The sequence below is a fragment of the Daphnia pulicaria genome, chromosome 1, assembly GCF_021234035.1.
Source record: "Daphnia pulicaria isolate SC F1-1A chromosome 1, SC_F0-13Bv2, whole genome shotgun sequence".
Taxonomy (NCBI): domain Eukaryota; kingdom Metazoa; phylum Arthropoda; class Branchiopoda; order Diplostraca; family Daphniidae; genus Daphnia; species Daphnia pulicaria.
This window is the reverse complement of record NC_060913.1, coordinates 10,259,633-10,400,777: the sequence shown is the minus strand read 5'-3', so window position 1 is coordinate 10,400,777 and position 141,145 is coordinate 10,259,633. Positions and strand designations below refer to the sequence as shown.

Below are 141,145 nucleotides of genomic sequence, written 5' to 3'. Positions count from 1 at the left end.
TGGAAAATTTTCTATCAACTCTTATTTCTATTTCTTTTCCATCATGGATGTCTTAATAAATTCTTTGATTTTAAAGACTTTAAATAGTGTATTGGACATCGATTAACATATCCTGTAACAGGGAAACCCTTGAAATTTGTAAAACAATCAGAATCGTCATTTTAAATTCATTAAATTCATTCTTTTCCATCATGAATGTCTTAAAAGATTCATTAATTTTAAAGACTTTAAATAGTGTATTGGACATCGATTAACATATCCTGTAACAGGGAAACCCTTGAAATTTGTAAAACAATCAGAATCGTCATTTTAAATTCATTAAATTCATTCTTTTCCATCATGAATGTCTTAAAAGATTCATTAATTTTAAAGACTTTAAATAGTGTATTGGACATCGAATTCACATATCATCTAACAAGAAATTTGTTTAAACTTGTAAAACCATTTATATCGTCATTTCAAATTCATTGAAGTTATGTTTTCAGTTCCTGGAAGATTTTCTATCAACTCTTATTTCTATTTCTTTTCCATCATGGAAGTCTTAATAAATTCATTGATTTTAAAGACTTTAAATAGTGTATTGGACATCGATTAACATATCCTGTAACAGGGAAACCCTTGAAATTTGTAAAACAATCAGAATCGTCATTTTAAATTCATTAAATTCATTCTTTTCCATCATGACTGTCTTAATAGATTCATTAATTTTAAAGACTTTAAATAGTGTATTGGACATCGAATTAACATATCATCTAACAAGAAATTTGTTTAAACTTGTAAAACCATTTATATCGTCATTTCAAATTCATTGAAGTTGTGTTTTCAGTTCCTGGAAGATTTTCTATCAACTCTTATTTCTATTTCTTTTCCATCATGGATGTCTTAATAAATTCATTGATTTAAAATACTTTAAATAGTGTATTGGACATCGATTAACATATCCTGTAACAGGGAAACCCTTGAAATTTGTAAAACAATCAGAATCGTCATTTTAAATTCATTAAATTCATTCTTTTCCATCATGAATGTCTTAAAAGATTCATTAATTTTAAAGACTTTATATAGTGTATTGGACATCGAATTCACATATCATCTAACAAGAAATTTGTTTAAACTTGTAAAACCATTTATATCGTCATTTCAAATTCATTGAAGTTATGTTTTCAGTTCCTGGAAGATTTTCTATCAACTCTTATTTCTATTTCTTTTCCATCATGGATGTCTTAATAAATTCTTTGATTTTAAAGACTTTAAATAGTGTATTGGACATCGATTAACATATCCTGTAACAGGGAAACCCTTGAAATTTGTAAAACAATCAGAATCGTCATTTTAAATTCATTAAATTCATTCTTTTCCATCATGAATGTCTTAAAAGATTCATTAATTTAAAAGACTTTAAATAGTGTATTGGACATCGATTAACATATCCTGTAACAGGGAAACCCTTGAAATTTGTAAAACAATCAGAATCGTCATTTTAAATTCATTAAATTCATTCTTTTCCATCATGAATGTCTTAAAAGATTCATTAATTTTAAAGACTTTAAATAGTGTATTGGACATCGAATTCACATATCATCTAACAAGAAATTTGTTTAAACTTGTAAAACCATTTATATCGTCATTTCAAATTCATTGAAGTTATGTTTTCAGTTCCTGGAAGATTTTCTATCAACTCTTATTTCTATTTCTTTTCCATCATAGATGTCTTAATAGATTCATTGATTTAAAAGACTTTAAATAGTGTATTGGACATCGATTAACATATCCTGTAACAGGGAAACCCTTGAAATTTGTAAAACAATCAGAATCGTCATTTTAAATTCATTAAATTCATTCTTTTCCATCATGACTGTCTTAATAGATTCATTAATTTTAAAGACTTTAAATAGTGTATTGGACATCGAATTAACATATCATCTAACAAGAAATTTGTTTAAACTTGTAAAACCATTTATATCGTCATTTCAAATTCATTGAAGTTGTGTTTTCAGTTCCTGGAAGATTTTCTATCAACTCTTATTTCTATTTCTTTTCCATCATGGAAGTCTTAATAAATTCATTGATTTTATAGACTTTAAATAGTGTATTGGACATCGATTAACATATCCTGTAACAGGGAAACCCTTGAAATTTGTAAAACAATCAGAATCGTCATTTTAAATTCATTAAATTCATTCTTTTCCATCATGAATGTCTTAAAAGATTCATTAATTTTAAAGACTTTAAATAGTGTATTGGACATCGAATTCACATATCATCTAACAAGAAATTTGTTTAAACTTGTAAAACCATTTATATCGTCATTTCAAATTCATTGAAGTTGTGTTTTCAGTTCCTGGAAGATTTTCTATCAACTCTTATTTCTATTTCTTTTCCATCATGGATGTCTTAATAAATTCTTTGATTTTAAAGACTTTAAATAGTGTATTGGACATCGATTAACATATCCTGTAACAGGGAAACCCTTGAAATTTGTAAAACAATCAGAATCGTCATTTTAAATTCATTAAATTCATTCTTTTCCATCATGAATGTCTTAAAAGATTCATTAATTTTAAAGACTTTAAATAGTGTATTGGACATCGATTAACATATCCTGTAACAGGGAAACCCTTGAAATTTGTAAAACAATCAGAATCGTCATTTTAAATTCATTAAATTCATTCTTTTCCATCATGAATGTCTTAAAAGATTCATTAATTTTAAAGACTTTAAATAGTGTATTGGACATCGAATTCACATATCATCTAACAAGAAATTTGTTTAAACTTGTAAAACCATTTATATCGTCATTTCAAATTCATTGAAGTTATGTTTTCAGTTCCTGGAAGATTTTCTATCAACTCTTATTTCTATTTCTTTTCCATCATGGAAGTCTTAATAAATTCATTGATTTTAAAGACTTTAAATAGTGTATTGGACATCGATTAACATATCCTGTAACAGGGAAACCCTTGAAATTTGTAAAACAATCAGAATCGTCATTTTAAATTCATTAAATTCATTCTTTTCCATCATGACTGTCTTAATAGATTCATTAATTTTAAAGACTTTAAATAGTGTATTGGACATCGAATTAACATATCATCTAACAAGAAATTTGTTTAAACTTGTAAAACCATTTATATCGTCATTTCAAATTCATTGAAGTTGTGTTTTCAGTTCCTGGAAGATTTTCTATCAACTCTTATTTCTATTTCTTTTCCATCATGGATGTCTTAATAAATTCATTGATTTAAAATACTTTAAATAGTGTATTGGACATCGATTAACATATCCTGTAACAGGGAAACCCTTGAAATTTGTAAAACAATCAGAATCGTCATTTTAAATTCATTAAATTCATTCTTTTCCATCATGAATGTCTTAAAAGATTCATTAATTTTAAAGACTTTATATAGTGTATTGGACATCGAATTCACATATCATCTAACAAGAAATTTGTTTAAACTTGTAAAACCATTTATATCGTCATTTCAAATTCATTGAAGTTATGTTTTCAGTTCCTGGAAGATTTTCTATCAACTCTTATTTCTATTTCTTTTCCATCATGGATGTCTTAATAAATTCTTTGATTTTAAAGACTTTAAATAGTGTATTGGACATCGATTAACATATCCTGTAACAGGGAAACCCTTGAAATTTGTAAAACAATCAGAATCGTCATTTTAAATTCATTAAATTCATTCTTTTCCATCATGACTGTCTTAATAGATTCATTAATTTTAAAGACTTTAAATAGTGTATTGGACATCGAATTAACATATCATCTAACAAGAAATTTGTTTAAACTTGTAAAACCATTTATATCGTCATTTCAAATTCATTGAAGTTGTGTTTTCAGTTCCTGGAAGATTTTCTATCAACTCTTATTTCTATTTCTTTTCCATCATGGATGTCTTAATAAATTCATTGATTTTAAAGACTTAAAATAGTGTATTGGACATCGATTAACATATCCTGTAACAGGGAAACCCTTGAAATTTGTAAAACAATCAGAATCGTCATTTTAAATTCATTAAATTCATTCTTTTCCATCATGAATGTCTTAAAAGATTCATTAATTTTAAAGACTTTATATAGTGTATTGGACATCGAATTCACATATCATCTAACAAGAAATTTGTTTAAACTTGTAAAACCATTTATATCGTCATTTCAAATTCATTGAAGTTATGTTTTCAGTTCCTGGAAGATTTTCTATCAACTCTTATTTCTATTTCTTTTCCATCATGGATGTCTTAATAAATTCTTTGATTTTAAAGACTTTAAATAGTGTATTGGACATCGATTAACATATCCTGTAACAGGGAAACCCTTGAAATTTGTAAAACAATCAGAATCGTCATTTTAAATTCATTAAATTCATTCTTTTCCATCATGACTGTCTTAATAGATTCATTAATTTTAAAGACTTTAAATAGTGTATTGGACATCGAATTAACATATCATCTAACAAGAAATTTGTTTAAACTTGTAAAACCATTTATATCGTCATTTCAAATTCATTGAAGTTGTGTTTTCAGTTCCTGGAAGATTTTCTATCAACTCTTATTTCTATTTCTTTTCCATCATGGATGTCTTAATAAATTCATTGATTTTAAAGACTTAAAATAGTGTATTGGACATCGATTAACATATCCTGTAACAGGGAAACCCTTGAAATTTGTAAAACAATCAGAATCGTCATTTTAAATTCATTAAATTCATTCTTTTCCATCATGAATGTCTTAAAAGATTCATTAATTTTAAAGACTTTATATAGTGTATTGGACATCGAATTCACATATCATCTAACAAGAAATTTGTTTAAACTTGTAAAACCATTTATATCGTCATTTCAAATTCATTGAAGTTATGTTTTCAGTTCCTGGAAGATTTTCTATCAACTCTTATTTCTATTTCTTTTCCATCATGGATGTCTTAATAAATTCTTTGATTTTAAAGACTTTAAATAGTGTATTGGACATCGATTAACATATCCTGTAACAGGGAAACCCTTGAAATTTGTAAAACAATCAGAATCGTCATTTTAAATTCATTAAATTCATTCTTTTCCATCATGAATGTCTTAAAAGATTCATTAATTTTAAAGACTTTATATAGTGTATTGGACATCGAATTCACATATCATCTAACAAGAAATTTGTTTAAACTTGTAAAACCATTTATATCGTCATTTCAAATTCATTGAAGTTGTGTTTTCAGTTCCTGGAAGATTTTCTATCAACTCTTATTTCTATTTCTTTTCCATCATGGATGTCTTAATAAATTCATTGATTTAAAATACTTTAAATAGTGTATTGGACATCGATTAACATATCCTGTAACAGGGAAACCCTTGAAATTTGTAAAACAATCAGAATCGTCATTTTAAATTCATTAAATTCATTCTTTTCCATCATGAATGTCTTAAAAGATTCATTAATTTTAAAGACTTTATATAGTGTATTGGACATCGAATTCACATATCATCTAACAAGAAATTTGTTTAAACTTGTAAAACCATTTATATCGTCATTTCAAATTCATTGAAGTTATGTTTTCAGTTCCTGGAAGATTTTCTATCAACTCTTATTTCTATTTCTTTTCCATCATGGATGTCTTAATAAATTCTTTGATTTTAAAGACTTTAAATAGTGTATTGGACATCGATTAACATATCCTGTAACAGGGAAACCCTTGAAATTTGTAAAACAATCAGAATCGTCATTTTAAATTCATTAAATTCATTCTTTTCCATCATGACTGTCTTAATAGATTCATTAATTTTAAAGACTTTAAATAGTGTATTGGACATCGAATTAACATATCATCTAACAAGAAATTTGTTTAAACTTGTAAAACCATTTATATCGTCATTTCAAATTCATTGAAGTTGTGTTTTCAGTTCCTGGAAGATTTTCTATCAACTCTTATTTCTATTTCTTTTCCACCATGGATGTCTTAATAAATTCATTGATTTTAAAGACTTAAAATAGTGTATTGGACATCGATTAACATATCCTGTAACAGGGAAACCCTTGAAATTTGTAAAACAATCAGAATCGTCATTTTAAATTCATTAAATTCATTCTTTTCCATCATGACTGTCTTAATAGATTCATTAATTTTAAAGACTTTAAATAGTGTATTGGACATCGAATTAACATATCATCTAACAAGAAATTTGTTTAAACTTGTAAAACCATTTATATCGTCATTTCAAATTCATTGAAGTTGTGTTTTCAGTTCCTGGAAGATTTTCTATCAACTCTTATTTCTATTTCTTTTCCATCATGGATGTCTTAATAAATTCATTGATTTAAAATACTTTAAATAGTGTATTGGACATCGATTAACATATCCTGTAACAGGGAAACCCTTGAAATTTGTAAAACAATCAGAATCGTCATTTTAAATTCATTAAATTCATTCTTTTCCATCATGAATGTCTTAAAAGATTCATTAATTTTAAAGACTTTAAATAGTGTATTGGACATCGATTAACATATCCTGTAACAGGGAAACCCTTGAAATTTGTAAAACAATCAGAATCGTCATTTTAAATTCATTAAATTCATTCTTTTCCATCATGAATGTCTTAAAAGATTCATTAATTTTAAAGACTTTATATAGTGTATTGGACATCGAATTAACATATCATCTAACAAGAAATTTGTTTAAACTTGTAAAACCATTTATATCGTCATTTCAAATTCATTGAAGTTGTGTTTTCAGTTCCTGGAAGATTTTCTATCAACTCTTATTTCTATTTCTTTTCCATCATGGATGTCTTAATAAATTCATTGATTTTAAAGACTTAAAATAGTGTATTGGACATCGATTAACATATCCTGTAACAGGGAAACCCTTGAAATTTGTAAAACAATCAGAATCGTCATTTTAAATTCATTAAATTCATTCTTTTCCATCATGAATGTCTTAAAAGATTCATTAATTTTAAAGACTTTATATAGTGTATTGGACATCGAATTCACATATCATCTAACAAGAAATTTGTTTAAACTTGTAAAACCATTTATATCGTCATTTCAAATTCATTGAAGTTATGTTTTCAGTTCCTGGAAGATTTTCTATCAACTCTTATTTCTATTTCTTTTCCATCATGGATGTCTTAATAAATTCTTTGATTTTAAAGACTTTAAATAGTGTATTGGACATCGATTAACATATCCTGTAACAGGGAAACCCTTGAAATTTGTAAAACAATCAGAATCGTCATTTTAAATTCATTAAATTCATTCTTTTCCATCATGACTGTCTTAATAGATTCATTAATTTTAAAGACTTTAAATAGTGTATTGGACATCGAATTAACATATCATCTAACAAGAAATTTGTTTAAACTTGTAAAACCATTTATATCGTCATTTCAAATTCATTGAAGTTGTGTTTTCAGTTCCTGGAAGATTTTCTATCAACTCTTATTTCTATTTCTTTTCCATCATGGATGTCTTAATAAATTCATTGATTTTAAAGACTTAAAATAGTGTATTGGACATCGATTAACATATCCTGTAACAGGGAAACCCTTGAAATTTGTAAAACAATCAGAATCGTCATTTTAAATTCATTAAATTCATTCTTTTCCATCATGAATGTCTTAAAAGATTCATTAATTTTAAAGACTTTATATAGTGTATTGGACATCGAATTCACATATCATCTAACAAGAAATTTGTTTAAACTTGTAAAACCATTTATATCGTCATTTCAAATTCATTGAAGTTATGTTTTCAGTTCCTGGAAGATTTTCTATCAACTCTTATTTCTATTTCTTTTCCATCATGGATGTCTTAATAAATTCTTTGATTTTAAAGACTTTAAATAGTGTATTGGACATCGATTAACATATCCTGTAACAGGGAAACCCTTGAAATTTGTAAAACAATCAGAATCGTCATTTTAAATTCATTAAATTCATTCTTTTCCATCATGACTGTCTTAATAGATTCATTAATTTTAAAGACTTTAAATAGTGTATTGGACATCGAATTAACATATCATCTAACAAGAAATTTGTTTAAACTTGTAAAACCATTTATATCGTCATTTCAAATTCATTGAAGTTGTGTTTTCAGTTCCTGGAAGATTTTCTATCAACTCTTATTTCTATTTCTTTTCCACCATGGATGTCTTAATAAATTCATTGATTTTAAAGACTTAAAATAGTGTATTGGACATCGATTAACATATCCTGTAACAGGGAAACCCTTGAAATTTGTAAAACAATCAGAATCGTCATTTTAAATTCATTAAATTCATTCTTTTCCATCATGAATGTCTTAAAAGATTCATTAATTTTAAAGACTTTATATAGTGTATTGGACATCGAATTCACATATCATCTAACAAGAAATTTGTTTAAACTTGTAAAACCATTTATATCGTCATTTCAAATTCATTGAAGTTATGTTTTCAGTTCCTGGAAGATTTTCTATCAACTCTTATTTCTATTTCTTTTCCATCATGGATGTCTTAATAAATTCTTTGATTTTAAAGACTTTAAATAGTGTATTGGACATCGATTAACATATCCTGTAACAGGGAAACCCTTGAAATTTGTAAAACAATCAGAATCGTCATTTTAAATTCATTAAATTCATTCTTTTCCATCATGACTGTCTTAATAGATTCATTAATTTTAAAGACTTTAAATAGTGTATTGGACATCGAATTAACATATCATCTAACAAGAAATTTGTTTAAACTTGTAAAACCATTTATATCGTCATTTCAAATTCATTGAAGTTGTGTTTTCAGTTCCTGGAAGATTTTCTATCAACTCTTATTTCTATTTCTTTTCCACCATGGATGTCTTAATAAATTCATTGATTTTAAAGACTTAAAATAGTGTATTGGACATCGATTAACATATCCTGTAACAGGGAAACCCTTGAAATTTGTAAAACAATCAGAATCGTCATTTTAAATTCATTAAATTCATTCTTTTCCATCATGACTGTCTTAATAGATTCATTAATTTTAAAGACTTTAAATAGTGTATTGGACATCGAATTAACATATCATCTAACAAGAAATTTGTTTAAACTTGTAAAACCATTTATATCGTCATTTCAAATTCATTGAAGTTGTGTTTTCAGTTCCTGGAAGATTTTCTATCAACTCTTATTTCTATTTCTTTTCCACCATGGATGTCTTAATAAATTCATTGATTTTAAAGACTTAAAATAGTGTATTGGACATCGATTAACATATCCTGTAACAGGGAAACCCTTGAAATTTGTAAAACAATCAGAATCGTCATTTTAAATTCATTAAATTCATTCTTTTCCATCATGACTGTCTTAATAGATTCATTAATTTTAAAGACTTTAAATAGTGTATTGGACATCGAATTAACATATCATCTAACAAGAAATTTGTTTAAACTTGTAAAACCATTTATATCGTCATTTCAAATTCATTGAAGTTGTGTTTTCAGTTCCTGGAAGATTTTCTATCAACTCTTATTTCTATTTCTTTTCCATCATGGATGTCTTAATAAATTCATTGATTTAAAATACTTTAAATAGTGTATTGGACATCGATTAACATATCCTGTAACAGGGAAACCCTTGAAATTTGTAAAACAATCAGAATCGTCATTTTAAATTCATTAAATTCATTCTTTTCCATCATGAATGTCTTAAAAGATTCATTAATTTTAAAGACTTTAAATAGTGTATTGGACATCGATTAACATATCCTGTAACAGGGAAACCCTTGAAATTTGTAAAACAATCAGAATCGTCATTTTAAATTCATTAAATTCATTCTTTTCCATCATGAATGTCTTAAAAGATTCATTAATTTTAAAGACTTTATATAGTGTATTGGACATCGAATTAACATATCATCTAACAAGAAATTTGTTTAAACTTGTAAAACCATTTATATCGTCATTTCAAATTCATTGAAGTTGTGTTTTCAGTTCCTGGAAGATTTTCTATCAACTCTTATTTCTATTTCTTTTCCATCATGGATGTCTTAATAAATTCATTGATTTTAAAGACTTAAAATAGTGTATTGGACATCGATTAACATATCCTGTAACAGGGAAACCCTTGAAATTTGTAAAACAATCAGAATCGTCATTTTAAATTCATTAAATTCATTCTTTTCCATCATGAATGTCTTAAAAGATTCATTAATTTTAAAGACTTTATATAGTGTATTGGACATCGAATTCACATATCATCTAACAAGAAATTTGTTTAAACTTGTAAAACCATTTATATCGTCATTTCAAATTCATTGAAGTTATGTTTTCAGTTCCTGGAAGATTTTCTATCAACTCTTATTTCTATTTCTTTTCCATCATGGATGTCTTAATAAATTCTTTGATTTTAAAGACTTTAAATAGTGTATTGGACATCGATTAACATATCCTGTAACAGGGAAACCCTTGAAATTTGTAAAACAATCAGAATCGTCATTTTAAATTCATTAAATTCATTCTTTTCCATCATGAATGTCTTAAAAGATTCATTAATTTTAAAGACTTTATATAGTGTATTGGACATCGAATTCACATATCATCTAACAAGAAATTTGTTTAAACTTGTAAAACCATTTATATCGTCATTTCAAATTCATTGAAGTTGTGTTTTCAGTTCCTGGAAGATTTTCTATCAACTCTTATTTCTATTTCTTTTCCATCATGGATGTCTTAATAAATTCATTGATTTAAAATACTTTAAATAGTGTATTGGACATCGATTAACATATCCTGTAACAGGGAAACCCTTGAAATTTGTAAAACAATCAGAATCGTCATTTTAAATTCATTAAATTCATTCTTTTCCATCATGAATGTCTTAAAAGATTCATTAATTTTAAAGACTTTATATAGTGTATTGGACATCGAATTCACATATCATCTAACAAGAAATTTGTTTAAACTTGTAAAACCATTTATATCGTCATTTCAAATTCATTGAAGTTATGTTTTCAGTTCCTGGAAGATTTTCTATCAACTCTTATTTCTATTTCTTTTCCATCATGGATGTCTTAATAAATTCTTTGATTTTAAAGACTTTAAATAGTGTATTGGACATCGATTAACATATCCTGTAACAGGGAAACCCTTGAAATTTGTAAAACAATCAGAATCGTCATTTTAAATTCATTAAATTCATTCTTTTCCATCATGACTGTCTTAATAGATTCATTAATTTTAAAGACTTTAAATAGTGTATTGGACATCGAATTAACATATCATCTAACAAGAAATTTGTTTAAACTTGTAAAACCATTTATATCGTCATTTCAAATTCATTGAAGTTGTGTTTTCAGTTCCTGGAAGATTTTCTATCAACTCTTATTTCTATTTCTTTTCCACCATGGATGTCTTAATAAATTCATTGATTTTAAAGACTTAAAATAGTGTATTGGACATCGATTAACATATCCTGTAACAGGGAAACCCTTGAAATTTGTAAAACAATCAGAATCGTCATTTTAAATTCATTAAATTCATTCTTTTCCATCATGACTGTCTTAATAGATTCATTAATTTTAAAGACTTTAAATAGTGTATTGGACATCGAATTAACATATCATCTAACAAGAAATTTGTTTAAACTTGTAAAACCATTTATATCGTCATTTCAAATTCATTGAAGTTGTGTTTTCAGTTCCTGGAAGATTTTCTATCAACTCTTATTTCTATTTCTTTTCCATCATGGATGTCTTAATAAATTCATTGATTTAAAATACTTTAAATAGTGTATTGGACATCGATTAACATATCCTGTAACAGGGAAACCCTTGAAATTTGTAAAACAATCAGAATCGTCATTTTAAATTCATTAAATTCATTCTTTTCCATCATGACTGTCTTAATAGATTCATTAATTTTAAAGACTTTAAATAGTGTATTGGACATCGAATTAACATATCATCTAACAAGAAATTTGTTTAAACTTGTAAAACCATTTATATCGTCATTTCAAATTCATTGAAGTTGTGTTTTCAGTTCCTGGAAGATTTTCTATCAACTCTTATTTCTATTTCTTTTCCACCATGGATGTCTTAATAAATTCATTGATTTTAAAGACTTAAAATAGTGTATTGGACATCGATTAACATATCCTGTAACAGGGAAACCCTTGAAATTTGTAAAACAATCAGAATCGTCATTTTAAATTCATTAAATTCATTCTTTTCCATCATGACTGTCTTAATAGATTCATTAATTTTAAAGACTTTAAATAGTGTATTGGACATCGAATTAACATATCATCTAACAAGAAATTTGTTTAAACTTGTAAAACCATTTATATCGTCATTTCAAATTCATTGAAGTTGTGTTTTCAGTTCCTGGAAGATTTTCTATCAACTCTTATTTCTATTTCTTTTCCATCATGGATGTCTTAATAAATTCATTGATTTAAAATACTTTAAATAGTGTATTGGACATCGATTAACATATCCTGTAACAGGGAAACCCTTGAAATTTGTAAAACAATCAGAATCGTCATTTTAAATTCATTAAATTCATTCTTTTCCATCATGACTGTCTTAATAGATTCATTAATTTTAAAGACTTTAAATAGTGTATTGGACATCGAATTAACATATCATCTAACAAGAAATTTGTTTAAACTTGTAAAACCATTTATATCGTCATTTCAAATTCATTGAAGTTGTGTTTTCAGTTCCTGGAAGATTTTCTATCAACTCTTATTTCTATTTCTTTTCCATCATGGAAGTCTTAATAAATTCATTGATTTTAAAGACTTTAAATAGTGTATTGGACATCGATTAACATATCCTGTAACAGGGAAACCCTTGAAATTTGTAAAACAATCAGAATCGTCATTTTAAATTCATTAAATTCATTCTTTTCCATCATGACTGTCTTAATAGATTCATTAATTTTAAAGACTTTAAATAGTGTATTGGACATCGAATTAACATATCATCTAACAAGAAATTTGTTTAAACTTGTAAAACCATTTATATCGTCATTTCAAATTCATTGAAGTTGTGTTTTCAGTTCCTGGAAGATTTTCTATCAACTCTTATTTCTATTTCTTTTCCATCATGGATGTCTTAATAAATTCATTGATTTTAAAGACTTTAAATAGTGTATTGGACATCGATTAACATATCCTGTAACAGGGAAACCCTTGAAATTTGTAAAACAATCAGAATCGTCATTTTAAATTCATTAAATTCATTCTTTTCCATCATGACTGTCTTAATAGATTCATTAATTTTAAAGACTTTAAATAGTGTATTGGACATCGAATTAACATATCATCTAACAAGAAATTTGTTTAAACTTGTAAAACCATTTATATCGTCATTTCAAATTCATTGAAGTTGTGTTTTCAGTTCCTGGAAGATTTTCTATCAACTCTTATTTCTATTTCTTTTCCACCATGGATGTCTTAATAAATTCATTGATTTTAAAGACTTAAAATAGTGTATTGGACATCGATTAACATATCCTGTAACAGGGAAACCCTTGAAATTTGTAAAACAATCAGAATCGTCATTTTAAATTCATTAAATTCATTCTTTTCCATCATGAATGTCTTAAAAGATAAATTTTATTTTAAAGACTTTATATAGTGTATTGGACATCGAATTCACATATCATCTAACAAGAAATTTGTTTAAACTTGTAAAACCATTTATATCGTCATTTCAAATTCATTGAAGTTATGTTTTCAGTTCCTGGAAGATTTTCTATCAACTCTTATTTCTATTTCTTTTCCATCATGGATGTCTTAATAAATTCTTTGATTTTAAAGACTTTAAATAGTGTATTGGACATCGATTAACATATCCTGTAACAGGGAAACCCTTGAAATTTGTAAAACAATCAGAATCGTCATTTTAAATTCATTAAATTCATTCTTTTCCATCATGAATGTCTTAAAAGATTCATTAATTTTAAAGACTTTAAATAGTGTATTGGACATCGATTAACATATCATCTAACAGGGAAACCCTTGAAATTTGTAAAACAATCAGAATCGTCATTTTAAATTCATTAAATTCATTCTTTTCCATCATGAATGTCTTAAAAGATTCATTAATTTTAAAGACTTTAAATAGTGTATTGGACATCGAATTCACATATCATCTAACAAGAAATTTGTTTAAACTTGTAAAACCATTTATATCGTCATTTCAAATTCATTGAAGTTATGTTTTCAGTTCCTGGAAGATTTTCTATCAACTCTTATTTCTATTTCTTTTCCATCATGGATGTCTTAATAAATTCTTTGATTTTAAAGACTTTAAATAGTGTATTGGACATCGATTAACATATCCTGTAACAGGGAAACCCTTGAAATTTGTAAAACAATCAGAATCGTCATTTTAAATTCATTAAATTCATTCTTTTCCATCATGACTGTCTTAATAGATTCATTAATTTTAAAGACTTAAAATAGTGTATTGGACATCGAATTAACATATCATCTAACAAGAAATTTGTTTAAACTTGTAAAACCATTTATATCGTCATTTCAAATTCATTGAAGTTGTGTTTTCAGTTCCTGGAAGATTTTCTATCAACTCTTATTTCTATTTCTTTTCCATCATGGATGTCTTAATAAATTCATTGATTTAAAATACTTTAAATAGTGTATTGGACATCGATTAACATATCCTGTAACAGGGAAACCCTTGAAATTTGTAAAACAATCAGAATCGTCATTTTAAATTCATTAAATTCATTCTTTTCCATCATGAATGTCTTAAAAGATTCATTAATTTTAAAGACTTTATATAGTGTATTGGACATCGAATTCACATATCATCTAACAAGAAATTTGTTTAAACTTGTAAAACCATTTATATCGTCATTTCAAATTCATTGAAGTTGTGTTTTCAGTTCCTGGAAGATTTTCTATCAACTCTTATTTCTATTTCTTTTCCATCATGGAAGTCTTAATAAATTCATTGATTTTAAAGACTTTAAATAGTGTATTGGACATCGATTAACATATCCTGTAACAGGGAAACCCTTGAAATTTGTAAAACAATCAGAATCGTCATTTTAAATTCATTAAATTCATTCTTTTCCATCATGAATGTCTTAAAAGATTCATTAATTTTAAAGACTTTAAATAGTGTATTGGACATCGAATTCACATATCATCTAACAAGAAATTTGTTTAAACTTGTAAAACCATTTATATCGTCATTTCAAATTCATTGAAGTTATGTTTTCAGTTCCTGGAAGATTTTCTATCAACTCTTATTTCTATTTCTTTTCCATCATGGAAGTCTTAATAAATTCATTGATTTTAAAGACTTTAAATAGTGTATTGGACATCGATTAACATATCCTGTAACAGGGAAACCCTTGAAATTTGTAAAACAATCAGAATCGTCATTTTAAATTCATTAAATTCATTCTTTTCCATCATGAATGTCTTAAAAGATTCATTAATTTAAAAGACTTTAAATAGTGTATTGGACATCGAATTCACATATCATCTAACAAGAAATTTGTTTAAACTTGTAAAATCATTTATATCGTCATTTCAAATTCATTGAAGTTGTGTTTTCAGTTCCTGGAAGATTTTCTATCAACTCTTATTTCTATTTCTTTTCCATCATAGATGTCTTAATAGATTCATTGATTTAAAAGACTTTAAATAGTGTATTGGACATCGATTAACATATCCTGTAACAGGGAAACCCTTGAAATTTGTAAAACAATCAGAATCGTCATTTTAAATTCATTAAATTCATTCTTTTCCATCATGAATATCTTAATAGATTCATTAATTTTAAAGACTTTAAATAGTGTATTGGACATCGAATTCACATATCATCTAACAAGAAATTTGTTTAAACTTGTAAAATCATTTATATCGTCATTTCAAATTCATTGAAGTTGTGTTTTCAGTTCCTGGAAGATTTTCTATCAACTCTTATTTCTATTTCTTTTCCATCATAGATGTCTTAATAGATTCATTGATTTAAAAGACTTTAAATAGTGTATTGGACATCGATTAACATATCCTGTAACAGGGAAACCCTTGAAATTTGTAAAACAATCAGAATCGTCATTTTAAATTCATTAAATTCATTCTTTTCCATCATGAATGTCTTAAAAGATTCATTAATTTTAAAGACTTTAAATAGTGTTTTGGACATCGAATTCACATATCATCTAACAAGAAATTTGTTTAAACTTGTAAAACCATTTATATCGTCATTTCAAATTCATTGAAGTTGTGTTTTCAGTTCCTGGAAGATTTTCTATCAACTCTTATTTCTATTTCTTTTCCATCATAGATGTCTTAATAGATTCATTGATTTAAAAGACTTTAAATAGTGTATTGGACATCGATTAACATATCCTGTAACAGGGAAACCTTTGAAATTTGTAAAACAATCAGAATCGTCATTTTAAATTCATTAAATTCATTCTTTTCCATCATGAATATCTTAATAGATTCATTAATTTTAAAGACTTTAAATAGTGTATTGGACATCGAATTCACATATCATCTAACAAGAAATTTGTTTAAACTTGTAAAATCATTTATATCGTCATTTCAAATTCATTGAAGTTGTGTTTTCAGTTCCTGGAAGATTTTCTATCAACTCTTATTTCTATTTCTTTTCCATCATAGATGTCTTAATAGATTCATTGATTTAAAAGACTTTAAATAGTGTATTGGACATCGATTAACATATCCTGTAACAGGGAAACCCTTGAAATTTGTAAAACAATCAGAATCGTCATTTTAAATTCATTAAATTCATTCTTTTCCATCATGAATGTCTTAAAAGATTCATTAATTTTAAAGACTTTAAATAGTGTTTTGGACATCGAATTCACATATCATCTAACAAGAAATTTGTTTAAACTTGTAAAACCATTTATATCGTCATTTCAAATTCATTGAAGTTGTGTTTTCAGTTCCTGGAAGATTTTTTATCAATTCTTATTTCTATTTCTTTTCCATCATTGATGTCTTAATAAATTCATTGATTTTAAAGACTTTAAATAGTGTATTGGACATCGATTAACATATCCTGTAACAGGGAAACCCTTGAAATTTGTAAAACAATCAGAATCGTCATTTTAAATTCATTAAATTCATTCTTTTCCATCATGAATGTCTTAAAAGATTCATTAATTTTAAAGACTTTAAATAGTGTATTGGACATCGATTAACATATCCTGTAACAGGGAAACCCTTGAAATTTGTAAAACAATCAGAATCGTCATTTTAAATTCATTAAATTCATTCTTTTCCATCATGAATGTCTTAAAAGATTCATTAATTTTAAAGACTTTAAATAGTGTTTTGGACATCGAATTCACATATCATCTAACAAGAAATTTGTTTAAACTTGTAAAACCATTTATATCGTCATTTCAAATTCATTGAAGTTGTGTTTTCAGTTCCTGGAAGATTTTCTATCAACTCTTATTTCTATTTCTTTTCCATCATAGATGTCTTAATAGATTCATTGATTTAAAAGACTTTAAATAGTGTATTGGACATCGATTAACATATCCTGTAACAGGGAAACCTTTGAAATTTGTAAAACAATCAGAATCGTCATTTTAAATTCATTAAATTCATTCTTTTCCATCATGAATGTCTTAAAAGATTCATTAATTTTAAAGACTTTAAATAGTGTTTTGGACATCGAATTCACACATCAACTAACAAGAAATTTGTTTAAACTTGTAAAACCATTTATATCGTCATTTCAAATTCATTGAAGTTATGTTTTCAGTTCCTGGAAGATTTTCTATCAACTCTTATTTCTATTTCTTTTCCATCATGGAAGTCTTAATAAATTCATTGATTTTAAAGACTTTAAATAGTGTATTGGACATCGATTAACATATCCTGTAACAGGGAAACCCTTGAAATTTGTAAAACAATCAGAATCGTCATTTTAAATTCATTAAATTCATTCTTTTCCATCATGAATGTCTTAAAAGATTCATTAATTTAAAAGACTTTAAATAGTGTATTGGACATCGAATTCACATATCATCTAACAAGAAATTTGTTTAAACTTGTAAAATCATTTATATCGTCATTTCAAATTCATTGAAGTTGTGTTTTCAGTTCCTGGAAGATTTTCTATCAACTCTTATTTCTATTTCTTTTCCATCATAGATGTCTTAATAGATTCATTGATTTAAAAGACTTTAAATAGTGTATTGGACATCGATTAACATATCCTGTAACAGGGAAACCTTTGAAATTTGTAAAACAATCAGAATCGTCATTTTAAATTCATTAAATTCATTCTTTTCCATCATGAATATCTTAATAGATTCATTAATTTTAAAGACTTTAAATAGTGTATTGGACATCGAATTCACATATCATCTAACAAGAAATTTGTTTAAACTTGTAAAATCATTTATATCGTCATTTCAAATTCATTGAAGTTGTGTTTTCAGTTCCTGGAAGATTTTCTATCAACTCTTATTTCTATTTCTTTTCCATCATAGATGTCTTAATAGATTCATTGATTTAAAAGACTTTAAATAGTGTATTGGACATCGATTAACATATCCTGTAACAGGGAAACCCTTGAAATTTGTAAAACAATCAGAATCGTCATTTTAAATTCATTAAATTCATTCTTTTCCATCATGAATGTCTTAAAAGATTCATTAATTTTAAAGACTTTAAATAGTGTTTTGGACATCGAATTCACATATCATCTAACAAGAAATTTGTTTAAACTTGTAAAACCATTTATATCGTCATTTCAAATTCATTGAAGTTGTGTTTTCAGTTCCTGGAAGATTTTCTATCAACTCTTATTTCTATTTCTTTTCCATCATAGATGTCTTAATAGATTCATTGATTTAAAAGACTTTAAATAGTGTATTGGACATCGATTAACATATCCTGTAACAGGGAAACCTTTGAAATTTGTAAAACAATCAGAATCGTCATTTTAAATTCATTAAATTCATTCTTTTCCATCATGAATGTCTTAAAAGATTCATTAATTTAAAAGACTTTAAATAGTGTATTGGACATCGAATTCACATATCATCTAACAAGAAATTTGTTTAAACTTGTAAAATCATTTATATCGTCATTTCAAATTCATTGAAGTTGTGTTTTCAGTTCCTGGAAGATTTTCTATCAACTCTTATTTCTATTTCTTTTCCATCATAGATGTCTTAATAGATTCATTGATTTAAAAGACTTTAAATAGTGTATTGGACATCGATTAACATATCCTGTAACAGGGAAACCCTTGAAATTTGTAAAACAATCAGAATCGTCATTTTAAATTCATTAAATTCATTCTTTTCCATCATGAATGTCTTAAAAGATTCATTAATTTTAAAGACTTTAAATAGTGTTTTGGACATCGAATTCACATATCATCTAACAAGAAATTTGTTTAAACTTGTAAAACCATTTATATCGTCATTTCAAATTCATTGAAGTTGTGTTTTCAGTTCCTGGAAGATTTTCTATCAACTCTTATTTCTATTTCTTTTCCATCATAGATGTCTTAATAGATTCATTGATTTAAAAGACTTTAAATAGTGTATTGGACATCGATTAACATATCCTGTAACAGGGAAACCTTTGAAATTTGTAAAACAATCAGAATCGTCATTTTAAATTCATTAAATTCATTCTTTTCCATCATGAATGTCTTAAAAGATTCATTAATTTTAAAGACTTTAAATAGTGTTTTGGACATCGAATTCACACATCAACTAACAAGAAATTTGTTTAAACTTGTGAAACCATTTATATCGTCATTTCAAATTCATTGAAGTTATGTTTTCAGTTCCTGGAAGATTTTCTATCAACTCTTATTTCTATTTCTTTTCCATCATGGATGTCTTAATAAATTCTTTGATTTTAAAGACTTTAAATAGTGTATTGGACATCGATTAACATATCCTGTAACAGGGAAACCCTTGAAATTTGTAAAACAATCAGAATCGTCATTTTAAATTCATTAAATTCATTCTTTTCCATCATGAATGTCTTAAAAGATTCATTAATTTAAAAGACTTTAAATAGTGTATTGGACATCGAATTCACATATCATCTAACAAGAAATTTGTTTAAACTTGTAAAACCATTTATATCGTCATTTCAAATTCATTGAAGTTGTGTTTTCAGTTCCTGGAAGATTTTCTATCAACTCTTATTTCTATTTCTTTTCCATCATAGATGTCTTAATAGATTCATTGATTTAAAAGACTTTAAATAGTGTATTGGACATCGATTAACATATCCTGTAACAGGGAAACCTTTGAAATTTGTAAAACAATCAGAATCGTCATTTTAAATTCATTAAATTCATTCTTTTCCATCATGAATGTCTTAAAAGATTCATTAATTTAAAAGACTTTAAATAGTGTATTGGACATCGAATTCACATATCATCTAACAAGAAATTTGTTTAAACTTGTAAAATCATTTATATCGTCATTTCAAATTCATTGAAGTTGTGTTTTCAGTTCCTGGAAGATTTTCTATCAACTCTTATTTCTATTTCTTTTCCATCATAGATGTCTTAATAGATTCATTGATTTAAAAGACTTTAAATAGTGTATTGGACATCGATTAACATATCCTGTAACAGGGAAACCTTTGAAATTTGTAAAACAATCAGAATCGTCATTTTAAATTCATTAAATTCATTCTTTTCCATCATGAATGTCTTAAAAGATTCATTAATTTTAAAGACTTTAAATAGTGTTTTGGACATCGAATTCACATATCATCTAACAAGAAATTTGTTTAAACTTGTAAAACCATTTATATCGTCATTTCAAATTCATTGAAGTTGTGTTTTCAGTTCCTGGAAGATTTTCTATCAACTCTTATTTCTATTTCTTTTCCATCATAGATGTCTTAATAGATTCATTGATTTAAAAGACTTTAAATAGTGTATTGGACATCGATTAACATATCCTGTAACAGGGAAACCCTTGAAATTTGTAAAACAATCAGAATCGTCATTTTAAATTCATTAAATTCATTCTTTTCCATCATGAATGTCTTAAAAGATTCATTAATTTAAAAGACTTTAAATAGTGTATTGGACATCGAATTCACATATCATCTAACAAGAAATTTGTTTAAACTTGTAAAACCATTTATATCGTCATTTCAAATTCATTGAAGTTGTGTTTTCAGTTCCTGGAAGATTTTCTATCAACTCTTATTTCTATTTCTTTTCCATCATAGATGTCTTAATAGATTCATTGATTTAAAAGACTTTAAATAGTGTATTGGACATCGATTAACATATCCTGTAACAGGGAAACCCTTGAAATTTGTAAAACAATCAGAATCGTCATTTTAAATTCATTAAATTCATTCTTTTCCATCATGAATGTCTTAAAAGATTCATTAATTTAAAAGACTTTAAATAGTGTATTGGACATCGAAGTAACATATCATCTAACAAGAAATTTGTTTAAACTTGTAAAACCATTTATATCGTCATTTCAAATTCATTGAAGTTGTGTTTTCAGTTCCTGGAAGATTTTCTATCAACTCTTATTTCTATTTCTTTTCTATCATGGATGTCTTAATATATTCATTGATTTTAAAGACTTTAAATAGTGTATTGGACATCGATTAACATATCCTGTAACAGGGAAACCCTTGAAATTTGTAAAACAATCAGAATCGTCATTTTAAATTCATTAAATTCATTCTTTTCCATCATGAATGTCTTAAAAGATTCATTAATTTAAAAGACTTTAAATAGTGTATTGGACATCGAATTCACATATCATCTAACAAGAAATTTGTTTAAACTTGTAAAACCATTTATATCGTCATTTCAAATTCATTGAAGTTGTGTTTTCAGTTCCTGGAAGATTTTCTATCAACTCTTATTTCTATTTCTTTTCCATCATAGATGTCTTAATAGATTCATTGATTTAAAAGACTTTAAATAGTGTATTGGACATCGATTAACATATCCTGTAACAGGGAAACCCTTGAAATTTGTAAAACAATCAGAATCGTCATTTTAAATTCATTAAATTCATTCTTTTCCATCATGAATATCTTAATAGATTCATTAATTTTAAAGACTTTAAATAGTGTATTGGACATCGAATTCACATATCATCTAACAAGAAATTTGTTTAAACTTGTAAAACCATTTATATCGTCATTTCAAATTCATTGAAGTTGTGTTTTCAGTTCCTGGAAGATTTTTTATCAATTCTTATTTCTATTTCTTTTCCATCATTGATGTCTTAATAAATTCATTGATTTTAAAGACTTTAAATAGTGTATTGGACATCGATTAACATATCCTGTAACAGGGAAACCCTTGAAATTTGTAAAACAATCAGAATCGTCATTTTAAATTCATTAAATTCATTCTTTTCCATCATGAATGTCTTAAAAGATTCATTAATTTAAAAGACTTTAAATAGTGTATTGGACATCGAAGTAACATATCATCTAACAAGAAATTTGTTTAAACTTGTAAAACCATTTATATCGTCATTTCAAATTCATTGAAGTTGTGTTTTCAGTTCCTGGAAGATTTTCTATCAACTCTTATTTCTATTTCTTTTCTATCATGGATGTCTTAATATATTCATTGATTTTAAAGACTTTAAATAGTGTATTGGACATCGATTAACATATCCTGTAACAGGGAAACCCTTGAAATTTGTAAAACAATCAGAATCGTCATTTTAAATTCATTAAATTCATTCTTTTCCATCATGAATATCTTAATAGATTCATTAATTTTAAAGACTTTAAATAGTGTATTGGACATCGAATTCACATATCATCTAACAAGAAATTTGTTTAAACTTGTAAAACCATTTATATCGTCATTTCAAATTCATTGAAGTTGTGTTTTCAGTTCCTGGAAGATTTTTTATCAATTCTTATTTCTATTTCTTTTCCATCATTGATGTCTTAATAAATTCATTGATTTTAAAGACTTTAAATAGTGTATTGGACATCGATTAACATATCCTGTAACAGGGAAACCCTTGAAATTTGTAAAACAATCAGAATCGTCATTTTAAATTCATTAAATTCATTCTTTTCCATCATGAATGTCTTAAAAGATTCATTAATTTAAAAGACTTTAAATAGTGTATTGGACATCGAAGTAACATATCATCTAACAAGAAATTTGTTTAAACTTGTAAAACCATTTATATCGTCATTTCAAATTCATTGAAGTTGTGTTTTCAGTTCCTGGAAGATTTTCTATCAACTCTTATTTCTATTTCTTTTCTATCATGGATGTCTTAATATATTCATTGATTTTAAAGACTTTAAATAGTGTATTGGACATCGATTAACATATCCTGTAACAGGGAAACCCTTGAAATTTGTAAAACAATCAGAATCGTCATTTTAAATTCATTAAATTCATTCTTTTCCATCATGAATGTCTTAAAAGATTCATTAATTTAAAAGACTTTAAATAGTGTATTGGACATCGAATTCACATATCATCTAACAAGAAATTTGTTTAAACTTGTAAAACCATTTATATCGTCATTTCAAATTCATTGAAGTTGTGTTTTCAGTTCCTGGAAGATTTTCTATCAACTCTTATTTCTATTTCTTTTCCATCATAGATGTCTTAATAGATTCATTGATTTAAAAGACTTTAAATAGTGTATTGGACATCGATTAACATATCCTGTAACAGGGAAACCCTTGAAATTTGTAAAACAATCAGAATCGTCATTTTAAATTCATTAAATTCATTCTTTTCCATCATGAATATCTTAATAGATTCATTAATTTTAAAGACTTTAAATAGTGTATTGGACATCGAATTCACATATCATCTAACAAGAAATTTGTTTAAACTTGTAAAATCATTTATATCGTCATTTCAAATTCATTGAAGTTGTGTTTTCAGTTCCTGGAAGATTTTCTATCAACTCTTATTTCTATTTCTTTTCCATCATAGATGTCTTAATAGATTCATTGATTTAAAAGACTTTAAATAGTGTATTGGACATCGATTAACATATCCTGTAACAGGGAAACCCTTGAAATTTGTAAAACAATCAGAATCGTCATTTTAAATTCATTAAATTCATTCTTTTCCATCATGAATATCTTAATAGATTCATTAATTTTAAAGACTTTAAATAGTGTATTGGACATCGAATTCACATATCATCTAACAAGAAATTTGTTTAAACTTGTAAAACCATTTATATCGTCATTTCAAATTCATTGAAGTTGTGTTTTCAGTTCCTGGAAGATTTTCTATCAACTCTTATTTCTATTTCTTTTCTATCATGGATGTCTTAATATATTCATTGATTTTAAAGACTTTAAATAGTGTATTGGACATCGATTAACATATCCTGTAACAGGGAAACCCTTGAAATTTGTAAAACAATCAGAATCGTCATTTTAAATTCATTAAATTCATTCTTTTCCATCATGAATGTCTTAAAAGATTCATTAATTTAAAAGACTTTAAATAGTGTATTGGACATCGAATTCACATATCATCTAACAAGAAATTTGTTTAAACTTGTAAAACCATTTATATCGTCATTTCAAATTCATTGAAGTTGTGTTTTCAGTTCCTGGAAGATTTTCTATCAACTCTTATTTCTATTTCTTTTCCATCATAGATGTCTTAATAGATTCATTGATTTAAAAGACTTTAAATAGTGTATTGGACATCGATTAACATATCCTGTAACAGGGAAACCCTTGAAATTTGTAAAACAATCAGAATCGTCATTTTAAATTCATTAAATTCATTCTTTTCCATCATGAATATCTTAATAGATTCATTAATTTTAAAGACTTTAAATAGTGTATTGGACATCGAATTCACATATCATCTAACAAGAAATTTGTTTAAACTTGTAAAACCATTTATATCGTCATTTCAAATTCATTGAAGTTATGTTTTCAGTTCCTGGAAGATTTTCTATCAACTCTTATTTCTATTTCTTTTCCATCATGGATGTCTTAATAAATTCTTTGATTTTAAAGACTTTAAATAGTGTATTGGACATCGATAAACATATCCTGTAACAGGGAAACCCTTGAAATTTGTAAAACAATCAGAATCGTCATTTTAAATTCATTAAATTCATTCTTTTCCATCATGAATGTCTTAAAAGATTCATTAATTTTAAAGACTTTAAATAGTGTATTGGACATCGAAGTAACATATCATCTAACAAGAAATTTGTTTAAACTTGTAAAACCATTTATATCGTCATTTCAAATTCATTGAAGTTGTGTTTTCAGTTCCTGGAAGATTTTCTATCAACTCTTATTTCTATTTCTTTTCCATCATAGATGTCTTAATAGATTCATTGATTTGAAAGACTTTAAATAGTGTATTGGACATCGATTAACATATCCTGTAACAGGGAAACCCTTGAAATTTGTAAAACAATCAGAATCGTCATTTTAAATTCATTAAATTCATTCTTTTCCATCATGAATGTCTTAAAAGATTCATTAATTTTAAAGACTTTAAATAGTGTATTGGACATCGAATTCACATATCATCTAACAAGAAATTTGTTTAAACTTGTAAAACCATTTATATCGTCATTTCAAATTCATTGAAGTTGTGTTTTCAGTTCCTGGAAGATTTTCTATCAACTCTTATTTCTATTTCTTTTCCATCATGGATGTCCTAATAAATTCATTGATTTTAAAGACTTTAAATAGTGTATTGGACATCGAATTCACATATCATCTAACAAGAAATTTGTTTAAACTTGTAAAGCCATTTATATCGTCATTTCAAATTCATTGAAGTTGTGTTTTCAGTTCCTGGAAGATTTTCTATCAACTCTTATTTCTATTTCTTTTCCATCATAGATGTCTTAATAGATTCATTGATTTGAAAGACTTAAAATAGTGTATTGGACATCGATTAACATATCCTGTAACAGGGAAACCCTTGAAATTTGTAAAACAATCAGAATCGTCATTTTAAATTCATTAAATTCATTCTTTTCCATCATGAATGTCTTAAAAGAATCATTAATTTTAAAGACTTTAAATAGTGTATTGGACATCGAATTAACATATCATCTAACAAGATATTTTTTTAAACTTGTAAAACCATTTATATCGTCATTTCAAATTCATTGAAGTTGTGTTTTCAGTTCCTGGAAGATTTTCTATCAACTCTTATTTCTATTTCTTTTCCATCATGGATGTCTTAATAAATTCATTGATTTTAAAGACTTTAAATAGTGTATTGGACATCGAATTCACATATCATCTAACAAGAAATTTGTTTAAACTTGTAAAGCCATTTATATCGTCATTTCAAATTCATTGAAGTTGTGTTTTCAGTTCCTGGAAGATTTTCTATCAACTCTTATTTCTATTTCTTTTCCATCATAGATGTCTTAATAGATTCATTGATTTGAAAGACTTAAAATAGTGTATTGGACATCGATTAACATATCCTGTAACAGGGAAACCCTTGAAATTTGTAAAACAATCAGAATCGTCATTTTAAATTCATTAAATTCATTCTTTTCCATCATGAATGTCTTAAAAGAATCATTAATTTTAAAGACTTTAAATAGTGTATTGGACATCGAATTAACATATCATCTAACAAGATATTTTTTTAAACTTGTAAAACCATTTATATCGTCATTTCAAATTCATTGAAGTTGTGTTTTCAGTTCCTGGAAGATTTTCTATCAACTCTTATTTCTATTTCTTTTCCATCATGGATGTCTTAATAAATTCATTGATTTTAAAGACTTTAAATAGTGTATTGGACATCGAATTCACATATCATCTAACAAGAAATTTGTTTAAACTTGTAAAACAATTTATATCGTCATTTCAAATTCATTGAAGTTGTGTTTTCAGTTCCTGGAAGATTTTCTATCAACTCTTATTTCTATTTCTTTTCCATCATAGATGTCTTAATAAATTCATTGATTTTAAAGACTTTAAATAGTGTATTGGACATCGAATTCACATATCATCTAACAAGAAATTTGTTTAAACTTGTAAAACCATTTATATCGTCATTTCAAATTCATTGAAGTTGTGTTTTCAGTTCCTGGAAGATTTTCTATCAACCCTTATTTCTATTTCTTTTCCATCATAGATGTCTTAATAGATTCATTGATTTGAAAGACTTTAAATAGTGTATTGGACATCGATTAACATATCCTGTAACAGGGAAACCCTTGAAATTTGTAAAACAATCAGAATCGTCATTTTAAATTCATTAAATTCATTCTTTTCCATCATGAATGTCTTAAAAGATTCATTAATTTTAAAGACTTTAAATAGTGTATTGGACATCGAATTCATATATCATCTAACAAGAAATTTGTTTAAACTTGTAAAACCATTTATATCGTCATTTCAAATTCATTGAAGTTGTGTTTTCAGTTCCTGGAAGATTTTCTATCAACTCTTATTTCTATTTCTTTTCCATCATGGATGTCTTAATAAATTCATTGATTTTAAAGACTTTAAATAGTGTATTGGACATCGAATTCACATATCATCTAACAAGAAATTTGTTTAAACTTGTAAAACCATTTATATCGTCATTTCAAATTCATTGAAGTTGTGTTTTCAGTTCCTGGAAGATTTTCTATCAACTCTTATTTCTATTTCTTTTCCATCATGGATGTCTTAATAAATTCATTGATTTTAAAGACTTTAAATAGTGTATTGGACATCGAATTCACATATCATCTAACAAGAAATTTGTTTAAACTTGTAAAACAATTTATATCGTCATTTCAAATTCATTGAAGTTGTGTTTTCAGTTCCTGGAAGATTTTCTGTCAACTCTTATTTCTATTTCTTTTCCATCATGGATGTCTTAATAAATTCATTGATTTTAAAGACTTTAAATAGTGTATTGGACATCGAATTCACATATCATCTAACAAGAAATTTGTTTAAACTTGTAAAACCATTTATATCGTCATTTCAAATTCATTGAAGTTGTGTTTTCAGTTCCTGGAAGATTTTCTATCAACTCTTATTTCTATTTCTTTTCCATCATGGATGTCTTAATAAATTCATTGATTTTAAAGACTTTAAATAGTGTATTGGACATCGAATTCACATATCATCTAACAAGAAATTTGTTTAAACTTGTAAAACCATTTATATCGTCATTTCAAATTCATTGAAGTTGTGTTTTCAGTTCCTGGAAGATTTTCTATCAACTCTTATTTCTATTTCTTTTCCATCATAGATGTCTTAATAGATTCATTGATTTGAAAGACTTTAAATAGTGTATTGGACATCGATTAACATATCCTGTAACAGGGAAACCCTTGAAATTTGTAAAACAATCAGAATCGTCATTTTAAATTCATTAAATTCATTCTTTTCCATCATGAATGTCTTAAAAGATTCATTAATTTTAAAGACTTTAAATAGTGTATTGGACATCGAATTAACATATCATCTAATAAGAAATTTTTTTAAACTTGTAATACAATTTATATCGTCATTTCAAATTCATTGAAGTTGTGTTTTCAGTTCCTGGAAGATTATCTATCAACTCTTATTTCTATTTCTTTTCCATCATAGATGTCTTAATAGATTCATTGATTTGAAAGACTTTAAATAGTGTATTGGACATCGATTAACATATCCTGTAACAGGGAAACCCTTGAAATTTGTAAAACAATCAGAATCGTCATTTAATTATTGGACATCGAATTCACATATCATCCAACAAGAAATTTGTTTAAACTTGTAAAACAATTTATATCGTCATTTCAAATTCATTGAAGTTGTGTTTTCAGTTCCTGGAAGATTTTCTATCAACTCTTATTTCTATTTCTTTTCCATCATAGATGTCTTAATAGATTCATTGATTTGAAAGACTTTAAATAGTGTATTGGACATCGATTAACATATCCTGTAACAGGGAAACCCTTGAAATTTGTAAAACAATCAGAATCGTCATTTTAAATTCATTAAATTCATTCTTTTCCATCATGAATGTCTTAAAAGAATCATTAATTTTAAAGACTTTAAATAGTGTATTGGACATCGAATTAACATATCATCTAACAAGATATTTTTTTAAACTTGTAAAACCATTTATATCGTCATTTCAAATTCATTGAAGTTGTGTTTTCAGTTCCTGGAAGATTTTCTATCAACTCTTATTTCTATTTCTTTTCCATCATGGATGTCTTAATAAATTCATTGATTTTAAAGACTTTAAATAGTGTATTGGACATCGAATTCACATATCATCTAACAAGAAATTTGTTTAAACTTGTAAAGCCATTTATATCGTCATTTCAAATTCATTGAAGTTGTGTTTTCAGTTCCTGGAAGATTTTCTATCAACTCTTATTTCTATTTCTTTTCCATCATAGATGTCTTAATAGATTCATTGATTTGAAAGACTTAAAATAGTGTATTGGACATCGATTAACATATCCTGTAACAGGGAAACCCTTGAAATTTGTAAAACAATCAGAATCGTCATTTTAAATTCATTAAATTCATTCTTTTCCATCATGAATGTCTTAAAAGAATCATTAATTTTAAAGACTTTAAATAGTGTATTGGACATCGAATTAACATATCATCTAACAAGATATTTTTTTAAACTTGTAAAACCATTTATATCGTCATTTCAAATTCATTGAAGTTGTGTTTTCAGTTCCTGGAAGATTTTCTATCAACTCTTATTTCTATTTCTTTTCCATCATGGATGTCTTAATAAATTCATTGATTTTAAAGACTTTAAATAGTGTATTGGACATCGAATTCACATATCATCTAACAAGAAATTTGTTTAAACTTGTAAAACAATTTATATCGTCATTTCAAATTCATTGAAGTTGTGTTTTCAGTTCCTGGAAGATTTTCTATCAACTCTTATTTCTATTTCTTTTCCATCATAGATGTCTTAATAAATTCATTGATTTTAAAGACTTTAAATAGTGTATTGGACATCGAATTCACATATCATCTAACAAGAAATTTGTTTAAACTTGTAAAACCATTTATATCGTCATTTCAAATTCATTGAAGTTGTGTTTTCAGTTCCTGGAAGATTTTCTATCAACCCTTATTTCTATTTCTTTTCCATCATAGATGTCTTAATAGATTCATTGATTTGAAAGACTTTAAATAGTGTATTGGACATCGATTAACATATCCTGTAACAGGGAAACCCTTGAAATTTGTAAAACAATCAGAATCGTCATTTTAAATTCATTAAATTCATTCTTTTCCATCATGAATGTCTTAAAAGATTCATTAATTTTAAAGACTTTAAATAGTGTATTGGACATCGAATTCATATATCATCTAACAAGAAATTTGTTTAAACTTGTAAAACCATTTATATCGTCATTTCAAATTCATTGAAGTTGTGTTTTCAGTTCCTGGAAGATTTTCTATCAACTCTTATTTCTATTTCTTTTCCATCATGGATGTCTTAATAAATTCATTGATTTTAAAGACTTTAAATAGTGTATTGGACATCGAATTCACATATCATCTAACAAGAAATTTGTTTAAACTTGTAAAACCATTTATATCGTCATTTCAAATTCATTGAAGTTGTGTTTTCAGTTCCTGGAAGATTTTCTATCAACTCTTATTTCTATTTCTTTTCCATCATGGATGTCTTAATAAATTCATTGATTTTAAAGACTTTAAATAGTGTATTGGACATCGAATTCACATATCATCTAACAAGAAATTTGTTTAAACTTGTAAAACAATTTATATCGTCATTTCAAATTCATTGAAGTTGTGTTTTCAGTTCCTGGAAGATTTTCTGTCAACTCTTATTTCTATTTCTTTTCCATCATGGATGTCTTAATAAATTCATTGATTTTAAAGACTTTAAATAGTGTATTGGACATCGAATTCACATATCATCTAACAAGAAATTTGTTTAAACTTGTAAAACCATTTATATCGTCATTTCAAATTCATTGAAGTTGTGTTTTCAGTTCCTGGAAGATTTTCTATCAACTCTTATTTCTATTTCTTTTCCATCATGGATGTCTTAATAAATTCATTGATTTTAAAGACTTTAAATAGTGTATTGGACATCGAATTCACATATCATCTAACAAGAAATTTGTTTAAACTTGTAAAACCATTTATATCGTCATTTCAAATTCATTGAAGTTGTGTTTTCAGTTCCTGGAAGATTTTCTATCAACTCTTATTTCTATTTCTTTTCCATCATAGATGTCTTAATAGATTCATTGATTTGAAAGACTTTAAATAGTGTATTGGACATCGATTAACATATCCTGTAACAGGGAAACCCTTGAAATTTGTAAAACAATCAGAATCGTCATTTTAAATTCATTAAATTCATTCTTTTCCATCATGAATGTCTTAAAAGATTCATTAATTTTAAAGACTTTAAATAGTGTATTGGACATCGAATTAACATATCATCTAATAAGAAATTTTTTTAAACTTGTAATACAATTTATATCGTCATTTCAAATTCATTGAAGTTGTGTTTTCAGTTCCTGGAAGATTATCTATCAACTCTTATTTCTATTTCTTTTCCATCATAGATGTCTTAATAGATTCATTGATTTGAAAGACTTTAAATAGTGTATTGGACATCGATTAACATATCCTGTAACAGGGAAACCCTTGAAATTTGTAAAACAATCAGAATCGTCATTTTAAATTCATTAAATTCATTCTTTTCCATCATGAATGTCTTAAAAGATTCATTAATTTTAAAGACTTTAAATAGTGTATTGGACATCGAATTCACATATCATCTAACAAGAAATTTGTTTAAACTTGTAAAACAATTTATATCGTCATTTCAAATTCATTGAAGTTGTGTTTTCAGTTCCTGGAAGATTTTCTATCAACTCTTATTTCTATTTCTTTTCCATCATAGATGTCTTAATAGATTCATTGATTTGAAAGACTTTAAATAGTGTATTGGACATCGATTAACATATCCTGTAACAGGGAAACCCTTGAAATTTGTAAAACAATCAGAATCGTCATTTTAAATTCATTAAATTCATTCTTTTCCATCATGAATGTCTTAAAAGATTCATTAATTTTAAAGACTTTAAATAGTGTATTGGACATCGAATTCACATATCATCTAACAAGAAATTTGTTTAAACTTGTAAAACAATTTATATCGTCATTTCAAATTCATTGAAGTTGTGTTTTCAGTTCCTGGAAGATTTTCTATCAACTCTTATTTCTATTTCTTTTCCATCATGGATGTCCTAATAAATTCATTGATTTTAAAGACTTTAAATAGTGTATTGGACATCGAATTCACATATCATCTAACAAGAAATTTGTTTAAACTTGTAAAACCATTTATATCGTCATTTCAAATTCATTGAAGTTGTGTTTTCAGTTCCTGGAAGATTTTCTATCAACTCTTATTTCTATTTGTTTTCCATCATGGATGTCTTAATAAATTCATTGATTTTAAAGACTTTAAATAGTGTATTGGACATCGAATTCACATATCATCTAACAAGAAATTTGTTTAAACTTGTAAAACCATTTATATCGTCATTTCAAATTCATTGAAGTTGTGTTTTCAGTTCCTGGAAGATTTTCTATCAACTCTTATTTCTATTTCTTTTCCATCATAGATGTCTTAATAGATTCATTGATTTGAAAGACTTTAAATAGTGTATTGGACATCGATTAACATATCCTGTAACAGGGAAACCCTTGAAATTTGTAAAACAATCAGAATCGTCATTTTAAATTCATTAAATTCATTCTTTTCCATCATGAATGTCTTAAAAGATTCATTAATTTTAAAGACTTTAAATAGTGTATTGGACATCGAATTCACATATCATCTAACAAGAAATTTGTTTAAACTTGTAAAACCATTTATATCGTCATTTCAAATTCATTGAAGTTGTGTTTTCAGTTCCTGGAAGATTTTCTATCAACTCTTATTTCTATTTCTTTTCCATCATGGATGTCCTAATAAATTCATTGATTTTAAAGACTTTAAATAGTGTATTGGACATCGAATTCACATATCATCTAACAAGAAATTTGTTTAAACTTGTAAAGCCATTTATATCGTCATTTCAAATTCATTGAAGTTGTGTTTTCAGTTCCTGGAAGATTTTCTATCAACTCTTATTTCTATTTCTTTTCCATCATAGATGTCTTAATAGATTCATTGATTTGAAAGACTTAAAATAGTGTATTGGACATCGATTAACATATCCTGTAACAGGGAAACCCTTGAAATTTGTAAAACAATCAGAATCGTCATTTTAAATTCATTAAATTCATTCTTTTCCATCATGAATGTCTTAAAAGAATCATTAATTTTAAAGACTTTAAATAGTGTATTGGACATCGAATTAACATATCATCTAACAAGATATTTTTTTAAACTTGTAAAACCATTTATATCGTCATTTCAAATTCATTGAAGTTGTGTTTTCAGTTCCTGGAAGATTTTCTATCAACTCTTATTTCTATTTCTTTTCCATCATGGATGTCTTAATAAATTCATTGATTTTAAAGACTTTAAATAGTGTATTGGACATCGAATTCACATATCATCTAACAAGAAATTTGTTTAAACTTGTAAAGCCATTTATATCGTCATTTCAAATTCATTGAAGTTGTGTTTTCAGTTCCTGGAAGATTTTCTATCAACTCTTATTTCTATTTCTTTTCCATCATAGATGTCTTAATAGATTCATTGATTTGAAAGACTTAAAATAGTGTATTGGACATCGATTAACATATCCTGTAACAGGGAAACCCTTGAAATTTGTAAAACAATCAGAATCGTCATTTTAAATTCATTAAATTCATTCTTTTCCATCATGAATGTCTTAAAAGAATCATTAATTTTAAAGACTTTAAATAGTGTATTGGACATCGAATTAACATATCATCTAACAAGATATTTTTTTAAACTTGTAAAACCATTTATATCGTCATTTCAAATTCATTGAAGTTGTGTTTTCAGTTCCTGGAAGATTTTCTATCAACTCTTATTTCTATTTCTTTTCCATCATGGATGTCTTAATAAATTCATTGATTTTAAAGACTTTAAATAGTGTATTGGACATCGAATTCACATATCATCTAACAAGAAATTTGTTTAAACTTGTAAAACAATTTATATCGTCATTTCAAATTCATTGAAGTTGTGTTTTCAGTTCCTGGAAGATTTTCTATCAACTCTTATTTCTATTTCTTTTCCATCATAGATGTCTTAATAAATTCATTGATTTTAAAGACTTTAAATAGTGTATTGGACATCGAATTCACATATCATCTAACAAGAAATTTGTTTAAACTTGTAAAACCATTTATATCGTCATTTCAAATTCATTGAAGTTGTGTTTTCAGTTCCTGGAAGATTTTCTATCAACCCTTATTTCTATTTCTTTTCCATCATAGATGTCTTAATAGATTCATTGATTTGAAAGACTTTAAATAGTGTATTGGACATCGATTAACATATCCTGTAACAGGGAAACCCTTGAAATTTGTAAAACAATCAGAATCGTCATTTTAAATTCATTAAATTCATTCTTTTCCATCATGAATGTCTTAAAAGATTCATTAATTTTAAAGACTTTAAATAGTGTATTGGACATCGAATTCATATATCATCTAACAAGAAATTTGTTTAAACTTGTAAAACCATTTATATCGTCATTTCAAATTCATTGAAGTTGTGTTTTCAGTTCCTGGAAGATTTTCTATCAACTCTTATTTCTATTTCTTTTCCATCATGGATGTCTTAATAAATTCATTGATTTTAAAGACTTTAAATAGTGTATTGGACATCGAATTCACATATCATCTAACAAGAAATTTGTTTAAACTTGTAAAACCATTTATATCGTCATTTCAAATTCATTGAAGTTGTGTTTTCAGTTCCTGGAAGATTTTCTATCAACTCTTATTTCTATTTCTTTTCCATCATGGATGTCTTAATAAATTCATTGATTTTAAAGACTTTAAATAGTGTATTGGACATCGAATTCACATATCATCTAACAAGAAATTTGTTTAAACTTGTAAAACAATTTATATCGTCATTTCAAATTCATTGAAGTTGTGTTTTCAGTTCCTGGAAGATTTTCTGTCAACTCTTATTTCTATTTCTTTTCCATCATGGATGTCTTAATAAATTCATTGATTTTAAAGACTTTAAATAGTGTATTGGACATCGAATTCACATATCATCTAACAAGAAATTTGTTTAAACTTGTAAAACCATTTATATCGTCATTTCAAATTCATTGAAGTTGTGTTTTCAGTTCCTGGAAGATTTTCTATCAACTCTTATTTCTATTTCTTTTCCATCATGGATGTCTTAATAAATTCATTGATTTTAAAGACTTTAAATAGTGTATTGGACATCGAATTCACATATCATCTAACAAGAAATTTGTTTAAACTTGTAAAACCATTTATATCGTCATTTCAAATTCATTGAAGTTGTGTTTTCAGTTCCTGGAAGATTTTCTATCAACTCTTATTTCTATTTCTTTTCCATCATGGATGTCTTAATAAATTCATTGATTTTAAAGACTTTAAATAGTGTATTGGACATCGAATTCACATATCATCTAACAAGAAATTTGTTTAAACTTGTAAAACAATTTATATCGTCATTTCAAATTCATTGAAGTTGTGTTTTCAGTTCCTGGAAGATTTTCTATCAACTCTTATTTCTATTTCTTTTCCATCATAGATGTCTTAATAGATTCATTGATTTGAAAGACTTTAAATAGTGTATTGGACATCGATTAACATATCCTGTAACAGGGAAACCCTTGAAATTTGTAAAACAATCAGAATCGTCATTTTAAATTCATTAAATTCATTCTTTTCCATAATGAATGTCTTAAAAGATTCATTAATTTTAAAGACTTTAAATAGTGTATTGGACATCGAATTAACATATCATCTAACAAGAAATTTTTTTAAACTTGTAAAACAATTTATATCGTCATTTCAAATTCATTGAAGTTGTGTTTTCAGTTCCTGGAAGATTTTCTATCAACTCTTATTTCTATTTCTTTTCCATCATGGATGTCTTAATAAATTCATTAATTTTAAAGACTTTAAATAGTGTATTGGACATCGAATTCATATATCATCTAACAAGAAATTTGTTTAAACTTGTAAAACCATTTATATCGTCATTTCAAATTCATTGAAGTTGTGTTTTCAGTTCCTGGAAGATTTTCTATCAACTCTTATTTCTATTTCTTTTCCATCATGGATGTCTTAATAAATTCATTGATTTTAAAGACTTTAAATAGTGTATTGGACATCGAATTCACATATCATCTAACAAGAAATTTGTTTAAACTTGTAAAACCATTTATATCGTCATTTCAAATTCATTGAAGTTGTGTTTTCAGTTCCTGGAAGATTTTCTATCAACTCTTATTTCTATTTCTTTTCCATCATGGATGTCTTAATAAATTCATTGATTTTAAAGACTTTAAATAGTGTATTGGACATCGAATTCACATATCATCTAACAAGAAATTTGTTTAAACTTGTAAAACAATTTATATCGTCATTTCAAATTCATTGAAGTTGTGTTTTCAGTTCCTGGAAGATTTTCTGTCAACTCTTATTTCTATTTCTTTTCCATCATGGATGTCTTAATAAATTCATTGATTTTAAAGACTTTAAATAGTGTATTGGACATCGAATTCACATATCATCTAACAAGAAATTTGTTTAAACTTGTAAAACCATTTATATCGTCATTTCAAATTCATTGAAGTTGTGTTTTCAGTTCCTGGAAGATTTTCTATCAACTCTTATTTCTATTTCTTTTCCATCATGGATGTCTTAATAAATTCATTGATTTTAAAGACTTTAAATAGTGTATTGGACATCGAATTCACATATCATCTAACAAGAAATTTGTTTAAACTTGTAAAACAATTTATATCGTCATTTCAAATTCATTGAAGTTGTGTTTTCAGTTCCTGGAAGATTTTCTATCAACTCTTATTTCTATTTCTTTTCCATCATAGATGTCTTAATAGATTCATTGATTTGAAAGACTTTAAATAGTGTATTGGACATCGATTAACATATCCTGTAACAGGGAAACCCTTGAAATTTGTAAAACAATCAGAATCGTCATTTTTAATTCATTAAATTCATTCTTTTCCATCATGAATGTCTTAAAAGATTCATTAATTTTAAAGACTTTAAATAGTGTATTGGACATCGAATTCATATATCATCTAACAAGAAATTTGTTTAAACTTGTAAAACCATTTATATCGTCATTTCAAATTCATTGAAGTTGTGTTTTCAGTTCCTGGAAGATTTTCTATCAACTCTTATTTCTATTTCTTTTCCATCATGGATGTCTTAATAAATTCATTGATTTTAAAGACTTTAAATAGTGTATTGGACATCGAATTCACATATCATCTAACAAGAAATTTGTTTAAACTTGTAAAACAATTTATATCGTCATTTCAAATTCATTGAAGTTGTGTTTTCAGTTCCTGGAAGATTTTCTATCAACTCTTATTTCTATTTAGTTTCCATCATGGATGTCTTAATAAATTCATTGATTTTAAAGACTTTAAATAGTGTATTGGACATCGAATTCACATATCATCTAACAAGAAATTTGTTTAAACTTGTAAAACAATTTATATCGTCATTTCAAATTCATTGAAGTTGTGTTTTCAGTTCCTGGAAGATTTTCTATCAACTCTTATTTCTATTTCTTTTCCATCATAGATGTCTTAATAGATTCATTGATTTGAAAGACTTTAAATAGTGTATTGGACATCGATTAACATATCCTGTAACAGGGAAACCCTTGAAATTTGTAAAACAATCAGAATCGTCATTTTAAATTCATTAAATTCATTCTTTTCCATCATGAATGTCTTAAAAGATTCATTAATTTTAAAGACTTTAAATAGTGTATTGGACATCGAATTAACATATCATCTAACAAGAAATTTTTTTAAACTTGTAAAACAATTTATATCGTCATTTCAAATTCATTGAAGTTGTGTTTTCAGTTCCTGGAAGATTTTCTATCAACTCTTATTTCTATTTCTTTTCCATCATGGATGTCTTAATAAATTCATTGATTTTAAAGACTTTAAATAGTGTATTGGACATCGAATTCACATATCATCTAACAAGAAATTTGTTTAAACTTGTAAAACCATTTATATCGTCATTTCAAATTCATTGAAGTTGTGTTTTCAGTTCCTGGAAGATTTTCTATCAACTCTTATTTCTATTTAGTTTCCATCATGGATGTCTTAATAAATTCATTGATTTTAAAGACTTTAAATAGTGTATTGGACATCGAATTCACATATCATCCAACAAGAAATTTGTTTAAACTTGTAAAACAATTTATATCGTCATTTCAAATTCATTGAAGTTGTGTTTTCAGTTCCTGGAAGATTTTCTATCAACTCTTATTTCTATTTCTTTTCCATCATAGATGTCTTAATAGATTCATTGATTTGAAAGACTTTAAATAGTGTATTGGACATCGATTAACATATCCTGTAACAGGGAAACACTTGAAATTTGTAAAACAATCAGAATCGTCATTTTTAATTCATTAAATTCATTCTTTTCCATCATGAATGTCTTAAAAGATTCATTAATTTTAAAGACTTTAAATAGTGTATTGGACATCGAATTCATATATCATCTAACAAGAAATTTGTTTAAACTTGTAAAACCATTTATATCGTCATTTCAAATTCATTGAAGTTGTGTTTTCAGTTCCTGGAAGATTTTCTATCAACTCTTATTTCTATTTCTTTTCCATCATGGATGTCTTAATAAATTCATTGATTTTAAAGACTTTAAATAGTGTATTGGACATCGAATTCACATATCATCTAACAAGAAATTTGTTTAAACTTGTAAAACAATTTATATCGTCATTTCAAATTCATTGAAGTTGTGTTTTCAGTTCCTGGAAGATTTTCTATCAACTCTTATTTCTATTTCTTTTCCATCATGGATGTCTTAATAGATTCATTGATTTGAAAGACTTTAAATAGTGTATTGGACATCGATTAACATATCCTGTAACAGGGAAACCCTTGAAATTTGTAAAACAATCAGAATCGTCATTTTAAATTCATTAAATTCATTCTTTTCCATCATGAATGTCTTAAAAGATTCATTAATTTTAAAGACTTTAAATAGTGTATTGGACATCGAATTAACATATCATCTAACAAGAAATTTTTTTAAACTTGTAAAACAATTTATATCGTCATTTCAAATTCATTGAAGTTGTGTTTTCAGTTCCTGGAAGATTTTCTATCAACTCTTATTTCTATTTCTTTTCCATCATGGATGTCTTAATAAATTCATTGATTTTAAAGACTTTAAATAGTGTATTGGACATCGAATTCACATATCATCTAACAAGAAATTTGTTTAAACTTGTAAAACCATTTATATCGTCATTTCAAATTCATTGAAGTTGTGTTTTCAGTTCCTGGAAGATTTTCTATCAACTCTTATTTCTATTTAGTTTCCATCATGGATGTCTTAATAAATTCATTGATTTTAAAGACTTTAAATAGTGTATTGGACATCGAATTCACATATCATCCAACAAGAAATTTGTTTAAACTTGTAAAACAATTTATATCGTCATTTCAAATTCATTGAAGTTGTGTTTTCAGTTCCTGGAAGATTTTCTATCAACTCTTATTTCTATTTCTTTTCCATCATAGATGTCTTAATAGATTCATTGATTTGAAAGACTTTAAATAGTGTATTGGACATCGATTAACATATCCTGTAACAGGGAAACCCTTGAAATTTGTAAAACAATCAGAATCGTCATTTTTAATTCATTAAATTCATTCTTTTCCATCATGAATGTCTTAAAAGATTCATTAATTTTAAAGACTTTAAATAGTGTATTGGACATCGAATTCATATATCATCTAACAAGAAATTTGTTTAAACTTGTAAAACCATTTATATCGTCATTTCAAATTCATTGAAGTTGTGTTTTCAGTTCCTGGAAGATTTTCTATCAACTCTTATTTCTATTTCTTTTCCATCATGGATGTCTTAATAAATTCATTGATTTTAAAGACTTTAAATAGTGTATTGGACATCGAATTCACATATCATCTAACAAGAAATTTGTTTAAACTTGTAAAACAATTTATATCGTCATTTCAAATTCATTGAAGTTGTGTTTTCAGTTCCTGGAAGATTTTCTATCAACTCTTATTTCTATTTCTTTTCCATCATGGATGTCTTAATAGATTCATTGATTTGAAAGACTTTAAATAGTGTATTGGACATCGATTAACATATCCTGTAACAGGGAAACCCTTGAAATTTGTAAAACAATCAGAATCATCATTTTAAATTCATTAAATTCATTCTTTTCCATCATGAATGTCTTAAAAGATTCATTAATTTTAAAGACTTTAAATAGTGTATTGGACATCGAATTAACATATCATCTAACAAGAAATTTTTTTAAACTTGTAAAACAATTTATATCGTCATTTCAAATTCATTGAAGTTGTGTTTTCAGTTCCTGGAAGATTTTCTATCAACTCTTATTTCTATTTCTTTTCCATCATGGATGTCTTAATAAATTCATTGATTTTAAAGACTTTAAATAGTGTATTGGACATCGAATTCACATATCATCTAACAAGAAATTTGTTTAAACTTGTAAAACCATTTATATCGTCATTTCAAATTCATTGAAGTTGTGTTTCCAGTTCCTGGAAGATTTTCTATCAACTCTTATTTCTATTTAGTTTCCATCATGGATGTCTTAATAAATTCATTGATTTTAAAGACTTTAAATAGTGTATTGGACATCGAATTCACATATCATCCAACAAGAAATTTGTTTAAACTTGTAAAACAATTTATATCGTCATTTCAAATTCATTGAAGTTGTGTTTTCAGTTCCTGGAAGATTTTCTATCAACTCTTATTTCTATTTCTTTTCCATCATAGATGTCTTAATAGATTCATTGATTTGAAAGACTTTAAATAGTGTATTGGTCATCGATTAACATATCCTGTAACAGGGAAACCCTTGAAATTTGTAAAACAATCAGAATCGTCATTTTTAATTCATTAAATTCATTCTTTTCCATCATGAATGTCTTAAAAGATTCATTAATTTTAAAGACTTTAAATAGTGTATTGGACATCGAATTCATATATCATCTAACAAGAAATTTGTTTAAACTTGTAAAACCATTTATATCGTCATTTCAAATTCATTGAAGTTGTGTTTTCAGTTCCTGGAAGATTTTCTATCAACTCTTATTTCTATTTCTTTTCCATCATGGATGTCTTAATAAATTCATTGATTTTAAAGACTTTAAATAGTGTATTGGACATCGAATTCACATATCATCTAACAAGAAATTTGTTTAAACTTGTAAAACAATTTATATCGTCATTTCAAATTCATTGAAGTTGTGTTTTCAGTTCCTGGAAGATTTTCTATCAACTCTTATTTCTATTTCTTTTCCATCATGGATGTCTTAATAGATTCATTGATTTGAAAGACTTTAAATAGTGTATTGGACATCGATTAACATATCCTGTAACAGGGAAACCCTTGAAATTTGTAAAACAATCAGAATCGTCATTTTTAATTCATTAAATTCATTCTTTTCCATCATGAATGTCTTAAAAGATTCATTAATTTTAAAGACTTTAAATAGTGTATTGGACATCGAATTCATATATCATCTAACAAGAAATTTGTTTAAACTTGTAAAACCATTTATATCGTCATTTCAAATTCATTGAAGTTGTGTTTTCAGTTCCTGGAAGATTTTCTATCAACTCTTATTTCTATTTCTTTTCCATCATGGATGTCTTAATAAATTCATTGATTTTAAAGACTTTAAATAGTGTATTGGACATCGAATTCACATATCATCTAACAAGAAATTTGTTTAAACTTGTAAAACAATTTATATCGTCATTTCAAATTCATTGAAGTTGTGTTTTCAGTTCCTGGAAGATTTTCTATCAACTCTTATTTCTATTTCTTTTCCATCATGGATGTCTTAATAGATTCATTGATTTGAAAGACTTTAAATAGTGTATTGGACATCGATTAACATATCCTGTAACAGACAAACCCTTGAAATTTGTAAAACAATCAGAATCGTCATTTTTAATTCATTAAATTCATTCTTTTCCATCATGAATGTCTTAAAAGATTCATTAATTTTAAAGACTTTAAATAGTGTATTGGACATCGAATTCATATATCATCTAACAAGAAATTTGTTTAAACTTGTAAAACCATTTATATCGTCATTTCAAATTCATTGAAGTTGTGTTTTCAGTTCCTGGAAGATTTTCTATCAACTCTTATTTCTATTTCTTTTCCATCATGGATGTCTTAATAAATTCATTGATTTTAAAGACTTTAAATAGTGTATTGGACATCGAATTCACATATCATCTAATAAGAAATTTGTTTAAACTTGTAAAACAATTTATATCGTCATTTCAAATTCATTGAAGTTGTGTTTTCAGTTCCTGGAAGATTTTCTATCAACTCTTATTTCTATTTCTTTTCCATCATGGATGTCTTAATAAATTCATTGATTTTAAAGACTTTAAATAGTGTATTGGACATCGAATTCACATATCATCTAACAAGAAATTTGTTTAAACTTGTAAAACAATTTATATCGTCATTTCAAATTCATTGAAGTTGTGTTTTCAGTTCCTGGAAGATTTTCTATCAACTCTTATTTCTATTTCTTTTCCATCATATATGTCTTAATAGATTCATTGATTTAAAAGACTTTAAATAGTGTATTGGACATCGATTAACATATCCTGTAACAGGGAAACCCTTGAAATTTGTAAAACAATCAGAATCGTCATTTTAAATTCATTAAATTCATTCTTTTTCATCATGAATGTCTTAAAAGATTCATTAATTTTAAAGACTTTAAATGGTGTATTGGACATCGAATTCATATATCATCTAACAAGAAATTTGTTTAATCTTGTAAAACCATTTATATCGTCATTTCAAATTCATTGAAGTTGTGTTTTCAGTTCCTGGAAGATTTTCTATCAACTCTTATTTCTATTTCTTTTCCATCATGGATGTCTTAATAAATTCATTGATTTTAAAGACTTTAAATAGTGTATTGGACATCGAATTCACATATCATCTAACAAGAAATTTGTTTAAACTTGTAAAACCATTTATATCGTCATTTCAAATTCATTGAAGTTGTGTTTTCAGTTCCTGGAAGATTTTCTATCAACTCTTATTTCTATTTCTTTTCCATCATGGATGTCTTAATAAATTCATTGATTTTAAAGACTTTAAATAGTGTATTGGACATCGAATTCACATATCATCTAACAAGAAATTTGTTTAAACTTGTAAAACCATTTATATCGTCATTTCAAATTCATTGAAGTTGTGTTTTCAGTTCCTGGAAGATTTTCTATCAACTCTTATTTCTATTTCTTTTCCATCATGGATGTCTTAATAAATTCATTGATTTTAAAGACTTTAAATAGTGTATTGGACATCGAATTCACATATCATCTAACAAGAAATTTGTTTAAACTTGTAAAACAATTTATATCGTCATTTCAAATTCATTGAAGTTGTGTTTTCAGTTCCTGGAAGATTTTCTATCAACTCTTATTTCTATTTCTTTTCCATCATGGATGTCTTAATAAATTCATTGATTTTAAAGACTTTAAATAGTGTATTGGACATCGAATTCACATATCATCTAACAAGAAATTTGTTTAAACTTGTAAAACAATTTATATCGTCATTTCAAATTCATTGAAGTTGTGTTTTCAGTTCCTGGAAGATTTTCTATCAACTCTTATTTCTATTTCTTTTCCATCATATATGTCTTAATAGATTCATTGATTTAAAAGACTTTAAATAGTGTATTGGACATCGATTAACATATCCTGTAACAGGGAAACCCTTGAAATTTGTAAAACAATCAGAATCGTCATTTTAAATTCATTAAATTCATTCTTTTTCATCATGAATGTCTTAAAAGATTCATTAATTTTAAAGACTTTAAATGGTGTATTGGACATCGAATTCATATATCATCTAACAAGAAATTTGTTTAAACTTGTAAAACCATTTATATCGTCATTTCAAATTCATTAAATTCATTCTTTTCCATCATGAATGTCTTAAAAGATTCATTAATTTTAAAGACTTTAAATAGTGTATTGGACATCGAATTAACATATCATCTAACAAGAATTTTTTTTAAACTTGTAAAACAATTTATATCGTCATTTCAAATTCATTGAAGTTGTGTTTTCAGTTCCTGGAAGATTTTCTATCAACTCTTATTTCTATTTCTTTTCCATCATGGATGTCTTAATAAATTCATTGATTTTAAAGACTTTAAATAGTGTATTGGACATCGAATTCACATATCGAATGTCAGACGATTCGGCAAAAACCGTTTCGGCAAAAGGGGCGTATCCGATTCGGCAAAATTGCCGAATTGTTACCTAATGTACCTACCGATTCTGCCAAAGTCGATTCGGCAACTACGTATGAAATAATATATAAAAATACACAAGAGATACCTGTCACAGAACTAGTTTACCTTTGTCTACCGTCAATTAAAATGGCTCAAACTGCTGAAAAAGTTTGCATTGTTTGCAATAGTGGATTTCCGGGTAGAGTCATTCAATTTGTTTCCTGTGTTGATTGTAAAGGTCCCGTTCATCTCACGTGTATTCCTGGAAACAAACGAGGGAAAGGTAGAATTGCTGAATTATTTATAACTTTTAAAAAGAAGTACATGTCATATTATATTTCAGTACTTTCAAAAGCCACATATGTACTTATGAACAAGAACAATGAGGCTTTTTTCTATAAGTGTTCGAAATGTCCAACTGTGCCAGTGCCTGAAATCCGTGTTAACCTGATGGCACAGGTTACCGAGGTGGTTGATGTGGTTGAGAATTCACGAACTACGCTTGCTGCAACATTTAAGCTTATTTTAGGGCCAGTAAGTTAATGTATCAATAGCTCGAAACCTATAGTAAATAATGTTTTCTATCTATATTAGTTACACTCGAGCCCAAAAAAAGATCTACATCCAAAACCTCGTACAGATGCTACTGACATAATTCCATTTACTCCGATCGATGGTGATTGCCGTCCTATTATAACTCCTGAGATCGAATTGGCTGATGCATTCGCAGGGCTTCCGGTATATTAATAAGCAACTTAAGTCTTAAGAGTCCTTCACTTTAATTAAACGAATTTTTCAGATGATATCAACTAACGAAGAGGTGAATTCGCCGATGGAGCAGGGGTCAAATAGTTTACTAGAAAGACAGATGGCTACACTAGAAGACTCTGAAAGATACAATGAAAGGCCAAGCGCCCAGCCAAATTCCCCCATGGAGTTAACAAGTTTTTTCGTCAGGCCTGTTGCTACTCAAGAATCGAGTCTGCCGTCCTTAGCTCAAGAACGCTCTCGTGATCGATCTAATCGATCAATAAATGGGATTCGAAAATGGCATATTGAGCCAGCAGCCGGAAAAAGGTATCTAAATAGTTATCAGTTATTGTGATTCATTACCCTAAAACTATTTTTTTGCTTTCTAGACTTAAACCAATGCTTATCGACGACACTGATCGCGGGCTTGGCATTCGTTACACACGAAAAAATGGAACGGTGATGTGGCGCTGCAACTTCCGGCCCAAAAAGAATCCTTGTCACGGTCTAGTCTCCCAGATTGGGGATAAATTTGCTGAGCATCACCCCCATTCGTGCAACCCCAAGTCGCATCACAAAGTCAACGTCATTTTAGCTGCCGAAGCAAAAAAGTATGCCTTAGATCACCTTAATGAACCTGCTCAAAAAGTTGTTGAGCCCCTTATCGTTAAGGTCCTAGATGGGAATCCAAATTGGAACCCTATTAACCCTACTACATTAGCCAGGGCGGTGAATCGGGTAAAAGCTAAGCTTACTGCAAAAAAACCAACTGACCTGTTTTTTCTCATAAAAGTGGAATTTCTTCCCAAACAATTCTACAGAGAGGAAGTCGTTGTAGGAGCGAAAAGGCACCTAATATTCATGACGGACGAACAAATTTCCGTTTTGAAAACTGCAGTAAGATGGTATGCGGACGGAACCTTCAAAGTTATCAACGCTCCGTTCACCCAACTATTTTCCCTCCATGGGTTTTTGAAAAAAAATGGCCAGCTTAAGCAAGTTCCCCTTTGTTTTGTTTTTATGTCCGGAAGGACACAGAGAGATTACAGGAAGGTGTTCGAAAAAATCTTGGAGATATTGGGTGGGGAATGTTCCGTAAAGGAGTTCGTAACTGACTTTGAGCGCGCAATTTGGAGATGGGTGATAGAAACGCTGCCAGATGTTACTATTATCGGGTGTGGTTTCCATTGGTGTCAGGCTGTATTTCGTAACTTGAAAAAGATCGGCCTCGTTGGCTTATACAAAAGTCACCATACTGTTCACAAGTTTCTAAAGCGTTTCTTAAGCCTACACCTGATTCCAATGGAAAAAATCCCCAAAATGTTTAAGTACCTTGAAAGGGAGACACTTGCTTTGTGGACGACGGACGAGGAATTAAAAAAGAAAAAAACCCAACTAGCTCTAGTCAAACAATTTATAACATACATGCGAGAGAACTGGATTGAGAGTAGAGTGTGGTCACCGTCCAAATGGTGTGTGTTTAATCAGCCCATCCGCACAAACAATGACGCGGAAGGTTGGCATAACCGCATCAATTGCCACACAAAAGATAAAATGAATTTTTACGCTTTGGTCCCCGAACTACATAAGGAGTCAAAACTGATTCCTCTCTACAAAAAATTGATGTGCCGAAACAAAATAGTGAAACGAGCGCTGAAAATAAGCGATTCTGTAAACAAAAAATTGTTCGATTTGTGGGAGTCATATCCTGAAAAGCTTGACGGCAAACAACTGCTGAAAGCTGTGTCTGAAGTTTATTGCGAAACTAACTTTCTAAATGAAGCTTTTTGTTATGACGACGATAAAGATGATTTGAGTGAGTGAAATGTTCTGAATGTGTAAACATAAATGTAAAACTTGAAAACATAAAATAAAACATTGAAAGCCAAATGAGATCAGTCCCTAAACACTAGAAAAACCGCATGGGAGATCAGTCCCTAAACACTAGAAAAACCGCATGGGAGATCAGTCCCTAAACACCAAAAAACCGCATGGGAGATCAGTCCCTAAACACTAGAAAACCGCGTGGGGAAAAGCCCCTAAACACCAGAAAACAACGTATGACATCAATTCTATTTGATAATCTTAGATAATTCAAACAATACTCAACAAAGAAAAAAGGATCACTCAAAATTCCAATTGCAAAAACGATATCCAAATGTCAGGCAAAAGATGCGTAAATAACACGTACAAAGATACTTCAGGAACGACAGTCAGAACAATACTGATGGGAATGAAGAATGGGAAGGAACTGTCTGCAAATAGTGTACCACCTGGTGGTGATTCGGCAAATTTTGCCGAATTGGTTGTCCGGTTCGGCAAAATAAATAAACAATCCAATTCGGCCAAAACCAATTCGGCAAACGTCAAATTTGCCGAATCGTCTGTATACCGTTCTTATTCTTGTTCTTATTTTTGTTCTTAGTTTTATTCTTTTTCTTATTCTAATTCTTATTCTTGTTCTTCTGCTTGTTCTTGTTCTTATTTGTGTTCTTATTTTTGTTCTTTTTCTATTCTTATTCTTGTTCTTATTCTTTTTCTTATTCTTGTTCTTGTTCTTATTCTTGTTCTTGTTCGTATTCTTGTTCTTGTTCTTGTTCTTATTCTTGTTCTTGCTCTTATTTTTGTTCTTATTCCTGTTCTTATTTTTGTGTTTATTCTTGTTCTTAGTTTTGTACTTATTTTTGTTCTTTTTTTGTTCTTATTCTTGTTCTTATTCTTATTCTTGTTCTTGCTCTTATTTTTGTTCTTATTCTTGTTCTTATTTTTGTGTTTATTCTTGTTCTTAGTTTTTTTCTTATGTTTGTTCTTATTTTTGTTCTTATTCTTGTTCTTATACTTGTTCTTATTTTCGTTCATATTTTTGTTCTTATTCTTGTTCATATTTTTGTTCTTATTCTTGTTCTTTTAATTTTTCTTATTTTGATTCTAATTCTTGCTCTTGTTCTTATTTTTGTTCTTATTCTTGTTCTTATTTTTGTTCTTATTTTTGTTCTTATTCTTGTTCTTATTCTTGTTCTTATTTTCGTTCATATTTTTAAACTTATTCTTGTTCTTATTTTTGTTCTTATTCTTGTTCTTGTTATTTTTCTCATTTTGATTCTAATTCTTGCTCTTGTTATTTTTCTCATTTTGATTCTAATTCTTGCTCTTGTTCTTATTCTTGTTCTTATTCTTGTTCTTATTTTCGTTCATATTTTTGTTCTTATTCTCTTTCTTATTCTTGTTCTTATTCTTGTTCTTGTTCTTGTTCTTATTCTTATTCTAATTCTTATTTTTGTACTTGTTCTTGTTCTTATTCTTGTTCTTATTCTTGTTCTTATTTTTGTTCTTTTTTTTCTTATTCTTGTTCTTATTCTTGTTCTTGTTTTTATTTTTGTTCTTATTTTTGTTCTTATTCTTGTTCTTATTCTTTTTCTTATTCTTGTTCTTGTTCTTATTCTTGTTCTTGTTCTTATTCTTGTTCTTGTTCTTATTCTTGTTCTTGCTCTTATTTTTGTTCTTATTCTTGTTCTTATTTTTCCGTTTATTCTTGTTCTTATTTTTTTCTTATTCTTGTTCTTGTTCTTATTTTTGTTCTCATTCTTGTTCTTATTTTTGTTCGTATTCTTGTTCTTATTTTTGTTCGTATTCTTGTTCTTATTTTTGTTCTTATTCTTGTTCTTATTTTTGTTCTTATTCTTGTTCTTATTTTTGTTCTTATTTTTGTTCTTATTCTTAATCTTATTTTTGTTTCTTATTTTTGTTTTTATTCTTGTTCTAATTTTTGTTCTTATTCTTCTTCTTCAACACCAATGCAACCTCTTACATGTAATGAGTTTTCTCTTATAATTATTGTAAAATAGAGTATTCTACACTGATTCAACATGAAAAATATCATTACATGTGATAGGAAAGGTCTCCACCACGATTTGGAAATATTTCAGGCTCGATGTTTGGGACGTTTTTTGGTATTTCTTCAACACCTGTCACATGTAACGAATTTTCTCTTTTAATAATTTAAAAAAATAGTATTCTACACTGATTCAATATGAAAAATATCATTACATGTGAAAGGAAAGGTGTTCACCACGATTTAGAAACATTTTATGCTAGATATTTGGGACGTTTTTTGTATTTCTTCAACACCAATGTCAAATGTAATGAGTTTTCTCTTATAATTATTGTAAAACAGAGTATTCTACACTGATTCAACATGAAAAATACCATTACATGTGATAGGAAAGGTCTCCACCACGATTTGGAAATATTTCAGGCTCGATGTTTGGGTCAATTTTTTTGCATTTCTTCAACACCAAAGCAACTTGTCACATGTAGAGAATTTTCTCTTATAATTATTGTAAAACAGAGTATTCTACACTGATTGAACATGAAAAATACCATTACATGTGATAGGAAAGGTCTCCACCACGATATGGAAATATTTCATGTTAGATGTTAGGGGTTTTTTTTGGTATTTCTTCAACACCAATGCAACCTGTCACATGTAATGAATTTTCTCTTTTAATAATTTTAAAAAGAGTATTTTACACTGATTCAACATGAAAAATACCATTACATGTGATAGGAAAGGTCTCCACCACGATTTGGAAATATTTCATGCTAGATGTTTGGTACGTTTTTTGGTATCTCTTCAACACCAATGCAACCTGTCACATGTAGTGAGTTTTCTCTTATAATTATTGTAAATTAGAGTATTCTACACTGATTCAACATGAAAAATACCATTACATGTGATAGGAAAGTTCTCCATCACTGTTGATTTGAATAAAAGTAGTTTACATCTTGTTGATTGAACTTTATTCCAGACACTAGGTTCTGTCTTATACTCACACGTAAGGCAATACAATTCACCAATATTACACACGATTATACACAGTACCTTAGTGACAGGAGAAACTGAGAGAGAAGAAGCTAGTGGCGAGCTTGACAGTAACGAGGAGGGGAATTGGGGTGGATGCTAAACAGCATCCCAACTGACGGGTGTGGGTTTTGCCGCTCAACACTCTCCCTCAAAACAAACAAACGGAAGATGGATTTATTCAAAAAGGGGTCGAGATTTTGCTACTCAATCGGTGAGTTTTCTCACTCCAATTCTGTAACGCAGTTTGGTGAACCTAGGGCCAGGAAGGGGTTTGGTCAGTATGTCCGCGAGTTGATCTTCAGTGGGTATGTACTTTATTTCAATTTTACCTTCGTTGACCTTCTGGCGTGTGTAGTGGTATCTGACGAGGATGTGTTTTGTGCGCTGGTGGTATTCAGGGTTGTAGGACAGCCGTACTGCGCTTTGATTGTCGCACATGATTGGAATCTTTAGTTGTTCGACGCCGGTGAAATCTTCTTGAAGTCGGCATAGGAAGACGATGGATTTCGTGCCTTCGCACAGGGCAATGTACTCGGATTCTGTGGTCGATTGTGCGATATCGGGCTGTTTCTTGCTGAACCACGCTACAGGGCCACCATGCAGAAAAAAGATTCCTCCAGAGGTTGAACGGCAGTCATCTCGATCGCCGGCGAAGTTAGCGTCGGTGTATCCAACGAGTCCACTTTGGCTTCCACCTAGCCAGATTCCATAGTCCTTGGTGCCGACGAGGTAGGAGAAGATTTGAGACACAGCGTTCCAGTGGGACTGATTTGGGTTCTGGCAATATTTCGATACCTGTCCGACGGCGTATGCAATATCCGGTCTAGTCATCAGTGCGACGTAGAGGAGGGCGCCGACTGCTTCACGGTAGGGGTACGGAAAGGCAGTCTTCTCTCCCTCGCCCTTTGAGACGTTGTCTGATGCAAGATGGACACTTGGGTCGGCCGGGATCAACTTCGGGGGAAGGTCCGACATTTTGAAACGTTTACACAGTTTCTCAACCATGTGTGATTGGGACAGGAAGATCCTCCTCGTTGCGCGGTCGCGGTGGATGTTCAAGCCAACATAGCGAGTTGGTGGTACCGAACTGATCGTGAAATTGTTGCCCATGTGCGTTGCGATTTCTACGAGAACTTCCTTTCTGGTACTTGCGACAAAACTGTCGTCGACGTGAGTTATGACTATAGTTAACTCATCTCCAGTTCGCCGGATGTATATGCACCGATCTCCATCACAGCTTTCTAGTCCAAATTTGTGCATTACTTTGTCGTTTTCTTTAAAAAATAGAAGAGGGGCTTGTCTGAGTCCGTAGAGGGATTTTTCAAGTAGACAAACATCGTTCTCCCTTCCTTTCACGACGAAACCTTCTGGTTGCTTCATATAGATGATCTTGTCTAGTTTGGCGTATAGGAACGTGGTCTTGATGTCGAATTGTACAACTTCCATGTTCCGGAAGGCGATCTCGGAGAGGGCTGCTTTAATTGATTCGTGGTACGGTACTGGAGAATAGAGTTGGTCGTAGTCTCTCCCTGGTTGTTGTGCACAGCCGACTGCTACTAGTCTTCCTTTGTATCTTTCTTGGATATTGCCATACACGGGCTTAACTTTTCCAATCCATTTACAGTTCAATGGGGTGCATCCTGGGGGAGGGGTAACTAGTCTCCAGGTTTTGTTTTCAATTAGGGAGCTGTACTCTTCCTCAAAGGCTTTCATCCACTTCTCCGCTTGATCGGATTTTAGTGCCTCCTTGTAGCTTTGGGGCTCGAATGATTCGGTGAACAACGCTGAGAAATGACCATTTTTGAACTCGTTGATTGTAGCGGTGAGGCCAAGTGATCTTCGGAATTCTTCATACCTTGCGGTGTATTTGTGCGAACGAGTCGTTCGACGGAGGTTTTCGGCATCGTTGCCTTGTGGAGCAGTCGGTTGGGGCTCAGGAGCTGTAGCAGGAGGTTCTTGGGGCAAGCCATGCTCTGCATTTTCGTCTGCTGGTGCAGTGTCTTCTTGGGCTGGATCTTGTTGGTGGAGATCTTCTTCCATCGGTTCTGTGGCCGGATTTTCTTACACGTGTTGCTCTTTTTCAGCGGGAGTGTTCAATTGACTGTTGCATTCCTGTAATGTTTGTATAATAGAAGGCCAAAAAAAATGAACGGTTGAAAAAACAATTGGTAAAGGAAGAGATTTTGTACCGTTGGTAAACCGAGAATTTTCGATGCTAGTAGATATGGGTTAATTAGATTGTGTTGAGACTGCCTTGTTGCGTGAGGATCGGAGTCCTCTTTAAAGTCACTGATGAGTAAATTTTCGTCAAACGTAACGTCGCGGCTTAGGATTATTTTTCTCGTGACTGGATCCCACAGCCTCCATCCTTTGGTTTCTTCGCCGTATCCAACTAGCCAGCACGGAATACCTTTTGGATCTAGCTTTCTGTCTTTGGCTTTGGGGATGAGTGGGTATCCACGGCAACCAATGATGCGGAGATGACTGATGTCCGGCTTCTGGTCAAAGAATAGCTCGTGCGGCGTTTTTGATGACGAATTGGATGATGATGAACAGGACAGGGTGCGATTCAGGACATAGACAGCACTTCTCAAAAACTCTCCCCACAGTTCTAGGATTGCGCGATCAGCTTTCTTGAATAAGTTTGTAAATTTGTTCGTTCTCATATACATCATGCTTCGGGCAGATTCCATCGCTGTGCGATTAAGGCGCTCGGAGACTCCATTCTGCTGGGGGGTGTATGGGTTGGTGATCTGATGCACAATCCCTTCTGAAGCGAAGAAATCGTTGATGGCGTCGTTATCGTATTCTTTTCCACCGTCTGTTCTGACGATTTTTACGTTTCTGTCGGTGGCTCGTTTGACGAATGCAATAAATTTCATGAGAAGTTTAGTGGCGTCGGATTTCTTTTTCATGCAAACGACAGATGTCCAGTTTGAGAAGTCGTCCTTGAACACGACGTAATAGATCTCGTTGTTGGGAGTTGGAACCGGTACTTCTCCTATGTCAGAGTGGATGATGTGGCCAACGCCGGTTGATTTTGTTGTGCTGGAGCAGAATGGCGTTCTACATGATTTCCCGAATATACATCCTTCACAGGGGGTATGTTTGGTGCTGGGGTCAAGATTGAGGCCGGTGACGGCATTAGATCTTGACATTTTGAGAATAGCTGCATTGTTCAGGTGGGCTAACCGTTGGTGGATGAGTGACAGCGGGAGAAGACGATTCGACCTTGTGGCGACGATGGCTGTTGAACAGTCTTCAAAGGAGTTTGTGGCAGTTACATTAAGGTGGTATAATGATTTTCCAAGTCTCTTCCCAGACATGACTTCAATGCCGTTCTTCACGAAAGTTGCTCCCTCTTTTGCAAAATGGGCTTCGATACCGTGATCAGTTGCGATGCCAACCGAAAAAAAGGTTAGTTCCCAGGTCTGGGACAAAAAGGACTTCATGTAGTGTGCCGGCTTTGCTTTCTCCATTGATGTAGGAGACTATCGGAACGGTCCCGACACCAAGGGCCTTTACTTGGACGCCGCCGATTCCGTTTACGGTCCAGGAGTCAGAGATTTCTTCAAATGAGGTGAAGTAGGATCGTTGGTTTGTCATGTGGTGTGATGCACCTGTGTCGGCGTACCAGTAGCTGGGCTTTCGAGCGAGGAAACAAACGGAAGATAGGGCTGCAAACGACTCCTTTGAGTTGTCGTTGTTATTGTCGTCGTGTTTGGAATCACGGTTTCGGTCAAATTTGTTGCCTCTGGCTTCTCTCCTCTCGTAATTTTTTCTGTCGTAGCAGTTGATGGCTTTGTGGTTGGTCCTACCACAGATGAAGCACCCTCGGTCTCTATTTCCGCTCCTTCCTCCTCGGTGGTTGTCGCGGTAGTTGCGTTGGTTTGGTCGGTTGTCTCGATAACGGCTTGATTGACCTCGAGAATCATCACGGTAGTTTTGTCTGTTGTCTCGATAGTTGGAGTTGTTGTTACGTGGGTTGTAGTCTCGTTTCGGGTCTTTGCTGTGGGCAGCATTGGCTACTGCCTCCTTCTGCACTCTGTTCGGGTGGGATGCGAAGAACGCAACATCAACGGGGTCGGCCTGACCGTTGTTGAGTGATTTCGATCTAAGTTCTTCAGTGACTAATCTGGCAGTTAAGTTTACCAGATTCCTCTCGGCCGATGGAACGCTGTCCCACACTGACAGGAAATGTCTGAAACTTGGCGGCAACGTTTGTAGGATTCTCACAATCAGTGCCTGTTCAGATACGTGGCATTCTATGCTGTTTAATTCGTCTGCCATCATTTTTAGTCTGTTTATGTGTGCCATAACAGAGTGATCTAGGAAAGAAAATAGTTAACTCCGATACTAGGTTTATGCTGCTTGATTGTGTCTCATTACCAGGGTCCATTTTGTACAGCTGAAACTTTCCGAGCAGGAAATCAGCATTTGCTATGGCCACTTGAGCATACTGTAGTATAAGCCTGTTCCACATCTCGTTAGAGCTGCCTGACCCTTCTAGTGCAACTTGGAAAGACGGTTCGATGTTGTAGAAAATGATTCCTTGTGCGTTAATGTCCTTGTCTATCCATGTGTCGATTTCATTCTGGTTGGTAATCACAGTGACCTTCACTCTTTCTACCTCCATTTCTTTACATACCTGAAAATAGACAGAAAGGATCGTATGATCATATTGTTCTGCTTTCTGCAAGTTACATTAAGCCAGTTTGCACATAAATCATAAGTTTCTTTCATACACACTTGATCGGTTACCTGTGAGTCTAGAGTCACAGTCCGTGTGTAGAAAATCAACATTTTTCTCGTACACATTCAATCAGTTACCTGTGAAAAGTAAAGTTCTGATTGGCGGTGATTTAGGACTAAACCAAATAGGACTGGTAGAAATAGGACTACGATTTAGGACTAAGTAGAAATAGGACTGGTTGAAATAGGACTACATTTTGCAACTCATTATTGCCAGTCCTATTTCGCCTTACGAGCAGTCCTATTTCTACCATCCACTAGTCCTATTTCTACCTGTCCTATTTCAACAGATAAAAGATCTGGCATCCTTGTCGGATTTGCCAAAAGACGATTGAACCGTAGATCCGGCACCGTTCATATACTATTCAGCCAATTAAACTATGTTAGTAATAGTCCAGTTCGTTTTTCATTTGTAACTTGTATATTTCAAAACTTTTTTAACTTTTTTTTTTATAAAAAGGTTGAATACAATCATGTTAATAAAGCCCATTTGTTAGAAATATCAATTTGATATGCAATTTAAGGTTTATTCGGAAATAAGATATTGTGTTAAAAGTTTCGATTTTTACGGAACTGACGCGCAGCCCAAGCCGGCCAGAAGGGGGGTCGGACGGGGGGGGGGATTGCACGTACCCATGGGAGAGGGGTAAGAGAAGGGGGGTTTACCTGGGCCATACCATACGGCACCATCTTTTCCCTATTGCTAAAACGTCAACGGTAATATAATGGTTAGCAATCCGTTCTATCATGCCAATGGACTGAGGATCGAGGTTTGATTCTCAGTCAAGGCGAGATAAATAAAAATTTAATTTTGAAAATTTTAAATTACAACAGCCTCAGGTACTGTAATATCAATCGATCACAAATTGCATTATATAAATCAATATCTATGGTAATGAATAGCAAATTACCATTTGAACAATTTATTTCCTTCCTCTCAAATCAGCAATAGTGTATTGTTAATCAATTTGAGTTTCGAATTTTTGAAAAATAAAAATCATCCAAAAGCTTCCAGCAACCACGCAATCACGCAACAATTACACACAACGGCAGTTTTCTAAATCAAAAATAGTTTACTTATGGAAAGCGGAATTGTAACAAGATGAGTTACGGCAAATACTCCAAGGAAATATGTCGAACCAACTTAGTCTCTCACTGGAAGAAATCCAAATGTTTTTTGACGATGTACCTGCTGCAGCTTCGACGCCATTGGAACCTTTTGCAGGAGTAGTAGACTCCATTTTAGTTTAGTCAATTTGAGTTTTTTTTCTATTATATTTGCTATTCATTACCATAGATATTGATTTATATAATGCAATATGTGATCGATTGATATTACAGTACCTGAAGCTGTTGTAATTTAAAATTTTCAAAATTAAATTCTCATTTATCTCGCCATGACCGAGAATCGAACTTCGATCCTCAATCAATTGGTATGATAGAATGGATTGCTAACCATTATATCACCGTTGACGTTTTAGCAATAGGGAAAAGATGGTGCCGTATGGTATGGCCCAGGTAAACCCCCCTTCTCTTACCCCTCTCCCATGGGTACGTGCAATCCCTCCCGTCCGACCCCCCTTCTGGCCGGCTTGGGCTGCGCGTCAGTTCCGTAAAAATCGAAACTTTTAACACAATATCTTATTTCCGAATAAACCTTAAATTGCATATCAAATTGATATTTCTAACAAATGGGCTTTATTAACATGATTGTATTCAACCTTTTTATAAAAAAAAAGTTAAAAAAGTTTTGAAATATACAAGTTACAAATGAAAAACGAACTGGACTATTACTAACATAGTTTAATTGGCTGAATAGTATATGAACGGTGCCGGATCTACGGTTCAAACGTCTTTTGGCAAATCCGACAAGGATGCCAGATCTTTTATCTGTTGAAATAGGACAGGTAGAAATAGGACTAGTGGATGGTAGAAATAGGACTGCTCGTAAGGAGAAATAGGACTGGCAATAACGAGTTGCAAAAAGTAGTCCTATTTCGACCAGTCCTAATTTGACTAGTCCTAAAACGTAGTCCTATTTCTACCAGTCCTATTTCGTTTCAGTCCTATATCACCGACTACCAAAGTTCTCCACCACGATTTGAAAATATTTCATGCTAGATGTTTGGGACGTTTTTTGGTATTTCTTCAACACCAATGCAACCTGTCACATGTAATGAGTTTTCTCTTATAATTATTGTAAAATAGAGTATTCTACACTGATTCAACATGAAAAATACCATTACATGTGATAGGAAAGGTCTCCACCACGATTTGGAAATATTTCAGGCTCGATGTTTGGGTCAATTTTTTTTCATTTCTTCCACACCAAAGCAACCTGTCACATGTAATGAGTTTTCTCTTATAATTATTGTAAAATAGAGTATTCTACACTGATTCAACATGAAAAATACCATTACATGTGATAGGAAAGGTCTCCACCACGATATGGAAATATTTCATGCTAGATGTTAGGGTCTTTTTTTTTTTGTATTTCTTCAACACCAATGCAACCTGTCACATGTAATGAATTTTCTCTTTTAATAATTTTAAAAAGAGTATTCTACACTGATTCAACATGAAAAATACCATAACATGTGATAGGAAACGTCTCCACCACGATTTGAAAATTTTTCAGGCTATATTTTTGGGTCGTTTTTTTGGTATTTCTTCAACACCAAAGCAACTTGTCACATGTAGTGAGTTTTCTCTTATAATTATTGTAAAACAGAGGATTCTTCACTGATTCAACATGAAAAATACCACTACATGTGATAGGAAAGGTCTCCACCACGATTTGGAAATATTTCATGCTAGATGTTTGGGACGTTTTTTGGTATTTCTTCAACACCAATGCAACCTGTCACATGTAATGAGTTTTCTCTTATAATTATTGTAAATTAGAGTATTCTACACTGATTCAACATGAAAAATACCATAACATGTGATAGGAAACGTCTCCACCACGATTTGAAAATATTTCAGGCTATATGTTTGGGTCGTTTTTTTGGTATTTCTTCAACACCAAAGCAACTTGTCACATGTAGTGAGTTTTCTCTTATAATTATTGTAAAACAGAGTATTCTTCACTGATTCAACATGAAAAATACCATTACATGCGATAGGAAAGGTCTCCACCACGATTTGGAAATATTTCAGGCTAGATGTTTGGGACGTTTTTTGGTATTTCTTCAACACCAATGCAACCTGTCACATGTAATGAGTTTTCTCTTATAATTATTGTAAAATAGAGTATTCTACACTGATTTAACATGAAAAATACCATTACATGTGATAGGAAAGTTCTCCACCACGATTTGAAAATATTTCAGGATAGATGTTTGGGTCTTTTATTTGGTATTTCTTCAACACCAAAGCAACTTGTCACATGTAGTGAGTTTTCTCTTATAATTATTGTAAAACAGAGTATTCTACAATGATTCAACATGAAAAATACCATTACATGTGATAGGAAAGGTCTCCAATCACGAATGATTCAATTAACTTTTAATGATGTATTGGACAGTGATTTACACATCCTGTAAGAATAAATCGCTTTGAATAAGCGAAACAATAAATATATCAAATTCAAATTCATTGAAGTGGTGTTTCCCAGCTCGCCAAAGCAGTATTTTTGATTTTTCTTCAACGCCAATGCAAGATATAACTTATAAGGAGTTATCTTGTGATTTTATTGTAGAATAGCATATTCCACACTTATTCAGAATGATAATTACCTTTATAAATGATAGAAAAGCATGCTGTGACTGTGCTGTGCATTTTTCTAAAACTTTTTCTTCTTAAATTGCTCTATGAATTTATTGATTCAATAGACTTGAAATGGTGTATTAGACATTGATTCGCACATCCTGTAATTAAAATAATGGTTTTAACAAGTTATATAAATATTATAGCAACTTCAAGTGGTTTGCTGTGCTGTGCCTGGAAGAATTTCTTCTTCTTGTTTCTATTTCATAAACATCATGGATGTTTTTATGAATTCATTGATTCAATTAACTTTAAATGATGTATTGGACAGTGATTTACACATCCTGTAAGAATAAATCGCTTTGAATAAGCGAAACAATAAATATATCAAATTCAAATTCATTGAAGTGGTGTTTCCCAGCTCGCCAAAGCAGTATTTTTGATTTTTCTTCAACGCCAATGCAAGATATAACTTATAAGGAGTTATCTTGTGATTTTATTGTAGAATAGCATATTCCACACTTATTCAGAATGATAATTACCTTTATAAATGATAGAAAAGCATGCTGTGACTGTGCTGTGCATTTTTCTAAAACTTTTTCTTCTTAAATTGCTCTATGAATTTATTGATTCAATAGACTTGAAATGGTGTATTAGACATTGATTCGCACATCCTGTAATTAAAATAATGGTTTTAACAAGTTATATAAATATTATAGCAACTTCAAGTGGTTTGCTGTGCTGTGCCTGGAAGAATTTCTTCTTCTTGTTTCTATTTCATAAACATCATGGATGTTTTTATGAATTCATTGATTCAATTAACTTTAAATGATGTATTGGACAGTGATTTACACATCCTGTAAGAATAAATCGCTTTGAATAAGCGAAACAATAAATATATCAAATTCAAATTCATTGAAGTGGTGTTTCCCAGCTCGCCAAAGCAGTATTTTTGATTTTTCTTCAACGCCAATGCAAGATATAACTTATAAGGAGTTATCTTGTGGTTTTATTGTAGAATAGCATATTCCACACTTATTCAGAATGATAATTACCTTTATAAATTATAGAAAAGCATGCTGTGACTGTGCTGTGCATTTTTCTAAAACTTTTTCTTCTTGAATTGCTCTATGAATTTATTGATTCAATCAGACTAGTACATTTCTATTGTCAAGCACTTGAGTTCTGCATAGCAGAGAACGCTAGAGCTTGACAGAGCACGCCAAAGCACGCCAGTACACGCCAGAGCACGCCAGTGCACGCCAGAGCACGCCAGTGCACGCCAGAGCACGCCAGAGCACGCCAGTGCACGCCAGAGCACGCCAGTGCACGCCAGAGCACGCCAGTGCACGCCAGAGCACGCCAGTGCACGCCAGAGCACGCCAGAGCACGCCTGTGCAGAAACGCCACGTCACAGCAGAGAACAGCTCAGCACTTGAAGTTGCTTTAATATTTTTTTCACTTGTTAAAACCATTTTTCAATTACAAGATGTGTAAATCAATGTCCAATACACCATTTCAAATCTATTGAATCAATAAATTTATAGAGCAAATCATGAACAAAAAGTTTTAGAAAAACGCACATCACAGCACTTGAATTTTTAAAAATTATTCAAGTTATTTGAGTTCTATTGTCGGGTAGTAAATTTCTATTGTCAAGCACTTGAGTTCTGCATAGCAGAGCACGCTAGAGCACGACAGAGCACGCTAGAGCACGCCAGTGCACGCCAGAGCACGCCAGAGCACGCCAGAGCACGCCAGTGCACGCCAGTGCACGCCAGTGCACGCCAGAGCACGCCAGTGCACGCCAGAGCACGCCAGAGCACGCCAGTGCACGCCAGAGCACGCCAATGCACGCCAGAGCACGCCAATGCACGCCAGAGCACGCCAGTGCACGCCAGTGCACGCAAAGGAAAGGAAAGAATGAAAAAAAGAGGGGACCAGACTTTCCTTTTCTCCCTATTCTTCCCTCGGGCACGATTAACCCGAAAAGCCTACCTTCTTGTACTGTGGGGCGAGCCAAATAAAAATCTTCTGTTCACGGCACCCCTTCACACTGCAACACGACGCAAAGGGGTCGGCTTGACCCATACCTTTGGATCTTAATAAGGTCTATAGTTCAGGAAAATTCTTAAAACCGGAAGTACGCTTTCGTAAAAAATAAGACATGAACTTTACCACAAATTTGACGATGATCATGAATATGTGGTTCTTTTGTACCTCGGATGAATATTTACTGAACTACTGACTGAAAAGAGAAAACCGGAAGTATAAAAAAAACACATTATCAAAAATCTAACAAGTGAGCTTTGTTGTCGAAACATAAACTGACAGTAATCACCTAAAACTTTTTTGAAGTAGTATTAAGAAAATTCTTTAGAGATGTGAAAAGTAAACGTAATTAAACGAATTAAACTGAGTGGAAAATTTTGAAAGGCTATGCCGTCTAGCGCCAGAAAAAAGAAACCTTTTTACCAGTAACATGAAAAAAATGATCGCTCTAGCTCGTTGACACCATGGTTGACACTCAATTGAAAGAACTAACAAAAAAAGGCTTTGATACTCACGTAATATTCTCCCCTCCAATTTGTGTCTCGTCTTCACCAAACAAAAAGCCACCACCACAGCATTACACTACACAACAAACAGACGAAATCCCCAAGGTGATGATGCTTCTTCAGTGAGGGCGGTGAGGGGAGGCAGCTTGACATTCGCTCATTTCTCATCCAACACAGTCTTCACCAGTGAACTGATACTGATCCGATTCCGTGTCGTAAAAAAACGGATTTTTTGAGGGCCGTAGAACGGATTGGTTTCCGTTCTCTTACGCTAGAGTCGCATGAAGGCAATAACGTTATGCCTACCCTCTAGCGCCTCTAGCTGATTCATAATCGGATTCGTTTCAGTTAACCGATTTTTGACAAATCAGCGCGTTGTTCAAATCAGTGAGCGGACCCGTTTCCGTTCACAGATTCGTTTCAGTTTATTATCAACTTGTTTTTATAATAAGAAGCCGAAACCTTTCCATTATTTGAACGGATTCGTTTCCGTTTCCATATCACGTTTTTAGTAAACAAACTATTTGCTTATTAGAATATTAACCGATTTTAATTGTGTTATTGAAAAGCAAAACAAACCAAATGTCCTCGCACAAGAATTAAGTGATCTGTTGAGAGATGCAAAAGGAGTGAAACAGGTTTGTTGTTAAAAATTTGACAGCTTATTTGTAGCCAACGATTTGATTCTCACAGAGCTTTTAAGTTATTAACTATTGTTGAGGAAAGAATTTAAATTTCTAATCTTAATCTTGTTTAATTTCTATTCCTACAACTATTTCTTTGTCTAGGAAAAACTGAGAAAGTTAATTTCGTCAGCACACCCAGTGACCCAGAAGGAAGGGATTGTTTTGATATCAAACAATTCAACCTTCCTGTAGTAAACTAAAGCCTGACAAGATTCATTGAAGAGGCTGATGGAAACAGAAATATTGTGTTAGAGACTTCTGTACCAAATCCATATGGAATTCACCTTTACAACCTACTTGAATAAGACGTTGAACAGAAGAACCTCATCTAGTCTCGTCATCACTCTCATCTGTGTTGGTAATTTAATGATCAAATTTATCTGTGACAACACTTCTGTAACCAGATCCCTTCCCTCAGGCTGCAGAGCTAAAGTTGGAATGTCTGTTGTTCAATCTCCAACGTGAAAGACCAGTCATTGGAGATTCTTTGAATTCAGACAATGTTCAAGTCAGAACTCATAGATATCCTTTACCAGCAGCACTATACAGATTTTTGCAACGAAACAAAAGGCTGAAACAACTAAACAGATAATTTATTCATATTTCTTTATATCTTATTAATATTGCTCATTCTTTTAAGTGTTTGTGAAATCAGGTGGACAGGCACAGGCTCCAGAATTATGTCTCACATGATATAATTGACTGGGCTTGCAACTTACATCAAACACTTAAAATTCATACTTTGGTTTATATTACTTTTAATTGAAACTTTCGTGTAATTTTAAAAGATGATGTATAGAATAAATTGGGTATCGAATCAAAACTGTCTTCACATATCCTTTATTCTCTTGCCTAAAAGCTCGGTCCTCCATACAAACACGGCAAGTTAATTGACTCATGCATGCTTCCTACAACTATACAATCATGCTACAATCGTTGCTTTCAATTAGGCTCATAACAATCCTACTATTACCATAACAAATATAACATGAAGCTATAAAATATGTGTAGATTCCATCATAAGTTTTATTTTCGTGGATGTACTGTCAACACTGTTCAACTTCTGTAAGATTTATTAAGTTTCGACGTATAATTAGGTCGCAATTAATGTTTTAAATTTTTGATAAAATTTGGGGGAAGGGAAGATGAGTCAAAACAACGAAACTTTGGCATGCTCGTACGGGCATTTATCTTTACCATTTAAGCAAAATAATTAGATTTTAAGAATCGTCGTGAACTAGTGCATCTACTGATGCATAATTATCAATTATACCTGTTATAAAAATTATAGAAAATGTCAATTTAATAAACGCCCAATCAGCTTCTAGCAGCTGAAGGCCATTTTTAATGGTGGGAGATTTGAATGTTGGACATCACATACATGAAAAGAAACTAATACGGTGGAATCCACACATATTTCTTATATAGCTTGATAAGATATTCGTTATGGTAAACGGTATGCTTATTTTTATGAGCCTATATTAAAGAAACGATTGAAGAGTCGGAGGCATGCGTTAATTCATTTATCGTGTTTGTATATATGGATGTATGGATGTCCGAGCTTTTAGACGCGAAAATATAGCAATATAATTCAATACACAATTTATTCAACATCTTTTGAAAATTTACATGAAATGAAAGTTTAAATTGAAAGTAATGAAATCAAAGTATTCGAAGTGCTTGGTATGCCTTGCCATTCAATCCTTTCAGCCCAATCAATCAGCAATAATTCTGAGGCCGGTCCACCTGAATCAGAATCACAAATAGTTTAAACAATGCATCATTAGAGTAAGATAAAAAGAAATATGATTAGATTCCCTTTAGTTGTTTGAGCTTTTTGTTTAGTTGCAATGATTTGTAGTGCTGCTGCTGGTTAAGGATATCTACCAGTTCTGACTCGGTCACTATCTGGATTCGAACAATTTTCAATGACTTGTCACGTTGCAGATTGAACAACCTACATTCATTCTTTTCAGCCTGAGGGGAGGAATCTGGTTAAGGAAGTGTTACCACAGATAAATTAGTTACTAAATTACCAACACAGATGACAGCAGACTAGGTAAGTTCTTCTTTTTAACATACTCTTTGAGTAGGGTGTTGTCTGATTCCGAAAGAACTTGGTACAGAAGTCTAGAAGACAAATATCTGTGCAGCCCCTTCCATGATTCTTGTTATCAACTTCCTCTAGCAGTCAGGCTTTAGTCTACTGGAGGTAGATTATTGTTTTGATATCAAAACAATAGTTAAAACAATCCCTTCCTTCTGGGTCACTGGGTGTGCTGACGAAATTAACTTTCTCAGTTTTTCCTAGACAAAGAAATAGTTGTAGGAATAGAAATTAAACAAGATTAAGATTAGAAATTTAAATTCTTTCCTCAACAATAGTTAATAACTTAAAAGCTCTGTGAGAATCAAATCGTTGGCTACAAATAAGCTGTCAAATTTTTAACAACAAACCTGTTTCGCTCCTTTTGCATCTCTCAACAGATCACTTAATTCTTGTGCGAGGACATTTTGTTTGTTTTGCTTTTCAATAACACAATTAAAATCGGTTAATATTCTAATAAGCAAATAGTTTGTTTACTAAAAACGTGATATGGAAACGGAAACGAATCCGTTCAAATAATGGAAAGGTTTCGGCTTCTTATTATAAAAACAAGTTGATAATAAACTGAAACGAATCTGTGAACGGAAACGGGTCCGCTCACTGATTTGAACAACGCGCTGATTTGTCAAAAATCGGTTAACTGAAACGAATCCGATTATGAATCAGCTAGAGGCGCTAGAGGGTAGGCATAACGTTATTGCCTTCATGCGACTCTAGCGTAAGAGAACGGAAACCAATCCGTTCTACGGCCCTCAAAAAATCCGTTTTTTAACTACACGGAATCGGATCAGTATCAGTTCACTGGTGAAGACTGTGTTGTCTCATCTGTTAGTGATTCCAGATTGTTGACGAAATATCGTCTTCTGCTACCTCTACGTATCATCCTTTTCACTTTATCGCTGTTACTTTGCACTTTGCCTTACCTGTGATAAACCTTTCTTTTTTGTAGGTTTCGAAGGCCATTGATAATTATAGAGCAGCATAAGAATGTGACAGCTTTGTTTGGGCTAAATGCCCTACTAAAAAGAATCCTCTTGGGAAACCTTGTCTGCTTCCAAGTTACTCAATACACATCTTAAGGGTAAGTTACTTCAACAAATCAAAACAAATTTAGATTAAGATTTTGAGGTAAGCTGAACCGTTTTTAATTAATAGATAACACAAGTACACAACATTTAGCTAATGGTTTTTATTGCATTCTTGACTTATAATTTCGAAAAATATCTGCTGACTTCTTTATATGACCTATAGATATAAATATAAACGAGAAATGAATCATCAGTCAATTTTACGAATATGAATCTAATTTTTTTAAGCTCCCAAATTTTTTTTTTTTCTTTTTGGCGTCACACGAATATTTACACGTTTACTGTATCGTTCACCGTTAGATGGCAACTAGCGTGATTTTGAAAAAAGAAATTTCTTGCATAGAACCGATCAGTCGACCACGTTTAAATTAAAAGAATCTAAATTAAAAGTCACAAATTATTGTTTGTTTAGAAACGCCATATATTCTATACTGTATTCTATAACCTTTCATTTTTAACCTTTAAGTTAATCAAAGAATCGAACAGCTAAAACAATGTCGTAGTGAGCCTTTGATATCAGACATTTTATAACAATATTAACGCTTGGGGATTGTAAAATACCTAATAATAACACAGAACATGACCATCGAGGCACGAGCCAGCAAGAAGTGTTGATCTGAATCTGGCAAATCTAAAAGGAAAACCTCGTGATAACTTCTTTCCGGGCAATTGACAATTTCGCGTGTCGCCCAGGTGATGAGTAATCGCCCAGTTCTCCTTTCTACGATCCTTCTCCGGCGGAACAATACGATGCGCCAGCTTGAGGCCATCCATTCATGGTAATCAGAAGAAAGGAATCATCTCTGCCCCATGACCATGTAATAAGAAACAAAGATTCGTTCGGCCTCCTCTGACCTCTCTCGTTCACATCATTATACGAATTATTGTCTGCGAATCGCAAAACAATGCTAAAGAGCGTAACTAAAAGGAAACGGTACAAAAGCAGAACGGACTAATGGGCTAACTGACACTCCAAACCAAGGAGAGCCGACACAACACGAATTTGATTTTTTCATCATACTTTTGCTCTGCAGACGAACTTCCGTGAAAGCGGCGCTGCCAATTTATTGAATCTCTCATGATTTTGTCAGATTTTGTTATGATTGAAATCACTTACAAAGACCTGCTTGTAACCAGAGCTATAGAATCCCTGGTCGGTTCTCGGCTGTGTTGGCTTCCCTATCCCGGTTTCAGGGTAAACGTGGTCCGATTTGGAAACTGGAATGAGCGCTCTAGTGAGTGTGTCAGCTACTACGCTCAGCTACTTTTGAGAGCCTAGATGGCTCTGTTTCCAGATTCCACTTCACAATTCTGACAGGCCCCGCCCTAAAACCCCCTGAAAATCGGACCACGTTTACCCTGAAACCGGGATAGGGAAGCCAACACAGCCGAGAACCGACCAGGGATTCTATAGCTCTGCTTGTAACCAATAACGTTTCTTACATTTGAACCAAATTTCTAAGTTTTAAAAAACCATTTTTTATGATAGCTATTCCTTTAAAAATCATGGAAACGGTGTAACTCAACAAAAAATCGTACTGCAATATGTTAAAACCCTTAAACTACGCAACACTAAAAGTAAAACTGAATTTTTAAAAAATGAATGCAATGAAATGCCAGATGCCAAACAATCCAAAACAATAATTAGCGCGACCCGCTCACTGTCATGTTAAAAAAATTGGTTAACTACTGTGGGTTGTCTATCACTTTTCTACTTTCTACACTTTTTTACCTGAATTCCATAGCCTAAAATCTATTGTTTTAACGGAATAAGTATTACTAATCTTCGTCTTCGTTTTGCCTGGTGTCTCATAAAAAAACCATATTACAATCCGTTTCGGGACCCCCCCCCCCCCTTTTTTAAAAGCTAAAATGCCCACACTACTAGTTGCAATTGCTGCAATGTTGCGTCAGAATCTAGTTGCACTTGCTCCAATCTAGCATCCGAATCGAGTTGAAATTGCTTCAGTCTATCGTCAGAATCTAGCTGAAACTCCTTGATTTTAGCAGCAGATTCAGATTCAAAAATCGTATTGCTATGATCAATTTTGTCTTGTGCAACGGAAGAGGGATCAGAATTGCTCTCAACAGTTGGTACTTCCTTGGCATGGAACGAAGAAAGATAACCACGAATTTTGGTCACGGCCTCATTATTAGCTAGCAAAACTATCGTGTTGACATTGCTCTCTAAAAAAGTAATCAAACTATCAATGGACTCGAGCAAGGGTTGAAAGAGCACCATCAATTGCTGCTGACCGTGGACAACGCTCAACTCGCCGTTCAAAGAAAATAAGAACGTGGAAATGTTTCGCATTTCAGCACCAAGGCTACTCAAAACCAAGTAATCCTCCTGCAGTTTCTCCAGCGAGATTTGAGCGGACGAAAGGCTGGTCTGTGTGTTTCGAATGGACTGTTCGGTGTTCTTCTGCCGGCTTACAATTTCGCGATGATTATTTTGAGCTACTTTAAGTTCGTGACGTCGTGCATTCGCCTGTGACTTCCAAGCATCGCGATCTCTTCTCAATTTCTTGATGTCTTTCTCGTTGATGACAAGTCCTGGCGTCGCTAGTCCTGTAAGTAAGGGGAAAATAACAGCGGAAATATTTCGGTACAAAAATAACATTTTAAATTTACCGGCAGTAAAGACTGTCGCCGTAATCCACTTCCATCTATTCTTCTTTTTCTTGTCGGCATTTCTTTGAGCACGGTAGGCTTTGTGTTCGGCATCACTCGCCTTGGCGTCAAGCTCTGCTATTAACTGTCGCAGTTTATACTCTTCTGATCGCCAATAATTGATCGCGTTCGCCAAGTGTTTCAGTTCTCTATTTTGAACTAGGAGTTGTTTTTCTTTTGCAGCGATATCAGCAGAAAAAGAGAAGAGGTTCTCTTCGTACATTTGCAAGTGTTGGGCTGAGATACTTTCCGTCGTATTGAGCGAATTCGATGCTGATTGAAGAGCCGTTCGAATGAGCAGTGTGGCATTTTCATCGTCATGACTATTGCCGATGTTTTCGTCATAGTTCATAACACAATCAAATAGGTTGGATAAATGAATCAGTCCTTCACTGAAGGAAGGCTCAATAGCTGTTGTCATTTGTTGTAGTCGGTCGGCGACTGGAGCAGCTTGGACAAGGTGACCCAAATTAGCTGGACCAACATAAACAGAGAAATGGAAAATTACATTTTAATCAAATTCTTATAGGAATCTAGTAACTACGATAGAGATTTCAAAACAAAATGCCCAGAAAGTTGAAATATTTTCAAATTTACCCAATGAACAGAAGACGCACAGCGCCAGAAATGTTAAAGGATCCATTCAGTTGATGAAAAACGAATTCAGTGAAGATATGTTCGGTTCAGTGTAAAGGACGTTAAATTTCTGAATAAATTTCGGCGCAGTTTGTGACTTTTAACGACTAGATGGAGACTGACCTATTGATCTTCAGATTTCATGCGAAGTAGCTGGACTGTGTTTATTCTGAGAATCGACTTTCTATATTTTTTCAGTGCGCTATTACTTTTTTTCATTTTATGAATGTCAGCAAAAGGTCGAATAAACTCGTAGAAGTTTATCGTTTGAGTTTTTCTCAGTCGTCAACATGCATCTGACTGCATGATAAAGGATTCTCGGTAGACATACGAGCAAGTTGAGAGGCTAGCATGTTGGATTGGCCCCGTCAACAATGTCGATAATTTAGCGATTTTATTAGTCGCGATCAAATGCAAGAATAAAACAGACGATGCTTGTGGTAACCCGCTGACGTCTGGGTTTTGACTCGACATTTCGGCCAAGTTCAAAACATTAGCGCGGGGTTATTTGTAATTTCATATTGAGCAGCAGAATGTTGGCGTCAAAACAGTTCGTGCAGTAGCCTACGTGTCCTCGTTGTCGAGGGCTACAGTCGAATATCTTTTTTCGATCAAAATCCCAGTTAAGCAAATCTTTTAGTCGACCCAAATTAATCGAATGCAATTCACAAAGGCCGAAAAAAGCGTTATTTCTCTCGTGGATGTAGGACTAGTACTTTTTCTTTCGCTGCTAATGATTTCTACAAATATACGCGCAAGAACTGCATCACGAAACAGCTGCTGGAACGATCCTTGGCATAGGACCACGGAGAATTGCTTCGAACGAATTAGTGCGCAATGCGGAACACGTACATACAATAGTCTAGGAAAACAGTTAATTCCTATTGCATGGGAAACATTCTGTAATTTGACTTCCTACGCCAAATAAACCGAACTTTTTGTAACATTTTTAGACGCTTTGAAACCGAGTCGGTAGATGTCGGCATCGGTTGTTTCCCCCCACAAGTTCAAATTGTTTTATAACGACATTTCTCTCTGCATTTGAGATTAACTGCACGGCTTTTCGCTCGACAATGACATTTGGATATCGCGCAATAATTGGTCGTTATTAACACACAAATGGTATTAACCCGCCAGGAAAGAAGAAATGATAAGAAATTGTCTTTGTTACCTTACGACAGCGCATTATCAAACTACTTATCAAAACGCAAACACATCCGTTGGTCCAGAAAGAACATTAGCAAATCAGTCACCCATCAGTCAGTGACGTAACAACATTATCGTTCGTTTAAAAGGGAAATGTCACAATTTCCCGGCGCGACCAACTCTAATTAGTAAGAGAGAGCGAAAAAGCCACAAAGTAAAGTATACCTTTGTGCATATGCATTTTGCTCGGCAATGTTCAATGGTCCGTTTCCAGTCGAGTTGCCATGTGTGTGACACACATCCAGCAACTATGGCAGCATCAATTCGATCCTTTGAAAATATCAAACTTTTGCGTCGAGATCCGGATAGCAGATAGATGGCAGTCGCCGTTGTAGATAGCACGTAGTCCGTGGCACTTGAAAGACTCGGCTGAGACGCCCATTGACGACACATCGCGGTGACTCATGACGACGAAGCTCGTCCGCTTTTGGTCGCCTTTTCACTAGATAGAAAGAAAATAAAAAAAAAAACAACAAGAAAGACGTCACTTGTGCACGACATAACTCTTGGCTGACTGAGTATTTCGTTTGGATCAAGAGGCTCCCCTCCATTGAATCGTGATTGTGCAAACCTTTTATCCGCTTGGACCATGCACATCCAAACACTTGATCATATATACGGGCCCCCTTTTCTTTCACATTCGGCTCTGCACAGATAAAAAGCGACTCCTTCTGTCATTTTTTTCTTCCCCTGTGCGGCTGAATGCGTCATCACTGACATAATGGTATTTAAATAGAACCTGAAGGCGGGTGAATGTGTCCGTTAGTTGACAGCTCCTTTTCGGTCCTTCTTCAACGTCCTTTTTTTCTTCACCGTAACGTGTTTTGACGACAGGGGGGGGGGGGGTGTAATCATCTCTCGACCGAGTTTCCCCGGTAAAAAAACCGTATTGTTACACACTTGAATGACTCGAACCAGAAACTGTGGCTTTCATTCTCGGATGTTTCTTTATTTTCTTCTTCTTTAAAAAGAAAACGCTTCAAAGTCTATCCAATCATCCCGGGTCCCGGCGTTGTAAAAACCTAAAGAAAACACGGAGAGAAATGAAAAATAACAAACGGCTTTCAAATATAGATATACAGTCTCCTTTTCTTCGACACACGGGGAAAAAAGGGTGTCGGTTTATTTGACGACGTACGTTGTTAGTGGCGTTTTTTTCTTTTTCCTTATACACGAATCTATTTCTTGCTTCATATCGATTTATCGACTTGTTCTTTTTTTCGGGATGTGTTACTTTTTCTAGCATCTCATGCACTTTTCATGGCAAAACGTGAGAGGGCGGGAAGCCATGTGTCAATACTGGTAAGCATCATCCACTTGATACCTCTTGTCTAATGCTGAAGGCGGAAGACATGCCACGAAATAATGACAAGACAAATTGACACAAGCGAAAAGGAACCATTCGACAGGGAGGAATATTATGGATCGATGCGTTTAAACACACACACACACACCAGAGAGGGGGGGGGGGGGCAGAGAACTCTCGGTGAAATCCATTTTCCAACCCCTTGTGTGTGGCGGAGGAGTAAAAATTCTATTTGCTTTTCAAAAGTATCAAATGCCAGCAGTAGCCGTGCTGCATGTGTTTGTGTAATCTAATCGCTATATGTCACTCAACGAAAGTGGAGACGGCACGTGTGCAGCAAGAGAAGGGGAGGGGGCTAAAAGAGAGACACGTAGTGAAGTTAAAATTAAAAGAAGCTCTTTACACTTTGGGGCTTCCGGTCGGCCTTTGTAGGCGGAAAGAAAATGCGGTAACCTTCTGATTTAATTGAACGACGATTGATGCTAGGTCTATAAGTAATAGTACTCCCTCCCCCACACTGCCTAGCAGTCAAAGAGTCTCGGCAAGTAATTCTCGGCTGCCATTGATCCCTTGATCGAATTTGTGGGGCGGGGAATTGATTACAAGTAAAGAGGAGGAAACGGGAGCCGCTTATGACGAGCCTCTTTTTATTTTCATTTGACGAGGGGGAAGAAATAAGGAGAACTGATTGATTCGACCGCCATTTGATGATTCGCTTTCCGGCCCGTCGCTCGAAATGTGAGAATTCTCTCAAGATTTGTTCACTTCGGCAGAAACACCACTTATGCACGGCTAGGCATTTATGCATGTCGTCCCCCCCCCCCCTTTTTCTAGATGCGCAGTGCTACTACTACTCTATCTCGAATGTTTTCGGCTCGACGCATTTCCAATCTGGGGATATCACGAGCTGCACTTTCACGTTCTTGGCGTTACTACAACACCCAAAGTTTCTTCCACTGCATAATGGCAGAGCCGCCGACATCATCAGCCCACACGTCGAACCTTTTGCAGAGAGAGGCTGAGCTTTTGATGTACGTACCACACACCAAAAGGGGATCCATCTCGTGATACACTTCTCCGTGATTTACTTTTTTTTCTTCTTCTGGAAAGCCTGTGATCTACAATCCGGCGGGATATACAATAAATAAGATTGAGCGCTCTAATTAATTCTTTTCTTCTGTTGGCCCTGTTTTTGTATGTGTGAGAGCGAGTTTGATTTGGAGTCCTACAAAGAATATATATATAGAGAGAGAGTATCGTGTTCCGCAAGCATCCCCAATGGAAAAACCAATTACCTCAGTTCCCTTATAGACATCCGCAGCAGCAGAGAGTCCGCTCGACCGTCTGTCATTCATTCATCCATCCATTGCGCGTCCTCCTAGAAAGCCCACCCTCTCTCGGCTGATAACGGAAAAGATATTCCAAAAACGTTCGTGAAGAAGAAGAAGAAGAATTTGTGTTTCTTCTTTTTTGTCGTCACTCGGCTGACTCACGTAGAGTGAGAGAAAATAGAAGAAATGGAATCAAAAGGAGCCTGGGTTTATCGATTAACAGCTTTAGCGGATCTGTTGGCTCCCGCCGGATCGTGAACAAAAAGAGGCAACTGGCAAAAGAGGAAAGAGAAAGGAATCAAAGAAAGCGTTATCACACGGACCGTGATTCAGTTACGTACTTGTATCGAGCCTATAGGACGCGCCAAAGCTGAACGGTTGCTGCCTTCTTTCCTTTTCGTCCGCAGCAGCATAGACAATCCCGAAGGAGCCAATCACAGTGGCAAGACACAAAAGGGCCGGCGTCGTCGTCGTTCGTATAAGAAAAATCGGCTTCTATTCTTGAGTGTGTCTGCTGCTCGATTTGGTGATGTGAGGGGGGGGGGGGCCATTCAACATCTTTCCTCGCGCACACAGACGGGCGGCGGGAGTCTGCGGTATCACCGGATTCGAGTCGACGCTCCAGAAGTTGCGGGGGGGGGGGGGGGGGGATGCATTACCGAAGACGCGGATGCGGACGAGGGAGCCCCTGATTGATTGATTGAGTGCGCGACGGCATCATCAAAGGGAGTGGTTTCCACACTCCCTGGTAGGACTACAACAACAGCATGTGTGCAGCCACAGCATTCGCAGCTCCTGCAAACGACGAGAGAATGTACATACACAGTTAGAGAGAGAGAGACCCATCGGTTTCCATCAGAAAATATACGACCCCCTGTTTACTTCTCTTCTTGGTGATGGTGGTGGTGGTATATTTATTTCTCCTATGCACCGAGGGGCTTTTTGTGAGAAGGGGCTCCCGTGTTTGTGTATGAGCTTTACGGTGAGTGAAAGGGAAATGAAGACATTTCCAACAACGATTCTCACCTATTGGCATTTAACTGTCCATCGTCTTAAGGCTCTTTTCTCACAAAAAATTCCACCCAGGTTCCTCTATTCTCTTTGACGCTCAAGTGTGAAGGAAAATTACAAGTCTATAGGCCTGCCCTTTTTCTTTTTCTCCCTGGCGAAGCTATTTCAATATTCTACTGCTTAAAAATAAAAAGAACTTTAAAGCTAATGACGACTGGGCTGTGGGTATAATCCTTCCGAAATAGGGTCTCTAGGGCTAAGGAAATGAGGCAGCACTCTAGTGGTCCTGACGGCCTCTTGAGTAAATACATCCAGGGTATCATATAGGGCCGTCTAGCAGCTGTACGTTATACTCTCATCCATTTTTTCAACGGCCTAGAAAAGAAGAAATAAAAGAATGTGGCGCAAGTAGAGAAAAATTCATCGACTTGAAAAAGAAAAAAATTTAATTTCAACTCTGTTCTCTGGATCATAAGTTACTGCGGTTTAAATTTACATGTGGCAGATGGTGTAGGACATCTTTCACTTGAATGCACTACTAGTTAATAAGGGCGTGGTGAATACAAGTCCTCACAAGTCACAAACAAAAAAATTAGGCCATAAACACAGATTGAGTCAAAAAAGAAAAGACTGTGCATCATCTGGGTCTAGCGATATCATTTTTAGTGCTCGAAATATTCGCCTTGCAACACTCTGATTCTCGGAACATTACAGAAACTTTTTTGAAATGACGTTTGTTTGAAATTGCTTTTGGATAGCGAAATGGAATTTATTCAGACGGATGCCCTATTGCGTAATGCATTAGATATGATGACGAAACATCTCATCCTGATCGCTAATCGCTTTCCTACTGGAAATGTTAAATAAACACGAGAACTGTGTTTGTGACTTGAGTGAGATGAGGGAGAACCACTCTACGGAAAAAGCAAACACGAATGTCGGCTTAGCTTGTCAACTGGCACGATAGTCGACAGCACAATTTGACGTTTTTCATCATGTGAAAGTTACAAAAGGAATGTTGCAGCAGAAAAATTCATCAGCATGCCAACCGACAATAAAAAAACAAACAAAACTCAGATATGGTTATTTGTTATCTTTCATAAGTGAAGAAGCCACTTTCAAAGTCTCTCTGTCCAGGTTCTTATTACCTCACATTTTTCCAACATTTTAAAATTAGCATGCATTGTAGAAAAACCACTTAAATTCCAATATAGTTTTGCTCAAATCTTACCTACTAAACAGTTGTGCATGCCACGGTGGAGACGAGGAATTTCATGATGTCTATATCCACATGTTGGGCACGTGCACTTCGCCGTGATGTCTTTGATGTCTTCATTACGCAGACAAAAATCAATAACCATCTTGTTCATCCTGAAATAAGTTTTAGATTGCATTAATCACACGATACTTTACTTTTATAACGTTAACGAGCAGTTTGGCTTTGGCACATTAAAGAAAATGAAACAAAGAAACTTAACTTGCCAAGTTACCAACGGGAAAATAGATGACAGCCATTTTGAAAAGCGTCTGCTATTATTTAACGTTTACAGCTTTAAACGAGAGTGCTCAATCCATAATTCAACAAAAGGAGAAGGCGTTTATCTCATTTTATTTAGAGTATCTCGAATTCCAGATGAAGAACAATTAAAATATAAGAACGTAGAGTTTTTAGCTTTACAATTTGAGATAGGATACGATTTATTGATACAGACAAATCCGAAGCTGGGCGAAGGAGTTTATGGCAACAGAAGGTCAGAAGCGACTTTCTTTACTTATTTATTCTGGCAAAAAAATGTGGCTCTACATTTATCATGGAGCCACTTTTCATAACGCTTTCAACATTGAATTTATAGCAATCTTTTACTAAAAAATCGATAGCGTTTATATAAAAGAAACTCTTTTGCTTGATTGTGTTTTTGAATGGAACCTCGCGGTTTCATCCAAGAGATGGCTCTGCTCCTCAAAGAAAACAAAAATAAGAAATCATCTGTCAGAAGTCGGTTTATGGGTCACTGCACTGAAACTGAACGGGAATATATCTCGTCTGGTTTAGTCTGTTTCATTTAACTAAGGATTAGCAATAAATCTGGTGAGTGAACTAGAAAATAAAATTACGTAATTAGCTTGCTATCTTGCGTTAACTGTGTTGCCAATATCTCTTTGCATTCAGGTGTCGTAATTTCTGTACAATGATAAGAAGGCCGATCGCTTACCTCACAAGGAGGGAAACTTTTAGTGCAAGTCATAGACTACACAGGTGAGTCACTTGTCGAAACATGTTGCATTAGCTATTATGTAATCTCAATCCTAGTCCGCTGTTGACAGATGAAGAAAATCGAGAGATATTTTCCAAATGCAACAATCCAAATGGTCATGGGCACAACTACACAGGTACATTTCCAGATATAAAAGGTCAAAAGAGTAAACCACCAACCTGTCTTTTTTTTTCGATAGTTGAAGTCACCATCAGGGGCCCCATCGATCAGAAAACTGGAATGGTGATGAATCTGTCTGACTTGAAGATTTACATGGAAGAGAGTATCATGAAGGTGATGGATCACAAGAATCTGGACAAAGATGTCCCTCACTTCCACAATTTGGTCAGCACAACTGAGAACGTGGCCGTATTCATTTGGAATTCGCTGTCTGCCCAACTCCCGAATTCTAGTCTGCTCTATGAAGTGAAAGTATTTGAAACCGATAAAAACATAATGGTCTACAGAGGAGAGAGCGAATAAATCAACTAACAATGTACACTGAAAGCTTCTTGGACACGTTCCAGCAGTGACCGCACGATTCCGCGAACAGAGACCGGCTATCTTTGTGTTGTATTATACATCCCAAGTTCCTTTTGTTTTGTTTTCTCGATGGAAATTGTGTTGGCAAACGTTCTATCGACTTGCAACTACTGTAACTCATACACATATAAGATACTTTTTGAGAAATGTTGAGTTGTGTATTTATTCATGACGACGTTGCCATGATATATCCTTTGTATTCGGACACCTCATTACAATAACATAAAGTTATACGCTTTAGTGTATTGATGGGTTTCTTTTAGCCAAGAGTTTCAACTCCCTAAAGGAATTGATTAAAGTTGTTTGATAAAAAGTTTCAGGACGATGTCGACTGATATGTGAAATTCCAGTGAAAAACAAGGAAAATGTGAGAACATTAGATGACGTTTGTTTACCTTTTATTGCGTGGCATAGGCCCAACATCCTCGCAGATCGGCTCGGGTCGTTTATCATAAGCAAACATCGTAGATTATTGGATCGAGCTCAGCTGGGATTCGTGTGGATTGTTCCTGATTTAAAGGAAATATAAAGATCCTGGGAGAGAAACACACACAATAGGAAATAAAAAGAAGAGCCATATTCCGATCATAAATGTTGATATAGGCGATCGTATATACAGCACAGGGGGCATTGAGCAGCTAGACTAGAAGATTTGCACAGACGGGCAATAAAATTCCCCCTCATGAGTCTTCCTCTCTTGCACTCGGACGATATCCCTATAGCTGCTGAAAGCATCTAATAAATCACACACCCTTCCGGATTTGCCTGCCGGATCATGTCGACCAATGATTCGTGAAATTGATATTCAACCCCCACACACACACATAAATCTTTTTTGGGTTTTTCATGAATCAGGTCTGTCATCAGCAACGGCTTGATTGCGTTCCCCCACTCCGCCCCCTTTTTTCTTAGTTTTGTTTCTAATATACTTTCCTGATCTCATTTTCTTCATGATGATGATGAGTATCGTCTGTCTTCCCTCTCGAATAAAAATAGAAACTTAGTTGACCGCCAGGCGTCCCGATGGAGCCACTTGGCGTCTGCGCACGGAAAAACTCGCCGCTGCAGTTTTGACTTGACGGCAGCAATTGGCCAAAAAGCCTTTCCCCCCCACTCGTTTGGTTCTCCTGAATTTAGTTTGGGCTGGGCAGGCTCTGGCTCTCCATCGTTGCAACGGTTCCTCCTCCCAACTCACGCCGAACAACTACACACACAGAGTGCGAAACATACCGCGTGAGGAGCCCGCAAGGAACATATACACACACACACATATCCGGCTCTTTTTCTTCTTCCAACCTGAGAATAAGAACACCAATGAATGACGGAAATTTGTGAACTGGAAGAATCTCCTCCTCTACAGCGCCTTGAGCAGCAGTCGGCCATTTTTATTCAGAGTTTTGTTCGTTTTTTCCAGTTGATTTTCCCTCGTGTGTCGAGTGAGTGTCGGGTGTCAATGGGTTAACCGATAGGCCTCCCATTTTGATAGTCTTTTTTTTTTGTGCTAGCTCCACATTTTTGAGAGTTTATTTCGGAAAAAGAGAAGAAGAAATATTCGTGTGGACATTGTTGTGCTTCTGAGTGAGGGGGAGTAGTGTGTTTTGTTTTAATAGAAGACGCGCTAAGGGTATTTGATTACTTCCAGCAGCAACAACACACACACACACAGGTAAACGACCTTTTTGCTTGTGTTTTCCTCTTGGTATCTCTCTTTCTTTTTTGTTGATGATGGTCTATCCAACAACCCCAGCGAAAAATAAAAGGACGTTGCGTGTGTGTTAAAAAACGAGGGGAGGAAAAAGAGATAGAGAAGAAGATGAAAGGAAGTTGAAAAGAGAAGCCAAAAAGGTAAAAAACCAAATGGTAGGAGAAATGCCAAGGTGAATAAGAAGAAGAGAACCTCCAAGGCTGTGCAGGTATCACAACACACAAAGGCCATTGGGAAAAAGAGGAGGGAATGCTCTACTAGCTCGTGAAATTTCCCGACTTCTTTTTCTACTTTCTGACGTGGCGTGACCAATTTCGTGACGGCATACGCGATGGACTAACGCCACCTGGCGTAATCGCACTTGAAGAGAATCGTATTTCTTCTTCAAGTTTTTCGCTGTCATTGAATTTTCGCCACAGCGAGGTAAAGAAGAAGAAAAACAATCGAGACTTTGTGGCCTTGGATGAAACCTCGCCCCAATCACAAGGTTTCCTCAATAACCGCTTCCTCCTTCGTGTTTTTCTGGGTTGCCAACGTGTTGCAACGTGTGGGAGTTTGTGTGTGTGTGAACGTTTCGCCTCAATTCAACCGAAATCTCTTTTGCAGATGGATTGGAACGGTTGCAGACAGCAGCAGCAACAGAAGAGGATGTCGTCTGCTTCCAGCCGGATTTTGACGATGCTGTCAGTGGTGTTGCTCGTGTTGGCCACCGGATTGGCAGCAGCCGCAACTTCATCCGAAGAAGACGATGGATCGTCCACACCGCCCTTCACCGATCAGTGGGCAGTTCACATAAGCGGCGGCGACCAAGTAGCAGATGCCATCGCAGCCCGTCACGGATTCACTAATCTCGGAAAGGTAAAAAAATTCAATTTTTTCATCCAGGTGAAAATGCGCCAGTGTTCCCGACGGACACGACATATGTGTCAAGTGAAATGTTTATTTATTATCGCCGGTTTCTAGAAAATATTCAATTCAGTTGAAACACACAAATAAAAAAGGAGGATAAAGAGAGAGACCGACACAGTAGTACTATAGCCGGAGTAAAAAAAAAAAAAACTAGTATACATGTCCGTCGGGTTGAAGTGGGTCCGCCATTTGGTGTGTTTTTTCAAAAAACTTGTGGGCGGTCCTTTCCAGTCTGAAACCCTCTCTCCACCCGTCCAAAAATAGTCATCGTCCCTTGCGCGTGTTTGTTTTATTATACTGGTGATTCCAGCTATGCGGCGGACGGGCGAGGCTGCTGTTTTATATATTTGGACCGTCTCGCCCAGACAAAAAACCTCCCTCTTCTTCTTCTCTATTTATGAAGTGCACACGATCGGGCGGTCGCTTACAAAATTGTTTATTCACTTTATTCAATTCCACAGCGTCGCATTGTCATGGCAACCAATAATTACTTTGTATGGGGGGGGTTGGTGGTGGTGATTTTGACACAGAAAAAAGAAACTCTGGAAAATCTGGTACGATCAGTCATGCGACTGGCCCAATTTGGGTCGTATTGTTGACGAGACGACGACCGATGCGGTCATATTGATTTTCGTGTCATGAGCCAAATAACAAATACAAGAAGAAGAAGAAGAAAAGGGGTTGGCTAGGGGTGTGTGTAGGAGGAAGGATATATCTCTCTCCCCCGTGTTGACACAGTCCGGAAGTCGGTCGGGATTGCTCGGGTCGGCCCCAAATATTAGAAAAGGCATGTCGTGGGGGCTGCTCTTCTTCTTCTTGTTTGTAACTGGACTTTTGGGGGGAGTATTTGCGCTGCACGCACGTTACCGTGAAAAATGATCATTTGACATCTCATCTGTCATTTTCTCTCTTTTGTAATACGACCGCCGCCGTCGTTAGATTCTGTTGCTATCCGTCGGTATGTCAGTTATTTGATGCCGAGCAGAGAAGAAGAAGAACAAAGCCGGCCCCACAATATGCCCGTCACGCCTTGTGATTTTCTGTCCGTGTTTCTTTCATATCGACATTTCCATTTTTTAATTATATCTTTTCTCGTTTTTCTAGATATTCGGAGATTATTATCATTTTCAGCACCGGAAAGTGGCCAAGAGGTCGATAGAGCCGGGCACAGTCCACAGCGAATTACTCAACAATGACCCGGAGGTATGTGTCATCATCATCCCACACACAATTTTTTATAAAAATGATTTTTTGCTCCGCCAGACCATTCAATCAATTCGCTCCTTTTTTATTTCTTGTCCGCTCCATTAGGTCCGATGGGTAAAGCAGCAGGTGGTGAAGAAACGAGTCAAACGGGATTTCATCCAAGACACTTCTTCCGGCCGATCACCGCGATCGAGAAATGATCGCAGACCGTCGAGAAAGGCAGTTGCCATCCGATCGGAGGTTTACAACCTCAACGATCCTCGCTGGACCCAAATGTGGTACCTGGTATGTACCCCCTTTTATTCTCTTTTCATATCTAATAATTTAACATTTAAATGGATTCGACGGAACCGAACGATGAAATCGGTTGATTGTGCTGATTCCCAATTCCAAAAAGGAAATGCGCCCAAAGGTAAATCGATCCTGTTGTCGAGATTACACAGAGAATTCCCCGAAAATCGGTTCTTAATTTATGAAAACTATCACACGCCGGATCGATTCGTAGGAGCTTCGTATTGCTTCGTTTGGAATCGTTGGCCGTGTCTGTGATACTGTCCACCATCCAAGACTTGAACGGGCTACTCCTCACTCTATACACAACGTGATATCCGATTTTTACCGAGAAAGTTCACGGGTCCGTGGGGCTATCAAGTTTCGCAGACGCCAACAATATCATCAGTCGTAGTTTATTCAACTATTTATTTATTTTTCTTTTCTCTGTTTTGTTTACACCCTTTTACGAGGGCGTCTATCGATCGCGCTCCTTTCCTACCCGAGTGTCTGTGTCTGTAACTCGAGTCTGTCTCTCTGTACCACCACCTCTAACTGGTATAACTGCAATAATAGTCAATGTGCACGCTGCACAGTTCACACGGTCCTTCGCTCAATGACCCTTTTTTGGTACACGTCTGTGCTCCCAGCAAAAGAAACCCAATAAAAAAGAATCGCACGCAACTTTTTTTCTTCCGGCGGGGGATAGCGGCGGGAGCTTTTGATGACAATGATGCTGATGGAATTGGCTGATGGACGACGTTGGAACGTGACGATATCATTACCAAGACCTTACTAAGAACTATTGATTTTGGTCCTCTGCTGGAAAGGGAGAAAGAGAGTTAATCCGGATGGGATACTACTACGCTAGTGCGTGGTGGAGTTTGTACCAGCCGCCTCCGTTTCTTTTATTACTATTGTGTACGTATTTCATTGTTTGGTTTTTTATTTTTGTTCGTTTGTTACAGAACCGAGGAATGGGACTTGACATGAACGTACGGGAAGCTTGGGCCGAAGGCGTGACCGGAAAGGGAACAGTGGTGACCATCCTGGATGATGGACTGGAAAAGGATCACCCAGACATCCGCCGGAATTATGTACGTCAACAAAAAAGAGAATTCAAGTGGCCGCTAGACCCTTTTTTCTGAATGATCAAAAAAGCCAACGACACAAATCTTCCCTTTCTTCTTATTGTTGTTATCGTTGATTGCTTCTCTTTTCAGGATCCCTTGGCCAGCTATGACGTCAACAATCACGACGAGGATCCCATGCCCCGTTATGACCTGATCGACTCGAATCGCCACGGCACGCGATGCGCCGGAGAAGTGGCAGCTGAGGGCAACAACTCGATCTGCGCTGTCGGTGTAGCTTTTGATGCCGGAATCGGAGGTACGTTACGTTATACTCTTATATATCGATTCAGTTTCCCCCTCTCTCTCTTTAGCATAATCCCCCTCCGCTCTCTAAAGAAATCCGAATATGCAAAATGGGCGCCGAGTGTGTGTTCCATTCAGATATATGTATATATATCTACTACACATATTCAATGCTCTGGGGGATGATGAATAAACAAGTAGTTGTTTCCCTCACCCCGTGGGGAGGTGTTGACTTTTATATCGACTGCAGCGTGTGTATACATGTAAAAAGCATTTGACATTTATCAGTTTTCTTTCTTTATTGATTCTCTGGATGGTATATAGGAGTGCGGATGCTGGATGGCGATGTGACGGACGCCGTAGAAGCTCGTTCTCTCAGCCTCAACCCGCATCACATTGACATTTACAGCGCGTCGTGGGGCCCCGATGATGATGGAAAGACGGTAGACGGCCCAGGCGAGTTGGCCACGCGAGCCTTTATCGAAGGAGTCACCAAGGCAAGTTTCTTCTGTCTGTCTATTTCTCTCTTTTTATTCTCTCCAATCCATTTTCACGGGAGAACGAGGACATTGAAGGATGGCGGGGTGAGAGAGAAGGGCGTTCTATTCTCTTCGGCCGTATCACGTTCCTCGTCCTGTTTCTCTTACGATAATATAAACAGTCGACGGGCGAAAAGAAGTTGGACGCCAGCCCGGAAAACCCTCGGCCGATCCTGTTGCCAATTCATTGGACGGGGGGAGGATGTTGATTATTTTTACGTACCCGCGAGGATTGTTAAAACTCGTCCGTTGGGGTTTAATTGGCAACGTTTCTCTCTCTCTCACGCCGACGGTGCAATTGGATTTTTATTTTTATTTTTGAAATTGTTTCGATTGTTTTTTTTTTAGGGTCGCGGTGGTAAAGGATCGATCTTTGTCTGGGCGTCCGGCAACGGTGGACGGGATCACGACAACTGCAATTGCGACGGCTACACCAACTCGATTTGGACGCTGAGCATCAGCAGCGCCACGGAAAACGGTTACGTGCCCTGGTACTCTGAGGCCTGTTCCTCCACTTTGGCCACCACTTACAGCAGCGGATCATCCGGCGAGAAACAGGTAACAATGGCCCCCCGCCATTATCATTATACGTGAGACGCGAAAAACCCGCACAAGTTCAAATGGCTTTTTTCTGGGGGTTGTTTATTTCGCTTCGGTGTCATCATTTTACCGCCGTCATTCAATACGGCAGTGGGGTGGGTTTCGTGTTTCACATCAGCGTGACCATATAACATATCGGTCATTTGGTATAGATAACCGCTGAAAGGTATCCAGGCGGGGGTGAATGGAACACGACGGAGGGCGATCACGTTTCTCTATTTTTCCAGGGAGAGAGATGCATTATTTCTTTTCGGGTTGTTTATTTTTATTGTTGTTGTGTGTAACATTTACGACGATAATTTTGTTGCCGGCGGTTTAGATCGTGACGACCGATTTGCACCATTCGTGCACGGCCAGCCACACGGGAACGTCGGCATCGGCCCCGCTGGCGGCCGGCATTTGCGCATTAGCCTTGGAGGCTAACCGCAATTTGACTTGGCGTGATATGCAGCACATAGTCGTCCGAACGGCCAGACCGGCCAACCTCAAGGCGGATGACTGGCAAGTCAATGGAGTCGGCCGCAATGGTATCGAATCATTTTCTCAAATAAACCAACCAACATCAAACGGAAAAAGTTGAAAGAAATAACAAAAACGGTGGTTTTATTTTATTTTATTTTACAGTGAGTCATTCGTTCGGTTACGGACTGATGGATGCGGCCGCTATGGTCCGTCTGGCTCGCGGTTGGTTAACAGTTGCCCCCCAGCAATTCTGCGAAGTCCGTGCCCCTGACACAAACAGGTGACCATTATTACTTCCCTTGTGATGATTGTGGCCGGCAGGCCACTGCGGCCGTCTGTCACAGTCACACAAACAAGTACCGTCATTAGTAGTATCCCCCCCCCCCCTTTTTTTGAAATGAATCATTCATTTTGATTTTTCTCTTTTATTTTTAGATTAATTCCTGCTAAAAGTCAGATCAAAATCCAGCTGACTGTCAGAGAGTGCGCCGGAGTGAATTTCATGGAGCATTTGCAGGCAAGAAATGATGATACAAAATATGTTGTGTGTGTAATTGCCGGATTTTTAGCATGGCTAACTCAATTTCCTGTCTCGTCTCTTTTTAGGCTCGAATAAGTTTGGCGGCCGTTAGTCGAGGTGACATCCAGATCCACTTGTCGTCTCCATCGGGAACTCGTTCGACTCTGTTGGCTTTACGTCCGCACGATTCTTCGCGTAATGGATTCCATTCTTGGCCGTTCATGTCTGTCCACTATTGGGGCGAAAGTCCCTTTGGTGTGTGGACGTTGGAGATTCAGAACGAGGGCCGATATCTGGGTAAGATTATTTGAAGGAGAAAATATGTCAAAAAAGAGATCCAATAAGTGGGCGAGAGGCTCTTGCGGCCGAAATGTACAGAAATATCACGATCGATGCTGCCCCAATCAAAACTGACGCTGAGTGTTCCCGTCACGTGCACTCGCCTACCTCTTCTACTACTAACGTCGGTGGTGTGGAGATCCGCTCGACAGCAAGGAGCCAAAAAAAAGTTGCGCCTTTAATCGATGACGGGGGGATGATGTCTATTCCGGCCCGGTCCGGTCGATCGACTTCAGACACACCACAACTCTTTTTTCTTCTTCTTCTTCTGTCTAACCAAGTTAAAAGAAGGACAAGGGGAAGGGGCTTAAGTTTGACGTGGAAAAAAAAGAAATATTTTCTTCGGTTCAATGTCTTGTGTATTTTCCGGTCGAGTTGCGGTTTGAGTAGGAGGAGAAGGACTTGTATTCTAAACTAGACTTTCCCCCCTTTCTCTACACTCCTTTGTCTGCATGCCCTCCCACACACACTCAAACGACGGCTGGGCGTTACCTCTGTCGGTCGCATTTAGGTCGGGCGACGCTACAGGACTGGGTGCTAAGAATATACGGCACGAAAACGGATCCTGTACGCACGGCGAGATCTTCTCCGTCATCTTCCAACTCGACCAACAACATCAACAACCTGGCACTGCCGACAACGACGCAGTCATCAATCCGGCCGTCGTCTGGTCCATTAAGCGCCTTGACTTCTTCTTCTTCCTCTTCCTCTTTGATGACGACTGCCGCTGCAATGACCGCCAAGACTCCGTCACTCACTGAAACACCAACTCTACTGGACGGTGGTCGTCATGTCGACAATGTCGGGCCTCGATCCGGCCACGATTCAGTCCCACGCTCCAAAACAGGCACGTCGCATGAAACACTAGGCGCTCCCCAAAAAATTCAAAATGAGGATCGAATTCTTTTCCCAAGAAAAGAGGATCGATCGATCGGGTGTATTCTCATTAGGAGCGACGTTCTCCTAATGAGAAAGGACACGGAGTACTACCGAAAGTAGACTCCTTTTTTTCCCCTTCCTGTTTTCCTCCTGAGGATTGTCGTGTAGACATTGTAGAGGGAATGTATCGTCTGCCAACCCCTAGACGCACCCCTCATTGTGTGTCTTGCTCCATTTCCAGCAGACGTCGTTATCCTCATTTGCTCGTTAGCTCCGACAGCATGCAACGGATGATGAAAGGGCATATTTGCATGTGCGCAGTACGCAGATCAGACCTCGTATAATTAATATTTCGCTTTTACTCGTTTCATTATCTCAAAACTCATTTTCCCTTTTCTGAAATTGTTGTTTGTTTTATCCAGCATGACAAAGGCATGTGCACGGATCTTGTGGACCCCAACTCGTTTGGAATTGTTTTTAACATTTTTGTGTTTTCTGTTGTTGTTTTGTTTAGCTACGCTGGCCGAGTGGAATGTGGCCGTCTACGGGACCAAGGACTCGCCAGATTCTAGGGCCGCTATTTCAATTGCTCCGACTGCAGCTCCTCCTACCCTGCTGCCGACGGTTGCGGTGCAACCGCCTACGCCCAGAGTGTTGGAGAAGGAAGTGTCGACGAGACTCCAGCCACCGTCGACCTCGGCCGCCACCGTTTCCGCCGCTGGCGATTGGCTGGACAAATCGACAATTCATCAGAATAATTTGGAACAGAACAACGCCAGAGCTTCTTCCTTGCCGAATGGTGGCCATTCTCTCCTGGAACCCGTTACCGTCTTGAGCAGCAGCAGCGGTGGCGCTCGAGTTGGCTGCCGGCCTGGTCATTGGGACTCTGCATCCGCCGTTTGTCTAAGTACTTGCCTCGCCCTAGTTACCCTCCTAGTTTCTGACGATCGTCTCATACCATGGACTCGTTTGTTTCGGTAGCTCACGCACTCACACACAAAAGACTTTTTTTTTTTACCACCACCTCTCTCTCTCTCTCATCCGCAACTACTTGGCAGCTACAAATGGCCCCTCCGCACTTTCATGTGTACTTAAAAGCGGTCCCAGTTTTTTCGTAATTTATTTATTAAATATTTCCCCTCTTTAAAAAAAAAAAACTAATCGATATAAGCGGACAGTGAGAGAGAGAGAGAGAGGGAGATATGTTTTTCCCCCCTTCCGGCCCATATCCCCACTTTTTTTTTCATTATTATTATTGCCATTTGGTAGCTTTCCCAGACATTCGAAGAATAGAAAGCCCTATACCACCATTCCTGATCGAATGAAAGATCAAAGTAACACGATCGATGAGAAATATCGCCAGCCGGGACCACACGTTGCATCCCCGCCTCTATTTGATTCTGTTCCATTTCTTCTTCTTCTGAGCCGATTTATTTTTATTTATTTATTATCATCATCTTTTTTTTTTTCCTTGAAAATAATCCTTTTTTCTCTCTCTCTCTCTATTATTGTTATGTGTGTGTCATTCTTGCCGGTCCGCTCTCTCGCCCCTCTTATCACGACCCCACCAGCTACTACTCCAGTTTGTTGGAACAGGACGTTTTTCTTTTTTATTCTTTTTCTTTGCGTTGTGCGAGTTGGTGGTCTGCAAGTATAAAAAAAAAGTATCTAATCCTCGCCCCCCCCCCCCACTCAACCAGTCCCTGATTATTATGGTGTGGCACCACATCACATACTCCCTACAAAAATACTTTACTCGTGACGTAATTCTATTCATCAAAAGGATATTTACACACACACACAAAAAAATAGGATCAATTTTTTTCCAAACTTAAAAAAGAAAAAATTTTTAACCCACCAAAATCCCTCTCCCACCCACAAAAGAAAAATCACGTTGTTTGTTTCAAAGTACAAACTTACTATACCACAAAACACTCAGGCTGCTGATTTTAGTATTAAACAGGAGAGAGACAGGGGAATTGAGATGTTTGAAAAACAAAAATTTAAAAATGGAAACAGTTTTACTTTTTCTTCCTCGACCGAGACTCAGCTTCCGACCATCCACCTCCTAATCCTACCACAGACTTACTATTTGAAACAAAACATAATATTTTAACTCCGGTCGTAATTTTGAAATGATTCATTTTTTAGGTTTTCATTTTACTGTTTTCTTTTTCGTGTACATAAAATTTAAAACAAAAAAAAAAGTAAAAAAGGCAGGAGAAGATTTATGAGCGGGCGCGTTTATGTGTGTTTGTGTGAATGTGTGTGTAATTGTTTGCGTGTCCCTCATTTTCTACGAAAAAAAAAAAGGTTTTTTTATTAATTTTTTTTTTTTTTTAAATCGAAAATTCGTTTTTTTTTGTCTGGTGCCGAATCGTGAAAAGAACCCCCCATTTTTTGACACGAATGGGTTGTATTGATGAATTTTTATAAATAATATATATATATTATGGTGATGTTCTCGGGGAATTACTTTTTCAAAAGAGGAAACACAAATCGACATCTTGATGACATTTTTTTTTTTTTCAAACTTTTCCCAGACATTTTGTTATACAACTTTTTCTTTCTTTTTTTAAAATTGAAAATGTTCACACAAAGTGCAGCCCAGGTTGTGAATAAAGAGCATCGAAATTTTGCTGCAAATCTACCAAATCCTTACAAACAGAAAAGATCAACCCATCTTTTGTTTTTCTTTTTTACTGTCTCAACCTTTTGTATCCCTTTTTCAAATCCTTCCCATTATTTTAAAAAAGAAATTTTTTAGAGCTTCTCTAATTGGCCTCTAGAGTCTAGACTCTTTTCTTCTTACTAAAAAATAGATTTATTATTTATCAAGTACTGGGTGATGGCTTAACTGTATAGAATGTTTAACCTCATTGTATTATTTTTTTTTCTTATTTTCACGTGTGTACTAAGTACTTCCCACTTTCTTAACCGGAAAATTCCACCGCACCCGCCAGAAAAAAAAAACTAACTGTCAAAATTATCTATTCATTGACTTAAGTTCTTAATTCCGTATAGCTATACGCTTTGTTGGACAAGTAGGATTTCTAGTCTAGACCCGGGGGTGTAAATATATACCAAACAAAGAACGTGGGCCGCATACTGTGTATGCGGTGGTCCCACTGCACAAACACACGATACACACTAGACACAGTAAAACCACACACTCATGCAAAAACACATTGACACTGTTGGTTTGGGGGTTCGTTTCTTTTATTATAATGCAAAAAAGGTGTTCACGTCCATCCTCCTTGGGTCAACCTTCCTCTCCTAGATCGCAATTTGGTGAGTGGCTTTCTCTTTTATTGTCGTTTTATTTAAACAAGAAAAAAAATTACTAATTCTTTCCGTTTCACCCTCAACTCCTTGATAGTTCTGTCCCTTTTTTGAAAAAATCATTTTGAACTGCACTTTGGAACATTTTTTTTACCTTTTTATTGGAATTTCGTGATGAGTTCATTTCTTTTAATTTTATTTCTTTTTCTTTTTCATTTGTTACCTGTGAATAATTTTAGTGTGCGAGGATGGCGGTTTCCTGTTGCAAGGCCAGTGTGTAGCGACCTGTCCCGAATCGACTCACGCAACCAACCGGACGGGATTAACTGGGATTTTGCCGTCCTGCGTACCTTGTCATTATTCTTGTCTCACGTGCGACGGACCGAGTGATTCTGAATGCGTTTCATGCCACGCCGATTCACAACTGAAATCCGTCATCTCGCCAGGTATTATTAATCAATCAAAAAATAACAACAACAACAACCTGAAGGGAGAGGGTAACAACATGGTAATTTTAAAATACACAAATAAGAATAAGCCGATGATCTCATAGTCTAGCTAGAACTTCAAATTCTAATTTATCTTTTTCTAACCTTGACACGTGTTGACTGATGGAACAGGATTCAAGGGCAGAACGGAAAAGTATTGCCACCCACGAGAATTGGCCACTTTGCTGGCCAGCTACGAACGTTGGTCTCTTGGCGTTGAATTAGCGCTGGCCTTTAACTTGGCCATCGTCGTCGCTTTGGTGGTCTTCCTGCTTTGCACAAGAAAGCCGGGCTGCGGATCTTCCTGCATCCTCAACTGCTGCACCAAAGGAGGTGCTAATCAATCTGACAAGAAGAAGAAGAAGAAGAAGCAAGAATATCACCACCTGGTCTCCACAACGAGTCTCAACAAGTCCAGCAATCTGGTGGTTGATGTTTACACTGACGAACCTGATGATGACGAACCCGAGTCCCAACGGCGACCAATCATCAACGACAAATGATAGGGAACAGATCTATGGAGATTAAATTGTTTTCTTTATTAGTTATGAATCTTAAATTTGTTTCTTGTCCTTGTGTGTGTGTGGCTGTGTGTTTCAAGAGGATATGTGGTTTTGTGTCAATAGAAAAATGGTAATTTTTTTCGTCATCATACACATCTTACTTTTTTTTTATTCTCACGCCAATATAACATTTAATTTTGTAACACAAAAATCCCCTGAAATGACTCGCTTATTTAAATGTTGTTTTTTTTAATAAAAAAGGAAAGAACAACACGCATAAGTTGATCCCGGATACGACATCACAAAAACACCATGGTAGGAATTCCTTGATATTTGTTTCTTTTTTGCCATCTAACACCCCCCGGGAAAAATAATAATAAACATGTGGGTGCAATTTAACAAAAAGAAAAAAAAAGTTTCTCGTGATTAAAGAAAAGTTTGGTTGGTCATTTGCTCGCGTGATTAATTAAAGAATACTCTGAAAATAATGAAATCATGTCTGTCATATGCAATAGGGCGACGTGACAAATTTGATGATTTAGTTGTTATGGTCTTTGCGGCGGGGATTATTGGAGCGTTTCAATCGACTATTAATGAAACGCCAGCCGTGGCGGCGATACCGGCCACCACAAAGACCAATTGTAAAAAGGATTGTTTCGGATGCGATTCCTCGAGAAGTTCTGGAACCACTGCAAAGATGAAATTTAAAAAAAGAGAAAAGATGTTACACAATAACCAACCAGACAACAAAACAATATAAAAATGGCTGGTGAAATTGCCTGGAGATGTCAGAAGAGAAAGTTATTATTTTCTTTTTCCTTACCAGTAACCAAAGCAATATGGAGGAAGCCGCCAGCTGTAAAGGGTAGAATCCAGGATGTAATACGACCATCGGCCAGGTCTGAACCGTTGGATATTAAGGCCGTCATAGCCCCAGCGATCCCGATAGTTGCTGTACCAAGCTGGGCCTTTGCCGCATCCCATCGACCGAAACCTACAAAAGAGGGCCGCTGTTTTATTAGTCTGACAGCAATAAAAACTGATGAAATAACAACAACAACAGAAAAAATGTGGATACCTGCTCGGAGCAATATAGCAAAATCTGCAACTTCATGTGGTATCTCATGAAGAAGGATGGCAGCCGTTGTTAAAAGTCCCACTCGAGTCGAGACGAGGAAAGAACCGGCCACGGCCAAACCGTGGGTGAAGTTATCAATGCCGTTAGCCAACAGATTCAAGTAGCCCGTCACCTGTGGAGATCAAAAAATATATACCGCCGTGTTATCTCCTTTGTTGTTCAAACATCTCGGTCCCCTTTTGTCAATAACAGGAAACGTTGATTTTCTGTTTGTTTTGTACGTACTTGTTTTGAAGACATTCCGTGGAACGGATTGAGCAGAGATAATTGCGACGGTGGGGCGGAATTCTTCCGTTTGGTAAAATCTTTCTTTTCTTGACGTTTCTTGTCGCAGGGATCGTTATTGTTTTGTGTGTCAGAGTCCTCGTCTTCCTGCTGGGCCAATTCCTGGCTCGACTCGTTATCTTCGGCTGCCTCGGCCGTTGAGCTGAGAAGTCGTTCCAGTAAAGCGAAGGCGAACAATCCAGCAATGAGCCACATGCCCAGTTGGACTTGCCCTCGGTTGGAATCATTTCCTGTCGTGGAAAAACCAGATTTATTTATAGTTATTTCTTCGAGTTTATTAATAATAAAGAGTCACAGTACCGAGACGAATCAAGTGCCAGGCTTCGGGCAACAGGTGCAAGAAAACGTCACCCAGGAGGCCACCGACCGCGAAACTCAGCAAGAGTCTGAAATTTGGACTTTGTTCTGTAAAAAGGGAGAAATCATGAAATAATAATTCAAGGTTTACGGTACAATCTCAAAAGACAAAAAGTTTTCTTGTTCCGCTGGAGCGGTCAGAGTTCATCAAAAAGTATCATAATGTGCGTGTGTGCAACCCATCAATGTTATCTCATTGTGCAGGCGCGGTCGATCAATCCCGTATGAACGAACAGAAGCGGGCTCTTTATTATCTCGGCGATAAAAGCCCACACACACTGTCATGTCATCCATTATTTTTGTTATGCCGCTGCTCCATCGGCAAAAGCCGAAAAACAAAAATTATTAATTCCGTTTAGCCTTTAGTTACCAAACTTTGACCCGCAACTCTTTGGCTGTTTATGGTAATTTATTATAGGCTTAGGTATAATAGGCCTAGATTTGATGTCTGTAAATGGTAATGAGAATGCAGGTTATTTAAATATTTACCTAAAGGAGTAGATGATGAGGGATTTTTCAATTTAGACGGATCAGGAAATACGAGGAGTGGGACGATGCCACTGAGACCGACGAGCATGGCACCAGCCACAGAACCGATCCACGGATGCCATTCAGAGTCCATTGTTTGTGAATGTGTAATTTGACGGAACCAATTATCAGCAATAAATTACACCACCGTCATCTAAACAAAAGAAAAACACGTGAACATAGCGGAACAACCACATTGGCAATGAATAATAAATTTGTATCACTAGAGGCAAGAGAACCAAGTTGAGAATCAGAGCAAATCCAGTGGTACGACCCTGCATTTCATTTGACATTGCCGACCGTTCAGAAAGTTCTGATACCGTTCGTGAATGCATTCAATTGTTATTTTTAAAGAAGAGGAGCATTACGAAATGCCTTTACTTGGGGCGTACTAAAAAAATGTCAAAACGAACGACCCCCACGTGTCAACAAAGTTTGTTTACATATTATACAGGACCTTCATTATCGATTGTGGACAGAGTGCAATCTGGAAAGGGCGTATCTTCGTCTGGCAATTAGTAAAACTTACAAGACAATGGTGACCTTTAATATCATGCCCTGAAAAGTCCTATACTCGTAATTAACGCAGTGATTGAAACTTTCGGCTGCAGCACTTTGAAGAAGGGGAGTTTCTGACAAGTTGGAAATCAGCAGAGGAAACTTCTTACTTGGAATTAAGTTCTTGAAGTTGATGAAAGCATTCAGTGAGAGTTTTGCTGTCCAAGTGCTAGAAAGAATCTGCTCAAGCAATTTCTCTGTATAAATGGTGGAATAAAAGACGATCTTCTATTTTGTTTTAAAAGAAAAAAAAGGGGTTGGAAAACAAGCCGGCACGAAAAATGGCACACGTAAAATGTTGGAAGTCACGTAGGCCACTGGCAGCAGCACTCCCAGAAGGGAATATCACATGGAGAAGACGGAAGAAGTCTTACTCGTCGTGGGTCACACACACTCGTTTGAAAATTTGACACACTTGTTACAATGTGATTTTTCAATGGCACTTTCAATAAAAGTTTGATCTGTTGGTATAATTCACGAACGAAATAGTTCTAGAACAAATTTGTTCGAGTGGTGTACGCGTCAGCTAGCCTTGAAGAAAAAGAATAACAGACTGCAGAGTTTTTCTTGGTAAATAAATGAGGGGAAAGCTAAGGAGGAGCTAGGGTAGCCGGGAGCTATATGTCCTCTTTTTCTTTCCGCGCGCTTACTTCTCAAGCGCCTCTGGTGTTCGAAATGTGAACCAACTTTTTTCTACAATACAGACGACATTGCAGACGACATTGACAACAATTTTCGAAAAACTAAAATGTCCTCTCTGATTAAATTGATGGCAAGTCAAATTAAGTTAATTTGAAGTAGAAAATGATTCAAGGTGAACTTAAAGTTCAATCTTGTAAGTTCAATGTACTTGGTTGAAAGTAGTTGTTCATCTTGGATAAAATCCAAGTCCTAAGGTATAATCGAAAAACCTGTTTTTCTCTGGTGAAGGCATGGCCGGATGGTGCTGGGAAACAAAGGTCCTGTCCACGACTGCAGCATACTAATCGAAATGGAAAACAACCTGTGAATGTCAGCTTCTCGAGTCCATTCACACCAACAACATTTATGGACGTCGCTTGCGGTCATTTTGAGAGTCTTTTGTTCTGGTGATGGTCGGGAAAAAAGTGAAAGGCGATCAACATGGGTTTTTTTTCGTTCGTTTAGAGCAATATTGGAACGAAGCCAAGGTAAGATCACTTTTTCTTTTTTAAAAAGTCCAATTCAGAATCCCCGTGAAGTTTTTTGTAAACTAACGACGAGTTCGTCTGTTATTTCTGACAAGAGTTGTTCAGACAGTTGGGAAGAATAGTTTATTAGATTATTATTTTCATTCGCCGGTGGAACAAAGACAATAGCTGTACATGTAAATTGTGTGAAGGGGTGGAGACTGTAGTATGTGAAAAAGATCCATCTGTTGGGGTTTGTAAACTGGAGATAAATTCTAAAAATAGTCGTTGGCAAATGGCGGCCAGAGCAGCTCGGCTAAAATAGACGGGAAGGAGAGAGCCTAGACCGCCGTTATAGGGAAAAAAAGGCGAACGTTACCGGCCATCTCAGTTGGGCAGAGCAAGTGGGCCCGTGATCTTCTTTTCAGGCGAGACGCGACCAGTAGAGTATTCACCGTATCGTTGTGAAAAATCTTTGGTATCGACACCGCCTTCATACAAAAACCCCAAACATCCACCTCCTCCACCTACTTGCACCTCCCCACTCTCATTATTCTTTTTCTTTAAATGATACAAAATACTATAGAATTGCATTACAGCCCCGTTGGCCTGACAAAGGCGTGTCCGCTCGAGTTTTGACGGATCGTTAAAACAATTTGGAATCCGCTCGTCCAACTCCCGTCACAAGGGCCAATTATTGTCGTGGTTTCAATCTCCCTCTTGAAATAGGTAAGAATTTCGTGTTTATAATGATCCTATTATTTCTTGTATCAAAAGGGCTCGAATCTTGTTTCATCAAAGTATTTCTAAAAAATTGATATGCAAATTTTTCCAACCCCAACGTAATAAAGAACACAGAGAACAAAAAGAAGGGGGAAAATGGATAAAACAAATTGGGGGCAACTTACTCAACTCGGAGACGGGCTCCGGATGATGGAAGAACGGAGGGACAGTGCAATTCCACCCAGTTCCCTTATCTCCATGGTAGGTGATGACCTCCACTGCAACACACTAAAGATTGAATTACAAATAGTATTGATCCTGCCGACAAATCCCCCATCTACCCCACCTGACACCTCCTCATCTCTGTTATAGTCAGTCAATATTGGGTCCCCCCCCCCCCTCCTAAGTTGTGGTATTTGGCTACCGTACCGAGAGCGATCCTTGGTTGTTGTGATGGAAGCATTGTCGTGATGCGGCTAAGTTTAGACGCCAGCTGCTGGGGCGATCCAGCCGTAGCGGTAGAGTACGGAAGTGTACAGTAGTGCCTGTTGAGTACAGTTTTCCACTTTCTTTCCTCCTCGGCAGAACCAAGTACGTGTGTTTCAGTGGTTACCAAGACGGACGCTTGTCGCTATTGTTATTATTTAAACGATGGATCTCTCGACCGACGTAAGTACTATACAAATCGCCTTTAAGACAGCAACAACTTTCTGAGACAACCAACAAAAATGTGGTTCAATACATCCATCAGGTCTGGGGTCAGTTGGCGACGTTCAGAGGCACGCTTGAAGAACAGCACAACGCCAGATCTAAAACGGTTTTTCCATTTTGACATTTTTCTGTTTTTATCAGCATGATCCATATCCTGTAGCACGTGGATGAAGCCCCTATCCGTTCATCTTTTCCTCATTCCTCATTTACTTAAATTATCATTTATAAGTATTTTTGTGTAATGTACTATCTGTCGTAACTTATTCTTTAAGTTCTTAAACATCAAACCTCAAAATTTGTCAGTTGGATACATTTTCTGACAAAAGTTAAATACCGAAATCGGGAGTGGATTAACCGACTAGAAATCGCTTACTGGTTTGATTGTCTAATTCAATTTCTTTTTTGTGGTGCGTAGACAATCGACAAGTTGCCGGACAAGGTTGTGCTCCAGATTTTTTCGTATTTGAGCCACCGAGAGATTTGCCGTTTGGCTCGAACTTGTCGAAAATGGCGAATGATCGCGTACGATTCAAGATTGTGGAAATGTGTCTCTCTCCGACCTGAAATGTCTGGCCTTCATGTGAGCAGTCTTGAAGCTTTATTGGCTTTAATCAGGTTTGCACATGATGAATATCTCTTTTGAATTGTCTTAAACTTATTCTATTTTTGGCCAAAAAAATTAGCATTCGTTTTGGTCCGTCCTTGCGCTACATCGAACTACCCATCGAATTGATAACACATACGGTTTTGTATGAACTTGGAAGCAAATGCCCCAATCTCACCCACATGTTGTTGGACTTCAGCACAGCCATGCAGTTGCATGACTTTAACGAGCTACAGGTACGAGCATTGTTGCCCTTGGCAACGCATTAAAATAGTCATACTTCACTTTATGTTGGGCGGGAGATCCCCCTGGAGATGGCAATTAAAAGTTGAACTATGTGTGTGCTCTGTCATTCACGAAATTGTCTCGTAAATCAAGTTTCGTTGCTCATTGTGAAAGTGCTGGGTGACTATTAAAGGGCGTTACCACATATCGACCAGAATTATAACTCACCCGTTTTTTTCAAGTTTATTACAATTAAAATCAGATAGTTATTGCATCGCTGTAATGCAAATTTAGAAGAAAACATTACGTCAATTATCGATTAGTTTTTAAACTTTTTTTTGGCTTTGTTCGTATTAGACAGGTTGAATTTGATCCTCCGTCGCTCGGAGCTATTATTACCACATTTAAATATGCAATGGAATTTTTATTTTAGGGTTTCCCGACTAAGCTGCGCTACATGTGTATCTGCTTGAGTGAAGTCATCTTCATGGAGGGTTTCATGCGAAAGATTTATTCGTTCATCAATGGACTAGAAGTTCTTCACCTAATCGGTAACTTAAACCTTATACTTTCCCTGTCATTGCAGAAGCCAGAATGTTTGGCAGCTTAAACACGGTTCACTGGGAATTCGGAATTCCGTTTCCCGGCATAAACTGAAAACTTTGTCATTTTTCCACGTCAAGGCACATACGAGAAGATAAGCGAAGAGGAAGAAGAAATTTATGAAGTTATCAATATCCATAAAATGAAATCTGCCACTCCCAATTTGCGAATTGTCAATCTCTACGGAATCAACTTTGTAGACGACAGTCACGTGGAAGCTTTCAGCTCCAACTGCATTCAGGTTGGTTAATTGTTTTCATCACATCATGGCGGATAACAGGAATGTCATTTTGTAATCAAGCTCGAGTGCCTGGCTGTAAACTACTGCGCCAAAGTGACCGGATCTTCACTGCGAATCCTGTTTCAACGGTGCCGTAAGATGCGATGTCTTTTGGCCCAGCAAACAGGTTAGGGGAAAACCCACGAGTTTGCCCTGAATTGCTTTTAATGAATTCCACGTCTAATTACAGGATTGTTGAGCGAGCATGTGCAAGCCGTCGAATGGGAGAAGACCCAGCTGCAAGAGTTGGATATTACTGGCACCGATCTGACGTCAGATTGCTTGACTGACCTGTTGACTCGCGTGCCCGCCCTCCGTTGGCTTAGCGCCGGACAGCAGGACGGATTCAACGATAGCGTAACCAAATCTTTTTGACGTGTAACAAGTAGAAAATTATGCTATTGAATTTTAACATTGACAGGTGTTGCGCGCGTTTGCCGATAAAGGAAATGCTCGCAGTTTGATGGCACTGGATCTGGATCGTTGCGAATCCCTGAGTGAGGATGGCCTCTACAAATTCCTTTTGAGATTCGGCCCGCAATTACGAGGATTGGTGCTCTCTGGAATCCCTCACGTCACTGACCAACTGTGGACCGGTACCTTGCCATCCCTCCGTCAAGTCAAGATTCTCGTCATGGGCATGTCTGAAGGTTGTTGTCCGAAAATCAGTCAAAAGGTTGTGCAATTGAATGACATGACAATTATATAACCAATACTTGAGGATTTTCTTTCTCGATTGTTTAGGTTTTAGTTGATCAACTGGTAGATTGCATAGCTCAAAACTGTTTTCAGCTGGAGCGACTTGAACTTCGGTGGGATCCTGAAACTCTCCGTTATTCGGATAAAAGTCAAAAGGCTATCGACACGTTGCGTGTTCGTTGCCTACGTCTCAAGTGTCTCGTGCTAAGGTATATTACTAAATTGCCCTTTATCACGTGAGAGTTGCCTCTATTTTAATTGCTTTCATTGTTACCTAGTGACGGAAAGTATTATGAAACAGTCAAGGCAAATTTCGAGCGAGCGGATCGTACTACTGTTGTCCGGACTACAACTAATTGCCGTGTTTCCAACTGCTACTTGTTGTCGTGCTATCAAGACCTACTCTTCAACTAAAACAAACCCCGAATCAGCTGACACAAACACGCAGATTACGTTTTGGTTTTTGTGTATTATTATTAATCATTGTTGTGAGGGATGTCAGGACATCCTAAAAAAAGGAGAAAAGAAAAACTCAATCTGAAAGAATTAAAAAAAATTACTTGCTTCGTCTTTTTCATCAAAAATGTACCCTTAATTAAGGTCAAGGATGGAAAATATTGAAAACACAATCACTTGGCTAAATAGAAGCTACAGTTAAACACATAACCTGTTAGATGCACCAACTAAAATTCAAAAAAAAGATCAATTGCCACAAATTTTTAAACTGCCTGCACTCTCTTTTCTCTCTCCGTTTTACTCATGTTTAATTGCTTACTTAACTAATGCTTATCCCTTCGAACTGGTTCCGTGGCGGTGGGTGGCGGAGGTGGTCCTTTACGTTCTAATTCTTCGAGATGGGCCATCAGCAGATCTGTTCTCTCATGCCGGACGCATTCTAGTTGAAGGTAACGCCTATCTTTTCGCAGGGTTGACTCGATATCCTTGAGGGCTTGGTCAGACTCACGGACACTCTTCATTGACTTGTACGAAATGAATTTGCTCTCCTGCAATAATAAGAAAATCTTTTTTAGTTAAAAGGATCCACGGCTACAGCAATGTTCACATTTTACCTTCAAGAGCTCACGGAAATCAGCCTTGGCGGCTACCATTTTATCCTTCATGAATTCATTGAATTCTTTTTCACATTTCTAAGGAGAGAAAATCATCAATTATCAACTGAATAAAAAAGAATTGCAGTAATTTTGCTTGTTACTCTGTCTGAAGATGAGAATTTGGCATATCGAGGATCGTCCTTGATGAGACCACGCACTTTTTTCCATGCAGTGGTCAGAGTCAATTCACCGATTTCTTCCAGCATCTCCCTACAAGAAATTTTTAGTTTGTAAAATGTTCCTTATTTTTCTCAATGAAAAACCAACCTAAATTTCCCCCTCTTCTTGAATGTGAGTTTTTCAATGTGCTCGGAGAACATTTTCTCTCTTTCCTCTTTTGACAAGATATCAGTCACTTCCGACCGGGAATCTTTCCGCAACGTTCGTTTCGCCTCTTTCCACGACATGTCAGGATTGCGAATCTAAACAGAAAAAAAATATTGAGTGCTCAAAACTGTTTGACAAGACTTAAGAAAAGTATTTCTATATCCTACCAAGTCAGTCAGGAGCGCTGTGAATTGAGAAACAGCTTCGCCATGTTGATGTGCGATACGCTCCTTGTCACGATCCCTCAAATGGGGAGCCAAGGCTCGTTGCACTTCCTTCTCCCTTTCGCGCAGACTAGCCTCTTCGCGGGCTTTTTTCTCCCGATTACGCTTTTCACGCTCTTCTTCTTCCTCCTCCTCGGCAGCTGCTACTGCAGCCGCTTCAGGATCTTCACACTCTTCCTTTTGTTCTGCTTCGCCATCGGCTGGATCGCGTTCAACATCTTCGTCGTCATCTTCCACTGCGTGGACTTCGTCGGATGAAGCGACTTTATCGTGATCGCCGTTATCTTCCATTTCGACATCGTCACGGGTCTCCCCTTCTTCCTCTTCCGAATCGGTTTTGGCTTTACGCTTTTTCTCCTTGTCCTTGCTCTTTGACTTGTCTTTGGATTTTTCACCATCTTTACTCTTGTTCTTGTCTTTGCGTCGATCCTTTTCTTTTCTATCCTTGTCTTTAGATCGATCCTTTTCTTTGTCCTTGTCCTTTTCTTTGTCTTTACGGTCCCGGCTTCGATCGCTATCCTTCCTTTCTTTGATTCGCTCGTCACGATCCTTATCCCTCTTACTGCTCTTGGATTCTTTGTTCTTTTCTCTTTCCTTCTCCTTTTTCTCCATCTTTTCACGCACTGTGCGGATCCATTCTCTATAGCGAAACATAGAAATCCAATTTAATTTAAGAGTCGTTCTGCCGGAAATAAAAAAAGTAACTAACGTACCTATAGTAGTCCTCCCTTAAACTGCTGTCGACATTCCGTAAACGACTATCTTTGGTGTCTTCCAGCTTTCGCTTCACTTCGGTCCAGCGCGAGTACCGCTCAGACGGTTGGTCGCCCAGTTGCTCCCGCAAGAAGGAGACGAACTCTTTTCTGGCCTAGAATGCACAGGAGGAGTATCCAACAAAGAGAGAAATGGAAAAGAAAAACAACGGTGTTAGCATGTAGCGTGAGCAACCCTAGACTCACTGAGCAATAATGACTTAACAACTATGAAAAGGATTAATTTCTTCTATCTTGTCCTGTCACAAAAAGTAGATGGGAAACCAAATGAAAATACGTCATTTTTTTGGAATCCGATGTACGATCACCATTGACATTACGGCGGAGCAATGTCAATGATCATTTATCAGGAAACTTTTGAATCAGTCGTGAGGTTAGTCAAGACGATGATGGAATTGGATCAAGAGTGATTTTCAAAACAAAAAAATTTGGACAAGTAAAGAAAAAAATAGAAATAGAATAAAATATTGAATGGAAAATAGGAAACATCACGAGACACACATAAATGTATCGATCTTGACCAAGGCTCTATGTATGAAAAAAAGGCTAAAATGGTGTCAATACTGTCGTGGACCGGTAAACCAAGCCTCCATGGGGTTGCGTGCTGTAGGTCGCGCGGTGGATGCGCCACAAGGGAGGCAAGCCCTTCCGTTTTCCACCGAAAATTTTCCGCGGCTCCGCACACTCGACTGACGCAATCGATGCAATTCCAAACAATTCAAGCAAAAATTTTGCAATAGATTTTTTTTGACAGGGTCGTAGGACTAATGATATATGGCAAAGCCCGGTTCTTAAGACTTTGTTAGACAATGGAGTTACTTGTTAGTTAGAAAAAAAATAGCTGCATTTCAAACTCTAAAAATGTTAGCAACTTGAAAAATATCGGAATAATGATCTCGGAAATTATGATTAATTTGACTACTCTTTGACATTTTGTGATATTTGAAAGAAAAGAAAAAATCTTTAAGTTACGGCAATCACAAAATTTCTTTGAATAAACCAGGTGCTTTGTTTGTTTCTTAACAATCAATATTACCCAATGGCTAACAGAGAGGTTGGTGCAAGTCGGAAGTGTTAAGGATTTTGTGTCTTGGGGTCTCTTTTAAGGGAAACGGAGTCCCCCGAGTAGGCTCACGCGCGGTCGCGGCTCCAGGCACCTGTAGCTTCACGACCTTGTTTGAACTTGTAGAGAAGCCATCAAATTGGAGGGGTAGAGATAGAGAGAATCATCAAAATAAGGGTTGGGAGCTCGCCCGATTAAAATCGGCGCAAGCTGCCCATTGTCAATTCTTATTAGACAGATGAGACCCTAAATTCTGTCAATATTTAATCCGCAACTTACATCAAGACAAATAAATCTTTTTTCGCAAAAAATTGCAGCAGAACACGATTCAAAAAATAAAATAAACATAACACACATAGAAAACTTACTGAGAAAGCCTGAAAAATAAAATATTTAGGACAACACTCGTAAAACTAATTAATGGCATCAGTTAAGGTCACACAAATTAAATGAAATAATAAAACGAAAGTAAGACAGGAAAATTTAAATCCTGTTACGACGTTCATGGCTGATGCAGCACCATCATTAAAACTCAACATTGAACACCTACTGTCTCAATGATTTTAAAATATTGCTTTTTTTCTGACAAGTTGAAAGATACCCATTGAAGTGAAACAGAATGAAAATGTACCTTTTCACGGTGAGCGTCCCGTTCATCTTTCTCTTTGCGGCGGACCTCGACGATGAATTCATTGAAGAGTGACTCACGCTCCCTCGTCTTCTCCACGCCGCGGAATCGCTCGTCTTTGCTGTATCGATGATTGAAATCAGAGAAGGTCGACCTGTGGAAATGATAACATCCGTTAAAAAAAAACAAATCTAAATAAACTTCCTATCTCTGTTAGAATTGACTTACTTTCCGTTAAGTTTGGCATCTTCCATTAGCCTTCGGAAGTCGTCCTTTTTCTCCTTCATCCGATTTCGCTTCTCTCGGCGCTCCTCTTCAACCCTCTCGCGGACGAAGTCCTCGTATACGTCTTTTCCTTTATTTTCACAATAACCAGTGTTACAATTTTAGACAGTTGGAAGAAAAAGTTAAGTTGTTAATTTCTTACTTTCTTTGGATGTCAGCAATAAATATCGGGAATCGAAAACGATTTTGTGTAATTCTTTTTCCCATGTTGAGAAAGCGGAAACCTAAAATAGAATTTCAATACCGTGTGATGAATGAAAACAAACAAAGTTTTGCAATTGCGCTACCTCTTTCTCTGCCAACATGGCTTTAAACTGCTGAACACGATCCTCGAGGGGAATCACAGCTCTCTGTTGAGCAGCTTTCACCTCAGCCTCCATCGCAGTATCTTTGGTGGGTTCTTCGATTCTAACCTCTTCAATGACTGTAAATTGAGATTCCATTCATTAAATTGTCTTTGGAAAATTTGAATGATGTTACCTTCGTCATTGATTTTGGATTTCTTTGGAGGAGGTTCATCGGTTCCGCTTTCGCTTTTCTTCTTTTTATCTGGCTTGATTTCTTTAATTTCATCTTTCTTATCAACTGCATAGATAGAAACGTTATGAGCGCCACATTTTAAATTTAAAGAGTAGATATTGTTACCTTGTTGAGGACTGTCATCGGGGACGTTCGCTATCAACTTGTCGACGTCAGGTCGGTTTTTCAAATCTTCTGGTTTCTCCCAGACGGAAGAACGGGTACTTGGATTGAAAAAGAATACTCTTCCGTCACCAGTCCAAACAACGCACCTTTATGATAATAATAATAGTTGTATATATTGTAACTAAACTCCTTTAAAACCAATCGTACCATGGAGTTCCAGGCACCGGAGTGCTAGAAACGGGTCTACTCTTGTCTTTCGGTACTTTAACTTCCTCTTTTTCCTTCGTTTCTTTCGCTGGTTCTGCCTTTTCAGATTCGGAGACTTTGGGTTCCTCTTTTTTCGCAACCTCTGGCATTGAAGCGGGCTGAACGGGTTGGGCAATTGGGACAGAAGGAGTGGCATGAACTCGGGCTGCTGCGGCAAGGCGAGCCACTACAACGAAGAGAAAACTTGAGAAAAACAGAACAAACAATGATAAGTTGGGAATTACCTTCATAATCTTTCAAAGCCTGCGGTTTTTCCCATACACTCGATGATGATTTTACATTAAAGTAATAAGGCTTGCCATCTGGGGAACGGTATTCGCACCATTCCATTGCTTGTGACAATAGTATGGGATCAGTCTGAAAAACAAAACGCATTAAAAATTTGTACTGGATAAAAACTTGGTCGAAAGATGATTACCCCTGGATCAGATCCCAACATAACGGGATATGGAACAGGTCCAGCCGACAATGCAGGTGCAGGTGTTGGAGCTACTGCACCCCCCATGTTCCAACCTGGAAATTAAAAAAAAACCATAATATTATTTCTACTCTAGTTAAAATGAAACTAAAATGAATACAGACCTTGATGTGCTGGATAAAATGGCTGTTGAGCTCCAGGTCCATAGCTACCACCTTGAGTTGGTCCAGTTGGCATAGCCACTCCTGTTTAAAATATAAAAATAAGTTTCATTTTAAGGGCACCTATAAATGATCTTACCATTTTCTGGGGGCTTTGATGCTGCAGACTGTGCCATTGCTTCAACCTAGGAGTGAATAATAAAATAAGTTCAGGTTCTATTTAGGAAAGATGACTGATTTTACGAATTACCTGCTGCTGAGTCAAAACCTTTACGTTCGGCCCCTCGGGTCTAGTCCAAGTAGTCTCTCTTGATTTAGCATGATAATAATATGATTTACCATCTCCTGCTTTCGTTTCAACCCAGACTTCGTCAGTTGATGCGTCGATTTCACTAACTGGAGCTAGATGAGATTGCGGTTGAGACTGATGTGGTTGCTGGTATCCACCAGGTGCAGGAGGCATCCCAGATCCAGGATAACCAGGATGACCACCTATGTAATCCATTAGTGAAAGTTGAGTCCCATGAAAAACTAAACACATTTCAAGACAACTTACTGTTACCGTAACCATGTGCTGGAGGCTGTTGAGGAGGCATATTTCCATAATGTTGATTATGGGGAGGTGGTACATTACCATAACTCGGAGGTGGTCCTTGTTGTGGTGGGCCACCCATGTAGCCCATGCCACCACCATTTGGTTGATTAGGTGGACCTTGCTGTAAGTAAGATGTTTGTGAGTTATTGGACTACTGTCAACAGAGGCAACATTTCCTGACTTACCATATCCCATCCGCCAGAGCCATCCATTGAATCGCCATTGCGACCACCATTCTGTTCCTGTGAAAAATGGGGTCTCATCTGTCGAGGATAATCACCATAGCCTTGCATCATATTTGGAGGTGGCCCTCGTGGGCCTCCCATCGGGCCCATACCTCTTGGTGGTGGGCCTTGGAAACGCTGACCAGGTGGACCTGGACGAGGGGGGCCATGGAATCCACCATGTCCTCCTGGTGGTCCTCTCTGCATAAACGGTGGACGGGGGCCCATACCACCTCCACCAAATGGTCTCATGCCAGGTCTCATGCCCATCGGTCTAGGCCCCATTCCTGGTGGGCCTCTAGGTCCACCATAATGCTGTTGTTGATAAGACATGGGTGGGCCAAAGTCTCCATCATCGGCAAAATTCTCCTCATTTGCATTAGGGCCAGTGTTAGAGGGTCCCTCGATGAAAAATGAATCGTTGTTTTCGGACCCTGCAAGACAATGTTCAAATAAACTAGTGAGTAACGAATCTTGCTTTTTCTAAAGGAAGCGTCGTATAATGATCCATCAGATATATTTACCGCTATCCATTGTAGATAATTCAGATACCAGAAAGAATGATTATTGTCAACAACTTTTATTTAAACAAAATTTCTATTCCGGCGATGTGAGATTTGCTTGAGTCACAGCATTTTTGACGACCATTACTAAAGTGACGGTAGTTTACCAAACTGACGGTAGAGGGTGGTGAACAAGCAAAGTAAAATTAGCGCGAAATACTTTCATTTTCAAATAGTTATCGGTTACATAGGTGATTTTACAAGTTGTTTAGTTCATCGTGTTTCAAGGATTTGAAGTTTTGTATCGTTTAACACAAATGTCAAAGATTTTCTTGGCCGAAAAAAAAATTTAGGGAAGACATAGTAGTACGTGCGTCCTGTTAGATGTTAAGACCCTTTTAGCTTTTGCTACCGCTTTCTTCGAATTGTTGAAATGTAGTAAATTGTTTACTGATGTGTCCATGCAGAAAATTTCTAATTGGATAAATAAGAATGCACAAATTCTTGTGTGGGGTCAGTTATGTTTATGTATTGGCAATATTGCATTAATATTGAAATGTTAACAAAGAAAAAAGCCAATAAAGAATCTGACTTGGATCACTCATCTACCAGTTAAACTGTGATGGTGTTCGTTATGTTATACATGTTATATCACCTCTCAGGACATTGAGTATAAATCGTATAAAAAGTATAAATTCCACTCGCGGGAAGGAGAGTAGGATCAATATAAGTTGCTCCAGTTTTTGAATAGAAATAGAACATTTAAAAAGGGAGGATTAAGTAACATGTCGGGGTTTATATAGTACTATTTAATAGTCTAATCTATGTAACATTGATATATAATGAAATGCTTGAAGGTAACATGTAGTATAGAATATGAAGAGATCAGTCACTCATATGTCTTGACCTGGTTGGTAGCGTGAGTTGAGCGCAATTGAATGATATTGCCATCAGACTCATACTTTGATCTAGACATTCATTTGGCAAAGGATGTAATAAAAATGTGGTTCAGGTATCATAACTCTAAACGCATGAAATACGTTAGAATAATGTAGAAATTGTCACGAGCTGAGCTTGTCTACTTGGATCATGAAATCCTAAATTTACAAGAATAAATGTCTGTTGTAAAAAGAGATATTTTAAAAATATGAAAGCTGATGAACAAAGATGATAAGAAATAACAATTCAGTAGGAAAAGGTGAGTGAATGATTGTCTTTATAAATTTTTGAAAATATGTGGATTAATTGGCTTTTTCTTCTCATGTGAATGCAAAGTAGAACCAATAACACAACTTAGTTGCAATATATAGGTGTTCCAACAAGTCCTGTTACGGGTAGTGATTGATATGAAAGGTAATAATTTAACGATTTATGAACACAAGTTCCTTCAGTCAAGGCTTGAAAATGATGGGTATAAATAACATTTTCAAAAAAAAAGAAAAAGAAAAACTTTAAGTTAGGTTATGGTTTGATGCCATGTCCAATAACTGCGAGAAATCCCACATTTCACCAGGAAATGTGTAGTGCTGCAAAGGAAAGCCTCTACCTTATATCAATATCTAAAAGCAGCAGGTGACCAATTGAATTAGATTCTGACTAGCTGACTAAAAATAAAAAAATGTCCAGGTGATTATAGTAATGCAACACAGTCTGGTTTGTCTTTGCTCCACACGTGTCGATATTCGGCCGACGGCGGAATCAAAATGGTAAACTAGAGCTGAAAATGGCTTCCAGAAGCGGCGGAGCGGGGGCCAAATCTTCCACCTTCAAATAAAAAATCCTCTGCAGACCTTGAATGCTCAGCGATCGCAGTTCTGGCAGCTTGCTCAACAAGCGAGAGAAATAGTGGGGCTTCCGCTGGGCTTCCGGGTTGTAAGTCACGTGATCTCTCAGCGAAGAAATAATTTTCATTTGGAGCAGTTCCACTTTTTGCGGATCACGCAAACCGTGTCTCTCTATACATGGCAATAATAGTATTAAATTAGCAACTGTCCAGAATCTATTGGCTGGCTTTTTTGTCCGCCGTATATAATATCTGTCTAGACTGGACTTACCGGTGATCAGAGTGAGGGCGACCAAGCAAGCGAATGCGGACAGATCGATATCCATTGAATGGAGTGAATGAGCAAACTCGATGATGGCGCTATGCCACGGCCCGAAGCTTGGCTTACACTGGGATGAATGTAACACCACCCCGTTGTCAAAGATAAATTTCTCGTCCTCGGGTCGGATCCTGCAATCAATGAATTGTTAATTATTTTCTGATGAGAAATTGCGAAATTCGTTTCCCACCTGTAAGCGAACCGGATGACAAAGATTTCCAGACAGGCTGATTGAATGAGAAGATCCTGATCTTCTTTGCAGAGTTCCGAGAAGCCAGGAATTTTTTCCGCCCACACCTTGATGACGTCGATGCAAGATGTCAGCAGGGCGAAAAACTGGTGAACATGATCAGCTTGAACTTCCGTCGAATGAGCAGACGCGTGGTGGTTGCTTTCATTTCCGTTCTGTTCTACGTACTATTCAGAAAAAAAGGAAAGAAATTAAAAGCGGAACTTTTTTGATTTCATTTAATTCGATTCGAGTCAGCACAATTACCATCGAGTAGTCATAGTTGGCTATTTCAGGCGACGTATCGAGATGAGCTCGAACAAGTGACGTAATCAGAGAAACGGGTGGCGAATTGGATGCCTCTTGCGAACATTTCGGTTTCGATGGCAATCTCCCTCGTCGTCCTTTCAAAGAATCCGTTCTCACGACCTGCCCCATAAAACAAAAGAGTATTTTGAGTTAGTATAAAACTTCCTATTGATCCGTTGGTTATTAATTATGCACCTCTTTGACCATGCCGACAGAGAGGCATTTCTGGAAGCGGCAGAACTGGCATCGATTGCGACGTCTCTTGTCGACCGGACAACTCCGATCGGCCAGGCAGACATACTTGGAGCCTTTTTGTACTGTTCGCTTAAAGAATCCTTTGCAGCCTTCGCAAGTGCGGACGCCGTAGTGTTGACAGGCGGCATTGTCGCCGCAAACGGCGCACAATTGCGACGGAGATTTAGATCGAGACGCCGATGAATCAGATCGCCCAGCCAAAACGCCTTGACTGCTGCTGCACTTGTCTACCGCCGGAACGGATCGCTCGAAGCTCTGTGTCGAATTGGCTGGAATTAAAATCTGGGCCAAAACTTATAGGATCGCAACTAGTCAAAAATTACCGTGGATGGAACGGCGAAGGAAGTCGAAGCCACTGGAGTGTTCGCCTGCAGGTTGTTGTTGTTGTTGTGGACTACCGGAAGCCGAGATCCAGCAGGCAAAACTGTCGGATACGGCGAATATCCTCCGCTACGGAACGAAGGTTCCCCGTGACGTGAGCCATGAGCCGCCGAGCCGAATCCTTGTCGCTTTCGGCTGGAATCTTCCGCCATGAGCGGACTGCTGCTACTAGATGGCCCTGGTTGTCTGTGGCGAAGGGCCTGAACCGAATGCACAGCCGCCTGGAAGGCTGTCATCCCCAACCCGACACTGTGCTGCTGCTGGTTATGTCCAGCAACATTACTGCCGACAGTTTCTTTCTGCTGGAACGACGACGGTTGCGAGAAGCTGGCCGACGTGTAAGTGTCGTGGAAATGAGGCATGGAAATGGCCGCAGCCGCCAGGGCTTCTGCGGCGTCCGTCAGCAACTCACTAGCGTCTTCGACATCCATGGGCAGGCCGCTTTCCGACTGATTGGTATTATTACTCGTGCCTTCCGTGTGGTTCATAATGAATAAATCGCTGGCCGCATCGAAGCATTCCTGCAGACTGGCGCTCTCCGAGTCGTCGAAGCTGCTCTGGTGGACTGAGGCCAGCGAGGGCGAAGACATGACTGTCGGGGCGTAAGATGACTGGATGCTGCTGGGCGGGTGTCCCATTCTGACGGGCTCCACGGTCCAATCGGATGGAGGGAACGCCGCCGCAGTCATAATACCGCCCTGATGAATTGGCTGCTGCTGCTGCTGATGCAGCTCCAAATTCCGTCCGACTAATCCGCAAAGATCCACTCGGCTCTGCAACAAGCCCAAACCAAAAGATTAGATTGTGTATGTTGAGTCGCTCAAAACACAAACAAAACAAGTATACTACTTCTTTTGTTCACACGCAACTGTTGTAAGCGCATTGTCATATTCTGGGTTCTGACTCTGTCCCCCCTCTAAATCTTGTTACGTTGCCTAGCTGAATTCCATCAAGTGAAAATTAATGGCTACTAATACTGTTACGAAAGAAGCTGGAAAGAAGCCCATGAAAACACAGGTGTCTTTACCATAACTCGGACTTGACAACCTTCCATGCCGGATCGCCAATAGCAAATGTGATTAATACCATATCCTGTTTCCCCTTCCGACTCAATACAACCCCTACGGTACGATTTGCCAGCCAAGTACTTGAAATGCAACTACACAGCGTGATTGAAATGAATTCGCTTACCTGGGTCTGAATGAGCATCATTTCTTGAACAGGTGAAGGCTCGGACGTCACGTCTCGTAGCCCCTCTGGTGTTTGGGATGCCAACTCGTGAACTGCAGAAACATCAAAGATTTTTTTTATACAATGAAATTTCCATATTTGAATTTGTATAAAACAATTGATCGGCGGCTCTTCATCACGTATACACGCATAAAGCGCATGAACACAAAGTTTCCCGTTTTATTGATTTGACGAAAGAAAAAAGACAAAATTCAATACAATTGAATCACATGGGTGGGGAGTGTGTGTGTGCATGGAAAAGGAAGTTTGATCAAGATCCGGTCCTCTATAACTCGTGTAATAAGAAATCCGAAGCGGAAGAATCAATAAACGCGTGCGTCATTTCGGACGTCACCGACGGGCGTTTGACGTCAGCGTTGTGACGTCAACAAGCTTCTCGGGACCAAACGGTCGATAAGGTTGCAGTGTTCATACGTGACACTACACTTCGCCCCAACCAAGGCGTCATTACATGTAAAAATGTATACAACACAATTTGAATGGATGCTGCGGGAGATACGGGAGCAAAACAGTTGACTTGTTTACAAATTTATTATTGGCGTTTATTCAAAAAGACAAAGTATTTTAGAAAAAAAACCAGGGAAATAATTTCCAAATGTCTTTAACGTTTGTAATTGAAACACGCAAGGAAAACCGACGAAGGTAACTAGTTACTACACTTGTGTTTTCGACGCCCACGTCTGTCAAGCCTCTTTTTCGTCTGCTAACTACATTTTGTATGGTCTCTCTTTTTATAGGCTGTTTCTACGTGTAAACAAGTAAACATTTACAAGAAATCCGCCCACTTATTATTTCTGAATTCATTCTACTTTGCCTCTACAGTCACGAATAACACGAATTTGAACGAAAAGAAATGTGTTGGCTCTGTGTACCTGTTAAGGTGAGATCCCAGTGATTTGAAAATGTGGGTGAAACGGAGAATTCGGATGAAGTTGGCGTCCACGAATCGACGAACGCCGGCGACCAGGTGTCTTGGAAGTCTCCAAACAGGTGACCGCCGGTTAGATCGATGGTCGGCAGACCACCATGCGTTCCAAAATGCAGATCGGACGGTCCAAATTTGTCGGCAGACAGTCCTGCACCTTCGGCCCAATGTTCTCGTCGATTGTAAAGCATGGAGAATTGGAGAAGCCGGTCCTCCAGTTTGTCCTGACGGGTTCGTCTAGTTTGGTTCAATTCGGCTGTTTTGTGGTTCCTTCTCAGTGAATTTCTCAATAAATCTTTCTCTGCGAATGTCGTAACGCGCCGAAGAGCCTGTTGACAAGCGACTTGTTCTCGTGTGTTATTATTGTGATGATTTGACTTTGTCACGAGGAGAGTGATGTGGTTCAAGTTGAAGAAAGAAATAACACAGCAACGAAGCCCTCAGATTGCAAAGCTGCACATCGACTGGCTACAGCTGAACGACGACTGCTTTAACCGCTTCAGATGCACGTGCATGTATATACTTTGAAGGCGTGGCCGTATGAGGAGAGATATGACGTCAATGATGACGCTCTTAATGTGCGCGACCAATGGCAGCACTGCAAAGTTGTCGACGACCAATCAGCTAACGGAGAATTTCCTCCTCCTACACTGATGATGTCACGACCCTTGCGCGAGTGGACCGAAGGAATTGTACCTCATAGAACTCACTGAAGAGCCGGAAACGATGACGTCTTCTTTCAACTCTGACGTCTTAACTTCCGTGACGCAGTGCGCCGACGACACACCAGAATGATTACCTTTGTATTTTATTGATAGGTAGTGCCAGTTTGTACAGGTATAATCCTCCGTCTCAACTCGCTATCAAATAAGTAACAAGTAGCTTATTTGGTTCAAATCTTGCTGATAGCCGTGGGGAAACCAATACAAACATTTTTTAAAAAATATTACAGTCAGATGAGAGATCAAGTGCCAAAGAGACGTATAAGAAACGGGAATTACCCGTGTGGCTGTCCAAACGATATATCAACATATAGAATTTGAACAAACAAGAGTTTATCAGTCCTAATTTAAACAATAGCATTCACGAGGAAGAAAAACACACGCATGTCTAATATTTAAGAAGATGAAAAAAAGCTGGAAAAAAGTAATTGGAAACTTAAAAGGGCAGACAGTGAAAAAGGAATGATATAATAACCAAAGCCCAAGGAATAAATGAAAAGGTTATCATTTCTTGTTCTTACCCCGTCTGTTCACAAAATATTTATTCACGAATGAATAAGCGAACAAATTTTTTAAAAGCAGCGAAAAATCAAAAATAATGATATTTCTTGTTGTGCATTCACAAACATGTGCGACTGCTCTGTAGCTAATACTTAATCATTATTTCCCATCAAATGTTGCATTCAAAAATCAAACTACGTGAAAAGTGCGGGGGGGGGGAGAGGTATTGTTAGCTTCGGGATCGGGAATTCAGTATGGGGTTTGGGGTTTTAGCGTTGCTAGGTTATGTCCCGATCAATATAAACATCCCATCCCCATTCGCCATCTATGGATGTACCATTCAAACAAAAAAAATGAAACGGATTTTTCAAGGTGCGTGGTGTAGTAGTGCTCTCGATGGGAGGTTCCCAAACGGAACGGGAACTAAAGGCGGAAATATCATGATGACCACTTTTTGACACTTCTACAGATTCACACTTAACGTCCAGTAATTTAATTAATACAAATTATACGATCCACACTGGTGTTTTTTTTTTTTTAATTTAACGGAATTTTCGATTCTTGTTTTAACCCAATCGTGAGGGCAAAAAATCTCGTCAGTTCATTTATTTAGATCTTTTTGTTCAGATTCTTCTTATTTCTTACTGTGTAGAATGGTCACAGTTTTCCATTTTTAATTTATTTTAAAATCGATAAAATTCGGCATGTAAATTATCATTTCGTGATAACAAGACTTCACTTTTTTTTAATAAATACTCACGGCCGCGCGTGAATGTTAGCAAACCTCAGCGCCACCTAATGAGGAACTTCTAAAGAATCACTTCAAAATGATGAACTTCGGGTATGCGGGAAGCTCAAGGTTAATTTTAATAAAAAAATATAAAATACTTGGAAAATCAAATATGTTTTCCGAAATTATTGAACAATTAACGTCTACAAAGGCCAAAACTCTAACTGGTTACAGCTTTGTAAATAACATTCTCTGAACATTCTCAATATGACTTTGATTTGTTCACGACTCACGAGCGACTTCGTTACGAAAGAAGGATCTAAAAATTTCTTCCGAAATGAGAAAAACGGTATCCACGTAATCCTAATTCGATGTGAATTTAAAAATATTACATTAGCTTTTCTGACAATAATGCAAAATGGCAATATGCAAATTCGGTGTCTAGCAGACGATTTCGTAAGGCACGTGCCAACAGTGAGCAACAGTCTCGGACTTCTTTTCCTCGAGACGACGACACTTGAATTCAGAGTCGGGTTTTTTTTGGCAGTTGGCCACTTCCACCCAAGCCACTGCTTGACAAGATTCCTACTTTGAATTTCAGTTTATTAATTTTAAAATGCAGGAAACTCCTACTGATCAAATTGTTGACGATGCGACACCAGTGTTGCATGAAAGTGGACGCACCTTTGATGTCATCGAAATAGGATCAGGTATAAACTAACTGTCCACTTAACTATATAGCAGGAATGTAGTAAAATCAAGAGATTTCTTCTTTCTAAACCATGTCATTCTAGATGGAACCTCGATTCTTGGCTCATCCAACATGTGCACCCGATACTGGGCAGGAATCCTTTCAGTGTTTCATTCCCCAGATGATTTGACTGATCAAACTAAGTGTCAATCAAGTATGGAATTTGAAGGTGGACTTTCCTGTGCGAAATTTGTTTCTGGATCAAAGGTAACTTAAATCGATATCTTAGTCTAAGACAAATATTAGGCTCAAAGGCAGAAACAAGTAATTGCTCAAACTATATTTCATTTTTAGCTATCAGTTATAAACATTGAATATATTGGATAAATTAATATTGTCTGTATGGACTTGGGTTGGTGGGATACTTGGCTTCACCAACATATTTAACATCAGCAACATAACCAGATTTTCCATTTACGTAATAAGTCACTATCTGAAAAGAGAGGCCAAATTTAAGAAACTTGTAAGTAGGCTATGAAACTTTAATTGATACCTGTCGTCGACCGTCAGGAAGAAGAACTTGATATTGACCCTTGGTGTTGTCTCCTTTCCTGGTTTCTTCGTGGCCAAAGTCGCTATAGGTGTAGGGATCTTTCACGTGGTATCCGTAGTTGTAAGCCGGGTATGCTGGTGCCTAGAGCGGTAGAAACCTTCTTTTATTATATATTCCACATTCGTGCCATTTTTAGTAACTTACATAGTACTCCTCGTCGTAATTGTAACTCGGATAGCCGTTGTAAGGTTGGTACGGCGGAGTTCCCATTACGACAGCGATTAAAGCGATCAAAATTACAGCAATCTATTTTCAAATTAACATTAACTGTTGGTTAAAACACAGAAGAAAGGATTCAAATTTTACCTTCATTTTTGGGAGCGATAGATAGGGTGGAGTAGACAGTTGGAAACACAACTGGACAATGATAATGACAAGGCAATCATCCGCTTATATAGAATCCAGTATTCATGAATGTTACGCCCAAAGCAATTTTTTGGTTGACAATGCGAGCCTGCCGTGTGTCAAAAATTGCCTTTCACCCTTTGCGTTGATTCAACGATAGCCCCATACCTTCATTCTTTTAAATAATTCTTGAAAATTTTGATGGGAAACGTTTTTTGGCAGTATGAACAAGGGAAAGTAATGTTAACGATGATTGGAGTGGGCGGGCCATCTCATCTCTTAAATGTTTCATTTACAAAAGAAACTATGTAGTCGGCAAGTGGTTGGCAACAGTTTGTTAACAGATAGAGCAGAACGGGTTGAAATTTCACGACTATAAAGCCACGATTATTTGAATGATAGCAAACGGGTGTTATCGTCTTATTATCAAACGTACAAACCTCTACAGGGAATCTTAACGCATTGTTGGGCAAGATCTGTACACAGTCGCTTTCTTGTTTCACGCTTCAATTGAAAAGTGGTCATAACGAATTGCGACTGCTGATATTTAGAAGATGGATGGTAATGGGTATCAGAACGAAACTATCTTGATGCCGGGTAGGAGTGAAAGGTGGCGAATAAAGAACTGATGTGACCGTAGATAAAGACAATGCTAACTTTCGAATTCATGACTTTTAATTTCGATTGATTTGTGATTTCACTTTCCCGACTTTAATTGATACTTTATTTGTTGTCTTCCACAGGTTATGGTGGGCCTAGATTCTGGGGGTGTATCGATTTTAAACGTACGGCCAGATTCCGGATCGGGCATTAATATGCTTGCATCAGTCGTCGAGCACGACAATGTCGTGAGCTCACTAAGCATCAGTCGCGACGGCACAAGAGCCTTAACCGGAAGTCTGGATCGTAGGTTGGCACCCTTTAATTCTTTTGATGTGGCATGGACGTTATGACGTCGACATTGACCTGAATCTCTATATTTCCATAGTTTGAAGGTGTGGCACACTGATTACCTTGTGTGCAGCCACACCTACCGGCCGGCCCACGCCGACATGGTTGTCAGCGTAGCAATCCATCCGGAACAGAACGATGTGATGGTCTCTTGCTCGGAGGATGGGCGTGTCATAATGTGGGATTTGCGCATGCCAAAACCTGCCTTGGGTATTTTTTTTGCTGATGCATTTATTCTATTTTCCTTTTAACTAATAATTATTTGCGCATGCCATAGGAATCCCTAAAGAGCAGTTTGCTAATCGGCCGTCATGTGTCTCATTCCTTAATCGTCGCAGCACTAACCTCATGATAGGCACCGTTTCAGGCCACCTTCTTCATCTCGATGCTTCATCTCCGAAATCCGCTCCTTCCTTCGAATTGGGTGCTCACTCGAGGGCTGTGAGGAAAATTTGTCCTTCCGGAGATGATGATGACCAGCTTTTAATAGCGACATGTGCCGACGATCGTACCACTATCGTCTCATCAGCGAACCCGGCGCATCCCAAAATTTTGTAAACTTTACATGATTATTTTATTGCGATCTGGCTTTTAATAATTTTTTCAAAATCATATAACAGATACTCTGATGAGCGCCACAGCGACATAGTTCGCGGCATAGCCTGGCCAGTGAGGGATGGCGATCGACGCCGTATCTTTTCTTGCGGTTGGGATCGTCAGGTCATCGCTCACAACATTATTACCTTTTCCTAAATACATATACACTTCTTTTTTTCGGGAATGAACGCTGTACCCACAACTTTCTTGGATTGTGTCAACTTCACTCCGACGTCGGAGTGGCGTAGGTGTACCAGTAGAACAAATTTATGGCTATGAAAAGAACAGGGAAGAAAATTCGTGAAATTTTATCGATTTTGGAGACGGAATTCATCGCCTTGCCGTCCCACTGCTGCGCCTTCCTTTGATTTGTCTTTTTCCCCCGCCTTTGCGATGGAGAAGAACCATCATCTGGCTGGATCTGCACAATGGCCGTTTCTTCTGCTTTCATATTGCGTAGGTGGTTCTCCACACTATACACCTCCTCTCTTGGATGGATCTTCTTCTGTTATAAAAGCAAACAATTTAAGTCTTGATCCAAATTCTCATGATCGTACCCTCATTCCGTCTCTATCGCCCACAGTTGGTTATTTCATTTCACCTTTCGAGCCACGGTGGGTGACGGAGTGTGCCTCGCTGAAGGAAAGCCTTCATCAGAACTGTCGAGCTGCTCATCATCTTCGTCGTCCATAGTCATGTCAGAAAAATAGAGTTCCCCGAAGCCGTTTTTAGTGAAATAGTGAACAAAGGCGAACTGCAGTCGAGGAAAAAGGTAAGTCACCCCAACAATCTCTTAAAATGTGTTTCGCGCTTTCTGAACCTGAACGATGGTCGCGAATATAAACCCGAATGATAAGAAAATGAAGTGATCCAGGGCGGTGGGATATGTTACTTTGGGTAGATTTGCTCGGGCCTCCAAACCCAGGAAAGTCATAGTAAGGACCGTGGTGACACCTTGAGCCGGAAATCGATAAATTAAAGAAGTAGTAAAATTGAAGCCGATTTCTTTCAGCGCCTAATTGGATTGTTACCTAGGCTTACTCGATCCGCTGTTGCTTCTCTATTGAGCCAGAACGAGACCCACGATAACACAACAAGTAGAATGCAAGGTCCGTAAACTTGAATAAGGAAACTCCCCATATGGCGATGCAGGTGGAATCGTACTGATATCATCGAATGATTACCTATTGATTGAAATCAAATGAGCAAAGGTTGAATGCCGTTATTTGTTATTGATTCGGTACCGTGTTTGAAACTGATTGTATAATTCGAGACGGGCGCGGAAACGAGATCGAATTGGGACATTTTCATGCCCGACGCGATCACGATCTGGCGGTCCTTGTTCCAGCGATATATGGCTTCCGATTGGGTGTAGGCAACTGCATTGAAATCGACAATCAATTTTTTAGATTTTCCCCAAAGAAAAGACCATGCTATTGTTGATTAGAAATTGCGATTCTACAACATTTGCAAAGCCTTTTTATAAAAATCAATTTCTTTGTGAATCAAATTAAAAAGAATTACAGCTTCCCATATTGAGCGGACAGAGCTGAACATCCTGTTTAAAGAAAAAGAAATGATATTTTTCTTTTTTATTCACCATTTGCTAACTGAAAGTTTTTTTTTTACCATCGGGAATTTGCGTAGTTCCATGGGGCAACTCGCCTTGATAGTCAACCTGAATGAGACCAATCACATTTAAGCGGTTATTATCCGTTTATCTTGGCAATTTTTGTAATTATTTGTTCAGCTGTGTAGAGATCTTAATGTTCAAAGTCGAAACATAAATAGCGTCCGGCTGTTTATGTTACGAACGGTTGACGATGATTGCTGCTTACTGATGTGAGATAATGGCTGGCCTTTTGGTATTCAGCCAAGCAACTACGCATTAACTCCCCCCTCCCCATTAGTCTCTTGTTTGTTTACCTTGAAGAGTAGAGTATTCGGCCATCGGGAAATAGGCGCACCAACTTATTCGGCGTAGTGATAGTGTGCAGGTACGAGTTTTTGCCGTTGTAGAAATAGGTGTCTGGCTTCCAGATGCGATCCAACATGGACACACTTAGCGAGAGTTGGTCATCCGATTTTGAGACTTGTTGATGAGCCAATCGCGTGTCCCTCCACGTTTGCCGGAAGTAGCAGTCGAGCGAAAACGTCTAACCGTTGACAATTGTTTCGAAAAATCACATTGTACTGTATAATATATACTGTATAAATTTTTCTTTGTTTTTACCATGTCTGCCTCCGAAACGGGCCCCATACTTCGCACCATAATGTCAACGTCCACAAAGGTCGGCGGACCTGTCGATAAAAAAGTATCATTTTTTATTGGCTTGTTTTCATTCGGGAATGTTCAAATTTCAAAAGATTGAAGTAGTTTGAAACCTCCTATATCAGGCCTCAAGTGATGATTGTAATTGTCGAGCAGCTTATCTAGCAACAGGGAAACATTGTGGCGAGTTTTGGTCGGTCTAATGTCTGTCACATAATTTGACGAGTTGAAACTTTGAGACGTCACGGTACAGCACCTGTCAAAACGATATGGAACGTAACAAATCAGTTATCGAGTCCTTTTCAACTTATCATTTGTTTGCTTGTTTAATATGAGACTCTATTCCTGTCTAATCGAAAATAACTTAACCGTGGTGAAAGGATTTGGAAAAGCTCTCTTCTCCAAATATTTCTTTATAGTTTCTCTCCTTTCTATCGAATGCGCTGATTTTTGTCCGCAGCCAGGCGGACAATCGCATCGTCTTATTGAAGTAAAAAACCAAGTCACACAATCTATTTTCGACTTTGTTTCTAATTAAATCCTCCCGTGTAGAGTACAGACATCTATTTGGCGTCTCACGAAAACGCTATTGCCTTTTAGCAATTGACGTCACGCGTTATCGTGGTGACACACCAGACAATTAATGAATTGTCACATTGACTTATTAATTTCTGGTAGTCAGTGATGTATTGCTAGTAATAGATCGTGACGAGGGACGGAAGCAGTCTCTCACCTTATCGATAACAGCAGGAGTAGGAGATCGAAGATGAGTCGCAGCTTGTTTCGACTAGATGACATTTTGTGACGCGTTGACAAAGGCTGCCCGGGCTAGTGACTGCTGCTCTTCTATCGACTACTTTTCATTCTCGCCTGGAGCAGCACGGCATAAGAGCAACCTAAGAGCCAATGGGACATGCAAATGGATTGAAATGGGGGTCTGGAAACGCGTCGAGATTCAAGTTGGAAGAAAAGAAACTTCAATCTGGCTCTTGCCGTATATTGTTGAAACCGATCCGTGTTTCTATGTGAGATGAGTTGCCCAGCTCGTGACGTTCTCTTTCTCTTTTGTTCCTTCTCTCATGCCAAACAGCTATAAACTATTGTTGTTAAAAAAAAAAGAGAGAAAACTTGTGCAGGGTGACATTGTGACGTCGCCTTTGCGTGTCTCGATGTATCCAGATCTCCGTGGATAGTGTTTTTAAATAACTCGGGATTCGTGAGTACCTTGCGTTGCCAGGTTGGTTTAGATCTCAATCGTAGTCTCATATTTTTATTTGAAATTTGTATTCCAAGTTTAAAATCAAGCCGATCGAGTAACTAAACAGCCCTTAATGAGACTTGCCAACCAAACTTTTCTTTCGATTTAACCTGTCGTTGCTAACTTTGACTAGCGTAAATTGAAAGAAATCAGCGATCAACTCGGAAGAATTAAATCGCCAATAAGCGCTACATTGATTCAGCAATAAAAGGAACCAAATAAAGACCGTCGTTTTCATCCCGTGACATGCGCTGACATCCGGTCAGGCGTGGAGCCAGCCCAAACGGGATTAAACACTCGGTGACATAACAAAAGGACGGAAAAAGAAGATGCTGTCATCATCGTCTCCTATGTATCATCAAGAGTTTATTTCCGTTGACAGTGACCGGAAGCGCAAGATTGTTTCGAGATTCATTATTATTTACTTTTTGACGTGACTTGTCTTAGCTAGAACGAGAACCAGAATTGGTATTACTATTACTACCGAAATCAAATTGAGCACACTCCAATCAAATCTGAATGGGCGTTCAGATTTTGGTTGTTAATAATTTTACGGTTGGTAAACTTGGCAAATGCGCTGTAAGGAAACTTTTTTTTTTTTTTCAATCTGTTTATATAGTATACTAGCGAATCCGGAGCAAATCAACTCTATCAAGGAGAAAAAACAAAAAGTTTGTGCTTGCAGTTCCATTCCCTTTTTTTATCGATCCTTTTTCAATATTTTCCCGGCCTTGTTAAACAATGAGCCCAATCTTTGGATGGGGCACATATTAGCAAAATTGGAAAATATCAGGAAGATGGCTACAGGGTGAAACTATATAATAACGCGCGTCTATAACAGCAGCACAAACTTACCCTCCGGTCTTGGTTGGTTGATGTTTTAATGTAGTTTCTCAATTGGTTGCACAACTCAAATGGGGTAACCAGGTAACAAAACGAATGTCACTATTCGTCTAGAAGTCGGGTGTCGGGACGATGTCTGAAAGGAGTTGAACGTTTAAAGGGATACACGCTTCGACTGTCGGAAAACGATCCGTGATTCTTCTTGGTTATATTCCTCCTCCTCCTGGCACACGACCTCTTGACTCCAGACTCCACTTTGACTCCTCTCGTTCCCTCCGTGAGCATGCGCCCGAATGCGCTCATCCATTTTCAAATCTATCTCTTAGACTCCTTTCGTTCTCCTTTATTCTTCCCATCGACATAAGTAGTACATCATCTGGCAAATGACATTGTATAATACCAACCCCCCAGTACAGATCGGTACAGTGGGAAAGTACAGGATCGGAAAAGAATCTGTTCGTTATGTTTGCATGAGGTGGAGCAATAAAATTGCGCTTTACCTGGATCAAGAAATATCCAGAGGAAATTGACTTATTGATTGGGGTATGGAGAGATTGCTGACTGATCTTTGATCTTGTATTTTTTTTCTTTGGGGTATATTTATTGGATTTAATTCAGCGAATGATGACATGCGATCCTTGTAAAGAAACTCTTTCAAGCCACCGCTGTATCGTATTGGTGGGTTCCTCCTTTCTGTACATGGGACATTGTGGATTCGTTAGATGCAAGCTCAAAGTATTATACTGTATGCCGGTACTTAATCAAAGTCACAGATCCCTGCTGCTGTACTGAACAACCCTCTTCTTCTTCTTCTTCTTCTTTTTCTTCTTCTTCACGTTTTACCATCTGACGACGGCAATGATGACGAGAGATGCGTGGGGTATCAACGGCAGTCATCAACGTGTCACGACGTGGCGGGAGAATATTTCTCATTTTATTTCATTTCATTTTACGAGCAGCTGATTGAATGACAGCGTCTTTTATGACCGACTGAGGGGGGTTAGAGATAGAGCTGAACGCAGGAGCTGCAGTTTCGGATTTTGAACAGCATCACTTTAAACACGCCGGCAGGGTGATATCACGAAATTTAAATCCGTTCAGGTTCGGGAGTAAAAACGCAAATAGCGTTCTCCCGACGTGTGTACTGTGCATATAACATAGCCCTGAATATGATTTGCGCGGTAAATCGTTTTTTGCTGAATATTCTGTGATTGAGTCAAATGGCATTGTAACAATTTCACGGAATCGGGTGTCTCCCCTCCGCAAAATTCGCTCAATAACTACTTTGGGAAAAAAGCCAACTTGATGTGTTGAAAAGAAATGTTTTTTTTTCGGCGGCCTTTTTTAAATTTTGTATGAAGGTGCTAGAAGCTAGAAGCATTGTATGTTGAATTTATTGAATTTTTAGCAGTCATTTAAAATCAACAGCAATTCAAATAAGGCCACCCGTCAATAGATCAATTGCTGTTGGCATAATGTATTTTACATTTTCCCTCTGCTGCTGTGTCGTCCCGTCTAGTGTCCCACTGTCTGGCTTCAATTTTCTACTTAAAGAATCTCGTCGAGACTGCTATTTTCCTGGAGAGGGCTTAGTAGGACACGGGCGGAGGCACGGAGATTGCCGTCAGTCCACGTCAGCGTGTTTTCTTGAAAATTCAGCAATTGCATCGAGATAATAATGCACGGCGATGGTGGGGGGCCGGGCATGAGAAATGGGCAGCATTTGTTGAGACTGGACGATCGATCCGTGCGATCAAGAGGGCCGCCGGCCGCCCCATGTGATTGCCCATTCTTGTCGCCTCTCATCGGCCATGTCAGCTATACAAGAACTCGTGGTGGTCCTTCTGATTTGATCATCCTCGGGCAGTTATTCATTCGGTGGCACCCAAAAAAGAAGAAGAGGATTCTCCTCGCTCGGAATCTTGATGGCTCATTTCGGACTGTTTTGATTGACTTGCTAGTGGCTATTCGTCGTGCGTGTGCTGTCCTTTGAAATTCAACGAGAGCGCTTATCATAATGGGAACAAAGCGGCCTGATTTCAATGCGCCCACGCCCAAGTCTAATCGGCGTAGAAAGAGCGAGACCAAGTCTCACTTTTCTTATATTATATTGGAGGCATTTGTTCCAAGGAAAGTAATCCGCCGATGTCGGCGCCAACGACTTATAATCTCCTTCCTCTCATTTCAAAGAGACTCCATCCATCAGCTGATGGAGTTGTCATGTTTTGTCAGCAATCGTTTCAAAACCTTTCGGCAGCGAATAAATTGGCCAGGCAGGCAGTTCGCCGACTTCCGCTTCCTCTTTCTGCAATTCCACGTGGGGGTCCGCCATTTCCTACAAATCTGTCGATGCCTATAGGCGGTGACCTACTGTGCATTTAATGGGTTTTTATGCGGCAGTGCTATTGAACCTTTCAATCCGTTCTATATGTGATTGACGGAATCTAATCTTGAAAATGTCTTGCCCTTTACTGCCCCGCTTGTTTGTTTTTTGTTTTTTTTTTTAATTTCGGCGTCTTGTATACTTTGTCTACCTCATTCAGTTTTATACCTTGTCGCCCTGATCAGAGAATCCGACATCTTTCGTTCGTCTCTGATGAACCTGACGAGGCGATGGATTACCCACTTTGAGCTTCTTCGATGTCTAAAAACGACTTTTTGACCATCTTGTTCCGGTACAATGGGATAATGAGGTAATAAGGTTTTGAATGTGTTTGGGGGCGGTCCCTTTACTTTTTACACTTTTCACTTATGACGGGACTTATGACTTTATGAGTACCGTATCTTTCAAATTGTTTTAGAAATATTTATCCCAGTAAACGCATTGCGTCAATTTTTGTATTATGTAAGATTTTCGTTTTTTCCGGTCAAAATTAGCCGCGAGACAATAAAATTCAAATACCGTAATAAGCCGAACAGATGAAGTGACAATGTCACTGTCCAATCCAATCAAGTGAGTTCAGGGAGAACGTATTTCTTGGCCTCTTATGTGTTTAATCTCCTACGCGTGTGGTGGTTTACCATTTGGCTTCGATCGTTTGCCGTCTGTCCATCGTCTCAACAGAAAACGAATAAATTACAGTTTTTTTTTGCGTACGCAAAGTCCGGCTGGAAATAAATTTAGATATTCTTTTATTCGAAGCTTCCTTAATAGTCTACATGTATACATATCAGACTATCATGTGTTATTGAACGCCCTGAGAGAAATGGGATTTGAAAAGGAGAATGGCCGGAAGAGGAATAAGAAAGTTTCGGAGCCAACTTTTTTAGCCAACTGCATAGCCTTTGAATCTCTTTTTGACGGCTGTTTTGCGAGAAAAACTAAGTGTGTTTGGAAAAGCCAGTCAACCGAATTAATGCACCCTTTTGAAATGGTAAAGTGGATTCCTTAATCCTCTAGATTTATTGGTTATTTACGTTTGAATCACTTTGAAATTGTGGGTATTATCAATCAAAAATCGATGACTTTTTATGAGAATCGAGCTATTTGTTGATTTTTGTTTTCAAATAAAGGAAGCCGAGATCTTGGATCGCAGTTGCATAGTTCGTCGCTAGATGGCTTTCTATTTTCCCGCACGATCCCGCGGTATATAAAAAAATCACTTTTGTGTAATTCCATTTCCTTTTACTTTTGTGCAAACGCTCGACGATGTGCCTGAAGATTATTTATTCGGTTGAGAGGGGCTCCTCAGCAGAAAACACATATTGATCGTTCAGACGCACCTGGTTATTGCATCAGAATTGGTCGTCTTCTCCGGTTTTCTCCTGAGAAACTGGGGACGTTGATCCGTGCTGTTTGAGTAAATGACCGACGGTAAATTTCCGTTGCCTAGGCGATAACAACTTCGTGATCTCCGGCCGTTCACGATGTTTTCTTTCAATATTCTTTTATATATATTTGGGCCACAGCAACACAAGTACTCGGAATTGATGTCGGCTGCTGCCCGAGTTTTTGTTTGGGCAGAACGTGACCGACGTCATAGAGCCTTACATCTCTTTTTGCTAGACCTACTACGTCTAAACCCGGAATACTTTTCCTGTATGTTTCAGTTGACGCACTCTTCCTATTAAGCATGCTCCAAAAATAAGGCTATAAACAAACACGCAGAATGAAGACTTTCAAACAACTTTCTTGCTCATGTCAAGATTTCCCAAAGAAATAATGACTCGGCTTCTTGAAAAATCCTCCTTTCTTTTTGTTTCAAGTATTAACTTCCGTTGATCTTATAGTTTGTAGTATGTTTTGACAAAGTTTGGAAGCAAATGTTACTCAACGGCGCGTGTTTGGTTGTTCAACATTCATAAGCTAGTTCTTGGAACGACATTGAGCCAACGGCATGTCCACTCATTCCGAGCGCGACGTTATTTGCGGAAATTCCAATATGCCATTTACGAAGGTCGAGGGGTCCCTGTTGAAAAACAGGTCGAATGATTGGTTCACCTATCGCGAAAGTCTGTTTGGCGTGGCCAAGGATCTGTCGTGTTTGTATCTAATTTATCTTGCACGAGCTTGAACCCTCGTATGATGACGCTTCTCGGAACGTTTGTTCAAGTGAAATCGATTTCACCTGCCTCGTTTTACAACCAGACTGTAAATCCCCTCTTGCAGGATCGGTATCCAGGGATACGTGTCGTCGCAATCAATTACAATCGCATACGCTCCACTAGAGCAGGAGATAGAGAAACGGCGATAGAGGAAACCTCGGATTGCTTTGGCGAGATAAAGAATCGAAGAACTTTTCTTCCATCAACCAAGCATTTCTTTTCGTAAATGAGCTTCATTAAATTTACCCCCCCAAGCGGTAATTTAGACGTCTAGGTCAGGTTATAGGAATACAAAGCCGCAATGGTGTCGTGTGTGTGCTCGCACTTCTCAATTGAATCAAGCGACTGTCTACGTGGGAGGAGGAGGAGGAGCCTGTGGGGTTATGGTTGAAACTCGTACAACTTTCCAATTACTACTATCGCGCCACTTTTATTTTAATGCCTACGGATAGGCCATGCAATGCGTGTTCGCTATACCATAACTGACCCTCTCACGTGTTGTTGTAACTCGTGGATGAACGCTCAATTTATGGACTAACTGTGTGTTGGGCTATTGTTTATAGATGGAAAAAGAACGAAAAGAGTAGACTCTATGTGTATAATTGATTTTTATGTATAGGGTGCATTTACTTAATCGTTGATGGTGCCACAGCCGGCGCTTTTGTTGCCCAAAAAGTCTTTCATCTTCGTCGTCGAGTTCTATAATTCAATAACGAGCTGCCATGCTGGGCAAGTTAACATGATTGTCACACAACGAAAGGAAATTGATCAGTCCAACGTAGAGATCGCCCGTTTGAAACGAGTGGAACATTATACAACGACTGTCAGTTAACTTGAAAATGGCGTCGATTTTGAAAATGGGCTACTTTGTAACTGACTTTGCCGGTTGATCAATCTCCGCATTCATTAGGGATGATCGCGTTCCATCTGTCCTTTGATACGGCGAAATTAGTAGTGGTCATATTTCGATTTCAGTGCTCTGTGTTGCCCAACATGAAAGAGATGTGGGACGGTTGCTTGGGCGATTGCTTTTGACATTGCTGACATTGAAGGGCGGGCAATCCGAGTGACATTTGAATTAAACCGTGGGTATCCAGGGTGGGAAGATCAATTCATATCGATGATTTATTGTTTTGTTATCCCTATGCTGTCCATTCCACATCGACTGTAGTATCGGAATCGGTGGGAAAAGATCTTTCATTCCGTGGCTTTCTTGGTGCTCCAGTTGCGACAGGAGGTCCCCGGGATCGATACTATTGTTGATTTATGTATACGCAACGGGGACAAACATAGCGAGAGTGTAGCAATAAACTAGGCGAAAACCAACGGATACAATGTCTATTTATTCCATGGAAAAAAGAAAAGTTTCTCAATTTTCCTATTTTGTTTGACCGTTCGGGAGTTGTCTGCGTAGTTCCTGGAGCTCTGCGGAGCCACTATCGTTTGTGTCGCCGGTAAAAGGTCACACCGCAATCTCTTCCGCCCGTAGGGGGGGGGGGGGGGGGCGTCTGTAATTCCAGCGCTCTCTGTGTACATATTCGCCGTTGGTTCTGGTGGCACCTAACGGCGCGTGATGCGATCGATTTGGCACTCAATCAAATTGCAACTAGAGTGATCCTACCCTGGTTCTTTCAAGTGGAAATCTTTTCGAGTGTGATGTCATTGACGAACCCTGTTTTTACCGATGCAAACTCTGCCGATAAAGATTGCAACGCATTTTCCACGATTTAAAACCAACAAGAAAAGAAGGAAAATGAATCAACCCGCGAACTCGTGCGAGCGCAGATTCTTTATGGAGACCGGAGATGAAAGAACGATAACAGGAAAACACTTTCACGAGATCTAGAAGCTAACGAGAACGAAATAAAGGTTGTTTTTCAAAAATATTGATTCGAGATAAGATTTAAACTGTAGGAAAAAAATTGAAAAGAGTTGAACAACGCCGCCATCATTTTTTGTTGCGATGGGAACGACGTCCCTGCTGTTGCTGTCGAGACGACGTACATGAACGACGGCCGGGCGGCTGCTAAATCGGGAAATGGGAATATATTTATTCCGACCAGCAGCAGCAGCAGCGCTCACCTTCTTTCACTACGCCTACGCGTTGCATTTTTTAAAACTATTCCCTCTGTTCTGCTCCTGTTGGCTCTTAAATAAAATGAAAATCAATAGAGACTTTCTCGCATCACAACAAATAGCGCCATAACAACTAACATTTAATTTCAAAAGAAATGGGAAAGAAGTGTCTAGTTAGCGATGGGCCTTGTGCGTGTAGCACGAACGACACACGAAAAGGTCACACGGTGTTACGACAAGCGAACGATCACTAATTGCTCTTGATTGTTCGCCGGCGAGTGCCGCAGGGTTGTGGTGTGTGTTGGCCCATAAAAAAAGGCAACTGATGTCGATGAGAGAGCCCAGTTATTGACATCAGACTATTGGGTTCGTAAAAAGATAGAAAATGACACATTGCGCACGCAGAGCGCCTGTTTTCTATTTTGACTTTTTCCCCCCATTTAATTTTATTTCTTTTTTCTTTTATTTAGGAAACCGGAGACGTTGGCGACGACGCCATGTGTTGACTGCCTGACCACCCTGCTCTCTGGATGCGCTGGTGGTCGTGAGTATTATGATGAGCCTCCACGGAGCCGGTTGCCTGCTCGCAGTAGCGTCTCATCTCTGGCCACAGCAACATCATCGCATCCCATCATCCTGCGGTGTGCGGTCGTTTGATTTGTTATCGACACGGGACCTAATACTCACGCATTAGAAAAGGAAAGGAAAAAGGAGGTAGGACAATTCAACTTTTTTTTTTTTTTTTTTTTGACTTAAGAGGATCAATGAAGCCAAATAGTAATAATAGTGTTTGTTTGTCTGATACAACTTGGAAAAGGGCTTTTCAGTTGCGCAGCCTTGCAATCATACAACTTTCTGTAGTGGATATCTTGTTTGGCAGGTCCTATTTTATTTTTATTTTTTTATTGATTGATAAGATACTCTAAGGCTTTATTGCATTCTGCAGTTTTAATCTAAGGGCTGGCTACCTCCGGGAATGATTAATTTTCGTTGCTGGGTGAAACTGGATTTTGTCCTGTTGGACCTCAATTAGTCCAAATCAATTGGTTTTTCGTCAACTTTTCATCGAGTTTGCGATCACATTAGTTGCCTAGCAGAATAAGTTGATGTTGACTCGACGTCAAGGTTTGTTCTCCAGCATTCAATAAAGTTGACTTTTCAATGCGAGGCTGGTAGTTTTCTCATCTCATTCTTGGCGTGCATCAAATCGGCTTTTGAGTTGTACCCCACTGCACACCCGGCAACAATTCCCATTTGCTCGTGTCGTCACGACCGTGAACAGATGGCACAGGTTATCTCAATCGGATTAAGTGCGTAGGTGGCGGTTTTGTTCATGGCTCAGTCCACAGAGATTGTCGCTTTAATCGCCTTTAGATTCCTTTGTTGCCGTTCATCTCCAATTTAATCCGGGATGGATCCTGCTGCCAGTCTGTATCTGCCAGTCTGCGGATCAGGTTGTCGAAAGTAAAAGAAAATTCGTGGACAAGTCTCTCCTTTCCGAGATATCACTTTCTTTTGTGGAATAGTATAACTACTTTTATTCTCATATCCTGTGCAATATAGAGTTCTCCGCTGGATGTATATTCGACCTTAGATTATTTTCGGTTAGTCAAACCAAAAGAAAAATGCTTGTGCGTTCAAGGAACTTTGTTGCTATCCCATCGGTTAAATTGTACTAAAAGGAGGGGACTATACGATTGCGTAGTTCACTGTTGCCTGTTTAGCTGGGCTCCAATCGTCCCTTGGTTACCGTAGACGCAATCAACTGTTGGTGCGAAAATGGTTCCTCGTAAACACAGGGCGCACTGCTGTAGTTGAAAGGAAAGTATTACGCCCCTGGCCTCGTTATTACATTGATTTATTCTTGTAATAATGCCAAGCCTTGATGAACTTTTAGTCTTTTACCCTCTTGCCGTCTCTTGTGTAACGAAGGCCTTTCATGGCGGACGTCAGCGGGGAGAAAAAGTCTGGCTTTTATGTACAAAATTGATGATGAATGGAAGACGCACTTTGTAGCGATCACGTCCGTTTCTTTTCATTGTGTGACGGCCAGTCGCAAGGTCAAGTTTTTGCGTCAAATCGAACGGAACAGGTGGAACTGGTTGCGAGGGCGACCGCCAGATCATATATCCCTTGTTGTGAATTCGTGAAAGAAAATGATTACGTCAGCGCAAAACATGAGCCAAGACTTTTCTTTTGTATCGTGATGTCAACAATGTAATTGAATTAAGGGCAACAAAGAACGGTGACATTCGGCATCTATTGATGTTTTGTCTGTTTTTTATAGACACAAGATTGGAGGAAGACACTGGCGCTGATTGCAGAGATAGCGCCGCTATTATTATGCCGACGGCGGCTGTTTTGGGAGCGGCAGTGGGCGTAGGAGGCGCCCTGTTCCTCACGCTGACGTTGTTGATCTACCGTTACCATGCAGCCCAGAAAAAAGAAGCGGCCGATCAACACTATCCCTATCATCAGGGCGCCAAGGGTGCTGGATACAACAGTTTAAGCAACAGTTGGTCAACTCGCGACAGCTGGGCACCGCCACCTTCTCCGACGCCGCCTCCCTACAAGACAAGCAATTGCAGTCTGATTGATGAGGGTCACGGCGCCCACAACGGCAAGCGTCGTCCCCTGGCCAAACTCTATCTGCCCCTTACAACTCATCACCAGGTACGTGATCCTTTCCACTCTCCATTCTATTCATTAAATCTTTGCGCCAGCGCAACACTGTTACCCAGCTTACCCTCTCCATTCGCATTTTTGAATTTGCCGGGTTTTTTTTTTTTCGTTGTCGTGTGAGACGTACTTGTATTCCCACCGCTAGATGTCTCTTCGTGGTTTGTCTGCGGTCGAATTGCGCAACCGTAAAAACCACCATCAGTAAACGCATAAATATAGCACCGGATCTTGATTGACGACCGAGTCGTTGCCAATAATCTACAAGAGAAAAAAAAAAACCGCTGGAATATTTACTGTGTCGTTGATCTTATTGGACTAGTTTTCCTATTTTATCTCTTTCTTCATGGGGTGATGATGCCGCCATTGCCACGGCTGTTTATGATTGCGTAGCCGCAGTCGATCTTCTTCTATGCCAATCGATTTTGTCGGAAACTTTTTGCCATCACTCGCGATTCGTGACAAACAAGAGCGTGAAGAGACTCGTTTTTGCCTTAATGGTCTCTGGTCGTTTTTACATTTTTCTGATCGCTATGCGATTTAAAAGGAGTTTGAAAAAAAAAAAAATCAATCAATCAAGTTCCGCACTTCCTCAATCGCGGAACTTGATTGATCTATTTGAATTGTGTTTGTTTCACGTGAAATTTGAATTTCCGTCATTTCAAGTAACGCGTTCGACACTCCCAAGGATGTCCATAATAATCCGACCAGCGAGGTTGATCGTAAATTTGAAATGGGGAGTGTACCTAGTAATAGTATTGATTCCCAATGAAAAGGGATAGATGCAAATGATAAACTAGGGATTTAAATCTAAGTCACAGTCTCTTTTCATAATGCCTTGCTCATCATCATACAGTCTGCTGGCATATATCTTTTGTATGCGTTTCAATATCACTGCCAGCATCGTTAGTCTGAGCTAATAAACTAACGATACGGAGAAGCAGCAGCAGCAGCAGCCTGGTCGCAAACTCTGCGACTGATTATACTGAAAGTAATCCTCTGACGAGATAGTAATGAGTACACTGTACAGTTGGTGGAACACTGACAATGTATTATTATGTACGTATAATTTGATATCGCGGCCAAAAAGAAGCGAGTTTGTGAGAAAGTAATCAGTCTTATAGCCGAGGCTGTTTGGAGCGTGAACAATAAAGTCTCTTGTTCATTACTCGATAAGAAAAATTGCCAGTTTCGAGCTAATTGGAATTCAAATTGGAATTACCGAGTCTGTAATCAAACATGTAATGTGGCACTTGCACTAGTCTTTATTCCTCATTCGCAATCATTTATTTTATATTTTCTCCTTTTTCTTTATTGATCCTACTCGCCAAAAAAAGAATTCTCTTTTTTAATTCGCAAGAGATGGCACAAAGTTTTTTTCATTTTTTTCATTTTGAATTCCAGATAAATTATTTGTCTTCAAGTAAAACTTTTCAAGCGACTCGGTCATCCAGTAGAGTCTCGCAACTTTTTCTCCCCTTTTCTTTTTGTCGATATGCGGAAGACATTTTGATCATTTTCAAGGTACCGGTTACACCAAGACTTTACCCGGGACACTCTACATAATTCAGTTCCATTTCCAACGAATCTATTTCCGGAGAAAATATATGAGAAAAACTAGGAGATGTTCATTTGACAGCGTCAGTACATAGCACTTTCCTTTTTATTTTAGCCAAAGATGTTGGCCGAAAAAAAAAGGTGAAATCGAAGGAAATTTGATTTCACTTATTCATTTATCTCGTTGGAGTATCTTCCTCGGTATCTTCATCGATGTGGATCACTTTACGCTCGGCTGCTGATGGTGCGGGGAAAAGCTTAAAGTGCTGCTGCTTGGCGTTGCCTGAGCAAATAAATATGGATCAAGTCCAAGAATTTCCGACGCCTGCTCTCCATAGCGTTGCGAGCTGTTGGCTATTTGGCCTTCGAGCACTGACAAACCCAATTACCCGCGTCCGTTTTTTTTTTTTTAGTGTCTTCACCACGACCGAATCTTTCCGTGACATTTACCATGTTAAAAAAGGCAAGTTTCCATCCCTTCAAGGCGATGTCGATCACACAGATGTGTGGACCGATCGATCCCGCTGACATTTCTCGTGTGCCGAATGTCAAAGAATATTGCCATACGATTCCAATTCGGCTGATGGAGAAGGTCCTCGGACCGTAGGATTATTACTATCTCATTCGTTTTCGGCCTTACATAATTCATTGGCATTGATCCCCTCCAAGCCTCATCGACCCTCCCCATTGCTGAGCTGCTGCTGTACATTTCCTGAAATACTTGGGCACCAGTTGCTTCCAACTGAATGACGAGCCCCTTCGTTCAGCCCCCCCCTCCAGTTATATAGGGGAAATGACATTCCGTCTAGTCGCTCACGTGATCCAATATCATCATTCGCTAGAATCGGTATTTTCATCCTGACAGTTCCACGTTTATTTTCGATGCAGTTTAGCTCGAACAATTATTTTTATTTGGTCTGAAAAATGCTGGGTAACGACATGTAGAAAATCAAAATGGCTGTTTACAATGTTCGCACTTCACCACTGTGCAGTAAGAACACACACACAGAAGAGAGAGAGGGAGAACCTGTTGAATAAATCCGTCTTCAACACGTCGGCGCGATCCTATCCTCGGTTGGGCTTTACCCAAGACTGTGTATTTGGTCCTGATGTCTAGCGGGTCGATCAGGTCAGTCTTGCCTGCCAGCCTGGCCTGTCTTCACCAACCTGTCTGCACGTCGTGCTCTCCTGCTCCTCCTTTTTTTATTATTTTTCGCCATCCATCGCCTTCTTAATATTATTACGGCGTTGACGCTATTACTGGCCCTGATTGAATTTCGCTCCTTTTTTGGGACCCTATACCCAGCAGACGCCCCCAATCACTTATAGACGACGACGACGACGGTAGGTGCTTATTTGTTTTGTCTTGGACGTAGTTTCGTGAACGAGATTGTTTGTTGATGAATTGATTGATATAACATTGAGGGGGAGGGACGAAAATGGCACAAGTTAAGTTGAATTTATGGATCAGCCGCCTTTTTTCTCCGTGTGCTCATTCAGCGTGGCTTTTTCGCATATTTGTACGCACACAAGAAGCAACAGCTTCGTGTATATATAGAGAGAGAGACTTGTATACACATAGTGCACAAGATAAACTCCGTCGTAGACACGTAGCCGAGTTATTGATTCACGTCTGTGCTCCCTCTATACTGGCGCGCTGTCGGCTATTATGCAGCTGCCGCACAGACTAAGAAAGTAGTCGGAGTAGATGATATTTTAAATTTTGTCTAGCTCTACGATCCCGGCTTATTGTATGAGATAAAAGATGATTCCGTGAGAGAGCAATCATCCTTCGTTTCATCATCCTGAATAAAAGAAATTCCTTTGAATTCCTTTTTATACTAAACTGAATTAAATTATTCCACAGCCTTTATTTCTCTCTCTTTTTTACACATAAAAGGCCTACTTACTTACGGAAACTACCAATGAATAAAGTATTTTATAAATTTTTGTTTTGTTATTTTATCTTTTAGGGTTTTGAAACTGCGAATCATCCGGTTCAGCCGCCAGCTCCTTTATTACTTCCGTTCCAGCCGCCGTCTCCTCCAAACGAGTCGCCGTATTCAGTCCGAAATCCGTTGGCCATCATCATGTCGAGTTCCAGCGGCGGAGGGACCCGGAGCAGCAGCAACGCGTCAGCTGCTGCTGCCACTAGCGGCAGTAGCAAAAGATCATCGCCGTTGAATTATTTCAGCCTAGATATTCCGGCCAGTTTGCTGGGTTCGTCATCTGCATCTGCTTCATCCCCTGGAGCCACCAGCAACTCATCACTTCCGCATCAATCCTGTTCGCTGCCGTTTGTCGCCCGGCTGGTTCGAACCCCATCGAGCTCGTCATCAACGTCCGGTCACGGTGCGGGAGATTCGCCTCATCAAGATCATCAACATCATTTCCAGCAGGTGAAAGATATAAAAGAGGGACGATGGCTACCAATTTTTCTGTACAGAAAAAGGGGGAAGCACTTGACTATTTGTCGATGGCGGGGCTTCTGTTATTCGGGTGGGGTGGCCATTTGTTGCTACTTGGCCGGACGGAATCCGGAGTCGTCATGGTTATTCTTCCTTTTTATCGGTAAATGTTGCAGCAGCAGTAACAGTATTTTTCCAGGCGAGTGCTGCTGCTGCTGTCTTTGTACGTAGTACACAGAACCCGTTTTTCTCATCCGCCAAGTTTCAAAGAAAAACAAATTATCGCTCCCTGCTGGGCTGGTGGAAATCTTTAGATGCCATCAGCTTATGTGATTCCTGTTGAAAGGCTTTCATTCGCGGGGACGGAAAATGAAAGGATGTAGAGAGAGAAAAATAAGAGGGGGAAAGTGGGACGGGCTAGCGGGATAACTGTTGCTGTACAGTGTATGTGCGTATCGAGAGAAAGAGGCCGCGCGGAGATTGGTTCGTCACGTATAAAGCAAGATCTTGTTTGGTTGCCGTTGGTTACCTGATGGCATCACTCGTTGTCAGTTGCCAACGTCGGTCCTCATCAATGTCTGGCTGTTTAATACAATAAGACACAAGAGAGCGCAGAAGAAGAAGAAGAAGAGACGGCCGGTTACTTATTCCATTTTCCAAAAGAGCAGAGAGACTAACGGAGAGATTGGGTGCGCATCAAAGTGCCAATAGACTGCTGCCCTCCTGACGTCACCCTGCCTGTGCCGTTATGTACGCGCTCACGACGCAAATCCAACTTTGATGCCGCGACGGGCCTGTGTGTGAAGCATCGATCGCATCCTTAAAAACAAGCAGAAGACGCGGCCTCTAACCGCTCGCAACTCAAAATCTATAACCTACAGGCCCCGAGCCGCCCTCCGAATCCAACAGCTGTTTTTATTATCAGTTGGTAAACAGCTCAGCTCTTGAGCCAGGACGCTCCTTGCGCAGGGGAGTGAGGAGGACATTTGGGTCCATTGTCTCGCGGTAGGTGGCCCAATTTTTCCCCCTGCGATCTTCACTCCCTGCTTTATTAGGCTGATGAGAAAAGAAAAGGAAAAACCCATTCAATTTGCCGGGGAGAAAATCAATAGAGTGTGCGCCTAGCCGTCGTCTTGTATAGACCTAAATTATGCACATCCGAGTACACTCTGAATCGTTCCGTTGAATTTCCATGAGGGATTCATCATTCAGCTGTCGAGAAAGATGAAGGTCGACGAGAAAGGCAATGGTGAAACTTTTCTAAATTCGAATAGAATAAATGTCGTGAAAATGTCGTCTCAAGTTCAAACTAATTTACAAGGAAATTTCACTTTTTTCTCTCCATTTCGCTCTGTTTACCCGACATAGTAAAAGGCTATTCGAGTTAAAGTTTGCACTTGCATTCATTCATTTGTTTTTGACATTTCCAACTTTTGAGTGAACTCTGTGCAAAATCCTATGGCCCAAGTATCAAGAGATTTAAATAATCCGCTTTTTCTTCTTCTTCTTCTTTGAATTTCACTGCATAACTGATCCTTCGTCGTCGTCTCATGTCTGGAATTTTAAAACAGGGCCGTTCGGAGAGTTTGCAGAATCAGTACACACGTTCGCCATCGCCGTCGTGTCGACATCGTTTGGCTTCCAATCCGACGCCTTTATTCGGCGGCGGCGGGGGAACGACGTTGGCGTCATCGACCAGTGGCCATCACAACAGCATGAACGTCAGTAGTAACAATTTGAATTTGACGCCCTATCCGAGCCCAATGGTCAGTCCGACGCCGTCGTTCTCGTCGCTACTCAACTCGCTGGCGTCCGTCACTTCGTCGACTTGCAATTCGCCCGTCCCAACGACCACGACGACGCCGGCCTCGCCGCTGGTCAGACGCAATCGATCGCCGATGCTCTGCTCTCTCAACAAAATGAATTCGGTCCAGTCGTCGTCGTCGACCACCTCCAATCAGAGCCAAGGTTCCACGACGTCTTTGTGCTGCCTGGCCATGACGGCCACTTCGACGCCTTTCGGGGCCCTCCAGCCGGAGCTCTACAAACGCGAAACGGCCATTCACGTCGGATTGCCGGCCGACGATCAAGACCAATCGGATCATTCAACCAACGAATCCTCATCATCAGACCCTGCTGCCCAGCATCAACTTCAACAGTCGAGTTACTACCAGCAGCAGCAGCAGATGAACAGCAGCAGCAGTTCGAGGCCCGTTCCCATTTCGACGGCTCCACAAAAGAGCAGCTCGTCCAGCATCCGCAGCAACAGCAACATACCTCTCGGCCGGCTACACTTTCGCCTCTCGTACGATTTCGATAAATCCGATTTGCTCGTCCACCTCATTGAAGGTACGTACGCATACGCAACTTGTCAATCCTTGCAGGGCTTTTTCGATACGTAAGATTTGCTATCGTTGCCCAACACTTTCCCCGGGTTTTATTATTATTGGCCGGTCACGCGAGAAAAAAAAGTGTCGACGGTCGTCGTAAAATCCGATATTCTTACGTATGAAATATTCGAAAAGAGTCGAGGAAATCCAGAGGGATAAGAAGAAGGAAAAGAATGACTTTTCTATCCGATTTTGACGTGTACCTTTATCCAGCCTTTTGAATTATTATTATCCAATATACGTATAACCTTGCCCGGATAAGGTTCTTTTGATGGTAGTCGCCTAAAAGCATGGGGAGGCGGGCCCCCGTTGTCAAGGTACTGGGCCGTTTCTTCTTTTTTCGAGCTCTTCTCGCAATCGATCGATATTCTTAGTCTCCAAGATGTAAACAAGACTTTTTCTTTCCCCCCAATGTTTTCCTTTTTCCGACATTTCTCTCTGAGAGATTGTTTTTTGTGACTGTTAAAGCAAACGAGTGTTTGAAGACGGAAGTAGCAGCCAGCACAAGGCCAACATGTTTGATTTTTTGATTCTTCTTTGAAGAAATCGAGTTCTCTTATATTTCCCAGCAGCTGCTCAGTTGTTCTATCGATCGCACCGTCTCTCCATAGGGTCTTGAGTTTCCGCCCTTTTTATTCCGGATCCTTTTCCCACTGTTTCGGCCACTAGGGACTATAGTCGAGAGAGAGACAAAATGGTGAGGACTTGTTTTTCCAACATGGCCAATCCCCTACTATTAGACGGCAGCTTTATTTTTATTTTTTTGAAAATGAGATCTTTGCTGTTGACGAAAGAAATGTGGAGGCCAAATACTAATCTGCTTAGTTTGTCATTGATTTGTTAATAGCTCGTGACTTGTCGCTGACGATGGCCACTTCTACTGACGGAAGCGGATCGACTTCTTCTTCTTCGGGTGGCAGCTGCAGCAGCACCAGCGGCATGGCGGCCGGAATTAGCAACAATCCGAGAGAAGCGCACGTTCGTCTTTTGTTGCAGCCGGAAGTGGACCAGCGTCGACGACAGTCTGCCCGTTGTCTCCGACTCGGCACCGACACGCAGTGCTTTTTCGACGAGCGCTTCAAATTCCCCGTGTCACACGATCACCTGGCCGATAAGACGCTCCGATTCCAGGTAATAATAATAATAATCACGCTCCCCAGCAGTGCAGTGCCTGCTGGTGTGTTTGCCCGGTGTCGTATGTCTCTCGGACGGATACAGTTGCTATTCTCGGACGCCTCGTCAAAAATGGAAGGCGTCGCTGAAGGACGCAACTATTCCATCTTGAGAGTACAGCGGCCACTGATTGTGTGTATCGTTCGCATAGCGACAAAGTGCCTGGAACTGCTGCGGTCTTTCCAAACTAGTTGAAGAGTTTGGATTGGCGCTGGCCTTCTCAGCGATTCTCAGCTCAACTCTCTCTCTGCCCTCCCTAATAAATAAGAGTTGTTGGTTGGTTAGGGAGATTGAAAGGCCGGCAGTGTGACGTCTGGCGATCGATCCAGCCGCATGTTGCATTCGCCGCGCCGTAAAACAGGTGCGATCACACCTGTCAAACCTAATTAAAAGAAAGACAACAGCAGCTCTCACGGAGGGTCCCTTAATTCCGATGTTGCCAGTCTCTGCCTCTCAGCTTTCATTCATGACGACGTCGACATTTGTATTATTACGTGGGTTGTGCTGTTTGGTGTGAGCCCTGTACACGGTCACTCGCTTTAATGACGTCGCCAGGCCAACGGGAGATTCGTTTTTTTTAAATCTACACTGGACAATGTCGTGCAAAAGAAAAGGACACGGACCCTGGAGACTAATGAGTCGTCCTTGTTACTCTAGCGCCAATCTATAAAGAAAGATCCCCATTTAGCCCTTTAATGGGGTCGCAGTGTACCAAATGTATTTAGAGACACTATACAAGGGGGAAAAAGGAAAAGGATCGACCGACATGTCAGATGATTGGCGAAACTTGTGAACGGCTTTTTGATTGAGTTGATTACACGTTATTTCTGATCGATCATTATAACAGTAGGGTTGCCTAGCGCGATCGGGATGTAATCAAGACGCAATCAAGGGTAACGATCATTTGATCGGAAACAGCTGCCTCGGAGGAAAACCCGCAAGGCAAGGCACGGCAGCAGTGTGGTGGTTGGACGATGATTAAAAATCGTTCGTCTTTTTGTTTTTTGTTTTTCTCTGTGTGTGCACCAGATTTGCGAATACGATCGATTTTCACGACCTTGTGTGGTTGGGGACTTGCATTTCTCCCTGGCCGACCGTGAGAATGTCTTTGGCAGCAGCAACGCCGGACCGGGAGTCGACATCTGGGCGGACGTGATGCGCAACACGGTAAAATAGAACAAGATTTTAAAATCATTCCACTTTTTTAAAATGAAAAATAAATCAAATGTTGTTGATAGTTACCGGACGAGAGTCGGCCGCAGTTGCTCATCTCGTTAAGTTACCTGCCGTCGGCCGAACGACTCACAGTCGTCGTCCTCAAAGCCAAGAACCTGGTGGTGCCTACCAGCAAAGAAAACATCGGTAAAAATTCCAGCCCCATAGAATTTTCAAAGCCTTTTATTTTTACCTTTTGAGCCATTTCGTGAATGACTGTTATTTTAGATCCTTTGGTCAAATTGTACCTCATGGTGAACGGCAAACGTTTGAAGAAGAAGAAAACAGAGTGCCGTAAAGGCACATGTCATCCTGTTTGGAACCAAGCGCTGACATTCACGCTACCGTCGACCAAATTACACAGCTGCACGCTCGAGGTGAATTTCCATTTTTTTTTAAATTCTAAATCCATTTTCATTCAAAACATTTTTATTTTATTTTTATTTAGATATCGGTGGTTGATCACGGCAGCGAACGCGGTGGTAAAAGTACCCAATTGGGCTGTTTGGCTTTGGGGCCGGATCAGAACGCGGCGTCACCTGAGCGCCAACATTGGCAGGACATGGCTCACAACGTGAGGAAATCGATCGCCATGTGGCACTTTCTACACTGAAACACGAACTAATAGAAAGCCACGAAAAAAGAAAGACAAAACTTAACCCCACACACACACAAACAAAAAATTACACGCAACTATTTCATTTATTTAAAACAAAAAACTAGGGAAATCTTTTTTAAGCGTTTTCATTTTCACACACATATAGGACAATTTGATATTTACATACGATATTCGATTATTCTATTCGGTGTCTGTTGCGTTGGTGCACGTCGAAACACTTGATCAACCTGATGTCCGTTGACTCTCTTATATTTTTCGTGTTAATCTTAATCTCGGAAGATTTTTCATTTGAAACAACAACGCTTTCATTCAGATTCAGATTCAATTTATTATTCCAAACATTTATAACGTAGACGTAACAGTCCTTTTTGCGTTTGATTGTTTCATTTCCTATTCGTTGCTCGGTTTTTTCGATGTCAATTCCGATGTTTCGGTCAATGTAATTTCACACAAAACTGGGAGGGAGACAAACTGCACACACACACAAGACAAAGAAAATTGAACAATTTGATTACGGATGGAAAAAAAAGCCACTCGCCACATTTTTATCTTTTTTTGTCATTGGAGAGAAAAAAAGGATGAAAATACATGTTGAAATCGTCGTCGTCGGGCTTTCCAAGTGACACAAAAATAGACGAGATTGAACGTTTGTTTGTTTTTGTTGGCGTTTAAATTTCAACCATTTTCTGCGGTTGTTGCGTGGCATAACCAGCGGAAGCCACACATATCCTCAGAAAGATTACAGGCGAAAAACGGCCACACGTTTCGGGTGGCTCTCGTCTCGGGCCAACTTCAAAGTGTTGCTTCAAGTCGACAAACCCCACCCAATCGATTGTAGAAGATCAGTGAGACTTGACGGGAGATGACATCGTCTAATATTTTCTGGTCCTTTGGCTTACTTTATTGGATGGCATCAGCGATTCCCGTTTTGTATGCCCAAAATTGTTCAGTAGTTATAGAAAAGTGCGACTGCTCCATTTACGACAAGGTATGTTAAATGGTTGTAATAAATTAGATCGATAAATTGATGTCAATCTCATTTGATCAAATAACAGACGATTGTGCTGTGGAACTGCAAAGATGCAACTGTGAATTTACCCGGTTTATACAATGCTTCAAACAGCAGGAGTTTGATCACAGTTCGCAACTCTACGAGCGTCACTTTACTCAACGATTGGAGGGATTTGCCAGGAAACAACACATCGAAAGAGATGCGAGAAGTTTATTTAATGATGAATAATGTTGAGAAAGTAACCATCCAATCAAATACTTTCGACCAAATTGTCATCAACGCCGTTTTCCGCAACATCAAAGAGTTGGAATTGTCGGATAAAAGTTTCCTGAGCTGTTGGGGAAGTGTCTGGTTGTTCAACGTTGTTGTTCTAAAAAATTCGTCACATTCGAATCCTTTCAGTAGCAGCGATTTGGTTGTCCACAATGGCGTTTTCACGGTGAACGAAAGGCCGAAAGTGACTCCACGACTCAAATTCAGTCAAATCTACGAAGTCTCTGCCAAAGTTTACGATCTTGGTATCTCTCTTGAAACAATTATTTTAATTTAAACAAATTCTTTTGCAGAAAAAAAAAAAAAAAACTAATTCAATCTTTGTGATTCGTACAGAAATAACCATTTACGCCGTGCTGGCGCTGATAGGAGCCGTCATCCTGACGTTAATCTGCTTAACGATCGTGGTAGCCAGAAAATTCGTGTCGCCATCATCTCGGTCGGAAAATCTACCTGATGTCATCCAAATTTTAACACCGGTGCAGAGCAGAAGAAACAAGAATCCCGTCACCAAAGTGTCGAGACTCTCCAAGGCGGTTTTCCCAAATCGTAGAGCCAACAAGGAGCCTCAAAGTGCCAAAACCAACAATCCCAAGCAAAGAAGTCGACCTCCTCTTCCACCACCGGTAAATCTGTTGAGAAAATCCTAAAACCAAAAGAATAAAATATTACGAACATCAATGATAACTATTTGACTCTTTTCTCGATGAAAACGCAAAATGTTGCCCTTCTCAAGAGAGACATCTAACGACCGGAATCTTTTTCTCTTGCCCCACACAGCACTACGATGTCTGAAATATCACTTGGATCTCTCTCCACCCGTGGAAAAATTCCGGAAGTATTTCGTCGCGCAAGACAAATTTGAGCGACATTTCAAATGTTTTAAAAAGACATTCCATTTTGGCAAATTTGGTATCTGTTGCAATTAGTTGTTAGTACTTAGTAGTGCTTCAAACTGTGATGTAATTTGTATTTTAGGCTTGTCGACGGGCCAATTACAAACGATTTATGGTTCTTCCGGGGGTGTATTATTTCACCACTTTTCGGTTCTTTTGTGGCTTTTTTAAAACTTTTCAGGCGCAGCCTCCATTCAACCCTTCAAACTACAAGCCCATTTCACTCGTTTATTGTCGTTCAACTTGTCGTGTGTGAAGCATCCGGATGCCCTTGGAAGTTTCTCCCCCCTCTGCATTTCAATGTGAACAAGTTTGTGGGGTGCCCTGATTAACAACAAGGTCAGCATCATCTTATTAATGTCTTTTTGGGTTTCCACCTGCGACACAGCTGCTTGGCCATGTCTTAAGTGACTCTGTCCGCGTTTGCCATAAAACGCTGATTTATCGCCCAGATGGAGGAGTAAATACTAATACGTAATGGCATTTCCTCTTTCCCAGTCACATCTACTATAACTTTCTCTCTCTTTCCTTGTGCTGAGCACTGTGACCGTCTGATTTCAATACCAATATTAATATCCACAGTTTAGTTGTACATAATAGAAATTCGTAGAAGACGTGATTTAGTTCCAGTACACGGCTCATATATGGTCCACTAGCTCTAGCTACCCTACACTCTTTATAGAATAATATTATTCCTTTTTCTTCTTTTTCTTTTTGGCCAGAAGAAGAAGAAAAACAACTTCTCTGTAGAGACCCCTTTCTCCTATAAATATAGTATAGGCTATTCAATTCCCTCTTCTCATCCTTTCATCCAGCGCTGTGTATAATATTTATTTCGTGAGCCCATTTTTACACCCTGCACGGTTTGTTTCGTGAAGCCTAAGGCTGGCCCCTTCTTCTTTTTCTTATTTCTTTTTCCGATAAACTTTTCATCCGTTGCTGCTGGGTCTATAAAACCCTTTTTCTTTTTATGTGCCAGTGTGTTGTGTACGTACAGTGTATAATTTCTTCTTATTTCCGAGAAGAAGAAAAAAGGCCGGAGCTCCGCTCGTGTGGTCAAAAGCTCGTTTTTTATGGACTGATTAAATGGATGTTGCATGTTTATCCGTAAAGGAGCCAATAACAACAGCTCGACGGACAACAACTGGGAGGGAAAAGAAGCCGCGCATTCGCCGCGCTCAAGTCCAAAGGTTTTTATTT

The 141,145-nt window shown here is 36.8% G+C and overlaps 11 protein-coding genes and 3 long non-coding RNA genes across 27 annotated transcripts; 6 read left to right on the top strand and 8 right to left on the bottom strand.

Annotated features, from left to right (window-relative positions):
• Positions 1-61,342: 61,342 nt before the first annotated feature.
• On the top strand, positions 61,343-62,611 carry LOC124350096. Its single transcript, XR_006920389.1, has 3 exons — positions 61,343-61,761; positions 61,912-62,167; positions 62,228-62,611. It is a non-coding gene; the product is annotated as an uncharacterized LOC124350096 (long non-coding RNA).
• A 4,125-nt stretch (positions 62,612-66,736) lies between these two features.
• LOC124347883 lies at positions 66,737-68,418 on the bottom strand. The gene is made up of 3 exons (XM_046798486.1): positions 68,275-68,418; positions 67,639-68,151; positions 66,737-67,575 (listed from the first exon to the last, which is right to left on the bottom strand). Exons 1-3 carry the CDS (start codon positions 68,318-68,320, stop codon positions 66,872-66,874), a joined length of 1,263 nt encoding a protein of 420 aa, XP_046654442.1. The 5' UTR covers positions 68,321-68,418; the 3' UTR covers positions 66,737-66,871.
• A 1,549-nt stretch (positions 68,419-69,967) lies between these two features.
• LOC124350296 lies at positions 69,968-76,012 on the bottom strand. 2 transcript variants are annotated; one of them, XR_006920700.1, is made up of 7 exons: positions 75,916-76,012; positions 75,602-75,841; positions 74,399-74,788; positions 72,498-72,951; positions 72,121-72,428; positions 70,259-70,541; positions 69,968-70,165 (listed from the first exon to the last, which is right to left on the bottom strand). It is a non-coding gene; the product is annotated as an uncharacterized LOC124350296 (long non-coding RNA). The 2 variants fall into 2 exon arrangements; XR_006920691.1 differs by lacking the exon at positions 69,968-70,165 and having other exon boundaries at positions 70,205-70,541.
• On the bottom strand, positions 74,950-75,183 carry LOC124351221. The gene is made up of 2 exons (XR_006921433.1): positions 75,095-75,183; positions 74,950-75,030 (listed from the first exon to the last, which is right to left on the bottom strand). It is a non-coding gene; the product is annotated as an uncharacterized LOC124351221 (long non-coding RNA).
• Positions 75,128-76,112, top strand: LOC124349601 (6-pyruvoyl tetrahydrobiopterin synthase-like). Its single transcript, XM_046800347.1, has 4 exons — positions 75,128-75,256; positions 75,338-75,424; positions 75,479-75,558; positions 75,622-76,112. The coding sequence occupies exons 2-4, from the start codon at positions 75,357-75,359 to the stop codon at positions 75,903-75,905; spliced, it is 432 nt and encodes a 143-aa protein (XP_046656303.1). The 5' UTR covers positions 75,128-75,256; positions 75,338-75,356; the 3' UTR covers positions 75,906-76,112.
• A 989-nt stretch (positions 76,113-77,101) lies between these two features.
• Positions 77,102-89,192, top strand: LOC124344544 (furin-like protease 1). 2 transcript variants are annotated; one of them, XM_046798112.1, is made up of 16 exons: positions 77,102-77,631; positions 78,277-78,528; positions 79,684-79,782; positions 79,891-80,070; positions 81,024-81,152; positions 81,279-81,444; positions 81,756-81,928; positions 82,319-82,528; positions 82,890-83,097; positions 83,195-83,312; positions 83,468-83,549; positions 83,639-83,849; positions 84,403-84,738; positions 85,285-85,677; positions 88,292-88,498; positions 88,673-89,192. In XM_046798112.1, the coding sequence occupies exons 2-16, from the start codon at positions 78,277-78,279 to the stop codon at positions 89,041-89,043; spliced, it is 3,135 nt and encodes a 1,044-aa protein (XP_046654068.1). In that variant the 5' UTR covers positions 77,102-77,631; the 3' UTR covers positions 89,044-89,192. The 2 variants fall into 2 exon arrangements, with proteins under 2 accessions (XP_046654068.1, XP_046654073.1); XM_046798117.1 differs by lacking the exon at positions 84,403-84,738 and having other exon boundaries at positions 77,105-77,631.
• LOC124348584 (zinc transporter ZIP13 homolog) lies at positions 89,193-92,487 on the bottom strand. 2 transcript variants are annotated; one of them, XM_046798806.1, is made up of 7 exons: positions 92,020-92,487; positions 91,313-91,505; positions 90,767-90,871; positions 90,407-90,696; positions 90,122-90,293; positions 89,867-90,037; positions 89,193-89,732 (listed from the first exon to the last, which is right to left on the bottom strand). In XM_046798806.1, the coding sequence occupies exons 2-7, from the start codon at positions 91,443-91,445 to the stop codon at positions 89,623-89,625; spliced, it is 981 nt and encodes a 326-aa protein (XP_046654762.1). In that variant the 5' UTR covers positions 91,446-91,505; positions 92,020-92,487; the 3' UTR covers positions 89,193-89,622. The 2 variants fall into 2 exon arrangements, with proteins under 2 accessions (XP_046654762.1, XP_046654765.1); XM_046798809.1 differs by lacking the exon at positions 92,020-92,487 and adding an exon at positions 91,576-91,691.
• Positions 92,488-92,839: 352 nt separating this feature from the next.
• Positions 92,840-97,593, top strand: LOC124346619 (F-box/LRR-repeat protein 7-like). Of its 9 annotated transcripts, none has more exons than XM_046798392.1 (12): positions 92,840-93,078; positions 93,644-93,786; positions 93,909-94,041; positions 94,907-95,106; positions 95,175-95,331; positions 95,754-95,871; positions 96,004-96,164; positions 96,225-96,330; positions 96,394-96,560; positions 96,625-96,879; positions 96,948-97,111; positions 97,181-97,593. In XM_046798392.1, exons 3-12 carry the CDS (start codon positions 93,937-93,939, stop codon positions 97,314-97,316), a joined length of 1,569 nt encoding a protein of 522 aa, XP_046654348.1. In that variant the 5' UTR covers positions 92,840-93,078; positions 93,644-93,786; positions 93,909-93,936; the 3' UTR covers positions 97,317-97,593. The 9 variants fall into 9 exon arrangements, with proteins under 9 accessions (XP_046654348.1, XP_046654354.1, XP_046654353.1 ...); XM_046798397.1 differs by lacking the exons at positions 93,644-93,786; positions 93,909-94,041 and adding exons at positions 94,366-94,449; positions 94,532-94,597 and having other exon boundaries at positions 93,061-93,078; XM_046798395.1 differs by having other exon boundaries at positions 93,061-93,078; positions 93,657-93,786.
• LOC124344394 (transcription elongation regulator 1-like) lies at positions 97,352-104,274 on the bottom strand. Its single transcript, XM_046797935.1, has 21 exons — positions 104,149-104,274; positions 103,586-104,058; positions 103,362-103,521; positions 103,056-103,297; positions 102,945-102,990; positions 102,809-102,889; positions 102,645-102,739; positions 102,451-102,583; positions 102,167-102,392; positions 101,960-102,105; positions 101,795-101,899; positions 101,602-101,738; positions 101,457-101,538; positions 101,258-101,384; positions 101,033-101,183; positions 99,279-99,433; positions 98,509-99,205; positions 98,282-98,436; positions 98,116-98,224; positions 97,973-98,050; positions 97,352-97,906 (listed from the first exon to the last, which is right to left on the bottom strand). The coding sequence occupies exons 1-21, from the start codon at positions 104,156-104,158 to the stop codon at positions 97,682-97,684; spliced, it is 3,633 nt and encodes a 1,210-aa protein (XP_046653891.1). The 5' UTR covers positions 104,159-104,274; the 3' UTR covers positions 97,352-97,681.
• A 335-nt stretch (positions 104,275-104,609) lies between these two features.
• LOC124345339 (nuclear receptor subfamily 4 group A member 2-like) lies at positions 104,610-110,092 on the bottom strand. Its single transcript, XM_046798295.1, has 8 exons — positions 109,527-110,092; positions 108,595-108,686; positions 107,346-108,176; positions 106,963-107,277; positions 106,726-106,887; positions 106,420-106,646; positions 106,182-106,360; positions 104,610-106,082 (listed from the first exon to the last, which is right to left on the bottom strand). Exons 1-8 carry the CDS (start codon positions 109,768-109,770, stop codon positions 105,826-105,828), a joined length of 2,307 nt encoding a protein of 768 aa, XP_046654251.1. The 5' UTR covers positions 109,771-110,092; the 3' UTR covers positions 104,610-105,825.
• A 1,899-nt stretch (positions 110,093-111,991) lies between these two features.
• Positions 111,992-114,913, top strand: LOC124348437 (methylosome protein 50-like). The gene is made up of 6 exons (XM_046798653.1): positions 111,992-112,242; positions 112,327-112,490; positions 113,925-114,091; positions 114,170-114,342; positions 114,410-114,686; positions 114,753-114,913. The coding sequence occupies exons 1-6, from the start codon at positions 112,149-112,151 to the stop codon at positions 114,883-114,885; spliced, it is 1,008 nt and encodes a 335-aa protein (XP_046654609.1). The 5' UTR covers positions 111,992-112,148; the 3' UTR covers positions 114,886-114,913.
• Positions 112,549-113,276, bottom strand: LOC124349773 (cuticle protein 8-like). Its single transcript, XM_046800618.1, has 4 exons — positions 113,143-113,276; positions 112,981-113,082; positions 112,777-112,917; positions 112,549-112,716 (listed from the first exon to the last, which is right to left on the bottom strand). The coding sequence occupies exons 1-4, from the start codon at positions 113,146-113,148 to the stop codon at positions 112,612-112,614; spliced, it is 354 nt and encodes a 117-aa protein (XP_046656574.1). The 5' UTR covers positions 113,149-113,276; the 3' UTR covers positions 112,549-112,611.
• Positions 114,914-114,915: 2 nt separating the features above from the next.
• LOC124347104 (gamma-aminobutyric acid receptor alpha-like) lies at positions 114,916-119,397 on the bottom strand. The gene is made up of 12 exons (XM_046798430.1): positions 119,115-119,397; positions 117,735-117,897; positions 117,115-117,257; positions 116,963-117,030; positions 116,656-116,885; positions 116,359-116,407; positions 116,254-116,287; positions 115,974-116,108; positions 115,761-115,913; positions 115,550-115,683; positions 115,331-115,483; positions 114,916-115,234 (listed from the first exon to the last, which is right to left on the bottom strand). The coding sequence occupies exons 2-12, from the start codon at positions 117,797-117,799 to the stop codon at positions 114,953-114,955; spliced, it is 1,446 nt and encodes a 481-aa protein (XP_046654386.1). The 5' UTR covers positions 117,800-117,897; positions 119,115-119,397; the 3' UTR covers positions 114,916-114,952.
• LOC124345260 (synaptotagmin-6-like) lies at positions 115,371-140,064 on the top strand. 3 transcript variants are annotated; one of them, XM_046798289.1, is made up of 13 exons: positions 115,371-115,501; positions 126,194-126,437; positions 128,011-128,396; positions 131,933-132,358; positions 133,939-134,716; positions 135,605-135,888; positions 136,960-137,097; positions 137,169-137,292; positions 137,374-137,522; positions 137,594-138,752; positions 138,820-139,294; positions 139,386-139,675; positions 139,830-140,064. In XM_046798289.1, exons 3-10 carry the CDS (start codon positions 128,067-128,069, stop codon positions 137,756-137,758), a joined length of 2,394 nt encoding a protein of 797 aa, XP_046654245.1. In that variant the 5' UTR covers positions 115,371-115,501; positions 126,194-126,437; positions 128,011-128,066; the 3' UTR covers positions 137,759-138,752; positions 138,820-139,294; positions 139,386-139,675; positions 139,830-140,064. The 3 variants fall into 3 exon arrangements, with proteins under 3 accessions (XP_046654245.1, XP_046654244.1, XP_046654246.1); XM_046798288.1 differs by having other exon boundaries at positions 139,786-140,064; XM_046798290.1 differs by lacking the exons at positions 115,371-115,501; positions 126,194-126,437; positions 128,011-128,396 and adding an exon at positions 131,092-131,303 and having other exon boundaries at positions 139,786-140,064.
• The last annotated feature ends 1,081 nt before the right edge of the window (positions 140,065-141,145 follow it).

Excerpts from the sequence above, each read along its gene's own strand:
- LOC124345339 (XM_046798295.1), bottom strand. The coding sequence starts at position 109,770 with ATGCTTTACAATCGACGAGAACATTGGGCCGAAGGTGCAGGACTGTCT. Across the intron at positions 108,177-108,594 it reads TGATGCTCATTCAGACCCAG|AGCCGAGTGGATCTTTGCGG; the intron begins GTAAGCGAATTC and ends GGCTTGTTGCAG. Across the intron at positions 106,888-106,962 it reads CTGTCGGCATGGTCAAAGAG|GTCGTGAGAACGGATTCTTT; the intron begins GTGCATAATTAA and ends TTTATGGGGCAG.
- LOC124347104 (XM_046798430.1), bottom strand. The coding sequence starts at position 117,799 with ATGTCATCTAGTCGAAACAAGCTGCGACTCATCTTCGATCTCCTACTC. Across the intron at positions 117,031-117,114 it reads CTTGAGGCCTGATATAGGAG|GTCCGCCGACCTTTGTGGAC; the intron begins GTTTCAAACTAC and ends TTTTATCGACAG. Across the intron at positions 116,109-116,253 it reads TCCGCTCAATATGGGAAGCT|TTGCCTACACCCAATCGGAA; the intron begins GTAATTCTTTTT and ends ATTTCAATGCAG.
- LOC124344394 (XM_046797935.1), bottom strand. Across the intron at positions 102,991-103,055 it reads AGGTTTTGACTCAGCAGCAG|GTTGAAGCAATGGCACAGTC; the intron begins GTAATTCGTAAA and ends ATTCACTCCTAG. Across the intron at positions 102,890-102,944 it reads ATCAAAGCCCCCAGAAAATG|GAGTGGCTATGCCAACTGGA; the intron begins GTAAGATCATTT and ends TATTTTAAACAG.
- LOC124347883 (XM_046798486.1), bottom strand. The coding sequence starts at position 68,320 with ATGGATCCTTTAACATTTCTGGCGCTGTGCGTCTTCTGTTCATTGG. Across the intron at positions 68,152-68,274 it reads GTGCGTCTTCTGTTCATTGG|CTAATTTGGGTCACCTTGTC; the intron begins GTAAATTTGAAA and ends ATGTTGGTCCAG. Across the intron at positions 67,576-67,638 it reads GGCGACAGTCTTTACTGCCG|GACTAGCGACGCCAGGACTT; the intron begins GTAAATTTAAAA and ends CCTTACTTACAG.
- LOC124349773 (XM_046800618.1), bottom strand. Across the intron at positions 112,918-112,980 it reads ATTACGACGAGGAGTACTAT|GCACCAGCATACCCGGCTTA; the intron begins GTAAGTTACTAA and ends CTACCGCTCTAG. Across the intron at positions 112,717-112,776 it reads TTCCTGACGGTCGACGACAG|ATAGTGACTTATTACGTAAA; the intron begins GTATCAATTAAA and ends CTCTCTTTTCAG.
- LOC124345260 (XM_046798289.1), top strand. The coding sequence starts at position 128,067 with ATGCCGACGGCGGCTGTTTTGGGAGCGGCAGTGGGCGTAGGAGGCGCC. Across the intron at positions 137,098-137,168 it reads CGGACGTGATGCGCAACACG|TTACCGGACGAGAGTCGGCC; the intron begins GTAAAATAGAAC and ends TGTTGTTGATAG. Across the intron at positions 137,523-137,593 it reads TACACAGCTGCACGCTCGAG|ATATCGGTGGTTGATCACGG; the intron begins GTGAATTTCCAT and ends ATTTTTATTTAG.
- LOC124344544 (XM_046798112.1), top strand. The coding sequence starts at position 78,277 with ATGGATTGGAACGGTTGCAGACAGCAGCAGCAACAGAAGAGGATGTCG. Across the intron at positions 80,071-81,023 it reads GGACCCAAATGTGGTACCTG|AACCGAGGAATGGGACTTGA; the intron begins GTATGTACCCCC and ends CGTTTGTTACAG. Across the intron at positions 88,499-88,672 it reads GAAATCCGTCATCTCGCCAG|GATTCAAGGGCAGAACGGAA; the intron begins GTATTATTAATC and ends CTGATGGAACAG.
- LOC124346619 (XM_046798392.1), top strand. The coding sequence starts at position 93,937 with ATGGATAAAACAAATTGGGGGCAACTTACTCAACTCGGAGACGGGCTC. Across the intron at positions 95,332-95,753 it reads ATGACTTTAACGAGCTACAG|GGTTTCCCGACTAAGCTGCG; the intron begins GTACGAGCATTG and ends TTTTTATTTTAG. Across the intron at positions 96,880-96,947 it reads GTCCGAAAATCAGTCAAAAG|GTTTTAGTTGATCAACTGGT; the intron begins GTTGTGCAATTG and ends TCGATTGTTTAG.
- LOC124348437 (XM_046798653.1), top strand. The coding sequence starts at position 112,149 with ATGCAGGAAACTCCTACTGATCAAATTGTTGACGATGCGACACCAGTG. Across the intron at positions 114,092-114,169 it reads ACCGGAAGTCTGGATCGTAG|TTTGAAGGTGTGGCACACTG; the intron begins GTTGGCACCCTT and ends ATATTTCCATAG. Across the intron at positions 114,343-114,409 it reads CATGCCAAAACCTGCCTTGG|GAATCCCTAAAGAGCAGTTT; the intron begins GTATTTTTTTTG and ends CGCATGCCATAG.
- LOC124348584 (XM_046798806.1), bottom strand. The coding sequence starts at position 91,445 with ATGGACTCTGAATGGCATCCGTGGATCGGTTCTGTGGCTGGTGCCATG. Across the intron at positions 90,872-91,312 it reads CTCATCATCTACTCCTTTAG|AACAAAGTCCAAATTTCAGA; the intron begins GTAAATATTTAA and ends CCCTTTTTACAG. Across the intron at positions 89,733-89,866 it reads CCATATTGCTTTGGTTACTG|TGGTTCCAGAACTTCTCGAG; the intron begins GTAAGGAAAAAG and ends TCATCTTTGCAG.
- LOC124349601 (XM_046800347.1), top strand. The coding sequence starts at position 75,357 with ATGATAAGAAGGCCGATCGCTTACCTCACAAGGAGGGAAACTTTTAGT. Across the intron at positions 75,425-75,478 it reads GCAAGTCATAGACTACACAG|TCCGCTGTTGACAGATGAAG; the intron begins GTGAGTCACTTG and ends TCTCAATCCTAG. Across the intron at positions 75,559-75,621 it reads TCATGGGCACAACTACACAG|TTGAAGTCACCATCAGGGGC; the intron begins GTACATTTCCAG and ends TTTTTTCGATAG.